This window comes from Oryctolagus cuniculus, chromosome 2 (assembly GCF_964237555.1).
Source record: "Oryctolagus cuniculus chromosome 2, mOryCun1.1, whole genome shotgun sequence".
Lineage (NCBI taxonomy): Eukaryota > Metazoa > Chordata > Mammalia > Lagomorpha > Leporidae > Oryctolagus > Oryctolagus cuniculus.
Genome location: NC_091433.1, coordinates 197,276,600 through 197,420,778, shown reverse-complemented (window position 1 = coordinate 197,420,778; position 144,179 = coordinate 197,276,600). Strand labels below are relative to the sequence as shown.

The 144,179-nt window shown below is 42.4% G+C and overlaps 1 long non-coding RNA gene across 1 annotated transcript; it reads left to right on the top strand.

The window, feature by feature from the left end:
- The first annotated feature begins 23,777 nt into the window (after positions 1-23,777).
- Positions 23,778-140,788, top strand: LOC127487511 (uncharacterized). The gene is made up of 4 exons (XR_007914375.2): positions 23,778-25,873; positions 72,686-72,787; positions 138,127-138,201; positions 139,995-140,788. It is a non-coding gene; the product is annotated as an uncharacterized lncRNA (long non-coding RNA).
- Positions 140,789-144,179: the final 3,391 nt, after the last annotated feature.

Genomic DNA, 144,179 nt, shown 5'->3' with positions numbered 1-144,179 from the left:
GCTTAGATGTCAATGCTGTCCTTTAGGTCGCGAGGAGGCAGCAGACATTTCCAAAATGGGATGTGCAGTGCGATTAGATTGGCACTTGTGTGGGGTTTGACTAGGGGGAGACTGAGGTAGGAGTGACGACCTCCAGGTGCAACACAGTGATGCACAGCAGAGCATCAGTGGGCCCAGAGAGAAGGGTGGACAAGTAACTCTGGAGCTCCTTTCGTGGGATCATGTCCGTGGAACATGGTGACCACGTGATTGGATGGGTGGAAGGGCTGTAAGTACCAAAGGGAGGTCAGGAAGGAATGTGGGTTTCTCTCCTGGGAATGTGCTGTGGGCAAGACAGTGTGTCTCTGCCCAGTGTGGACAGGTCACTGTGGGAATGCACATACCATGGTCTCCTCTAGGGCTGGCTAATCAGAAACTGTGAGGGTGGGTCCCAACAAACTTGGTGGGCGATTCTGAGACACAACACAGAGATAGGAAGTTGGGGTAGAAGAGAAGGTGTTGGTGAAGAAATGAATGCACCTGCTTTTGTGTACTTTAGGATTTGAGATGACCTTGAAGCTTGCATGCAACCGTGCCTTGCACTTGGTAACCGCAGGGCTGATGAGGAAGGGAAATGCTTCATTTTCAGGTGGGAACTTGCTGGGTCCATGGGTGGAAGTTTTAGGGATTGGCTCATTTTGCCAGGGTTTCTGATCATTTTATTTGCTCAACTCAAATAATATAGGAAAATCAGTTAAACAAACAATTTTGATATATGGCAGAGTTTCTTTCCCTGTACTTCAATAAGAAAAGATATTAAAAGAAAGCTTTTATTTCTCAAGTATAATTAAAGTCTTTGATTCAAATAATATTTGAATTTCCCTTCTGAAAAAAATGTGAAATTGAACTTTAAAACCACCTCTTGAGCAAACAGAGGATATTTCTTCTTGACATTTCAGAAGGATATTTGCACTCTGATGCCATTACACATTGTAATTATGTAATTGCACATTCTAATTACATGATCACATATGTTATGCTAATTATATAATTAGACTTAATTATAGTAATTGTACAAATACATAGAATCTGAATCAAAATGAATGAATTGCAAGCGTGGGTATGCATGCAGATTATGAACTTGTGAAATAACCTTCAAAGGTTTGGAAACTGCCTGTGGTCATTTCAGATGGCTTGATGGATACGAACACAAACCATCTCCTTTATGTACTGGTGATGTCACTCTCAGCATTTGCTGTGATTGGATCAACGTGAATGTAGATACACAAAGGAGGAGGAGGAGGGACAGGGAAGGGGCAGCCGGAGGGTGGGACGCCATTGCAGGGTCAGCAGGGTTTGAAGCCTTGCAGAAGCAGTCCAGGTCTGTCCCCTCTGCTCTGACAGTCTTCAGGATTTCAACAGGTAGAAATTCTGGGCTTTTGCCATTTGACTGCCAACTTTGAGAATGCGATGGATTCACTGTAATTACTGCTCTGTTGACCTCCCTCAGGACGGCAGATCTTTAGATAATATCTACAAACCCCGGAATGTTCATTTTCAACAGCTTCCACTGATCTTGGTCCTGGGAAAATCTGTTTGTGGAGAGTTGCTCCTTCGTGTGCTAATCTGATCCCATGTGCTTGTGTTAAGCCCACAGCCTCCCTCCTGAGAGCTGTCCTCAGTAAACGGACGCCCCAAGCAGGAGGCACATCCAGCTCCAGGGCTTCTCCAGCAGCTCACTGCACAGCATGGACAGGGAAGCAACACTTTTTTTTAAAATGTAATTTTAATTGCACGTTCTCCTAAAGACCTGCCAGAATGGCTGGTTAATTTCCCAAGGGAGCCTATTTCCGCCCCTTGTAGAATATGGAGCCTGTCTCCTGGCTGACAGTGAGTGGGATTCACTTTCTTTCCTGTTGGTGTGCAGTGGTAACCTTGCGCTGGCTGTCGCTGTCTGGAAAACGAGCAGACCAGGTGCCTCCTGTGTTTTCTCCTCTTCTCATTAGGTTACCCGGAATAACTCACACCTCTTATCTCAGCCCGTCGTGTGTCCTCAGTGGACGTGGAGAAGATGCACTCCCATAGCCCTCAGGATGGAAAGGGGTCACTCTGCTGCAGCAGGACTTTGCTTTCTGCCTTGCATTTGATTGTCTGCTAGCGTGTGACTGGCAGCCCTAGGCTTTATTGCTGCCGCAAGTGGCTGGAGCCCAGGCATGCTGCCTTCCCCTTTTGTGCACTGCACAGAAATAAGAGAAGGTACCCCCAGCTTCCCACCCCCCGTGCATGCCCGTGCATGCCCACAGCGATAAACACTGCATTCCTAGAAGAGATTGTTGAGCTGCAGTTCAGTTTCTCTTCCTCCTGGTGTGGACAGCACTGCTCTCTGGGCATTTGGTGACTCTGCCTACGTGCGATCACCAGTGTAATTTTGATGATCAGCATATCCTAATCCCAGACCTGTCACATGCCTCAGGGTGTTCCTGCCCTCAAAGACTTTGTGCACACAGGACAACACATTCCTTTCCTGCTGTGATTCCCAGTGAGTGAGCCCACCTTGTCAAAGCTGCTGAAATAGGGTGTCAAGAAACATCAAGGAACTGGAAGCCAATACTAGTTACTGGGGGACTTCTGCTGCAAGGGCAGGGAAGCAGAAGCCCTAGAGAGCAGCATTTTATAGATGAAGGATCTTCCTGGTAGCACCGTGCAGTGCAGGGCCAGAACCTGGTTTTCCAGATTTTCTTTCTGGGTTGTCTCCACTGTCCATCTGTTTGCCTTGGGTCCTGTTCATTCATGTTCCACATGGCTGTCCAATGTCTGTTACCAAACCAAACCCCGCAGGAAGCACAGAAATAAGTGACATGTTTTCATTGTTCTTTGGAGCCTGTGTTCTGACACTCACCCACTAAAGCAGGGTCAGATAAATGCCAAGGCAAGGTTAGGAAGATGAGGGGTGAAGCCTAGGATGGGTTTCTGGGAGACTTTATTAAGGGACACTTATTTTAACTTAGCCATGAAGGAGAGGCAGGACTTCAGGGTCAGCTACTCCTGTATCCCAGGAAGTGTGATACGGACCTGTGGAAGGTGAAGGGCGTGAGCTGGGATCAGCAGGTCCCCTGGGCCTGGAGCAGTCTTCAAGGACGAGTTTCTGCTGAGTCACAGAAGCCTTGCTGTGGGGATGACGGGGTTTAATCTCCTCTGGAGGGGAGGGAGGGCACTGGCCACGGTTGAGCTGGAGACAGAAATACCAAGGGTGATTTGGGAAGGTGTGTCCACTGTGGAGCATGGACTGGAATGCACAGAGCTGAGTCAGGGGTCAGTCTACGCCTCGCACGCTGGCTCAGGCTTCTTTCCCAGTGGTTACGTCCTGCCCTCATTGGCAGCCTCCTTCCTTCACAAGGACCAGTTCTTTTCTCTTCCTTCCTCTCCCCCACTCTCGCTCTCCCTCTCCCCTCCCCCTCTCCTCTTTCCCTTTCCACTCCCGTTCCCCCCTCATAACCTCCTTCCCGTTCACTCTCTCCCTCTCTCCATTTTTCCCAGTTCTCCCTTTCCTTCTCTCTCTTCCTGTGTCTCCCCTCCCCCACTTCCTCCCTCTTGTCCTTTCTCCTCTCCCTCCCTCCCTCCCTCCCTCGTGTCCAGCTCTTACCTGTGGAACCCAAGCTCAGCCACGGGGACAGTTCAGCACCAGGAGTAGATGACAGGATGGTGACGGTTTCATCCCTGCATGCTCTGCAGAGGGTGGGAGACACACACGCTGAGATCTAGAGCAGAGGAAGGGCCCCCATCCTGATCCACCAGAGAAGGGCAGCAGAGGCTGTGGGAGAAGCTCCTGTCCTTCCAGTTCTTGAAGAACGAGTGCTGGTTTGATGGTGCACGTGTGTGAAGGAGAAACACACTGCTGGCAGAGGGAGCTGACATCAGGGAGCAAACACAGGGAGAGAGCCCAGGCCACAGGCACAGAGTCAGCGTCCTTCCACCCTTGGGCATGCATAGAACTCTCCCAGGACACCATCATTCCCTGCAGGCCTGAGCGCAAGTGGCACCTCCTGAGAGAGCCCCATCTGGACCAGCTTTTGTAAGATTGTGTCAGTCTGTACCCAGGTTCTCCTTGCCCTGCTTGGTTATTTTGCAGATTATTTTCCCTTAGAATATATTATAAAAGTCAGCACTGCCTTCTGCTCCACCCCGCCTCCTCTGCACTCCTCACTTCTGCCCTTCATCAACAGAACTTGAGGTGTGTTTGTGCTGTCCACTGTTGATTTCCTGGTCTGCAGAAGGAGCTCTGATGCACAGAGCTGGTTGTTGAGTGACTTAACTACCTCCTGCACCACTTACTGATCACATATCCACTCTGTTTGCTCACTCTGGCTCTGCATTCCAAGACCTCTGCCGCCCCTCTGAGTCTCTTCTCCCATCCTAGGTTCATGCTCCCCATCAGTGCTTGGTACCAAGACTTCACCCGGTCAATCAGCGATTCTCTCCTTAGCCTTTGGCTTCTCATTGTGCAGCATGTCCTTTGCTTCCACATTCCTGTGTCTGCTCACAAAACAGATTAAGCCTCCCTCCAGCACCAATGCCTTCCTTATCTGTCATCATTTTTCTTTCCGTTTGAGCCAAGCTTCGTGTCAAGAAGGTCTTCCCATACCCTCTTGGCTTCCTTAGGAACCTGAATCTCCTTCACCCAGCCGCTCTCTAGCTTCCCAAAGGTCACCCAGGGCATCTGTGGGCTGAGCTGTGTCCCTTAGCAGAACTGTTTTGATGCCCTAGTGTCTAGTCCCAGTGGATACCACCTTGCTTGGAAACAGTCCTACGGATGCAGTGGTGTTAAGGTCGCGATGAGTTAGAGTGGGCCCTGGGTAGGAAAGTGCTGTTCTTATAGGAAGAGAGAGAGTTGGGGGCAGACACAGAAGAGGGCAGAGCACTGTGTGGTGATGGAGCTGGAAATTGGAGCGATGCATCAGCCATCCAAGGACACCAAGGGTTGCCAGCACTGAGCAGAAGAGGCAAGGCAGGTTCTGTCCAACGTCTTGTGGGTGGGCAGTCCTGCTGCCACCTTGACTTTACCTGCACGTCGGAGCCCTGAGAGAACCAGTGTCCACTGTTCCTGTTGCTCAGTTTGTGGGACCTTGTCAAAGCCAACACATGAGCAGAGATTTTCTCAGCACCAGGCTTGTTTTACAGACCCTGTGAACCACCTGACTCACTGAGTCTTGTTTTCTGTTTAAGATGCCTCCTCCTCCATGGGCTTTTTTCCTGCTTAGCTTCCTTTTGAGATTTCATAGCTTCCTTTCCCTTCTTAAAATGATGGTTTTCCCTACGATTAAGACAAATTGAAGGGACACCTTGTCAACCCCAGTCTGAACATTTCATGAGCCCAGTGCAGCCGCTCCTACCCACTGTGTGCTTTGGTGTGAATGAAAGGACGTGGTTGTTTAGTACTCCATGGGAGCAGTCAAGGCCGTGTCCTAAACCCTCCCCCTCCTCTACTGAGTCTGTGTCTCCCACGACTCAATGTGGCAGTGGGAGCAGTGAAGAGAGGAGAGTAGTGGCTGAGCTTGTGGCAACTGAAGGAAGGAAATATACAAACTCTGGAGAATGATGTCTGGAGAAAGCCTGGGGCCTGGAAGAGAGACCTGTTAGAGCTTTTGAAGTAAGGGCAAGCCGTGGCCAAAATGTCTGCTCCCTGGTGTCTGCCACACTGGCTGTGGGAGGTAGACGATGACTTACCTGGAAGACCAGAGGAAACTTTGAGAGGATGGAGCGAGCACAGTGCTTGCCACCCTGGAGGTCATGGATGGCGCAGGAGAGCTGCGTGTGGCCCACGTTCTGCAGGATGGATTGGCGTAGAATGCTGTTCTCCCGGGGCATCTGCTGCACTTGGAAAGCTGGCCTGGGTCTCCCAGAGGCCTCCTAACTTCTTGCTTCATTAATGACTCCTCACAACCTACTCTTGAACTACAAACCTGGGCTTTGCTCATGTTAGAGGGGAACCTGAGGTAAACCAGAGACTAGAGGAGTGTGTGTGAGGACTTGGCTTTGAGGTCTCAGCAGGCCATCGTGACTTGGTTTATTCCCCTGTACATTGACAGTGCTGGCCCTGAGAGATGGCTGTTAAGGTGACTTACCCAGCAGAACTGCTGCCGTGATGTGTGACCTCTTCCTGGCACTGGTGTGCAGGGCCACCAGGGTGTGTTCCAGACACCTGGCTCTGGTGGCCTGTACAGAGCTTCCAGCATGGGGCGGGGGAAGGGGCAGTCACTGACCCTGAGCCTGCAGCAGATGCACCATGTTTGGGGTCTGAGGAGTTCTCTGGAGTCTGCCTGCACTGCACTGTGCACATCCTTCCTTATTAGAAGGCATATATTGCTTCAGTGGGTCTGGAGTGGGCCCCGCTTCTGCATTTCTGTGAGGTGCTGTCTATAGCTCATGCTGGGACAATGAGGGCATAGACAAAAGCAAACCTGCAGAGTCACCCTGGGACCTACAGACTGCACCCTTGAGCTGGGCAATTTGGGTGGTGGGTGATGTCAGTGGCCCGTGTGCTCAGCTTAGGGACGAGAGCTTCAAGAGGTGGACTAGGATGGAGGTGACCTATTTCCCGCTCTACTTATTCCCCATGAAGTGGCACCCCTGCTCATTTTCCTCTGCAGTGGCTTCTTGCCCTGTGACTCTTCACTTGCTTGTACCGCTCTAGTAATTATCTCTGCAGCTGCATTTTCTGGAGCGAGGAGTGCAGGGTACCTCCAAGCTCTGATTGCTGCGATGAAACAGAGACAGGGGCAAGGTCATCCCACGTTCTGAAAATCAGCAGTCTCAAAGTGGGCAGAGTCCCCAGGTGAAAATACTTTTTGTTTTACACGTTTAATTCATGGTTTTCCTTAGGCTGACTGTCTTTGATCATGACTGATTCTTCCTTCATTGCAAGGCTCAAGTCTCCCTGTTGGAACATCCATTCTTCAGTGGCTTCTTGTAAATAGGTTTGAAAGGCAGGGGCCCCCAAGTCCATATTCTGCCAGCTACCCACATAAGAAAAAAGCTCATTCTCTAACTTTATCAAAAGCATGGGAAAAATATCTCCATCTTGAATTTGGTCCCTCTGGTGCCTTTTTTGGGGATAGTCTTCATCCATGTCCCTGGGTCCAGAAAGATGCTTCTGATGTTAGCTAATTGCTGACAATCTCGGGCCCCTTTGGGAGCAGCTTTGTTGAAACCGCCTGCTTTGGGATTAGTGCCAGGGTGAGCATGAGGTGTTAGATGAAAGTAAACCTCATGCAGAGCCTTGCGCCCTTCCACACCTAACCCTGAAGTTGGGGGGCTCCCGCAGTGGCTATGAAAGGAAGCAGTAAACTGAAAGTACTACCAAAACAGGAGCTTTCATTTTACTAATGAAGAGGAACTCATATTTAATAACACAGGGCTGAGGAAGTTCCCTGGCAGCAGGAATTCACATTTGCATTGTGCACTCCTCCAAATGGTTGACTCATAGTTTACAACATATACTATCTTTACACATAATGGATTTAGGTCATCTTATACAGGAAATGTGTATGCATATATACATAAACACACATATACTGCATAGATATAAAATGCATCATCTGTAATATGTTTCTAATGTAAGATTGGAGCATGAGATGTGGTACAAGAGCTGAACTTTTTGTATTACAAATATATAGATGTGGACATTTTGGTAACTAACAGCTGTGCCAGGCAGGTCTGCATGGACATTGTTAACACTGAGCCTCACCTTCTCTCTAGTGAGAGGCTCAGTGAGATAGTATAGTTCTGCTGCCTTGGAGGTAATTCTGAAAGTCATCACAGTTCAGCTGAATGGGACAAAGAACAGTTTACTTGTTCCCTGGCATCCTGTGGCTAAATCACAAATTCACTTTTAAAAACTCACTTTTTAAGACTCTCTAGAAGTGCATGCTGTTGGTCAGGCTCCTCACTTCATTTTCTAAGAAGTTGCAGTGAAACTAAAATGGGATAAAGATTGATGAGAAGAAGGAGAAGCTGGGGCTCATTTCAGTCAAGTTGGGGAAGCTGCCGTGTCCCCATGGGGGGCTCCCATTCCTGTGTTCTGAGTTCCAGCAGCCATGTCATCAAGGCGCATGGCAGGGAGCACTCAGTGCCCCGTGAGGTCACACCTGATGCCAGGCTTCTGTGCCTGTGGACATCCTTGCATTTTTATCGTCCTCCCAGACATGATCTCAGGTTAGTTCTCCATGGCTTTGTCTTTTAGGAGTACACAAAGCAGCCTCATTTGAGTAGAGCTCAGTGATCCTAAAACTTGTGCATTTTGTACAAGTTGGTGCATCCACAACTTCCTTAGGAAGACTTACTTAATGGTTGAGTATCTCTGAGCAATTTTTTTTTTGTCTCATTAGAAATGAGAATTCAATAATTGAGACTCCTAAACACAGAACTACCATTTTTTAGCCATCCAGTTGGGTAAAGTGAAAAGTTTTGTGTCACATTTTTGTACATTTTGTTCTTCTCACCTTCCGTGTCCTGGTTCAAGAGCAGTTAAAAAAGCAAAATGACCAGAAAACCCCTTCTGTTGTTTCACTTACTTATGTCTAATTTAACTTATCTTTTTGATGTATTCTTTAATTAGGAAATGAAATTTTGGAAGAAGTCAGTCAAGGCCGGCGCCGCGGCTCACTAGGCTAATCCTCCGCCTTGCGGCGCTGGCACACGGGGTTCTAGTCCCGTTGGGGCGCCGGATTCTGTCCCAGTTGCCCCTCTTCCAGGCCAGCTCTCTGCTGTGGCCAGGGAGTGCAGTGGAGGATGGCCCAAGTGCTTGGGCCCTGCACCCCATGGGAGGCCAGGAAAAGCACCTGGCTCCTGCCTTCGGATCAGCGCGGTGCACCGGCCTCAGTTTGCTGGCTGCGGCGGCCATTGGAGGGTGAACCAACGGCAAAGGAAGACCTTTCTCTCTGTCTCTCTCTCTCACTGTCCACTCTGCCTGTCAAAAAATTAAAAAAAAAAAATAGAAGTCAGTCAAGCACAGATGAGCAAGCAGTGGAGTCACAACATTATGGCCTTTTGATATTGTCTTGCAATGTTTGCAACATAAAATAAAATTATATCAGTAATGGATGCTTTTAAACCTGACTACGCAGCAGAATTATTTGGGTATTATTTGCAGTCATTCATTTATATATGTATATTTATATTCATTGAAAAGCTTAACAATTTACACATATACCTAAAACAAATCAAACTGTAACAAACAACTTAGGATGAAAAAAATACCTTCCAAACTCCTTTTATTCCTCAGTCCAGTTTTCCAAAGATAACCACATTTAAATGTATCTATTTTGGTTGTTTCCTTTTTGTTTCTCCAATATTTACTTTGATTGATATTTCTTGTTTAGTTGAATTTAAACATAGCCAAATTTAAACATAGCCAGTTGATTTCCTGCTATAGCAGATGAGAATTTAGCTCTTTCTCATACTTCATGTCGCTCTTCAAGCCTTTAAATACTCTTTTACCTAAATCAGGATTTACTAAATTTTAAATATTACGTACTGCAAAATTGAATTATGTGCTAAGATTATACTCCTTTTTCTACATGATAACTTTTCTTTTCTTAAGCTCTCCCATTTTTTTTCCATTTAGATAATTTGCTGGTCCAGAGCAGTTTTAAAAAAACTCCATTATGTTAGTTGGGCCAATGGTGTGTCAATTTTATTCATTTTTTCAAAAAACCAGCTCTTCCTTTGGCTGATTTTTTGTAATTTTTTTTTTATTCAATCCTGTTGATTTCTTCTCTGATTTTAATTGTTTCTCTTCTCCTACTAGATTTGGGTCTGGTTTGCTGCAGTTCTTCTAGATCCTTGAGATGCATTGAAAGCTCATTTATTCCATGCCTTTTCACTTTCTTAATGTAGGCAACTATTGCTATAAACTTTCCTCTCAATACTGCTTTTGCCATATCCCATAAGTTTTGATATGTTGTGTTGTTATCCTCATTTACTTCCAGAAAGCTTTTGATTTCTCTTTTGATTTCTTCTATGACCCAGTGTTCATTCAGGAGCATGTTGTTCAGTCTCCGTGTATTTGCATATGCTCTAGAGATTCCTGAGTTGCTAATTTCCAGCTTCATTTTGCTGTGGTCTGAGAAGCTGCATGTTATGATTCTAATTCTTTTGAATTTGTTTAGACTTGCTTTATGGCCTAGTGTGTGGTCGATCCTAGAGAAGGTTCCTGCTGAGAAGAATGTAAGTTCTTTAAATGTAAGATTGAAAGTTCTGTAGATATCTGTTAGATCCATTTGGCCAATAGTGTCGATTAAATCTGCTGTTTCCGTGTTGATCTTCTGTCCGGTTGATCTCTCTCTGAGAGTGGAGTATTGAAGTCCCCCAGTACTATTGTATTGGAGTTTGTTTGTTTGTTTGTTTGTTTTGACAGGCAGAGTGGACAGTGAGAGAGAGAGACAGAGAGAAAGGTCTTCCTTTGCCGTTGGCTCACCCTCCAGTGGCCACTGCGGCTGGCGCGCTGCGCTGATCCAATGGCAGGAGCCAGGTACTTATCCTGGTCTCCCATGGGGTGCAGGGCCCAAGCACTTGGGCCATCCTCCACTGCACTCCCTGGCCACAGCAGAGAGCTGGCCTGGAAGAGGGGCAACCGGGACAGAATCCGGCGCCCCAACCGGGACTAGAACCCGGTGTGCTGGCACCGCCAGGCGGAGGATTAGCCTATTGAGCCGCGGCGCTGGCTTGTATTGGAGTTTAAGTCTCCCTTTAAGTCCCTTAATATATCTTTTCAATAAACTGGTGCCCTGTAATTAGGTGTTTATACATTTATAATAGTTACATCTTCCTGTTGAATTGAAACCTTAATCATTATATAGTGCCCCTCTTTGTCTCTCTTAACATTTTTTGTGTTAAAGTTTATTTTGCCTGGTATCAAGATGGCTATGCCCGCTCTTTTTTGGTTTCTGTTGGCATGGAATATCTTTTTCCAACCTTTCACTTTCAGTCTGCATGCATCTTTGTTGGAAAGATGTGTTTCTTGTAGGCAGTAAATAGATGGGTTTTGTTCCTTAATCCATTCAGCCAGTCTGTGTCTTTTAACTGGAGAGTTGAGGCCACTAACGTTCAATGTGACTATTGATAAGTAGTAATTTTGCCCTGCCATTTTCCCAAAGATATTTTCTAGTATATGCTTTGAAGTTCCTGTGATCTTTTGCTATGAGGTTTCCTTCCTTTACCTTCTTTCATATTGATGGCCATGTTTCTGTGTTTCTGTGTGTAACACATCTTTAAGCATTTCTTGCAGGGCTGGACGAGTGGCGACAAATTCTTTCAATTTCTGTTTGCTGTGAAAGGTCTTTATTTCACCTTCATTCACAAATGAGAGCTTTGCAGGATATAACATTCTGGGCTGGCAGTTTTTCTCTCTTAGTACCTGGGCTATGTCTCGCTGTTTCCTTCTAGCTTGTAGTGTTTCTGATGAGAAGTCTGCTGTGAGTCTAATTGGAGATCCTCTGAGAGTAATCTGACATTTCTCTCTTGCACATTTTAGAATCTTTTCTTTCTGTTTCACTGTGGTGAGTTTAATTACAATGTGTTGTGGTGAGGATCTCTTTTGGTCATGTGTATTAGGGTTCTATGAGCTTCCTGTACTAGGATGTTTCTTTCCTTCTCCCAATCTGGGAAATTTTCTGCTAGTATCTCACTAAAAAGGCCTTGTAATCCTTTCTCTCTCTCCATACCTTCAGGAACTCCTAGAACCCAAATGTTGGGTTTTTTAAAATAGTATCCTGTAGATTCCTGACAATATTTATTAGATTTCTAATTTCCTCTTCTTTTCTTTGGTTTGACTGTATACTTTCCTGTGCTCTGTCTTCTAAGTCTGATATTCACTCTTCTGCTTCATTCATTCTGTTTTTAAAGCTCTCTAATGTGTTTGTCATTTGATCTATTGAATTCTTCATGTCAACTGGGAATGGCCAGTATTTTTCCTTTGGCCCTCAGCCCCATTCTGCAGTCTGAGATGATTACTACCTAGGTCTTCTGATTAATGTATATTTGGATTTCTCTTCGCAGATGGCTCAGCATGTGTATCTTACTTCCCAAATCTGTTTCTTCCTTTTATTTGATTTATTTAATCCATCCTCCCAAATCTAAGAAACACTACACGATACTTTTGAGTTGTTACATGTCTGATGGTGCCTTTTTCTGACATCAGACTTAACTGTTAACTTTAGCTGGGTATCAAATTTAAGGCTAAACTAACATACTGAGAATTGTATAAGTTTCTGTATTCTCACTTCACTGTTGCTGTGGTATATCTAATGTTGTCTGATTCTTGCTCCTTCGTATGTGATTTTCCCTTCTCTTTGGGAGATTATAGAATTTTCCATTTATCTTTAGTTTCCTCAAATTTTACATTAATTTTGTCTTCTATTATGTTGGGTATATATTAGATGTGATAGGCCTTTTAGATAGGTAATGTATTTGGCATGCAGGCTTGGTATCATTTAAATAATGATTTTATCTACTATACATGGCCCAGAGAAGGCATTGGTTAAATTGAGAGGATGTTAGATTGCGGAATAATGTGATTTCACTAGGTTTCATAATTAAGACTTAATTCATCAATGTTTCTTCTTTTATATTTCACATATTTTGATATTTGATGACACTTCATTTATTACTCATTGAAATGTTCTTTTTGTTCCTGTGAATATTGAGAATGTGAATATGACTATAGCTGTGAATTACTCTTACAGAGAGAGTAGAAACAGGACTCTTCAATGTCAAAAGTCACAACTAGATAGATCAAGGGTGTGGTGTCAGGAAATTGCTCTTTCCTTAAAGTGCAGTTGATAACTGGCTGGTCATCTGGATGATGTTGTAGCCAAGACTGAGTGTGAGTATGTGTGCCTTCCTTCCAAGAGACAGCACCTATGGATTCTGTTAAAATCCCTTCCGGTTTATATTTTAAGCAGGGTTATTCTCAGTTTTCATTTTTTATCCACCACCTTCCTTACACCCTAACATTGCCTTTGCTTCATTAAGACATTTTTCTAATCTCCACTTATTTATCTGAATATATATATATATTATATATCTGAATATATATGTATACATATGCATATAAACACACACATTGTCAAATTTCCCCCTGTCTAAAATATGCCACTCTTGCTGTTTTCTGGCTTTATCTTAGGCTGTATTGCTCTAACAAACCACTTGAGACTGGCAATTTATAAAGAAGAAAAATGTATTTTCTTGCAGTTTGGAGTTCCCTTCCTCCAGAACTGCTGGCAGGTTTGGTTGTCGGCTGATGGCTAAGTTCTCCATGAGGAGGGAAATTTGTCTTCAGATGGTGGCAGGTGGAGTGGCAGTAAGGACCAGCTCCATCCTTCGGGTCCTGTCATAGGCATTCTCAAGATGTGGCCATCTCTTAGAGATTCCACTCTGACAACTCTCACCCTGGCAACACCTACAGGATGTCATCATCAAGACCTAGGATGAATATTGTATTTTAAGTATAAGGAAATTAACTTTTCCCAAGTGGCTTAAGCTCATGTCAGAGTAAGAGGAACACAGCTTTATGTCCAGTAAGGGAGAGTATAGGGAAAGAGAAGCCTGTGGCTGCCACTTAGCAATGGACTGTCACCAGCGACGGGGCATGAGGCTCCATGTGATTTTTCTAAACTGCTTGATGGTATTTTCTCACCTGCCCATGGTTTAGGTAGGGACCAGGTAGCACATAACACAATGGTATCCAACCTTCTGAGGGCCCACTGTGGCCATGGAACATTCCAGAGCCTGATGGAACCCAAAGGTAGGCCTGGGGTCTTGGTGAAGATGGAGTCAAGGTGCTGTCATGGCTGGGCAGTGGTCAGAGGCAGGTGGACTGAAGGAAGCGCCTGTCTTCTCAGGCTACATGAAGGGCTCGTGGGCAGAGTGCTGTGCAGTGCATACATTGTGCAGACACCGTCTGTGCCCTGACTGCCAGTGAGGCCTGTGCAGAGGGCTCCTCTGGATCATGATCAGCAACGTAACCATTTCCGTATGATTAGTGTCCAGATTGTTCCTGATTAAGCTCAGAAAGAGCTTAAATATTACACAGTAAAATCCTATGCTCTGCATGTGATAGTTTGTACCGAGAGCTGGGATCCCTGTCATGGAGGAGTGAGACATTTCAGGCCGAAACCGTCTTAACGCTGGGTTTACAGGTCAGTGTGTCCAGATAAGGTGTGCAGAGAGCAGGCTCTCTACTTCCTGCGTGTGTGACTTTGGGCCCCTAAATTGGGGATACTCATAACAACCCCCTTAATGGGCTGCTCAGTGAATTATCTATGCAAAGTGACCAAAGTCCTCTCTGGATCATACCAAATACTGTGTGTCAATCATTGTTACTGGGAGCTTAACAGAGTCAATCAAATGCTTCCTTCCAGTCTCTAGAACTGGGGAACATGGCGTTTCTGCTGTTTGAGCCTCCTGCTCTGTGGTGCTCTGTTATAGCTCTGGCTACTAGCACAACATGTGAGCAGAAACCCAAGTGTTTCCTTCTGCTTGTCTCTGAGCATTGTAATAGGTGGCATGCTTTATCTTCTAGGACTTGCCTGTCTCACTGTCTGACTCTGCCGGAATCCATCCATTTTCCTGACCTGTGCTGTCTGAGTGGGCTTGGAGGGAGAACGCCTCTCAGTTTCTATTTCCTATGCAATGGTCCTCTCCCGCACTACCTTCCGCAGCAGATCCCACCCCGCTGGCCTTCCGAACAGCCTCTGTGGTTGCCATCAGGAGGACCTTCCTCCATCGTTTGGACAGAGATGCACGGCAAGGGGAGGTTTGCTGACAGGCGGAGCTCTACCCTGCAGAGCAGGCTGGGTGTGCTTCTCTCACTGTTGGGGCCCTGAGGGGGACTTGGTCTGGGGCCGAGGTGTCATGGTTCCTCACAAGTTTACCTCTTGGTGAGGTGATCTGAGAGCTACTGATATGGGTTACTTTCCTCCCATGTACAGTAGTTAGACAGCACGTCACCAACCAGGTCCACAGATACCACTGCAAACGGAAACCCATGATAGGGCTTCCATATCAAACATCAGTGTTTTCCTTACTTGATTGAATAACCTGTCACTTTACCCAGCAGATATCATTATTTTAATAAAATGAGATTTATGTTGTTCATTATATGTGTGTTAAATTCATATGATATCTTTGAGAAGCAATATAATATAACTCATCTTTTACTTTAAAATATAAATATTCAGTGTTTATATCATTCAGATGAAGGGGCAGGCCCTTGAAATTAGCCATGAATACCATTGCCTCCCATATCACATTATTCACTGGTGGAAGGTGGGAGACTTCCTTAATAAAGAAGTTAGCCTGTGGAGCTGAATTACGAGTTTTAATAACCACCAGTCCCAATATCTGCATATTCAACTTGTTCAGAAATTACTGATTTGTCTGCCTCTGCTCTTCTGGAAGACTTATTTGAACATAGATACCAAGGCTGTACTTTTCTATATGTGATTATTTTAGGTTCAAGGGAAGGAACTTGGTCTCAGAGGGGAGGTGCTCAAATGGAACCCTGCACCATGCTGTCTCCTGGTGGTCCCCCTCTTGCTCCCTCACCAACACGGCTGCCTGATGTAGGCGCCCTCCACCGTGGCTTCTTCATAACGCCTCCCCCTGCTCACATCTCAGTTAAATCCTGAAGGAGAGGCCTCTCTAGACCTTGTTGCTTTCTCGAGCCAGTGCTGAAGCATGGTCACCACCACCAGTGCCCTCCCTGCTGATGCAGGGGTCAGCAGTTCTAGAAGTTCAAGTTCGTGTCTCATGACCATGAAGAATGAGGATCATAGTTTGTCTATGAAGGGTGAGCAGAGAAGGAAAATTTCCTGAAGCAAAGGAAAGCACCCACAGTAGGTAGTCCCTGAGCAGGCTTGCAGCTAGGGCAAGGTACCCAAGGGTTTATATTTTCTGGGCTTTGTAAACTTGTCATTTAGCCATCAATGACCTTCTCTTTGCTGGGGAATTGAGACGTGGAACTGGACTGGTCCAGCTGTAACTGCATCCTGTTTTGTTTTCATTTTCTCTATATTGTTTCAGTAGTGGGGTGTTCTGTTCTGGGCATATCCTCCTGCACACCAGGTTTGAGTCTCTTGGGCCCTTTGTGTCCCAGACTACCTGCTTAGGTTTACATCTTAGCTGTCTTCCGTCTCCGTCACCACCACACAGGGTGATCTGTGAATGCTTCTTCACGCTTCCACTCCTCCGTTTGATCCAGGTGCCCATCTTCAGGCCACAACAGCAAAACCAATGGGAAAAAGCTGCCCTGCCTTCTCCCAAATTGAGAGTGTGCAATGACATTAACTTGCCCTTAATACTGAATCAAGACTCTGTAGCTCCTTCCTGGTTGTTTATCTCTGGTCCAGGCCTCACTTCCACTTTCAGCCTTGGCCATGAGCTGCAAGGCAGGCCTGGGTCACCCTCAGCCCTTGGCTCCCGGGACAGTGTCCTCTGCATACTTTGTCTCCATGAGTTCGAACTTCCTACACCTGTGTCATGGGAGCCCAGGCCAGTCACAGAATGAGTAAGAAAAGATTTAAGGTGCTCATGCTTAAAAAGAAATTTCTGGGGCTGGCATTGGGCATAGTGGGTAAAGTTGTTGTAACAGTGGCATCCCATATGAATGCCAGTTCATGTCCTGGCTATTACAATTCCAATCCAGCTCCTTGCTGGTGGCCTGGGAAAAGCAGCAGAGCAAGCCCAAGTGTTTGGGCCCCTGCAATCCACATCTGAGACCAGAATTAAGCTCCTGGCTCCTGACTTCTGCCTGTCTTACTCTGGCCTTTGGGGCCATTTGGGGGTGAACCAGTGGATGGATGATTCTCTGTCTTCATCTTTCTCTTTTTAACTCCTTCAAAATAAATAACTCTTTAAAAAATTCCTAAGTCATTTGAATCTCCCCTAAGTGTTATACTGTGAGAATGGTTTCCTTAGGCAAAGTGTACTGACACATGAAGTCTGTGTGTGCAGGGTACAAAAGTGAAAACCTAGGGGAGACTTCTGTTTTGAAACATCACCACTCAGTTATGCACCTGCTGAGAGTTGCGTTGTAATTTGTGAAAGTGATACAACACTTTAAAGCACTTTGTGTCCTGATAACTCAGTAGCAGGTGAACATCCTTTTCCTGCCAAGCTGCTGCAGACTTTTTGCCAATTCACTTTGGTTTAAATGCAGATTTCTCTCTTCTGGAGTTCTTTTTTGGGTCTTATGAGAAGTAGGCTATTATTTAGATCTCACAGGTTGGGCTTGGCATTACAGAGCTGTGTTTTCTTTTTTTTCTATTTTTTTTTTTTTTTTTTGACAGGCAGAGTGGACAGTGAGAGAGAGAAAACAGAGAGAAAGGTCTTCCTTTGCCGTTGGTTCACCCTTCAATGGCCGCTGCGGCTGGTGCGCTGTGGCCGGCGCACTGCGCTGATCCGAAGCCAGGAGCCAGGTGCTTATCCTGGTCTCCCATGGGGTGCAGGGCCCAAGCACTTGGGCCATCCTCCACTGCACTCCCTGGCCACAGCAGAGAGCTGGACTGGAAGAGGGGCAACCGGGACAGAATCCGGCGCCCTGACCAGGACTGGAACCCAGTGTGCTGGCGCCGCAAGGTGGAGGATTAGCCTAGTGAGCCGTGGTGTCGTGGCGTCAGCCGAGAGCTGTGTTTTCTTTATAAAAGCCAGTGCACATCTTTTGCCCCATGGAAATGAACACTCCCTTTTACCTATTATTTTCTCCTGTGGTCATCTGGGAGTAATAGTTGAAATAATTTGTGCAACTCAGTACAGAGTAGAAAGAACAGGCCCCAGCACTGTGGCCCCTGACCCAGTTGTTAATAAGATCTTCATAATTATGGGTGGGAAATCTAGCATCTATAATTCAGTTGTGATTGTTTTATTAAAAATAAGAATGATTTAGGGAGTGGGTGTTTGATAAATGGGACGTTCACATCCCACAGCTGGAGTGCCTGGGTTCAAGTACTGGCTGCACTCCTGATTCCAGCTTCCCATTATTGTATACCCTTGGGAGGCAGCAAGGTAAGGCTCATGTAGTTCTACTCATGTGGGAAGACCTGGATTGAATTCCTGGCTTCCAGGTTTGATCCAATCCAGTCACTGTTATTGTGGGTATCTGGGGAGTGACCAGTGAATGAGAGCTCTCTGTCTCTATCTCTCTTGGTTCTTGAATAAACAGATATTAAAAATAAGGATAATTTAAATTGAAGAATATAGCAGTGATTTCAGGTTTAGATCATGGAGCTGAACATTTTCACTTGTAGGGTGAGGAGGAATGGCTTGTCCAATGTCCAGCAGCCACACTGGGGAGTCCTGGCCATCCACTGCCACCAGCGCTTGTTTCCTGGTCTGGAGTCAAATTCTCCAACCCTGTCTAGAGCAGAGGAAGTGCTCCATGAAGCATAGTGATTTTATACCTAATTTCTCCTTCTGTTTCATGTGCCCCAGCTAATCAGTCTGCAAGGCTGACAGGGGAATTGGAAGGTCATTTTCTTTTCTTGACTACTGAAGTCATGTGTGAAGGGAACTTTGGCCTGAAAGTACTTAAGTCATCATCTTATTCACCATACAAATGTAAAGATGTTGCATTCACTTCAGAGTTTTAATGCTGTAATTGTTTCCAGATACATTCCGAGCAGTATTTATTATCACAATTCCTAAGGAAAGCAGAGGTTCCCTGTAGGGCTCAATGCATGCTTGGGATGTTTCTCATGGTGCTGAGGCCTGTGGCCTTCAGGTGGGTGTGGACTCAGGCTGCTGCTGAAGCATCCACATAAATATGATGATGGGGTTTTATAAAAGCCTACACAATTGCCTTATCAAAAATTTCATTTAGGGATAACAATAAGCATTATTTTTCTTGGAAAATAAGGAGTTACAATGGTTAAAACAAAAATGAAGGATACATTTTTACTGTGCTCTCAGAAATGCTTAACAGTGATCCAGTAGTGGTTGGTGTGGTGCACAGGTGTGCACATATGTCCTGAGCTTGCGCCAAATGCTGGAGCAGATGACCTGGTGCTTGAGAGAGCCTTGGGAGTGAGAAGGACCCAGAGGTTAAACTCCTGCAGTGGGAATGCGACAGAGGCAGGGGCAGGAATTGAAATTTGTGAGCACTGACTCCTTCATTCTCACCACTGTTTTTCCTGCCTCTTATTTCATGAAAAAGAGGTAGTCAATAAAAATGTGTGAACATCTTACCAAATACAATTGCATTTTCTTATTGATCTTTTTTCTCTCAAAGGTGATTTATCTCAGTACCTGGTTGATCTGCCATTGGAATGGCAGCCACTATTTTCAGATGGCTCACTCATGCTGCCTTCCTAGATGATTCTGAGAGCTCTGAGAGTCTGAGAATAGCCATAGATCACTTATTGAAAAAGTATACTTATAGTCAATATCACCGATACTGAGATTAGTAATGATCCAACAACACTTATAATTAATATAATCATACATTTGTTAATATAATTATTCATTAAAGTGTAAGCTGTATTACATATTCATGTTGATAGTATATTTAATATTAATATATAAAATTCATGATATATATGTTGATGTATAATAATCATTTAATGCACAGAATACATAAGTGTCATGTTATACTAGTATAGAAATAAACTATTTTTTAAATATTTATTTATTTGAAAGACAGAGTTACAGAGAGGCAGAAACAGAGAAAAAAAAAGAAATCTTCCATCTGCTAGTTCATTCCTAGATGGCTACAAGGCTGGAGCTGTGCCAATCTGAGGTGCTTCTTTTGGGTCTTCCATACGATTGTAGGGGCCCAAGAATGTGGGCCATCTTCTATTGCTTTCCCAGGCCATAGCAGAGAGCTGGATTGGAAGTGGAGCAGCTGGGACTTGAACCAGCATGCATATGGGATCCTGGCACTGCAGGCAGCCACTTTATGACACAGTGCTAGCCCCAAGAACATATAACTACTAACATACTGTTGGGGAAGAGTCAAGATGGTGCACTAGGGAAGGAGTTTACTGCTCCATTCTATGGGAAGACAGTTAAAAAAAAGTGGAGAGAGTGCAGTCTCAGGGAAAAGTTACGGATAAAATGGTAGAGGAAACTCCCTGCAAATTAGAGGGACACAGTGGACCCTTCTGAAGGGTGTGGATGTTGACAGCTCAGGACCCCAGCAGCTGAGAGCCTCAGCACCAGCTTTGGAGTGAGGTGAGACCAGATTGCAGCAACCCAAGCCACTGGCAATAAAACTGGGGGAAAAGCCTGTCAGGAGCTCGATTTGGAGCCATGTGGGGGGCAGTGTACCTGCCAACACAGAGGGGAAAACAGGGTGCATGTTTCTCTGTCTCAACCACCTGGCACTGGTGTCCTGTAACTAGCCCAGAGAGGTGCTGCCATGTGTGAAACAGCTGTGGCAGCTTGTGTCCACGCACCCAGCAAACAGCTGAGAGGAGACAGCTGAGTGTGGTTGGAAGCCCTGATGGGGCTGGGAGCTTGTGACTGGGAGCCTTGTGTGCTGGAACTGTGAAAACACTGATGCTGCATGGGAGGCTGCAGGGTGTGGCTGGGTCTTTGGGAAGTCACTGTGGGTGGCTTCACGTGCTCAGGCTCCCTGATTCCCTGGTGAGGGTCATTGCTCTGGGATCTGTGCTCAGAACAAGGATCATTTGGTGGTTCTTTTGGCAGCATGGATGAATACTGAACACACTGGGGCTAGTTCCCAGGCATTGTTCTCCTTTGAGGAGAGGAGGTAACATGAAAATATACCAACAGAGCTAAACAAACCTCCCATCTGAAAAAAAAAGGTAATTACCACGCTCAACTTGGGTGTCAGCTTTGACATTCCCTTCATCCTGGAGCACTGAACAGAGCTCCCTGACCACTTCCAGCACATGCCTCTGGGTATGCAGTGAAAGAACGGACATCCAATAAGCCATGGAGGCATAGTTCAAAGATAAAAGACATCTTTTGAAAAATGAAAAATGTCTATTGAGGTCCTTGGCCCATCTCTTAAGTGGGTTGTTTGTTTTGATGCTGTGGAGTTTCTTGATTTCCTTGTAGATTCTGGTTATCAACCCTTTATCTGTTGCATAGTTTGCAAATATTTTTTCCCATTCTGTCGGTTGCCTCTTCACTTTCCTGACTTTTTCTTTTGCAGTACAGAAACTTCAATGTGATGCAATCCCAAATGTTAATTTTGGCTTTGACTGCCTGTGCCTCCCGGGTCTTTTCCAAGAAGTCTTTGCCGGTACCTATATTTTGCAGGGTTTCTCCAATGTTCTCTAATAATTTGATGGTGTTGGGTCGTAGGTTTAAGTCTTTAATCCATGTTGAGTGGATTTTTGTGTAAGGTGAAAGGTAGGGTCTTGCTTCATGATTCTGCACGTGGAAATCCAGTTTTCCCAGCACCATTTATTGAATAGACTGTCCTTGCTCCAGGAATTGGTTTTAGATCCTTGATCAAATATAAGTTGTCTGTAGATGTTTGGGTTGATTTCTGGTGTTTCAATTCTGTTCCATTGGTCTATCCATCTGTTTCTGTACCAGTACCATGCTGTTTTGATTACAACTGCCCTGTAGTATGTCCTGAAATCTGGTATTGTGATGCCTCTGGATTTGTTTTTGTTGTACAAGATTGCTTTAGCTATTCGAGGTCTCCTGTGTCTCCATATGAATTTCAGCACCATTTTTTCCAGATCTGAGAAGAATGTATTTGATATTTTGATTGGTATTGCATTGAATCTATAAATTGCTTTTGGGAGAATGGACATTTTGATGATATTGATTCTTCCAATCCATGAGCATAGAAGATTTTTCCATTTTTTGGTATCCTCTTCTATTTCTTCCTTTAAGTTTTTGTAATTTTCATCGTAGAGATCTTTAATGTCCTTGGTTAAGTTGTGAATGGGATTGATTTTAGAAGTTCTTCCTCAGCCGTGGCATTGCCTGTGTCTACAAAGGCTGTTGAATTTTGAGCATTGATTTTATATCCTGCTACTTTGCCAAACTCTTCTGAGTTCCAATAGTCTCTTAGTAGAGGAAATCCAAAAGGCCAACAGACACATGAAAAAATGTTCAAGATCGTTAGCAATCAGGGAAATGCAAATCAAAACCATAATGAGGTTTCACCTCACCCCGCATAGAATGGCTCACATTCAGTAATCTACCAACACCAGATGCTGGAGAGGATGTGGGGAGAAAGGGACACTAACCCACTGTTGGTGTGAATGCAAACTGGTTAAGCTACTATGGAAGTCAATCTGGAGATTCCTCAGAAACCTGAATATAAACCTAACATACAACCCAGCCATCCCACTCCTTGGAATTTACCCAAAGGAAATTAAATTGGCAAAAAACAAGCTGTCTGCACCTTAATGTTTATTGCAGCTCAATTCACAATAGCTAAGACCTGGAACCAACCGAAATGCCCATCAACAGTAGACTGGATAAAGAAATTATGGCACATGTACTCTTTAGAGTACTATACAGCAGCCAAAAACAATGAAACCCAGGCATTTGCAACAAGATGGAGGAATCTGGAAAACATTATGCTGAGCGAATTAAGCTAGTCCCAAAGGGACAAATATCATATGTTCTCCCTGATTGGCGACAACTAACTGAGCACCAAAGGGGAAAATTGTTGAAGTGAAATGGACACTATGAGAAACAGTGACTTGATCAGCCATTGTCCTGACTGTTGATGTACAATGTAATACTTTATGCCTTTTAGTATTTCTTTTTTCCTACTTAATACTATTGGTTGAACTCTGTAATTAACACACAATTATTCTTAGGTGTTTAAATTTAACTGAAAAGTGATCTCTGTTAAGTATAAGGGTGGGAATAAGAGAGGGAGGAGATGTACAATTTGGGACATGCTCAATTGAACTTGCCCCAAATGGTGGAGTTAGAAATGTGCCAGGGGTTTCCTATACAATCCCATCAAGGTGGCATGTACCAATGCCATCTCACTAGTCCAAGTCATCAATTTCAGTTCACAATTGATCTAATGATAGGACTAAGAGTCAAAGGGATCACACAAACAAGACTAGTGCCTGCTAATACTAACTGATAGAATCAAAAAGGGAGAGAACGATCCAACATGGGAAGTGGGATACACAGCAGACTTATAGAATGGCAGATGTCCTAAATAGCACTCTGGCCTCAGAATCAGCCCTTAAGGCATTCGGATATGGCTGAAGAGCCCATGAGAGTATTTTAGGCATGGAAAGCCAAGACACTCTGAAAAAAAAAAAAAAGAAGACCTAAATTAATGATCTCTGCGAGTGAGATTCCAGTGGAAAGAATGGGCCATCAAAGAAGGAGATACCTTTCTCTGAAGGGGGGAGAGAACTTCCACTTTGACTATTATCCTGTTGGAATAAGATAGAAGTCTGCAAACTCAAAAGGCTTCCATAGCCTTGGCAACTCATGACTAGAGCCTAGGGAGATTACTGATGCCACAAACTAGTGTCAATTTGTTAAGTCAACAACAGGAGTCACTATGTACTTACTTCTCATGTGGGATCTGTCCTTAATGTGTTGTCCAATGTGAATTAATGCTATAACTAGTACTGAAACAGTATTTTACACTTTGTGTTTCTGTGTGGGTGCAAACTGATGAAATCTTTACTTAGTATACACTAAATCGATCTTCTGTGTATAAAGATAATTGAAAATGAAAAATGATGTGAATGGGATGGGAGAGGGAGCAGGAGATGGGAGGGGTGCATGTGGGATGGACGTTATGGGGGGGAAGCCATTGTAATCCATAAGCTGTGCTTTGGAAATTTATATTTACTAAATAGAAGTTAAAAAAAAGATGAAAGACATTGCAGGGGCAAAAAAAAAAAAAAAACCAACAAGTATCACCACAGATGCCTAATAATAAATGCAGCAGTTCAAGAAACAAGACAACATGACACCACGAAAAGAACACAACACTTCAATCCTAGAATGTGAAGGTGAAGAGATTGATGAAATGCTAGAAACAGAATTAAAAAAATTGATCATAGGCTTACTTATAAGTAATCAGAAGCAAATGCATGAACTAAAGAATTCCATACATGATGTGAATGAAAATTTTCCCATGAAAGTTAGATTTTTAAAGAGAAATCAAAACAAAATATGGGAAATGAAGAATTCAATAGAATAAATAAAATATATGATGGAAAGCCATAACCGATTTGGTTGAAGTGGTGAGGCTGAAGAAAGAATATCTGAGTTAGAAAACAAATCTCTGGAAATTTTACAGTCAGACCAAAAACAATGAGAAGAAATTAGAAAATGAAAAAACACTGTGGGAGATCTACAGGATACTATCAAATGACCCAACATAAGGGTTTTAGGAGTTCCCAAAGGCATGGAAAGATTGAATGGATTAGAAGGCCTTTTTAGTGAAATAATTATAGAAAACTTCTCTAATTTGGAGAAAGAAAGGGACATCAAGTACAGGGAGCACATAGAACTTCTAATAGAAATGACCAGAATAGATCTTCACCAGGACACATTATAGTCAAACTCTCCACTGTAAAACATAAAGAAAAGATTCTAAAATGTGAATGAGAGAAATGCCAGATTACTTATCAAGAGGATCTTCAATTAGAGTCACAGCTTGCTTCTCATCAGAAACCTTATAAGCTAGAAGAGAATGGTGAGATATATTCCAAGTCTTAAAAAAAAAAAAAAACCTTCACCTAGAATACAGTGAAAAGCTCCCATTTATGAATGAAGGTGAGAGATCTTCCAAAACAAAAGAACTTGTCACCGCTTGTCCAGCCTTACAAAAGATGCTTAAGGATGTGCTACATATAGAAACACAGAAATATATTCATCTCTGTGAAAGAAACTGAAGGCAGAAAATCTCCCAGTAAAAGTACAAAGGAAATTCAAAGTAAACTATAAGAATATTTATGGGAAAATGGCAGGGGCAAGTAGGTACTTACCAATAGTAACCTTGAATGTAAATTGCCTCAACTCTCCATTTAAAAGAGAATAAACAAAATTGCCCAACTAATCAAAAAATGTGGGAGAAGGCAAAAATCCATAAATTTAGAGATAAAAAAGGAAATGTCACAACAGACACCACAGAAATAAAAAGAATCACCAGAAATTACTACAAAGATATGTATGCCAACAAATTGGGAAACTTTGAAAATGGATAGATTCCTGGACAGTTAAACCTGCCTTACCAATGCCAGCGCACTTGGTAAAGTGATAAGTATAAAATCACAACCGATCAAAAAGATAGGGTATGTGTTTATAAGATTTCACAAATAAGACCAGTGTAAGCAAATAATGAAGGATAGAATTAAAAGGGAGAGAATGATCCTGCGGGGGAAACAGGACACACAGCAGACTCATAGAATGACAGCATTCCTGCCTCAGAATCAACCCTTGGGATATTCAGATCTGGCTAAAAGGTCCATGAGAGTCTCACAGGCATGGAAAGCCATGACACGGTGGCAAAAACAATCTAAATGAAAGATCCTGGTGAACAAGACCCCAGCAGAAGGAACAGGCCATAAAGGAGAGAGGCGCCTTTCTCTGAAGGGAGGAAGGGACCTCCACTGTGATACGGCCTTGACTAAACAAGTTCAGAGTCAGTGAACTCAAGGGGCTTCCATAGCCTAGACAGCTCATAGCAAGAGTTTCGGGTGATTGCTGACGTCATAAATAAGAATGCCAATTGTTAAATCAACAACAGAAGTCACTGGGTACATGCTCCCCACGTAGGATCTCTGTCCTTAATGTGTTCTACTATGAAACTTAAAAACAACACTACTAGTCCAACAATACCCTATACCTTGTGCGGTTGTGTCAGTGCAGCCTGTTGAAATCCTTGCTTAGTATGTACTAAGTTGATCTTCAGTATATGAAGGTAATTGAAAATGAAACTCGATGAAGGGCAGCATGGGAGAGGGAGTGGGAGAGGGGAGGGCCACGGGAGGGAGGGAGGTTGGGGGGGCCACAACAATACAAAAGCTGCACTTTGTAAATTCATATTTATTAAATAAAAAAATAACTATATAACAAACAAAAAAAAAGAAAAAGAAAAAAAAAGATCTTAATACTTTACCCTGTTAGTATTTTTTATGTTCAACTTAAAACTATTGGTTGAACTCTGTAATTAATACACAGTTACTCTTAGGTGTTTAATTAATGCTATAACTAGTACTCAAATAGTATTTTACACTTTGTGTTTCTGTGTGGGTGCAAACTGTTGAAATCTTTACTTAATATATGCTAAATTGATCTTCTGTATATAAAGATAATTGAAAATTAATCTTGATGTGAATAGAAGGGGAGAGGGAGTGGGAGAGGGGAGTGTTGTGGGTGGGAGGGAAGTTATGGGGGGGAAAGCTATTGTAATCCATAAGCTGTACTTTGGAAATTTATGTTCATTAAATAAAATAAAATATAAATATAAAAAAATAAACCTGCCTAAGTTGTGCCATGAAGACGTAGAAAACCTAAACAGATCAATAATCAAAATGGAAATTAAAGCAGTAATAAAGACCCTTCCAGCAAAGAAAAACCCAGTACCGATGGCTTCACTGCTGAACATAGACTTAAAAGTCCTCAACAAAATTCTAGCCAATTGAATCCAACAACACATCAGAAAGATTATTCACTTGGACCAAGTGAGGTTTATCCCTGGTATTCAGGGATGGTTCAGCATTCAGAAATCAATCAATGTGATACATCACATTCACAAACTGAAGAACAAAAACATGATTATCTAAATAGATGTAGAGAAAGCATTTGTTAAAATACAACATGCTTTCATAATGAAAACTCTTGGCAAATTGGGTGTAGAAAGAACATTCCTTAAAACAGTTAAGGCAGTTTAAGACAACCCCTGGCCAGCATCCTATTGAATGGTGAAAAGTTGGAAGCATACCCACTGAGATCTGGAACCAGATAGGAGTACCCATTCTCACCATTGCTATTCGGTATAGTTTTAGCCAGAGCCTTTAGGCAAGAAAAGATAATCAAAGGGAAGCAAATTGGGAAAGAGGAAGTCAAACTATCCCTATTTGCAGATGATATGATTCTATGTATAGGGGTTCCAAAAGACTCTACCAAGAGACTATTGGAACTCATAAAAAAAGTTTGGTAAAGTAGCAGGATTTTTTACCAACACACAAAAATTAATAGTCTTTGTATGAACGGATTGCTAAGAAAAAACTTCTTTTTTATTTTTATTTTTTATTTTTGACAGACAGAGTGGACAGTGAGAGAGAGAGACAGAGAGAAAGGTCTTCCTTTGCCGTTGGTTCACCCTCCAATGGCTGCCGCGGCCAGTGCGCTGTGGCCGGCGCACTGCGCTGATCTGAAGCCAGGAGCCAGGTACTTATCCTGGTCTCCCATGGGGTGCAGGGCCCAAGCACTTGGGTCATCCTCCACTGCACTCCCGGGCCACAGCGTAGAGATGGCCTGGAAGAGGGGCAACCAGAACAGAATCCAGTGCCCCAACTGGGACTAGAACCCAGTGTGCTGGCGCTGCAAGGCGGAGGATTAGCCTAGTGAGCCACGGCGCCGGCCAAGAAAAAGCTTCTAAGATCAATCCCATTTACAGTGGCTATGAAAAAAATCAAATACTTTGGAATAAATTTAACCCAGGATCTCAAAAATCTCTGATGAAAATTACAAAACATTAAAGAAAGAAATAGAAGACACAAAAAATGGGAAAATCTTCCATGTTCATGGATTAGAAGAATCAACATCATCAGAATGTTCATAATACCAAAAGCAATTTACAGATTCACTGTGATCCCAAACAAAATTCCAATGACATTCTTCTCAGATATATAAAAAAATGCTGTAATTTATATGGAAACACAGGAGTCCCCAAATAGCTAAAGCAATCTTGTTTAACAAAAATAAAGCCAGAGGCATCACAATACCAGATTTCAAGGCACACTACAGGGCAGTTGTAAGCAAGAACAGTCTGGTATTGGCACAAAAACAGATGGGTACAACAATGGAACAGAATAGAAATGCCAGAAATCAACCCACATATCTACAACCAACTTATCTTTGACAAAGGATCTAAAATCCATCCTTGGAGCAAGGACAGTTTCTTCAATAAATAGCGTTGGAAAAACAGGATCTCCATATACAGCATGAAGCAAAACCCATACCTTACACCTTACACAAAAATTCACTCAAACTAGATTAAAGACCTAAATCTATGACCCTATATCATGAAATTATTAGGGAACATGGGTAAACCCAACAAGACATTGGCATAGGCAAAACTTCTTGGAAAAGACCCTAGAGGTACAGGCAATCAAAGCTAAAATTGGCAAATGGTATTACAGCATGTTGAGAAGCTTCTGCAATGCACATGAACCACTCAGCAATGTGAATAGGCAACCAACAGAATAGGAGAAATTATTTGCAAAATGTAACTGATAAAGGATTAATAACCGGTATATATAAAGATCTCAAGAATCTCTACAACAAAGAAAAAAATACAGTTAAGAAATGGGCTAATGTCTACAGCCAACTTATACTTGATCAAGGATATAAAATCAATTCCTGGAGCAAGGACAGTCTATTCAAGAAATGGTGCTGGGAAAACTGGATTTCCACATGCAGAAGCATGAAGCAAGACCCGTACATTACACCTTACACAAAAATCCACTCAACATGGATAAAAGACCTAAATCTACGACCTGACACCATCAAATTATTAGAGAACATTGGAGAAACCCTGCAGGATATAGGCACTGGCGAAGACTTCTTAGTAAAAACCCCAGAGGCACAGGCAGTCAAACCCAAAATTAAAAACTGGGATTACATCAAATTGAGAAGTTTCTGTACTGCAAAAGAAACAGTAGGAAAGTGAAGAGGCAACCGACAGAATGGGAAAAAATATTTGCCAATTATACAACTGATAAAGGATTAATAAGCAGAATCTACAAAGAGATCAAGAAACTCCACAACAACAAAACAAACAACTCACTTAAGAGAGGGGTCAAGGACCTAAACAGACATTTTTCAAAAGAGGAAATCCAAATGGCCAACAGACACATGAAAAAATGTTCAGGATCACTAGCAATCAGGGAAACGCAAATCAAAACCACAATGAGGTTTCACCTCACCCCGGTTAGAATGGCTTACATACAGAAATATACCAACAACAGATGCTGGCGAGGATGTGGGGAAAAAGGGACATTAACCCACTGTTGGTGGGAATGCAAACTGGTAAAGCCACTATAGAAGTCAGTTTTGATATATATATATATATATATATATATATATAGCCATGTTATATAACCCAGCCATCCCACTCCTTGGAATTTACCCAAAGGAAATTGGCAAACAAAAAAGCTGTATGTACCTTAATGTTTATTGCAGCTCAATTCACAGTAGCTAAGACCTGGAACCAACCTAAATGCCCATCAACAGAAGACTGGATAAAGAAATTATGGGATATTTATCTATAGAATACAGCAGTAAAAAACAATGAAATCCAGTCATTTGCAACAAAATGGAGGAATCTGGAAAACATCATGCTGAGAGAAATTAGCCAGTCCCAAAGGAACAAATATCATATGTCCTCCCTGATTGGTGTTAACTAACTGAGCACCTAAAAGGAAACCTGTTGAAGTGAAATGGACACCATGAGAAACAGTGACTTGATCAGCCGTTATCCCGACTGTAGAGGAACAACTTACTATTTTATTCCGTTTAGTATTTTTTAGTCTACTTAATACTGTTGTTTGAACTCTTTAATTAACATACAATTATTTTTATTCATTTAAATTTAACTGAAAAGTGATCCCTGCTAAATATAAGAGTGGGAATAAGAAAGGGAGCAGATGTACAGTTCGTCACATGCTCATTAGACTTACCCCAATGGTAGAGTTAGAAACATGCCAGGGGATTCCAATTCAGTCCCATCAATGTGGGATGTACCAATGCCATCTTACTTGTTAAAGTGAACAGTTGGCCGGTGCTGTGGCTCACTAGGCTAATCATCCACCTGTGGTGCCGACACCCCATGTTCTAGTCCTGGTTGGAATGCTAGTACTGTCCCGGTTATTCCTCTTCCAATCCAGCTCTCTGCTGTGGCCTGGGAGTACAGTGGAGGATGGCCCAAGTGCTTGGGCCCTGTACCTGCATGGGAGACCAGGAGGAAGCACCTGGCTCCTGGCTTCCGGTCGGTGCAGCACACCGGCCATAGCGGCCATTTGGTGGGTAAACCAACAGAAGGAAGACTTTTCTCTCTGTCTCTCTCTCTGTGTCTATCTCTCCCTGTCAAAAAAAAAAAAAAGTGATCAGTTTAAGTTCGTAGTTGGTCAAAAAGATAGGATTAAGTGTCAAAGGGATTACATAAATAAGACCAGTGTCTGCAAATAATAATTGATATAATTAAAAAGGAGAGAATGATCCTACATGGTAAGCGGGATACACAGCAGACTCATAGAAAGGCAAATGTAATAAACAGCACCCTGGCCTCAGAATCAGCCCTTAAGGCATTTGGATCTGGCTAAAAAGCCCATGAGAGTATTTCAGGCATGGTAAGCCATGACACTCTTGCAAAAAAAAAAAAAATGACTTAAATGAGGCCGGCGCTGCGACACACTTGGCTAACCTCTGCCTGTGGTGCTGGCACCCTGGGTTCTAGTCCCGGTGGGTCGCCAGATTCTGTCCTGGTTGCTCTTCTTCCAGTCCAGCTCTCTGCTGTGGCCCAGGAAGTCAGTGGAGGATGGCTCAAATGCTTGGACCCTGCACCTGCATGGAAGACCAGGAGGAAGCACCTGGCTTCTGGCTTCGGATCGGCGCAGCATGCCGGCTGCAGCGCGCCGGCCATAGCGGCCATTTGGGGGTGAACCAACGGAAAAAGGAAGACCCTTCTCTCTCTCTCTCTCTCTCTCTCTCACTGTCTAACTCTGCCTGTCAAAAAAGATGACTTAAATGAAAGATCTCTGTGAGGGAGATACAAGTGGAATGAACAGGCCATCCAAGAAGGAGGGACCCTTCTCTGAAGGGAGGAGAGAACTTCCATTTTGGATATGGCCTTGTCTAAAAAAGTTAGAGTTGGTGAACTCAAGAGGCTTCCATAGCCTTGGCAGCTCATGAGAAGAGCCTCAGGTGATTACTGACATCATGAATAAGAGTGTCAATTGTTAAATCAACAATGGTTGTCACTGTGCACAGTGAAAAAAATAAAAAAAATCTTTTTAGGTATAGAAAGAAAAAAAGAAATGGCTAATGATTTAAACAGGCATTTCTCAAAAGAGAAAATATAAATGGCCAACAGAAACATGAAAATAATTTCCAGTTCCAGGATCACTAAGTGTTAGGGAATTGCAACTCAAAACCACAGTGAGATTTCACCCCCCCGCCCCCGTTAGAATGGCTTTCATACAGAAATCAAAAAGCAACAAATTCTGGTGAGAATGTGGGGAAAATGTACCCTAATCCACTCTTGGTGAGAAAGTAAATTGGTATAAACACTATGCAAGGCAGTATGGACATTCCTCAAAAATCTGAATGTAGACCTACCATATGACCCTGCCATCCCATTCCTGGGAATTTACCCAAGGGAAATGAAATCAACATATGAAAAAGTTTTCTGCACCTCCATTTTCATTGCAGCTCAATTTACAACAGCTAAGATATGGAATCTACCCAAATGCCCCTCAACTGAAGACTGGATAAAGAAATTATTGGATATGTACACCATAGAACACTATGCAGTGGTAAAAAATGAAATCCTATTGTTCAGAATGAAATGGATGAAACTGGAGCACATCATACTTTGTGAAATAAGCCAGTCTCAAATGTACAAATACCAAATGTTCTCTCTGATCTGTGAGAACTAATAGAGCTCCTAAAAGGTAATCCATAGAAGTGAAATTGACACTTCAAAATGCAGTGACTTTGAATAGCACTTATCTTGACTGTTGAGGAAAATTTTTTAAAGGATTTATTTATTTATTTGGAAGGCAGTGTTACAGAGAGGCAGAGGCAGAGAGAGAGGGATAAAGAGAGAGAGGGAGGGAGAGAGGGAGAGAGAGATTTTCCATCCTCTGGCTCATGCCCCAAATGGCCACAATGGCTAGAGCTGGATCAATCTGAAGCCAGAGGCCAGGTGCTTCTTACAGATCTCCCACATGGGTGCAGGGGCCCAAGGACTTGGGCCATCTTCCATTGCTTTCCAAGGCCACAGCAGAGAGTTGGATCAGAAGTAGAGTGGCCAGGACTCGAACTGGTGCCCATGATGTTAATCATGTGTATAAAGTTAATTGAAAATAGATCTTAGTAAGATGTAAGAATGAGAATTGAAGGAGGAGGAAGAGGGGTGGGAGAGTAGCTGGGAGGGCGGGTATGGTGGGAAGAATCACCATGTTCCTAATGTTTTAATTATGAAATGTATGAAGTTTATATTCCTTAAAATTTTCTGGGGAAAGATGTTCCTCTCTCAGAGAGCCTTCATGTACCAATGCCATCTCACTGTTCCAGGTGATCAGTTTCAGTTCACAGTTGGTCATGGTGAAGGGACTGGGAGTCAAAGGGAGCACATAGACAAGTCTAGTACCTGCTAACGCTAACTGATGGAGTAAATAAAGGGGAGAGTGATCCAACGTGGGAAGTGAGATACTCAGCAGACTCATAGAATGGCAGATGTCCTAAATAGCACTCTGGCCTCAGAATCAACCCTAAAGGCATTCGGAGCTGGCTGAAGAGCTCATGAGAGTATTTCAGGCATGGAAAGCCAAGACACTCTTGCAAAAGATCTCCACGAGTGAGATCCCAGTGGAAAGAACAGGTCATCAAAGAAGGAGGTACCTTTCTCTGAAGGGAGGAGAGAACCTCCACTTTGACTATGACCTTGTCTAAACAAGATAAGAGTCGGAGAACTCAGAGGGCTTCCATAGCCTTGGAAACTCATGACTGGAGCATAGGGAGATTACTGATGCCATAGACAGGAGTGTCAATTGGTAAAGTCAACAACAGGAGTCACTGTGCACTTACTCCTCATGTAGGATCTCTGTCCTTAATGTGCTGTGCATTGAGATTTAATGCTATAACAAGTACTCAAACAATATATTTCACTTTGTGTTTCTATGGGGGTGCAAACTGTTGAAATCCTTACTTAATGCATACTAAACTGATCCTCTGTAAAAAAAAAAAAAAAAGAAATTATCAATTCCCAACTTGACTCTCACTGGGATTAAACATGACAATAGGTCTGCTCTGATTTCATCATCATTTAAAAAAAATCATCTATTATTTTTCACTTTATGTTTCTGTGTGGGAGCAAACTGTTGAAATCCATACTTAATGTATACTAAGCTGATCTTCTGTACATTAAGATAATCGAAAATGAATCTTGATGTGAATGGAAGGGGAGAGGGAGTGGGAAAGGGGAGGGTTGTGGGTGGGAGGGACGGTATGAGGGGGAAGCCATTGTAATCCATAAGTCGTACTTTGGAAAATTATATGCATTAAATAAAAGTTTAAAAAAAAAGAAATATATATAATAAAGGTGGGTCTTGTCATGTCACGAGTTAAGCTGCCATGTGGTATGCCTATATCCTGTATTAGAGTGCCCAATTCAGGTTCTAACCACTGTGCTTCCTATCCAGGTTCCTGCTAATGTGCCTGGGATGGCAGCAGAGAATCAAGTTTTTGGTTCCCTGCCACCCATGTGGAGTTGTGGCTCCTGGATTTGCGTGGCCCAGACTTGGTTGTTGAGACCGTCTGTGAACCATTAGGTAGAAGATATCTCTGTTTCTCTCCCTCTCCCTGTCATTCTGCCTTTCAAATAAATAAATCTTTCAAAATAAAATTCCCACAATCTGTCTTAATAATGCAATAGTCATCACAAATAACTAGTAATAGTAATAATAATTAATCACAAAGGCAGTTTTTCTGGGGAAAGTCACATGAGATTTCCCCACCTCTTTGCACAGGCCTGGGAACTCCTGTGAAGTCACTGCCTGGGGAGGGGGATAATTACAGTGGGAACAAGTGAGGCTCAGAGACAGCCGTTAACTGTCCTTAGGGGTGACCCGAGAGCAATTAGGAGAAGAAGGCGACCTGCAGCTCAGGAATGTGAAGACAGCCCCCAGGTGTTCTTTTCAATCCTTGGCTGCTCCAGCTGCCCCTCACCCCCAAGTCTGTCTGGTTTTTCCTGGGTGGTCTCTCCCTCAAGCTCTGGCTAGTCTCATGCTTCCACAGGGTAAAAAAAAACAGCTTCACCATTGCCTTTGAACACTGGTTGTAGACCTTTCCAATAGCCAATGCCTCGCTTTTTATAATCCACTGGAGTCTTTCATTAATCCCCTCCCCACCCCACCACACACATCACAGACTAAATAGCTCCTGGTTTGCTTTCTTGACTCAAGTGCCCAGTGCTGGTGCTTGCCACATTTTCTTTGGACTGAGAAAGCTTACACATGAGTTATTTTCCTTCTGGCTGGTTAAAATCTGCTGAAATAGTGCAAATCAGATGTCAAGGATTTTTTAAACAGCAACATTCAATGAGAACCAAAGCAAATAAAGAAAACTGCAGGAAACAGGGACACTAACAGGCCTATGGAAGGTGACGTCTTCTGCTAGAATAGAACGCTCACTTCAAGTCATGAACAATATCAATACTTTGGAAAGGGAAGACATCTGTTTAGTATGACTCATGGCACTAATGAGATAGTATATGGAGGACTTAGAGGGTGAGAGTAGAACGCAGTGTGCATTTGATGCATGTAAAGATATGCATGTGTGTGTGTGTTTATTGGTGCATGTGCATGTTTGCGTGTGCTGCTGTGTGCTTTTGTGTGAGCGTGTGTGCGTGCATTCTGGTGCATAGGTGTGTGTATGCTAGTGCATGCATCTGTTGTGTTATGGCACATGTATGCACATGTGCATGTGTGTTGGGAGCAATTGGGCAAAGAAAGGAGAGACTGAAATGAAGCTATTTATCAAATACATTTGAGTCCAGAGTAATGTTTGAGTCAAATCCATTTATTTAGAATTATTTTCGTAGCTTCAAGTTGATTGGGATGATTATTTAGGAAAAAAAATGTAGAAATAAGAAAAGTAGAAAACTTAAGTAGATTAAGTCTAGACAATTTTTCAGATGAACTGACACTTCAGGTGATGGTATATGATACCATAGAGTGATTTTTATGATATATAGCCATATGTAGATTTTATGTTATGTAGATATTCTTAAAAATTACATCATGAAGTTGAGAAATTAAGACGTGTGTATTTGAGAAACAGTTGTATATTAGTTATCTGTTTGTGAGAGGCTTTTTGATTTCTGTAGAACTGGAAACATGAGAGACATTTCTTCCTTTAGTGGAGCCCCAAGTGGCACTGTGATTACCTCTCTCTTGAAGTGCATGCTCAGGTGAATGGCAAGGTTGCTTTTGGTGTGTGGCTGTGACTACCTGGGTCTGGGTTGACTGCCGAGCAAGCCAGGCAACCAGAGCATCCAGAGCTGTAGTTCCTTGGCTTGACAGCCAGGCCTTGTGGGCAGGAGAGACGGCAGGAGGGACTGGGAGCCAGTGTGTCAGGTAGAGTCCTACTAACCTGTGACGCATGCACACGTCCCCGTTAGCAACAGTTCCTCCATGCCTGCTCAGCTGTGAGGAGGATTCTGCAGGTCTACATACATAACAGTGCTCAGGTTCTTGGTGTACATAGGATTTACCCAAGAGCTGAGGGCCAGAGATGACACAGCCCAGAGCAGACAGCCAGAGGCTATCGGGTGATGCCACAGTTGGGGAGGCAGCATAGCCTGGACCTACACCCTGTCCTGCCAGTTACTAGCCTGTGTCTCCAGGCAGGCTGAACTGCTGTGCTTGTCTCCTGCCCAGGAAAAGAGGACTATGAGTGTGAGGCAGGCCTAGGTGTTAACACATGTAACGTGCTTCTAGCAGTGTGCTTGGCACCCCAGAAGTCTGTGCATTGCTTGCTGTCATCGCAGTGTGGTCCTGCCTGTCAGAGTTGGATTTTCCTAAATGTCAGCATGTGTCCTCTACAGCTCATCCTGAGACAGCTCCAGCGCCAGTGTTTCAAAGATAAGGAACTTGTTGGACCAATTGGGTTGAGAAAAAGTAATTCATAGCTCATACCTAAGTGATTTTGTACTAAATGCATCCAAAATTCTTTTTGGCCTTTCTTTACCGAGTGTTTGTTTCAGGTTCCAGAAATCCTTAAAAGGTATTTATTAATAAAACAGAAAATTCTAATATTTCTGTACTATTATTAGGCCAGGAATTGTGTTACCATGTTGGAGCCCTGGGGAGCACCAAGGGCCAAGACTTTTGACTTCACCTCAGGGACCTGGGCTGACCACAGCCAGACCCTGCCCCTTACTTCTTAAATGACCATAGACAAACTACTTACCTTTTCTGAGGCATGGCTTCCTTGCCTGGAAACATAGGAGCAAGCACTGATTTTGCGAGATTCTTTTAGAATTGCAAGGGACACACGTGAGATCCCTTATGAAAAGAGGGCTCCATTAGGAGCCACCATCATGAACTCATTTCAACTTGGTTTCCTCTGTAAAGATCTTGTCTCCAAGTAGGGTTATATTCCGAGGTTGCCAGCAGGTTGGGACTGGAGTGCATGAGTATTGAGGGGAAACAATTCAATCTACAGCCATTCTTTTAGCCCTTTCTGACCTCAGTGCTGGGGGGGACATCCTTTCAGTCCTTGCAACGTCTTATGCACTTAGCCACTTATGTAACTGACTTAGTTTACAAGAACTTTCTGCCTTCCCAGTCTTGTGCGTCACACACTTGCCATCTCAGTGGGTGGTAGCCAGCAGCAGTCTTCCTGCTGCAGGAGGTATCTGTTCTGTGCCCCCGTGTACTTCCACCTGATTAAAAAATGGGAGAAGGTGAATCTGCCAACTTACTAACAGAGGCAGACAGGGTAACAGTAATTCTCTCTGGTCAGGGAGCTGAGCGCCGTGGGTTGCTGCTGCTTTGGTGGAGGGTCATTTGGCCGTCGGAAGTATCATTAGTAATGTATCTGCAAAGGCTGTGTGTGGGCATTATCCCAACTATGGATTCAAGGAAAACTTGGAATTTTACTTTGTTGATAATATTTGAAATTGGGGATTTTCTAAGTGTCTAATGATCCGGAATAGATTAAATAAATGTGGCCCACCTATGCACTGAAATACTATCCAACCACTTAAAAATTTTACTGATGAGTATTTATTGACATGAGAAAGTTGCTGACAAAGTTGTAAGTTGAAAAGGTAACATGGGTTGTAAAATTTTATTTATATTACAATCCTATATTGGTAAAAAGTACATGTGTATGAACATAAGTCTGTCTGGGAAGATATGTTTTGACCAGCCAAAACAGGGCCTGGATCTGCTGGCCTGAGTATTTTTTACTTTCTTTCTGCTTGGTTCTTTTTTTTTTTCTGCAGTGAGAATTTGTTGTTTAGTAATGTGAGAAAGAGTTATAAATATATAACCTCCTCCCATGACTAACCACTTTCCTCTGGGTCTGAAGACCCAGAAATAGGGATTGTCAGTCCACTTACACCCTGACAACCAGAGTTTCTGTCCTATTTTCTGTTTGTAGGTTGATAGAAATCGTAAAATGTTTTCTTTTTAAAGTTCCTTGATTCTGAAAAGATCTAGACTATGTAGCTCGCTGCCTGGTACCTGCGTGGCCCAAAGATGTCAGTGTTGTTGTGGTAACTCCTAGGAGCTCAGCGTTCATGAGCATTTGACTGATCATCTTATATTACTTTAGGAAAATACTTCTTAGGTTGCTGTTTCCTCAGTAAGGAGAGGCTCTGAGACAAGCATGGGCTCGGAAGTGGCTTGGGAATACCATAACTTTATAAATCTGATTTCACTGAATAGACTTTGCAGGCATTAAACAGACACTTGCTACTGGAGCTTTGCCTGAATGAAAGAGGGTGAGAAGTGTTGACTCTACAGAACTCAGTGGAACCATTATTTATAATTGAATGCCTGATTAAATGACTGGCGGACAGTCCAGCCCCAGGCTGTGGTATTTGAAGATCAGGAGGGACAGCTAGCTCTCTTCTTTCTTGCAATTTCTGACTTTCTGAAATACAACCTACTGGTCTCCTCTGCCTCCTTGAGAGAGGCTCTGCCGAGTGCAGAATTCTTCATTTGAAAGATGAAGTAGTTGGTGAATCTGCAGTCTTATCTTTTGCTGCCTGTATATGTGATCCCTGATTTCATAGCTGGCTCCCAGGTGCACGTCTAGCTTTGTGAGTCTTCACCCACAGAAGCCAGAGTGCGAGAATCGTGGAAAAGTAGGTTGTAAAGAGAAACAAAGCAGGGCCCAGTGAGTGGCAGGGACTGATTTCCTGTTGTAACTTCAGGAGAAGCAAATGCCTAGTCTTGAATCCAGAGAAAACGTCGTAGAATACAGACAATGCTGTAGGCTACATGTTTTAGCTTTTCTCTGGCAACTCAGATATTCCTCTACTCCATGCTATCAGTCATATGCCTATCATTACATCATTAAGAAGTAACATTTATAGAGAACTTTATAGTTTGAAAATGTATTTAATGCATGCTAACTTAATGTAACAGCAGTCTTTGTTTTATCACCTATCGCTAAACTTCTCCCATTCTACCCTTGGAAACCGTGGGAGATACACAACTGGAGGATCATCAAATTAATTTTCAGTCTTCTGCCTCCTGGAACTTCATAACCCTAGTTAATAAAACCACTGGCTCTTACCCTGTAATCTATGGAACTACAGTAATAAAGGGTCAGGATTGGGCCGGCATTTGGTCTGGGAGACTGGGTGGTGAGCCTCTGTTCCACAAGTGAGAACTGGATTTTCCTTCCTGGCTTTGACTTCTGACTTTCAGCTTCCTGCTGTTGCAGACCTTTGGAGGCAGCAGTGATGATACAAATGATTGGGTTCCTTCTACTCACATAGGAGCCCTGAATTTAGATCCTGGTCCCCAGCTTTGGCCTAGCCAAGCCCCACCTGGCTGTTGCATGCATTTGGGAAATGAGCAGGAAGATGAGAGCACGCATGTGCTCTCTCTCTCTCTCTCTCTCTCTGCATCTCAAATACATAAATAATTTAAAAATTGTTAAGTCTAAAACTGTCTAATGCTTGCAAGGGTGTGGAACATTTTTTCCTGCCAAATGCCATTTGAATATTTATAACATCATGCTTGGCCATACAAAATACCAACTTAAAAATTGCCTGCTATAGATTTATTGACTTTTGAGTCCCTCCTGTGACTGCCTTGTCAGGGCCAGACCAAATGGTTTTTTGGGTCTTAGATGGCCCATGAGCCAGACTTTCCCCTCTCTTGGGCATTTAACCTAGTGATTAAGACACCCTTATCCCATGTTGAAGTGCTTGCTTTTGGTTCCCCAGCTCTGACTCCTGGTTCCCACTTCCTTCCAATGCAGACCATGGGAAGCAGCAGTGGTGGCTTGAGAAGTTGATCTGGTCCAGCCCTGACCATTGTGGGCCTTTGGGAAGCGAAACAGTGGATAGAAGATTGATCCCCTTGTGTGTGTGTGTGTGTGTGTGTGTGTGTGTGTGTATGTATATGTATATGTGTCTGACTCTCAGGTTAAAAAAAGTTTTCAGGGTTTCAGCTTGATCTCAAATCTTCCAAATCCATATTCTGAATATTCTCTACTGTTGCAGGAACTTTGCACAAGGATTGTGGAAACCAGAAGCAAGAATACTGTAGTGTAGTTATGCATGGAATATTGATAAATTGAATCAGGGACATATATTTCTACAGCAAATTTGTTATTGATACTCACCCTTATGTTATTATTTCAGATCTTAAGTTTCTCCAGTGTCTGTGTTGGTTTACTGTCAGCTCAGCCCAACTGACAGTGGCACTGGAGGACCTCTGGGGAGGAGAGACAATGTCTCTGGTCTCCTGGGAGAGTGGTAGGAGGTTAGACAGGCGCGTTATACTTATGTCACTTCATGGTGTTGAAGCATCTCACCAGGAGGCACCACATAAATGGTAAGCAGCCGGGAGATAAGGGAGGCCTTTGGGGTATTCTGCATATTAAACTCCTTGTCAGTGACAACAGTTTACTGACGCGTGTGAAATGCTCTGGAGGTGGAGAGGCTGGGGTGGTAAATGTCAAGTCTTATTATTATAAAATTCCATGAGGACTTTTGCCAGAACATGTGCCTGTGACATTCCAGCTTTCTGCTGTGACTAATATATTTTAATAAAAGTTTTTAACTCACCTAAATAATAAAAATATTATTATGACTTAGAAACAACCTTGGGGAACAACTTCAGTGAGCCAAAGACATAAATTCAGGAACTTGAGAGAGCTGTATCTGAATAGCGAGTGCCCTGATAGCTTGATGTTCTTTTGTTTACCATGGAAGATAAAAACTTTGTGAACTAAGTAGTATCCTGGATTTGTCCAGAATTTCCCTGGAAAGGCTTTGTCTTACCAAAATGTAAATTTTCAATTTCCTTAACCTGCAAATATAATTTTCTGCCTGGAATTAAATATGCCTTTGTGAATTACTCTTCTACTGACCAAATAATGTACCCATTTTCATGCTGTGCTTGGTATCTCAGTATTTTGCATTTTTCTGTAAGATTTTTAAGTATCAATTATGATTTTCTTGCAAAAGGCACCCACTATAAAAGTTATAATGATGTACATGTGTTTATCATCTTGAAATGATGTTAACAGAAGCCTGTCACATAATTCTTCTGAATATTTTTATAGATATCACGGAACTTGGTGGGGAGAAGAGTTAGAGGACTATGTGTTTTGTGTCCACTGACAAGTGACTGGTCGCAGAGCTGTGGACTTGTGCCATTTTAGGATCCTGCCATGGTGATGCTGCATTCTCAGCGTGAGCTGCATTGAGTTGCTGAAGAGATGGCTGGGTGTATGTGTGTGGAAGAGTGGGAAAGGGAGCAGGTTAGACAACCTAAGGTTTCTCATGTTGTCACTGGGGAAAATAACAGAAACAGGTCTCCAACTCCTGGCATTTGATAACCTTAATTGTTAAACCTGCCGACAATCACAGGTGCCTGACCCACACACCTGTGTGATTTTTGATGTTCGAAGTGGCATCTACATGTTTCATAAATCCTTGATGACCAACACACAACCTGGAAGGTCATTCTCGGGCACAGTAGCTAGAAGCATTTCAGTACTTTGTAGTCTCTGTGCATGACACTGGACATACCATCTTAAGGTTGGGGAAAGATCAACCCCTCTCAGCATATCATACAAATACTTATTTATTTTTTATTTATTTATTTTTTTACTCACAAGGGGCCAAGAGGCCTTTTAGAAAAGCACGCAGCTGTGTTACAGAACATGAGCACAGGCAGGGAGTCAGTGTCCAGAATAAGGATTACAAGTCAGCTGACCTGAGAGTGGTTTTCCTCCCTGGGATTGTTCCTTGTCATTTCTGGTGTTGAAACTGGTCTGTGGTCCCAGAAGAAGAAAATCATGGTTTCATATTAATGGCAGGTGGCAGTGCGGGATAGACTGAGAATGGGGGGGGCATGATAAGCTGTGTATTCATGGTCTCATCTGTGTTCTCTGAGCCCCGATTGTTGAGCCCAACAATCACTCCAGGCCTGGTTATCTCTGGAAGCACCTGTTGCTGTAGGTGTGTATAATCCTTCTGTGAACTTCTTGTCTTTTCCATCTTCCTCTTGGTTTTGCTTTTAAACAACCCTGTCTTCCCAGCTGCATTCTCTTCAATGGCATCCACCTTGAGCCCACTCAACTCCAAGCAACCTTGCTGCCTACGGCGCCCCTGTAGCCCTGCTGAAGCAGTGCAGGGTTCCAAGTCCCAGCAGGAGGCAAGTCCTCAGTTTCCTGGCCTCTTCAGTGTACCTGCTGCTCTGAGTCAGTCACATCACCAACCTGGCAGGTCAGGAGGGAGCCTACCTGTGTACCCTACCAGTGTACCTGTGTACCCAGGGACAACATAGCTTTAGTGACAGGCTGACCCTCTCAACCACACTGCTTGCAGGTTTGTTGCACAGTAAAAGAGCCAATAGATGCACCACTTCAGTGTTGGTAAGCAAGAAGCACTCCCTAAGCAGTAGCCAATGCTACTTAAGTCCAAGCGGCCTGGGGTATAGGGATTATAATTCTCTTCTAGCAGCAGAGGTTCTGCCTAAGGTCTGAGATGAATTTGGGATTGAACCCAAGGTTGCTGAAGTCTTTGATTTTTTTTTTCACTCAGCATCACTGTGTTGGGGTTGATATTTCAACAATGTTTGCTGTGAAATCCTTTTAGGGCCTGAAAGACCATGAAGACAAAAAAGCTTACTTAAACTGTGAACTGATGTTGTGAAGAATAAATTTCCTGAAAGAACAGGGAGATATTTACCTGTGAAAACTAAAGCAAGTTTAAAAATCCATATCTCATAAAGTTTGAAATCCTGGCCCTATTAATATGCTTATCCCATTCCTGAGCACACAGTGAGGACACAATTTCCATTTGGTTTTCTTTCCTGTCATTTTGTACTTTATGAAGTCCTGACATAAAGGTCTAAAAATACATGTCAGGCAATGTTGCCCAGAGGTGGGAACATTCTCCCTGGTCTTTAACATGCATTGCTTCTTTCCATGCACTGCCAGTCAGCTTGGGGTGTGCTCAGGTTCCCTGTTGCTGTCTCTTTTCTACCTGCTGTCTTTGTGAGCTGGTTGCCACCTCCAGGTGAATGCAGACCCGCCATGTGGTGATGTATCAACGCGTTGCCCTCTGGCTGTCTACTGGTTTCTCAGTGCATTCTGGTTTGGTCTGAGCCTTCCACAGGAATGACTCTCTGTATTGTACTTTACGTATGGGTTATCATGTCACCTTCATGGGATATATTTTTGTTGACAAGGAAAGAAGCGTTACCACGATTGAAGTTGACAACTATGTAAAACATGTTTTCTTGGTCTTCAGGCATGTCATATTTCATACGCTCTTTGTTTCTGTCCTCTCATGGCAAGCAGACCAAGTGTTTGTATTGATTTTCAGGGCTCTGCAGTGTTGCCAAGAAGGTCTGTTGGTTCCAAGGTTCTTGGCTGCCCACTCAGCTGAAGGAAATCTGCTGTTCACTTTGGGGATAACTGGGTAACACCCAGCACCAGTCAGAGGCTCTGGTTCAAGGCTTCGTTTGTGGAATTTCACCTGGAATTAGAAGAGAGCTATGTTCCAGATGTGACACAGATGCTGAGATTAGTGGGGGCCACAGGTTCACAGCATCACTCATGACCCTTTGGAAGATTAGAGGCTGGGTTTATTGAGGAGAGTTATGTTGATAATACAATTGTTGCTCATAGATGTGGTTACTAATCCCAGCCCTTCCCAGGAAGCATTGTTTTGTTTCCCAGAGTTCAGGCTCAGGGAATGACTACTGCTAAAAGTGTGAGTAGCTATATAGGTTGTCCATTTTGGTCTTTGACATAGGAAGAAAAACAGCTGTGGGTGAGACCCACAAGAGTTATGAGTTTCCATCACTCATTCATTTCGCTAAGCCTTCAAGAACAGGAAGGGTTCTTACAGAGAAGGTGGTGAGCCACCATCCAGTTAGGACAGGAGCAAGCACACAAAACATTTTCAGTAAAGAGCACTTTGTATGGATGAAAATCATATTCCATGCATGAGTCAGATGCATGCACATTTTCATTTGGCATTCACACAAAACCTGAGATGGCCAAGGCATGTCTCTACTGGAAAATCTGAGGCCAGAGGCAAAGTGAGACACACATGGGTCCATGTCCCTTCACGCTGCTGTAACAAACAGAGACTGGGCAGCATCTACATACCTGGAATTTAACTGTTGTGATTGTAGAGAATGGAAGTGCAAGATCAAGGTGGCAGAGAGTGGATTTCTGGTGAAGACCCTCTTCTGGGTGACAGACGTCTGACTTCTAATATCTGCCACGACAGAAACAGGGTGAGGGAGCTCCCTGGGGCCCCTTTTATGGGGCACTAGGCCTACTCCTGAGGGTTCTTCCCTAACTACATGTTTACCTCTGCAAGGTTCTACTTCCTAGCACATAGCTTTAGGAGTTAGGATTTAATCAAGCATTCAAACATACATGGAGGCTACTGCTGGGAAGTGTGGCTCTTAAGTCTAATCAGCTCTAAACCAGATGACCCTATTTCCTAGTAAGTTTCATGATGTTAAGGCAAAGAAGTCCATGTTTTCTGCCACAGGAAACCATGAAGGAAGACTTAGGAATGCTTGAAAGTAGTGGAGAAGAAGAGAGAAACCCTATGAACCTTCCTGGCATTTTCTAGTCTTCTGTTGGCTCAGTTGAATCAAGCATATCTTTTATTTTCAGTGCATTACACATTTTCATTATTAAGTTACCAGTAGAATTTTAAGTACTGTATTAGTTTAATAAAAAATAAATTGGTCTTGTAGTTTAGGATACTTCTTAAGAGATAGAAGACCCAGGAACACACGCACATACGCGCGCACACACACACACACAATTTCTACTATAAGCTAGCAACTAAGTTTCATGCTAGGAGAAATTATACCTATGTTTTAGATGAGGAAATTGAGACTCGTAGAGTTAGAAGCTTGAAAATCAGTTGTTGGAGCTGAAATCGAAAGCCATGTGTGTTTGAACCTGATGTGTGTTCTCTTGCTGCGCTGTGCATTCCTTCCCTGCTCCTGGGTAGCCAGTGATTTCGTGTTTGTGTGCTTTGTGTTTCAACCAGACCGTTGGCTGTGGGGGTTTTGCTGTTTGTGGCAGGCTGTTTTCTTCAGTAATGTAATGGTCTTGAGCAGAAAGTAAACCAAAGCCAGAGTAAACCTGCTTATGACTGCTCAAAGATATATATTTTTGACCAAAATATTTCTTTTTTAAACTTTTTTATTTATATAAGGTGAATAAATTTCATCTATTTCATTTATACAGATTTAGGAGCATAGTAGTGCTTCCCACTCACCCACACTGCCACCATCTCTCCTCCTTCCTTTCTTATTTTTCTTGTAATTTTTACAATGGTATACTTTCAGTTTATTTTATAATCATAAGCTTAACCATCCACTAAGTAAATAATAGAAAAAACACTATTTCTCAACAGTTGAGGCAAGGACTCTAAACAATAATAAATTCTCAAATTTCCATTTTACTTGTATACTTTACATTATTTTGTACTCTATTAGTTAGATCAGGGGAAACATATGGTACCTGTCTTTTTGGGACTGGCTTATTTCACTACGTTTAATGGTTTCAAGTTGTATCCATTTTGACGAGAAGACATGATTTCATTCTTTTTTACTGCTCAGTATTATTCCATAGTGTATATATACCACACTTTCTTTATCCAGTCGTGAATGGTGGACATCTGGGTTGATTTCATATCTTAGCTATTGAGAATTGAGCTGCAATAAACATGTGGGTATAGATTAGTCTTTCATCTGCTGATTTCATTACATATAGGTAAATTCCAATGAGAGCAATGGCTGGGTCATATGGTAGATCTATTTTCAGATTTCTGAGGAATCTCCATATAGTCTTCAACAATGACTGTACTAGGTTCTTACCATCACCAGCAGATTATGGTACCTTTTCTCCTAATCCTCACCAGTGTTTATTATTTGTTGATTTCTGTATGAGAGCCATTCTGACTGGGATGAGGTGAAATCACATTGTGATTTTTTTTTTTAATTTTTTTTTTATTTTATTTTATTTATTTTATTTTTTTTTTTTTTGACAGGCAGAGTGGACAGTGAGAGAGAGAGACAGAGAGAAAGGTCTTCCTTTGCCGTTGGTTCACCCTCCAATGGCCGCCGTGGCCGGCGCGCTGCGGCCGGCGCACCGCGCTGATCCGATGGCAGGAGCCAGGAGCCAGGTGCTTTTCCTGGTCTCCCGTGGGGTGCAGGGCCCAAGCACCTGGGCCATCCTCCACTGCACTCCCTGGCCACAGCAGAGAGCTGGCCTGGAAGAGGGGCAACCGGGACAGAATCCAGCGCCCCGACCGGGACTAGAACCCGGTGTGCCGGCGCCGCTAGGCGGAGGATTAGCCTAGTGAGCCGCGGCGCCGGCCCACATTGTGATTTTGATTTGCATTTCCCTGATGACTAGTGATCCTGAGCATTTTTTCATGTGTCTGTTGACTACTTGAATTTCCTGTTTTGAAAAATGCCTGTTTCAGTCCTTTGCCCATTTCTTGACTGGATTGTATGTTCTGTTATTGTTGAGTTTCTTGAGCCCTTTATAGTTTCTGGACATTAACTCCTTATCAGTTGCACAACTTGCAGATATTTTCTTCCATTCTGTTAGTTGTCTCTTAACTTCCTGAGTATTTCCTTTGCAGTGCATAAGCTTCTCAATCTAAAGTAAACCTATTTGTCAATTTTGGCTTTAGTGACCTGTGCTTCTGGGGTCTTTTCCAAGACCTCTGCTTGTGCTGATGTGCTAGAGTTTCTCCAGTGTTTTTTCTATAGTAATTTGATGGTTACAGATTTAGATTAGATTTAGATTCTTGAGCTATTTTGAGTTGATTTTTATGTAAGGTGTGAGGTAGGGGTCTTGTTTCATGTTTCTGCTTGCAGAGATTCAATTTTCGCAGAACCATTTGTTGAAGAGACTGTCCTTTGTCCAGAGATTGATTTTAGCACCTTTGTCAAAGATTAGTCAGTTTTAGAAGTGTAGATTGAATTCTGAGTTTTCTGCTGTATTCCATTGGTTTACATTTCTATTTCTGTGCCAGTACTGGGCTGTTTTGATTATAATTACCCTGTGTTATATCTAGAAATCTGATACTGTGGTGGCTCATGTTGTTTTTGTTGTTTAAGATTGCTGTACCTATTCAGGGTCTCTTGTGTGGGCACATCATTTTTTCTAGATCCAAGGAGAATGTCATTGGTAATTTCATTGCAATTTGGTTGAATCTGTAAATTGCTTTCGTTAGTGTGAATGTCTGATGATCTTAATTCTCCCAGTCCAGGAACATGGGAGATTTTTTCATTTCTTAATATCTTCTTCTATTTCTTTAATGTTTTGTAGTTTTCATCACAGAGAACTTTGACCTCCTTGATGAAATTTATTCCAAGGTATTTAAATTTTGTACATAGCTATTGTGAATAAGACTGATCTTACAAGTTCTTTCTCTGCCTTGACATTGTTTGTGTATACAAAGGCTGTTGATTTTTGTATACTGATTTTTTTTTTTATTTGACAGGTAGAGTTATAGGCAGTCAGAGAGAGAGACAGAGAGAAATGTCTTCCTTCCGATGGTTCACTCCCCAAATGGCCACAACAGCTGGTGCTGTACCAATACGAAGCCAGGAGCCAGGTGCTTCTTCCTGGTCTCCCCTGTGGGTGCAGGGGCCTAAGCACTTGGGCCATCCTCCACTGCCCTTCTGGGCCACAGCAGAGAGCTGGACTGGAAAAGGAGCAACGGGGACTAGAACCCGGCACCCATATGGAACACTGGTGCTGCAGGAAGAGGATTAACCAAGTGAGCCATGGCGCCAGCCCTATATATTGATTTTAAAGCCTGCAACTTTGCCTAACTCTCTAATGAGTTTGGTAGTCTTTTAGTGGAGTATTTTGGTTCCCCTGTATTGAAAGCAGGGACAATTTGTCTTTCTCCTTTCCAATTTCTATCCTTTTATTTCTTTCTCTTGTCTAATGGCTCTGGCTAAAACTTCCAGAACTATATTGAATAACAACAGTGAAAGTAGATTTCCTTGTCAGGTTCCAGATCTTGGTGGAAATGATCGCAGTTTTTCTGCATTTAATGTGATATAGCTGTGGGTTTGCTATATATTGTCTTGATTGTGTTGAGGAATGTTCTTTCTGCACTAAATTTGCTTAAAGCTTATATCATGGAAGGATATAATATTTTTAAAAAAATATTTTATTTATTTTATTTGAGAGGTAGAGTTACAGACAGTGAGAGGGAGAGACAGAGGGAAAGGTCTTCCTTCCGTTTGTTCACTCCGCAGATGGCCACAACAGCCAGAGCTGTGCTGATCCAAAGCCAGGAGCCAGGTACTTCTTCCTGGTCTCCCATGTGGGTGCAGGGGATCAAGGGATTGGGCCATCTTCTACTGATTTCCCAGGCCATAGCAGAGAGCTGGATTGGACGAGGGGCAGCCAGGACTAGAACCAGCACCCATATGGGATGCCAGAGCCACAGGCGAAGGATTAACTTACTGTGCCATGGAGGCAGCCCCAGGATACAGTATTTTATCAAATGCTTTCTCTGCATCTATTGAGGTAATCCTATTATCTTTATTCTTCAATTTGTTAACCTGATGTGTCACATTTATTGATTTGGATATGTTAAACCATTACTGAATACCAGGTATAAGTCCCGATTGTTCCAGTCGAATGAACTTTATGGTTTGTTGGAAGATTGGAAGAGCTAGTATTTTGTTGAGGATATTGGCAACTATGTTCATCAGTGATATTGGTCTATAGTTCTCTTTCTCTGTTATATATTTTTCTAGTTTTGGACTTAAGGTGATGCTGGCCTCCTAGGAGGAGTTTGGGGGGATTTCCTTTAAAGTCTGGTAGAGTCTAGCAGTGAAACCATCTGGTTCTGGGTTTTTCTTTGTTGAGAGGGTCTTTATTTCTGATTCAGCCTCCGTCTTGGTTATTCATCATGTTTAATTTTTCCATGTCTTCATGACTCAATTTTGGTAGATTATGTGTGTCCAGGACCCTATCCATTTCTTCTCGATTTTGCATTATTGATATATAGCTGTTTGTAATAATTCCTGATGATTCTTTTGGTTTCTGTAGTATTCATTATTACATCACTTTTTCATCTTTTTTTGTTTTATGTCTTGTCCCTCTTTTTATTGACGTAGTTGGACCAATGGTGTATCAATTTCGTTTATTTTTTTTTTCAGAAAACCAGCTCTTAGTTTAACTGATTTTTTGTATTTTTTAGTTTAATATTGTTTATTCTGTAATTTTAATTATTTCTTCCCTTCTAATAAATTTTCATTTGATTTGTTGTTTTAATGGGCTCTTAAGATGCATTGATAGCTCATTTATTTGATGCCTTTCTAATTTCTTGATGTAGGCACTAATTTCTATAAACTTCCTCCTGCTTTTGCTATATTCCATAAGTTTTGATATATTGTATTGTCTATCTTCATTTGTTTTCAGGATTTTTTTTGTTTCCTTTTAGGTTTCTTCCGTGACCCACAATTCATTCAGTAGCATGTTCAGTCTCCATGTGTTTGTGTATTTTCTAGAGATTGTCAAGTTGTTAATTTTGCAGCTTCATTCCATTGTGGTCAGAAAAGATGCATGTATAATTTTCAGTTTTTCTGTTTTAAATTTGCTGAGACTTGTTTTATGGCCTAACATATTGTCTGTCATAGAGAATGTTCTGTGCACTGATCAAATAATTTGTACTCTTGAACTGTGTGATGAAATATTCTGTAGATATCAGGTTCATTTGGTCCATAGTGTAGATTAGCTCTGTTGTTTCTTCATTGATTTTCTGTCTAGTCAATCTATCTATTGGTAGAAGTACAAAGAAAATACAAACAATGGGAATTTTTACAGAAAAATGTCATGTTCAAGTTGTTACATATCAATATTAACCTTGAATGTAAATGGCTTAAATTCTTCAATTAAAAGATACAGTTGGCAGAATGGATTAAAAAACAACACCATTTTATTTGCTGCCTATAAGAAACACACCTCACCAGGAAAGACACACACAGACTGAAAGTGAACATATGGATAAAGCTACTCTATGCTAATAGTCCATTTGGTGCATACTGTAAATAGTTATATTGTTTCTTCATTGATTTTTTTTGTCTGGTTGATTTTTGCTCATTGATGAAAATGGGGTGTTATTGTAGTGGAGTATATATCTTATTTTAGATCCATAAGCATTTGTTCTGTAAAACTTTGTTCCTTAGATTTGGATGCATATACATTTACTATCATCACATCTTCTTGTTGAATTGATCCCTTAATTGTGACATAATAGTATTAATTTGTGTCTTAACAGTTTTTGTCTTAAAGTCTGTTTTGTCTGATATTGGGATGGCTACACTTGCTTGTTTTGCATTAGCATGGAATATCTCTTTCCGTCCTTTCATTTTCAGTCTGTGAGTATCTTCATTGATGAAGTCTATTAGGCAGAATTTACATGGTTCTTGTGTTTTTAGTCATTCAATGAATCCTATCTTTTAATTGAAGAATTTAGTCCATATACATTCAAGGTTATTATTGATAAGTAATGACTTGGTCCTTCCATTTTTCTATCAATATTTTTCTATAAATATTCCTATTGTTCATTCCCATTATTCATTCACTGGGAGATTTTTTTGCCTCCATATTCCTGCATGAGGCTGATTGTAGCACATCCTTAATAGTCATTTGTAAGGCTTGCCAGTTTGTGACAAATTCTTTTAATTTTTGGCTGTCTTTAAAGATCTTTATTTCACCTTTATTTATGAATGAGAGCTTTGCTTGATTAGGTTTTCTGGATTGACAGTTTTTCTGTTTTAGGACTTAAACTATATCTCTGTCCATTCTATCTTGGCCTATAGACATCATATTTCTCAAATCTGATGCCAGTCTGATGAGAGTTCCTTTAAAGGTGGTTTGCCATTTTTCTCACATAATTTAGGATATTTTCTTTGTTTTGTTTTTGAAAGTTTGATTATAGTGTGTCAAGTTGATGATTTTTATTTCTGATCCTGTGGCTCTATGCTCTTCCTGTATTTGGATGTTCATATATTTCTCTAAATTATAGAAATTTTCTGCTGAAATCTCACTGAATAGATTTTCTAAGCCATGCTTTTTTTTTCTTTTCTATACCTTCAGGAAATCCTAAGACTTGTATATTTGGTCGTTTTCTGGTATCTCATAGATCTCAAGAGCTATTTTTGGTCTTTTTAATTATTTTATTTTTGTGTGTGTATGTGTGCCTGAGACATCTCTTTTTTACCTAGAAACTTTTTTTAAAAGATTTATTTATTTATTTGAGTCAGAGTTAACACAGAGAGAGGAGAGGCAGAGAGAGAGAGAAAGAGAGGTCTTCCATCCAGGCCATCCTCCACTACTATCCCAAGCCATAGCAGAGAGCTGGATGGAAAGTGGAGCAGCCAGGACTTGAACCTGCGCCCATATGGGGTGCCGGTGCTTCAGGCCAGGGCGTTAACCCCCTGAGCCACAGCGCCGGCCCTACCTAGAAACTTTTTAAGGTATACAAACTTCATGCGTTTCATATATACAAATTTAGGAACATAGTGACTCTTCCCTCCCTCCCACCCATACTCCCACCCTTTCTCCTCATCCCTCTCCTATTCCCATTCTTACTGTTTATTTACTAAGATCCATTTTCAGTCAACTTTATACATATAAGATCAACCCTACACTAGGTAAAGATTTCATCAAATATATGAAAAAAATAAACTGTTCTTCAACAGAAAATTCCTTTTCAATTGTTTCCAATCGCTTGAGAAGTATTTGAGTTAGTTATTTAAATGTTTGATATAATTCAGCAGTGAAGCCATCCATTCCTGGGCTTTTTTTGTTGGGAGGGTCTTTATTACTCATTCAATCTCTGTATTGGTTAATGGTCTGTTTAGGTATTCTATGTCTTCATGACTCAATATTGGTACATTGTGTGTGTCCAGGAATCTACCCATTTCTTATAGGTTTCCCACTTTGTCAGCATGTAGCTCATTGAAACAATTCCTGATGATTCTTTGTTTTCTGGGTATCTGTTGTTACATTTCCTTTTTCATCTGATTTCATTGATTTATGTCTTTTGCCTCTTTTTTTTTTTTTCTTGATTAGTTGGGCCATCAGTGTATCAGTTTTTTTTTTTTCCAATCAACCTTTTTTTTTTTTTTTTTTTTGCTGATCATTTGTATTGGTTTTTTGGTTTAAGTTTTAAGTATTTCTTCTCTAATTTTAATTATTTCTTTTCTCCTACTAATTTTTGTTTGGTTTGTTGCTGTTTTTCTAAGTCCTTGAGATGTTTTGATAGCTCTTTTATTTGGTGCCTTTCCAATTTCTTAATGTAGGCATCAATTGCTATAAAATTTCCTCTTAACACTGCTTTTGTTGTATCCCCTAAGTTTTGATATGTTGTATTGTCATCTTCCTTTGTTTTGAGAATTTTTATTATTTCTCTTTTGATTTCTTCTATAACCCATTGTTCATTCAGAAGTATGTTGTTCAGTCTCTTTGTGTTTACATATATTCTAGCGATTCTTGAGTGGCTGATTTCCAGCTTTGTTACATTGTATTTGGAGAAGATGCCTGGTATGATTTTGATTTTTTTGAATTTGATGAGACTTGCTTTATGGCTTAGCATGTGTTCTATCCTAGAGAAAGTTCCATGCATTGACGAGAAGATTGTACATTCTTCAAGTGTTTGGTGAAGGTTCTGTAGATATTTATTAGGTATTTTTGGTGTATATATTTTGTGTATATATATTTTGATTAACTCTGTTGTTTCCTTACTGATTTTCTGTCTGTTTTATCTGTCCATTGTTGAGAGTGGGGTATTGAAGCCACCCATTACTGTTGGATTGGAGTCTATTGGATTCCCTTTAGATCAATTAACGTTTCTTTTAAATAGCCAGACACCATGTATTTGGTTGCATATATGTATATTGTAGTCAAATCTTCCTGTTGAATTGATCCCTTAGTCATTACATCTGTGTTTTTTTAAATTTTTTTGCATGTTAAAGTCTATTTTGTCTGATATTAGGATGACTATACAAGCTCCTTTTTGGTTTCTGTTAGCATGGAATATCTTTTCCTTTCCTTTCACTCTAATACTGCTGCTTTCTTTGTTGCTGAGATTTGTTTCTTGTAGGCAGCAAATAGACGGGTCTCATTTTTGTAATGTATTCAGCAAGTCTTTATCTTTTAACTGGAGAGTTCAGGCCATTTATATTCAAGGTTACTATTGATAAGTATTGACTTGGGCTTGCCATTTTCCCATAAATATTCCTTTTGCTAGCTTTGGGTTTCCTTTGTATTTTTACTCACTTTTCTGCCTTCACATTCTTTCATAGTGATGATCTTGTTACTGTGTTTCTGTGTGTAGCACATCATTAAGTATCTTTTGTAAGGCTGGACAGGTGATGACAAATTGTTTCATTTTTTTTATATGGAAGTTCTTTATTTCACCTATATTCCTAAATAAGAGCTTTTCAGGGTACAGTATTTTCAGTTGACAGTTTTTTTCTCCTTTTTCATTTGTTTATTTTTTAAGGAATACAAAATTCATAAGTACAACTTTAGGAATATAGTGATTCCTCCCACCATATCAGCCCTTGCACCCAAACTCCCACCCCTCCTCTTCCTCCATTTCCCCTTACCTGTCCTGTGGGGAGCAACTCGGACTAGACTAAGTTACTGGAATTAAGACTTATTCTATGCATCTGCTCTCCCACAATATGGCGCTGGGAGAGGAGGAAACAGCTTCTACACAGCTGCCTCCAGTTCAACCAATAAACAGCAGGACCTGCTCCTGATTGGAGGAGAGCAGCGTACTTGGCATGTGGGTAGCAGAGTTGGGATTGGTGGAAGAGGACTATAAAGGAGGAGAGAGACAACATGCACCAGGAACATCTATCTGAAGGAACACCTGTGCAGCCCCCGAGAGAGCCGGCCGGCGGTGTGCCGCTCCCCTGCGGAAGTGGGGAATGTGGCAGGGGGAACCGCCCTTCCACGGAGGTGGAAGGGTCGGTAGCCAACCGGGAAGAACCAGCAGCAAACCCGGGAAGGGCCGAGCAGACGAAAGAACAGCGCAGGGTCCTGTGTCGTTCCTCCACGAAGAGGGGGAGCGACACTGTCCTATTCTCCATTAAGATTCGTTTTCTTTTTTTTTTTTTAACTTTTATTTAATGAATATAAATTTCCAAAGTACGACTTATGGATTACAATGGCTTCCCCCCCATACCGTCCCTCCCACCCACAACCCTCCCCTTTCCCACTCCCTCTCCCTTCCAATTACCTTTTTACACAGAACACCAACTCTATCCTTAGTAAAGTTTTCAAAAATTTGTGCATGCACACACACACACACACAAAACTGTTTGAAAACTAGTTTTGTAGGTAATTCTCAATACAACTCATTGAGAGCAGAGGTCCTGTATGGGGAGTTTTTGCACAATGACTATTGTTATTAACTTAACAATTAACATTATTATGTATTACATCAGTGGCCACCTGAGACTCTTGCCATGAGCTGCCAAGGCTATGGAAGCCTTTTTAATCCACAAACTCCATCAGTATTTAGACAAGGCCATAAGCAAAATTGAAATTCTTTCCTACCTTTAGAGAAAAGTACATCCTTCTTCCTAAAGTTGTACTTTAGGAATGGCCACTTCTTTCTGCTGGCATCTCACTCACAGAGATCTTTAATGTAGAACATTTTTTGCCACAGTGTCTTGGCTTTCCATGCCTGAAATGCTCTCACAGGCTTTTCAACCAGACCAGCAAGCCTTAAGGGCTGATTCTGAGGTCAGAGTGTTACTTAAAGCGATCGTCATTCTCAGTCTGCTGTGTGGACTGCTTCCCATGTTGGAACATTTTCTCCTTTTTAATTTTATCAATTTGTATTACCAGACACTTGATCCTATTTATATGATCCCTTTAACACTTAATCCTATCTATATGTTCACTTAAACACTTAATATGATCACTTTAACAGTTACGATGGCATTTTTATCTCCAATTTTAGTGGAATTTAGAGTCCCATGACAAGTTTTTAAACTGTACCCTTAGAAGTAAGTCCGTAGGAATGTATGCAAAAGCATACCACTATACAGTTACAAACTTCCTCCTCTCTCTCTTATTCTCATTCAATTTTTACTGAGATCTGTGTTCAGTCGACATTATTCATACAAAATTAACTATTAGGTAAAGAGTTCAACAAATAATATGAAAAAAAGACAAAAAAGCAAAGAAAATGAAACTGTTCCTTGGCAGTGAAGACAAGGTCAGCTCAAGTCATCCCTTTTCGAAGTGTCCATTTCACTTCTACATATTTCACTTTAGGTGCTCTATTCTCGCAGATCAGGGAGAACATTTGGTATTTGTACATTTGGGACTGGCTTATTTCATGAAGTATGATGTGCTCCAGTTTCATCCATTTTTCACCACTGTGTAGTATTTTATGGTGTACACATCCAATAATTTCTTTATCCAGTCTTCAGTTGAGGGACCTTTGTGTTGATTCCATATCTTAGCTATTGTGATTTGAGCTGTAATAAACATGGGAGTACAGAAAACTTTTTCATATGTTGATTTCATTTCCCTTGGGTAAATTCCCAGGATTGGGATGGCTGGGTCTTATGGTAGGTCTACATTCAGATTTCTGAGGAAACTCCATACTGCCTTCCACAGTGGTTTTGAAAGTTCATGTTCCAACGAATAGTGGATCAGGATACTTTTTCCCCACTTCCTTGTCAGCATTTGTTGATTTCTGTATGAAAGCCATTCTAATGGGGGGGGGGGGGTTAAATCTCACTGTGGTTTTGATTTGCAATTACCTTCAGCTAGTGATCCTGGGCTTTTTTCATGTGTCTGTTGGCCATTTGGATTTTTCTCTTTTAAAAAATGCCTATTTAATTATTTTCCCATTTTGTAAGTGGGTTGTTTGTTTTGTTGTTGTGGAGTTTGTTGATCTCTTTGTAGATTCTGGTTGTTAATCCTTTATCAGTTACATAGTTTGCAAATAATATCTCCCATTTTGTCAGTTGCCTCTTCAATTTCCTGACCTTTTTTTTTTTCTGATGTGCAGGAACTTCTCAGTTTGAGATAATCCCATTTTTTCATTTTGGCTCTGACTGCCTTTGCAGTCAGAGTCCAAGGACTCTTTGCCTGTGCCAATGTCTTGCAGGGTTTTTCCAATGTTTTCTAATAATTTGATGGTGTCAGGTCATAGATATATTTTTTTTTGTCAGGCAGAGTTAGACAGTGAGAGAGAGAGAGAGAGAGAGAGGTCTTCCTTCTGTTGGTTCACTCCCCAAATGGTTGCTATGGCTGGCATGCTCTGCCGATCCGAAGCCAGGAGCCAGGTGCTTCCTCCTGGTCTCCCATGTGGGTGCAGGGTCCAAGCACTAGGGCCATCCTCTACTGCCTTCCCGGGCCACAGCAAAGAGCTGGGCCAGAAAAGGAGCAGCTGGGGCAGAATCTGATGCCCCAACAGGGACTAGAACCTGGGGTTCTGGTGCTGCAGGCGGAGGATTAGCCTAGTGAGCAGCGGCGCTGGCCTAGGTCACAGATCTTTAATCCATGTTTAGTGTTTGTTTGTTTTAGGTTTAAGGTAGGGGTCTTGCTTCATATGTCCGCATGTGGAAATCCAGCTTTCCCAGCACCATTTGTTGAGACTATCCTTGCTCCAGGGATTTTTTTAGCTCCTTGGTCAAATATATATTGGTTGTAGATGCTTGGATTGACTTCTGGCATTTCTGTTCTGCTCCATTGGAATATCCATCTTTTTTTTTTTTTTTTTTTACATGTACTAGGCTGTTTTGATTATAATTGCCTGAAGTACATCTTGAAATATGGTATTGGTGCCTCTGGCTTTACTTTTATTGTAAATGATTGCTTTAGCTAGCTGGGGTCTCCTGTGCCTCCATATGAATCAGCACCATTTTTTTCTAGATCTGAGAAGAATGTCTTTGGTATTTTAATTGGTATCACATTGAACCTATAAATTGCTTTTGGAAATGGACATTTTGAGGATATTGATTCTTCCAATCCATGAACATGGAAGATTTTTCCATTTTTTATATCTTCTTCTAGTTCTTTCTTTAATGTTTTATAATTCACATCGTATAGATCTTTGACATCCTTGGTTAAATTTATTCCAAGTTATTTGATTTTTTTTTGATAGCTATTGTGAATGGGATTGATCTTAGAAGTTCTTTCTCAGCCGTGACATTGTGTATCCAAAGCTGTTGATTTTTGTGTATTGCCCTTATGTCTTGTTACTTTACCAAACTCTCCTATGAGTTCCAGTAGTCTCTTAGTGGAGTTTTTTGGATTCCCTATATATAGAATCATGTCATCTGCAAATATGGATTTTTTGACTTCCTCTTTCCAAAATTGTATCTCTTCGACTTCCTTTTCTTGCCTAATGACTCTGGGTATAACTTCCAGGCCTATATTGAATAGCAATGGTGAGAGTAGACATCTCCACGTAGCACCCTGAGTGTGGCATTTTGGTGGGAGGTGGGGAGGAAGGCAATGTGGACTCTTCTAACAAAATGGTTGTTCAGGTTCACGTCATTTCCCTTGACTGGACTGGACAAAGGAAGCCAGTGGAGATTGTGCAATTCTCCGTTAGTCAAAACTGCTGGTGACAGGCGCTGCAGTAGCCTCCTCTCAGCTTACTCTGGGGAGATTGAACTTCCCAGTGAGCAGCTGGCCATGTAGGTTTGGGAGGGGCTGGCACTGTGTAGGTGGTCACATGTCTGTCTTCCCCCCTGCCCCACAGAATCTCTGTTCTGTTCTGTCCATTCTCCACTAGAAATTTATGTCAATCGGTTTCCTTTGTTTATTTTTCTCGTGTTTTTCTCTGACTGAGGGCAGTGTGGCTTCTCAGTGTTCACCATCTTGGATCCCCTGTGTACCATTTCTAAACGTTCAGTACATGCACAGTAAGAACATCAGGGCAGTGTCGGCAGGTGAAACGGATCAACCTGTTGTCACTGCTAATCGCTCCTTGGCTGGAAGTGTGGTCTTCCAAGCTCTGTCATCACATGGCCTGAGATAAACATTGGTTGGACCATAGCACTAAAGGGCTTTTGATTCACTATTAACATTGAAATGCTTGGTTTTCCCCTCCACATCCACACAAACAGCAATTAAGGGAATGGAAAATGTTATTGAATTTTTCAGTTGCTAATTTAAGGAGCTGCCCAAGTAACTCCGAACCTCTGATGATTATGGAAGATGCCCAAATGGATCGCAATTCATAAGGACGTCAACCTAACATCTTTTTCTAAAGATTTGTTTATTTATTTTAAAGGCAGATATACAGAGGGCAGAGGCAGAGAGAGAGGGAGGGAGGGAGGATGGGAGGGAGGGAGAGAAGTCTTCCATCCACTGGTTCACTCCCTAGATGGCTGCAATGGCCAGAGCTGTATGGGTCCAGAGCCAGGAGCCTCCTCCAGGTCTCCCACATGAGTGCAGGGGCCCAAGGACTTGAGCCATCTTCTACTGCTTTCCCAAGCCATTGCAGAGACCTTAATTGGAAGTGGAGCAGCCAGGACTCACACCGGCACCCATATGGGATGCTGGATCTGCAGGTGGCAGCTTTACCAGCCATGCCACAATGCCAGACCTGATTCATTGAATTTTGAGTCCCACCTGAAGTTGCCTTGGCAGGGCCAGACCCGGTGATGTCATAGGTCTTATATATAGCCCATGGGCTGGGTGTTCCTCACCTCTGTATCACAGAACACAGGACAACTGGCAGCACGGCAGGAGTCAATCCTCACCAAGAAGACAAATTTTGGACTGTGTTCCCAGGATGGAAATGTGTATGCCAGGTGTCAGAAGGGGAGATGAAACTAACAAGGAGTCTATCCATGGACTTGTGGACATCTTCCTACCAGGGTCAGGCTGTTCCTAGCCAGCAGTGTGATGTTGGATGGGAAGAAGTACGGGGAGATGAGACCAGTAAGGCCATTTTATCTTCTTTAGGGCTTTGTTTGTTGGGCTTTGTTCTGTATAATGGGGGATCTAGAAGTTCTTAAGAAGTGACATGATAGCAGGTATCTTGAAAGACATTTTTGACATTGACTGGAGGATGAATTAAGAGACTGAACCTTGCAGGAAGTTGAAATGTGGAAAGGGGGCTGAGGCCATGAAGTGTGGTGTGTGTAGAACCCTGAATTACCCCAGGGCTCGTGGTGCTTGGGTGGATGAGGTGACACAGGCGTGACTGAGAGTGATGGGATTCCCTAGGTTGGGTGGTAGTGAATGTGACATTATTCAGAGAGAAAGGGGTGGTGAAAGGCAGCCTGAGTGTGAAGAAGGCATCTGGTTTTATGCTCGTTGACTTGAGGTGCCTGTGGGACATGCACAAAAGGGCCGCCTTAGCAGTTAGATGTATGTCGGGCAGAATCAGTGGTGTGCAGATAGGCTCAGGATCAGCAAGGTAGGATTGGTGGGAACATCGGCTTTCTCTTCCATGTCCAGCTTCACATGAATATGTGTCTTCCTGTCCAAGATCAAGCTTGCCTTCCCTGACCCCTGTCCTGGCCTCACATAGGCCAGCCCCTGCTCTGGTGGTCCCCACCTTGCCCTCCAGGATACCTCTCCTCCTCCTGTAGCTGTTCCAGGTCTGCAGGGTTCACTCACCCAGAACAACTTCCTGGGATGAAATCCACCCTACTGCGTCTCCAGTGTTTCTTATTGGTGATGCTAATTTGCCAGCCTTAGTTAGCACTAGTTGCTTCGACTCTTCAAAAGCAGAGTTATTTAGAAGCACACTTGAAGTCAAAGCCAGAGCTTGTTCCTTTGTGCATCCTGTTTCAGTTTGGATGCTGTGGGCTGGCCAGTCTTTCATGCCTATAGTCTGCTCGTCAGCAGAGTGGGAACAATAGTGTAATAGGAGCTAAGTGGGATGAGGTGCCCAACACTGGAGAGCCCTCATTTAATGGAAGCTAGAATTTGTGTTTCCCCAGCTTAGACATCAGCAGGTTAAAAAAGGACATACTAAAGCTGCCGAGGTATCTTCTGCATCGTTTGGTTTTGTTATATTGTGCATTTCCTGGTACCTCCTGGGGGCTGCAGTCTTCACTGGGGAGATCCAAGGTGACATCCACATCTTGTCAGGAGCTTTCTTCTCCAGAAGTGCTCGTCACTGTCAGGGATTTAGGACAGGTAGGCTGAAAATCGCAAGGATTCCCTTGTCCTCACCAAAGCTGAGGGGAGCAACTTCGCCGTCCTGGCTGTGTGTCTGAATTGCTTGTGTTCCTGGAGGAAGGAGCTGGGGCTGCTTGTGGTCTGTATGAGGGGCACAGCATGGTTCACCCTAGGTGACCTGTCCACCCCCACTCTTATTTCCAGTGGGGAGGAGGTACATGCAGACCTGAAAGCAAATGAACTTCCGTGGTTTCACTTAGGAGGGTCCTAGGAGGAGGTCGAGGAGACGCTGCCTCCTTAAACCCATTCAAGTCTCAGTTGCATGCAAATAATGTTTTGTGTTTTAGATTCACTCTGAGAGCTGCCAGTGGTCTGGAGGGATTCTGTCCTTCTTCAAGGCTGAGAGACCAGTGAGGCCAGACTCTGCAGGACAGTTACTCCAAGGAGGTGGTGGTGGTGCAGGGAGCCAGGGGGCTGGCATCTGCCCTGAGAGTTCTTTGCTGTACTCATGAGTATCACAGCTGTGAGACTGGCCAGGATCAGCTCATTATATTTAGGGGACTTTGTACTTTCTCCACGTACGTTTAAGTGATTCTACCTTCACAAAAGAGGAGCTCACTTAAGAGAGGTAGCAGCCCATGCTGGAAGAGAGCGGAAGAGAGGCTTCTTCTGACACCAGAATACTGTGTTATCCAGAACCAAACAGAAAAAATAATCAATGCAGTTTGTGCTTAGGTGTGCTGAGCTCTCCTGTTGTCATGGCTACATGTTAAGGCATCGATCTATCAGGGGAGGTAGCGAGCTTGGAAAGGCCTCGGTGGAGGTGAGGATGCTTTGTTCAATAGAAACGGACCTGGCCGACCGTAAGGTTGGAGTAATCCTCTGCATGCATCTAGGACAAGGCCTTTCCCAGATGGTCCAGGGGCAGCCTGGAGCTTGAGCCTGGGTTGTGTTGAATTGCAGGATTGGGGAAAGGCTTGGGAATGGCTCAGGAAGAGCCAGTGAGAAGAATATGTGCGCGTGTCACCTCCAGGCGTCGTAGAGGTCGGTGTCCTGGCCTCACAGAGGGGAAGCCATCGGCTCAACCCAGATCAGACAAGAGGAGAAGGTTTCCATGATTTTTTTTTCTGGGTGAGTTTGTAGATAAAATAATACGTTTTGGGACATATGCATACTAATTTATTTATTTATTTTTGACAGGCAGAGTTAGACAGTGAGAGAGAGACGGAGAGAAAGGTCTTCCTTCTGTTGGTTTACCCAAATGGCTGCTACAGCCAGCATGCTGTGTCCAGCATGCTGCGCCGATCCGAAGCCAGGAGCCAGGTGCTTTCTCCTGGTCTCCCATACGAGGTCAGGGCCCAAGCACTTGGGCCATCCTCCACTGACTTCCTGGGCCACAGCAGAGAGCTGGACTGGAAGAGGAGTAACGGGACAGAACCTGGTGCCCCGACTGGGACTAGAACCCGGGGTTATGGTGCTGCAGGCAGAGGATTAGCCTAGTGAGCTGTGGTGCCGGCCCCATACTAATTCATTTTTAATGTGTGTGTCCTCAATAGTGGTGCCTCCTGCAGAAAGATTTTCAGCTGAATTAACTTTGTTACACTGAAATTACCAAATGAACAGTGAGTCTGGATTTCTGGGTTTCATACACAGAAGCACTGGCTGTTTCTCACATATTATTTTGAGGTCTGGTTTTGGAATGGATTAGGACTGAAGTCATATGTGCAAACAGAAGGCAGGAAGGCAGATGAGTGTCCATGTGTTTGCGAGAAGCTGAGCTTGACTGATGGGAAACAGAAGGACTGGAGGGCGCTGTGGAGAGGCGGCCTGTGTTCTAGCCTCAGCTCAGGGTCCTGGTGGAATACCGTACGGATCACTGGACGTCGAGAACAGTCCATGCCTTGCAGAGGTGCAGCTGCCGGCTGGGATTTCAGTGAAGCCACTGATGTCTTTAAAGAAAAGAAAATAGAATTTTGAGAGCCTGGCAGAAAGGACGTATATTTTTCTTTCATTTCATTTAAATGGGAGGAAGACTTGATTTGAGTTTTCTAAAACGTCTTGCCTAACTTTTCTAAATACAGGTAAGTTGGCTAGTGTAAACTTCTATCTGTGCTTTGCTGGTTTCAGTTGGGTATAAGGAAAAGTCTTTGTTTTTAACAGGAAATGTTCACACAGATGCAGTTTTGAGATTTTGGGCTCTTCTGCATGCCTGCTCTGTGCATAGCACTCTGTGTCCAGCATTTCCCACATCACGAGGAAACTGATTTTTGTACCTCTTTTGCAGATGTGCTATCATGGACTGAGTGTTGAAGTCTCAGCCCCTCATGTGATGGTATTGGGAGGTCAGGGTCTTCGGATAGTGATCAGGTTTGGACCAGGGTGAGGACCTCATAATGAAGAGCTGGAGCTCTGGTGTGCTCTCTCTTCCCCTCTCTCTTTCTGTCTCTATTCTTTCTCCTGCTCCTTCTATTTCTTTCTCCCTCTGCCATGAGAGACACAGCAAGGAAGAGACTGCAGGCTGGCAAGTGGATCCTCCCCAGGAACTTGAGCCAAGCTGGCCAGCACCTTGACCTCACTCTTCTAGTCTGTGGGATTACTCAGGCTGTGAGTTGCCCAGGCAATGGGATTCTGTTAACACAGGCAGAGCTGATGAAGACACATGGGGGCTGAGGTTTAATGGGCTGGAACCTCTTTCCCAGCGTCAGTCAGTAGGACACACAGCAGGGATCTGAATCATGGTGTAAGCTCTAACTGTCAATGGGGGTTTGTCAGGTAGTCCTTGAGTGGAATGTAAATTAGGATGGTAAGGTATATGATTTGCTTCTTGAGGGATTGGCTAAGATACTGGGCTGTGAGAAAGGAGCTAAGAAGAGGAAAGGTGAATTTCCTTCCATGATATGAATATACCTACACAATTAGTCTCAACAATCAAGTAACTTAAATGAGGGAATTGTAATTTAAATCAACAATCAAGTCTCAAAAATCAAGAAACTTAAATGAAAGAATTGAAGGAGATTTGATAGAAGCTAACATTGTGGTCTTAGCTCAGAGCTTCCTGAAGTCAGAGGTGGCAAAAAGGGAAATTTAGTCATACAACTTTTATTTAAAAAAAAAAAACATTTATTTATTTATCTGAAAGGCAGAGTTAGAGACAGACACAGGGACAGAGACAGAGACCTTCCACCTGCTAGTTCACTTCCCAGATGGCCACAATGGCTGATGTTGGCCAGCCAGAAGCCAGGAGCTTTTCCAAGTGGTTCATTTGGGTGCAGGGGCTCAAGTCCTTAAACCATATTCCCACTACCTTCCCAGGCACATTAGTAAGGGGTTATACCAGAAGCAGAGCAGCCAGGACGCGAACCTGTTGCCCATAAGGGTTGCTGCATTGCAGGAAGCAGCTTATTCCACAGTGCTGCAACACCAGCCCCAAGTTGTTTAACTTTTATGAAAGGAAATGCTATTCTTTATGAAAATGAATATTTTCATTGTAGTTATTTTTTCCAGTTTTACAGCGTATAACAAGTAGTAATTGTATATATCTAAGGTATACACTGCGTCATTTTGATAGACCTATACATTGTGAAATGCTTACCACATTCAAGCTATTTAACACATCTGTCACCCCACATAGTAACCTTTTGTTTGGTACTTAATTGTGAACTAAGTATGTTAAAACAAGCTCCTGTTTAGGACGTTGAATAGAGTAACGGTTCCATTGCCAATCTAGAAGTGGCTGTTTCTAATGTAACATGGATGAAAGCTGAGAGTGATGCTGAGGTTTAGGCAGAAAAAATAGCAGGAGGGGCAGGGTGGTGTGGTAGACACATAGCGAGTGGTCTGGCTATAGCCTGAAGCAGGCGTAACTTCTGTTCTGCATGGGAGCGGAAGTCTGACTTCAGCACGGGCTGTGGTATGGGGGAAGTGGAGGATGATTTGGGCAAGGCAGACGTGGGCCAGACGGTGGAATGGACCATTGCAGGCCTTGACTGCTGTGGCTGGTGTTTGTGTGCCGGGGTCTCTGCCAGGTCTCCTCCCTCCCAGCTGTTCTTTCTCACCCATTTGGCCATTCTGGCCTTCTTGCCACCCCTTCAACAATGAGGCCACATCTTGAGATGGTCATTGAACGTGCTATCTGTCTGCCTAGAGCATTTTTCCTCCTACATTTCTTTTCCTTCAAACGTTCACTCCAATGTCTGTTTCTCAGAGGCGCCTCCTGAACCCTCCTATATAAGCTTACCCCCCCACCACTCTATCCTCCAAAAATCTTCATCAGGCTTCAGTTTCCTCCATAGCAAGGTTCAACATCTCATTGACCCATCAGCCTGTGTGTTTTCCTTTCCCCTAGGTAGGACATAAACTGTGTGAAATCAGGGATCTCGTCTCATTTGCCCACTGTTGTATCTTCAGGGCTTGAACTGTGTCTGACATATGATTGATGTTCAATAAATATTTTTTGAATGAATAAATGAGTGTCAGACCCTTCTGTGTTTCTTGTTTTAGGAGTACCTCTTTATGTAGCATGCAGTTGGGTTATGACTTATTATTCAATCTTAGATGTCTTTTCACTTAAAATTAAGTTTAACAATTATATATTACGATGAAAGCTACATCTAACCTTAGTTCCACCATGATATTTTATTCCATAGCATAATGTCCAAGAGCAACAGACCGTGGGTCAGCATCCTGGCTCTTTCACCTTAGGCAAATGATTTCAGCCTGCTATGCCTGTAGTTTTGTTTGTCAGATAGGAATATCCAAAACCCCAGCCTTAGAGGAATTAGCTAATACCTGAATCCCAGGACCACTGCCTGGTGCACAGCCAATGTGAGATGCTGTGAGCAGCCCTTCCTGGCTTCAGTGCCTTCTCTCAGTATTTGTTCAGGTTTATTTTCAGGTCATCCACAATGGAGTGTAATCTCTTTTTTTCTTTCCTTTGGCTGCAATTACAAATGATTTGATATCCCTGTTTCCAGTTTTACACTTGAAGAATGGTGCAGACAGACAAAAGTGGACCCAACCATCTATACCTAGAAAACAGCAGATCAGAAAGCAGGTCTAGTCTTTTGGTTTGCAGTCCAATGGTAGTTGCCATCTTCCTGCTGGTTAGAAGTTATCAATGCACTTAGAAGAATGGTTTTTAACAATAGAAGTGCAAACTACCACAGCTTTTGTGGATTCACTTCAAATTATCACTTTATATTTCTTTGTTTTGGGCCCTGTAAAGAGTCAGACTTTCTGAATAGTCCTCAGTTCATATTAAAATTTTTTAAACACATTTGCATTCTTAAAAATTTGAACACATCTTTTTCAATTGAATGTGAAACATTGTTTATGTTTCATATGGATTAAGAATATTTTGGGGGGCAGCATTGTGGTGTAATGGGTAAAGCTGCCATCTGCAATGCCAGCAACCCGTGTGGGTATGGGTTTGAGTCCTGGCTGTTCCACTTCTGATCCAGCTCCCTGCTAATGGCATGGGATCCAGGGATGGTTCAGGTCCTTGGGCCCCTGTACCAACATGGGAGATCCAGAAGAGCTCCTGGCTTTTGGCTTTGGTCCATTCTATCTCCAACCATTGCAGCCATTTGGTGAGTAAACCAGTGATGGGAGCGCATGCTCTCTCTCTCTCTCTCCCCCTGTCAACTCTGCCTTCAAATAAATGAATAAATCTTTAACAGAAAGAATATTTTTGAAAAAATTAGAGAGGAGAATGGTCAAAGGATTTGTTTTATTTTTATTTTTCTTAGAAGAGGGATACCTGATGCTGAACTCACTAGAGCCAAGTGGTTGTCAAAATGCTGTGGTTTCAAAGTCTTGGGAATGGCACTTTCTGAAAAGTCTCAGAAGTGTCTTTCCTCACTGTTACTAACACAAATAATTCTTAGCTAAAGCATCTGAAACACTATTATGAGTAATTCTTTTGAGTCCGTTACAATATTTGAAGTCACAGAAGAGGCAGTTTTAATTTGCCTTAATGCATCCAGGGCTGATACCCATCATTTTCTTATTTAAGGTTAAACAAATGTCTAGTAATTAATGTATGCAGATTTTTCTCACTCCCACTCTTCCATGCTCCCACTCTTCCTCCCACCTTTTCCCCTCCTTCTCTCTTATTTTCTTTCATTTTTACAATGATCTACTTTCAGTTCATACTCATAATCCTATGCTAAGTAAAGAGTTTAACAAATAGTAAGAAGATAAAAACCACTCTTTCTTAACAGTAAAGACAAGGGCTATAACAATCATCGATCTCAAAATGTTGATTTCAGTCCCATATATTACATTTTTGGCACTCTAATAGTTACCACAGATTAGGAAAAATAAGATACCCATCATTTTACAAGAAGGTTCTGTTACAGCAAACACGACCCCCAGCTGCTGAGCTTCTGGCTGTTGACTCCTGGGAGCTTGGGGGCCATAGAGGAAGTGTTGGTCTAATAAATTAGAATAAAACTGCCAAACAGACCCATTTGGTCCTTGCAGTCCTATACCTCCACTTAGCTCTGTTTTGCTCTAGTTCTGTGGGTGCTTAAGACATGAGATTCATTAAGATGTTTGCTGTTACCAAGGAATTCTGGTTTTGGCAGCATCTCAGGCTACTCACTTTAGACCCTTCTTCCTGGGTAACTTTCTGGGGTGGCGTTGGAGGTGAACACTTCAAAATCCAAAAAGTCAAAGTCAGTAGCAGGCTTCATGATCACTTAGAAATGGGTGTCAGGAGAAATTCTGTTTTTGTGTGATTTTGCCTGCTCATTGGCCTCCAATGCTTTCACTTGATTCTTATCACATCAACAAAGTCTAGATTATTTTACATTGACGGCAAAGATCCACATCCTTGCAGTTCTAAGAAGTCACCCCCCCTATCAGTTGTGCAATGAATACTGTTAGTTTCCTATCAACCCAGTGAATGGATACGTAGGAGTGAATGAAAGGCTGCAGGACAGCAAGGTGCAGTCATCAACCCAGGGAAGCTGCCCCTGTGGCTGCATCACCTGTGTCATCTGAGAGCTGATGGCAGCTGGGATCCTGACAGCTACAGATCTGCTTAGAAGAGGGCATCTTGGGGATTACTGCGGCGAGCCCTGCACAAAAAAGAGGCAATACTTTAGGACATATTCCCTTTTAGAGAAATCTAAACAGAGTCTGGAATATTAACGCAGCTGTTACTACCAAAGAACTGGACAAAACACAGACAGCTATTCTTTGTTTTTATTCATGAGTACCAATAAAAATCACTCTTTGAAACCAGGTGACTAACACAGACTGGCTCCTAAAGGCAGAATATTTTCTCCAGTGGCTCCAACAGTCTCCTTCCTGGCAGTAAATATTTTATATTTGGATCCCGTTTTTTAAAAATGCTGCCCCAACATTTATGGAAGCTGTAAGCTTCTTTAGAATTCAGATGGTGAGCAAACAAATAAATGCTCACATCAGAATATCTCACTGTTCATGGTGTGAGCAGAGTGGGTGCCTGTTTCCACTGCTGACAGTCGCAGAATACACAAGGAGAGAGCTGCAACCTGTGGGCAAACCCTGGGAGAGGACCACATACAATATATTGCTGTTACCTGAAGAGACCCATTTCCTTTGTTTTGTTTTCTGCTCTCTATGCATTTTACTGTTTCTATCTTTCAAGATTCCTGGGGCTGGCGGGATGTATCTGTATGGAGGTGGGGGTTTACGCTACTTGTCATCACAGTGAAATACTGGAGGGCTGTTCATTCTCCCTGGGAAGGCTGTGGTTTTTCTTACCTTTTATTCTTACCTTTTACGGCTTTGCAGTTCTTAAGGATTTTGCTATGATCTCACTTGAATTTCATTATGTCATGAGAGAGCAGGAGGAGAGAAATTATCACTGGTTTTGTGCCCATGGGACTGAGGCACCAAAAGTGTATGGAGACCTACCCAAGATAATGCATGATCTTCAACAGTGGATCAGGATCCAAGACCCAAGAGTCCTGCTCTCCAGGCCATTGTTTTTACTGCTGTATCACAGTGTTTCCCAAAGGAATGGAGTTGTCAACTTTGCTTTGCTTTCTATTGATTGTCAGGTTTTTGTTTTGCTGTCCTGCAGGCAGCTTTAGTGCTAAGCAGTCTGCGAGGCTGGTGTGAGTTGATGTTGGATAGAGCAGGTTGAAACCCAGCTCTGCAGGACTCCTTTTCGGGGGTAATTCCATCATTTCCTTAATACTCATGTCATTGTCTTGAGTTCTTGTACCTACTTTGCAGGTTGTGGTGGTGCCTTGGGCCTGTTCTTGGGGTATCATGAGTGTTAAGGCATCGAAAATGGGATTGGGCCTTCCTGGAAGTATCGGCATGTTTCTGGCCCAGGCACCACCAGGCAGCTGTGTGAATGATCAGCCCCTGTGGAGGGGAGTCCTGCAGGCACCTGTGGGAAGACACAAGCAAGGAGAGGACAGCAGCAGCTGTGGAGGGTATAGCCTGCAGACTTGGGTTTGCATGGTGGAAGGAGAGTGAGATGATGACTCTGTTAGGAAGTGTAGACAAGCAAGGCCTGTGTCACTTGGTCTTGGTTGCTGGTGGCAGAGGACAGAACGGGCCAAGTTGGAGGGGCCTTGGCCAATTTTGGGCAGAGCCTTTTGCTGTTTCAGTGTGATGAGGGTGAAACCGCACTTCACCCCCAGACCCTGCAGCTTTGGGGGCATTGGGAAGGATCCATGGTAGGGAAACATGGATCTCACAGAAGTCCCAGAGCAGAGCTGTGGTAGGGAGGTTACAATTGGCTTGTGAGAACCCCAAGAAGCCAAGAAGGCTGTTTGCCTTCAGACACTGAGGAACTCAAATATGTGGCAAGAATTTTGGGAAGGTTAAGGATTGTTCAGAAGACTTGGGTTTTGCAGGCTGGGGCATGAGCCATGGAAAAGTGAGTGACTCGTACTAGTGTGACCCTGCCAGTGCCTGCTGCCATGTGAGGATGGAGGGGATTTCAGTTTCCTGGACCCTTATCATGGAATTTTGGAGTGTGTACTCGTGGGAGGGGTGGCGACTGGGTAGCTAATTAGTGAACCCTGTGCAATGAGTGCTGCTGTCGCAAAGTGTGATGAGAACCTGGGAGAAAGGGTGTCTGGTTTTGGGGAGCTCAGGCAGCTACAGAGTTATGGAGGACATCCCTGGTCCCCATGAACAGATACGCTGGCAGGGCATTCAGTCGAGTGAGCATAGAGCTAGGCGGTGGTGGTGTAGAGAAGCCCCAGCTTTCAGCCAACAGGGCACCCTGCTCGGGCTCCCACAGAGTCAACGTGGCCAAGTAGAGGAGACTGCCACGTGGAGCATCTGGGCTGGGGACCCACGTGGAAAGTGGCAAGAGTTCGTTTTGCCGGGGCTGGCAATGTGGCATAGTGGGTAAAGCCGCAGCCTGCAGCATCCCATATGGGTGCCGGTTCAAGTCCTGGCTGCTCCACTTCTGATCCAGTTCTCTGCTGTGGCCTGGGAAAGCAGTGGAAAATGGCCCAAGTCCTTGGGCTCCTGCACCCACATGGGAGACCTGGGGGGAGCTCCTGGTTCCTGGCTTTGGATTAGCTCAGCTCTGGCCATTGTGGCCATTAGGGGAGTGAACCAGCAGATGGAAGCCCTCTCTCTCTCTCCGCCTCTCTGTAAGTCTGCCTTTCAAATAAATCTTTTTTTTTTTTTTAAAGGCGTGCAACTTTACCCCAAAACCTCTGAAACCCTGCCACCTCTATAGCCCTGGGCTGTCCTGTCATCTTAGAGTCAGGGGCTGTTTTGGCCCAACGTGTCTGCTATGAGGTTGATTCAGGTTTCTCCAATCTTTGTGCACCCACCCGAGTGCTAATTTCTCTGAAGAGCATATTTTTGGGAAACTCTGTTGTCTGCTTCTCAGGTGGAAGGTAGAGAGCTGGGCTCCTCTGGGTTAGGAGTTACAGTTGAACAAGCCCAGAGAAAACAATTAGTGTGTTGTTATTTACCTCCAGCGGAAATCTGTGACTCCCAGAGGCCAGCTTCTCGTCTCTCCATTCTGCACGTTGCCCTAATTAAACCTTTCCCCAGAACTTTTGTAGTCTTCAGCGAAATCAGGATGAATGACTAGAAATGAAGATTCTAATTAGCACTTCCTGCATATTAAAGAAATCACTCTTCCCCTTACTTAAAGAAATGTTACTAAGAAGTAAATGATCTTTGGAATGTATCTTGGTGATAATTCTTTGCAAGAGTGTTGCTGCACAGAACAGCTGTGTCCAGAGGCGAGCCTGTTCCTTAACAGTCTGGGTGATGGAGTGGGTGCTCAGAGTGGCAGCCGTAATTACTGAAAAAGGTGGAAAAGCCAGCAATAAACATTTTTTATAGGAAGCTATGCATGGATGCAGTTGTTGAATTGTTTTAAATAACTCTAGCACCTAATAAAAATAGGATCTGAAGGGGAGCTGGGGTTTCATTTCCAGATCTGGTAACATCTGCATCTGCTGAATGATTTATATCTGTGACAGTAACGGAGCATTACAGGAGAAACACACTGTTTGACCTCAGGCGAGCTGGCGTGAGACACGAGCTCTTTCCAGGTTGAAATTTCCCTCTTAAATTTTTCATGAAATTCTCCCAGCAGGGTCATGGTTGGGTTCTGAAAAGATTTTCAACATCACAATTGCTGCAGCTCAGCCATCAGAAACCCATTTATTTCATTAGCACTCCCTCCCCTCATTTTCATGCTGCACGAGATAGAAGGGGTCCAAGGCCCATCAATTGTAGGGTTATCATTTTTCACCAAAGCAACATTGTATTAAACACTTAATTATTCATCACTGATGCTTGTCATGGTGAAATATTGGCCTCACTAATTCTGAAAGCAGCAGGCCCGGCTTCTCTTCCTTGAAGGTTAACGACCTCGCTGGTCTCATTAGATTCCCTAGACGTAGCATGCCTCATGTGCCGTGCCGTTGTGTGGATTCCCCAGCCCTCCATGCTTTAGCAAGTTAAGTCCTCCCAGTACGTGCCATTAGTGAGGATGGGAGGCCAGGGTCAAGGCCACAGTGGGGAGAGCAGAAATGTGGGAAGGCCCAGTTCTGTGAAATGCCCTCATCTGCAGAGTGTCGTCAGGATGCACTTCTGAGGGACACACCTCTCTTGACTTCATAAATTGTGTGCTTTTATACAAAACTTGCTGGATCTTTGGGTTTATTTATTTTTAGTATTACATGACAACGCCTTTATTGATTTTAAGTGATGACTTCTTGTGTTGTATTTTCAAGGTTGCTCTAAAAATTTTAATATTCATCCTTAATTTCTTATAGTCTACTTAGCATCTATACTGTAACACTTACTGCAAAGTTTAAGGATCTTAAACAATATAATTTTATTCATGTCCTAGCTTCTCTGTCCTACAATGTGTGCATATTTTACACAGTCTAGGTGATAAAACCCACATTGTAAAGTTTTATTTCTGCTTTAAGCTGCCAAAAGTAAGTAAGAAGAGAGTCTTTAAAAGTAATTTTAAAAGTTCATGGAAAAGGTGTATCAGGAAAAAATTTACATGGATTTCAAAAATTTTTTGCACCAAAATAAGCTTATCTGTTGATTCCATTTTTCCACAAATGCTCTGAAGCATCCTCATCTCTACCCGTTAATGTTTGTCACATGTTTCCCACATTTGGGATTCTTCATTCCTTCTTGCCATTTTCCTATCATTTTTCTTTATCCTGAAGAAATTACTTTTTCATTTGTTTAATTGCAGATATGCTGGTGACAAATTCTGTCAGCTTTCCTTTACTGAAAGAGAGCTCTGTTTCACTCTAAGTTTTGAGGAGTGCCCTCATTTCCTCCTGTCCTCCTTTAATAGTTGCATTCTAGTCTCGCTTGGCCGTTGCTGTTTCCATGAGAAGTCAGCTCTGGTTCAGATCACTGCTTCCCAGGGGATGCCACGTCTTTCTCCTCTTGCTGCTTTCATCTGTTTCCTCTTTCTCCTTGGATTTCTGCAGTGTTTGATGAGCCAGGTGTGGTTTTCTGTCGTGTTTGCCTTGGCTGGACTTTGCTGAGCTTCCTGGATATGTTAGTTGAGGTTTTGCAGGAAATTTGGGGAAATGTAAGCTGCTATTTTCCTTGTATTTCTTCTGTCCTGTTTTCTCTTTCCTGTCCCTTGGGATCCAGTTCACGGATGTTAGCATGGTGTCATGCTGGTCTCTGAGGCCGTGGCTCTGGCCTTAAGCTCAGTGGGGTGGACTCTGCTCTGGTGTCACTTCTGTTCTGAGATGGTCCAAGGGCCTGGTGAACCTGTGGCTCATCTCCTGCCTCTCCAGGATTGGGATGCCACCCTTCCTGTTATCCAAAGACTCAATGCTACTGCCTACGTTTTATGCTGTTCTAGATTTCTGCATTACATCATGCCTACAAACAAATCCCATTGTGAATTTCTTAGAAATGATTAGTCTAGATTTGTTTGAAATTGTGCTAGGTTTTAAGCAGTACAAATATCTCTAGGCAGGAAATTGCTATAATTCAAGTCGTTATATTTGAAGGTGTCGGGTTCCAGTTGCTCCTAAATTGGCCACAGTCATTGTTTTTAGTTATCCTGTTACAGTGGGCACTTAGAAAATGATGCCTTTTTCTAGTCCCTAGAAGCTGCAACAGTGCTGAGAATCTTGTAAATGCTTAGTAAGTCTTTTGTCTTAGTGATGGAATATTTTGTAATAGTGGGATACAACCATAAACATAAATACCACACAATCTCCCCATGTGTGGAAACTGTGTGTGTGGGAATGTCCTGTGGATCTCACACCACACGCCTTCCAGCTGGGTTTTTGGTAATTATTTTTTATTAACATGTAATTCTTGAACATTTTTATATTGACAGATATATTCTTGTCTCAGGATACTTTAAATTCATTTTCTTTCTGTGACCTCTTTGCTGTAGAAACTGTTGTGTGTCTGCTTTGGTGTGATGAACACCCTACTGCTTCATGAAGTTTGAGCGGCACTAATAGCTCAAGCCCAGAGCCCCCAGAACATCCAACAGGTAAAGCTCTGCCGACGACTCGGGACCAGAGGCAGGGCTAAGGAGACGGTCAGTGTAATTGATGATGGAGTTTTTCTGTGGTGTTTGTGTACACTTCTGTGCCATGACTTGGACCAGCATCCTCTCATGGTACCATATTTGAACCATTTTCAGAACCTTCCTGCTCTAGTCTCAACCCATGTGGCTAGACTCAGTCTGTAGTTGACATCCCTTCTCCCCAACTACCTGAGATCTGCCCTCTGATTTCTGGACATGGAAAGGGAATTAAGGCTTCCCCTAAATGACAGACGTTGTACCTGTGTTTGATGAGGGAGCATATGTCCTTTCACTGAGGTCTGTTAACAGTTTTGACTCTCTAAATACATTTAAAATCCTGGAATCTTCATTAGTGATCTTTGGGGATGTGAACATGTTATATAATGGAAGGTATTATTATCATGGGATGTCGTGAAATCATAACTGGGAACAGGACTGCCTTAAGAGGAGGTCTGAGAGTGTAGATGTCTGAGTTCTGGTTAGTTTCATATTAGTATTTTGTAAATTATGCAAAATCTCCTTTATTATTTGGAGGCTTGATAATTATGTGGTTTTCACAATTTAAGGCAACCTTTGGAGCATTTAAAGTAAAATAAAATAAGCAAATATTTCTGTTACAGTGTTATGTTACTAGGATTACATTAAGTTTTTATAAATATTTGTAAGTAAAAGAGTCCCAAAATGGAGACAAATAGTTTCTTATTTAAAACCCAGTTCTTTTTCATGATGCCTATTATGAATGTATTATGATCTTGGCTCTCTTAGCATCCTCATGATCACAGGATGACTTCATGATGTTGTCACACACACAGTGTAGTGACAGCCCTGGGCCTCATGTCATCCCATGTGCCCTGGGTGGAACTTTCTGTGGAGGTCAGTCCTTCGCCAGGGTAGACTTCCACGATTAACCATGACTAAGACTGGACTTGGGGTTGCTGCTGTAAGGATTTTTTCTCCTTCTGTTGTGAAGTACTACATCATATTGCAGTGGGATATGAATTAGCCTTGTAATTCTTGAAATCACACATGCCAATTTCCTCTTTTTCTTGGGACAGGAATATTAAGTGAGAAGCGTTGCTACCCATTAATGAATGGCAAAACAACTATTCCTTGAATTCAACAATTCCACAAATAAATAGAATAATAAATTAACAGCAAGAGGAAAGGAAAGGTATAATCATTGCTCCAAGCTGTGTAATTAATTAGCCACACTTAGTGATGACACATTCCTGTATTATCCTCAGTGTTTGCAACTTCTTGAGTCTATTTAGTGCCTTGTCTCAGGGAAGAAAAGAAAGGCAAGAGCAGAGATTTCTGACTTAAAAATCACCTTTATAAGTTTATTCCATTTCTTGATTAGAATAGCAAGCTGGGGGCATGTGATTGGCACAGCAGTTCAGATACAACACGAGACACCCACATCTCCTATCAGTGCCTGGGTTTGAGTCCAATTCCAGCTTCCTGCTGATGATATCACTAGGAAGCAGCAGATGATGGCTCAAGTACTGGGGTTCCTGCCACCCTTGTGGAGTATCTGGGTTGAGTCCAGGCTCCCAGCCCAGGCCTGACCCAGACCTGACTATTACGGGCATTTGGGGAGTGGGCTAGTGTATGTCAGACCTCCTCAGCCCATGCTGCCCCATTCTTCAAAGAAATAGTAAAAAGATGTTTAAAACTCACCATCTTAGAAAAAAGAAACAGAAAGTTGAACAAATGTTCATTATCTGCTACAAACATAAATTCCAAACAGTATGTAGGAGAAAGGCAACTGAAACTTCTAGCCCCTTGCCTTGAGGAGTTGCAGCCAGGCTAGCGAAAGGAGAGCTGTGTGTGAGACAAGTATCAGAACAGCAAGGTGGCAGTGGTGGGTGCTTGTGAATGGGGCTGACAAGCAGCTTGGGCATGGGGGCTGCTTCTGGGGACGCTGAGGTGGGTGGGGAGCTTTGTAGATGGAGGGAGTGGAACTTGAGTGTGATGTCAGTAGGAATTGGGGGAAATCAAAGTCCTTGTAGACGTTCTAGGGCGAGTTTCCAGGGACTGCTGTACCAGAACCACAAACCAGGTGGTCCAGCACTCAGAAACGTGTGGACTCACAGTTCTGGATGCTGCAAGTCAGAAGTGACAATGGCGGCAGGGCCACGCTCGCTCTCAGCTCCTGGTGTGATCAATCTGTGACCTCCCTTACTTGTAGATAGCTCGTTCCTGTCTCTACCTCCATTGTCATTTGGGCTTCTCCTGTGCACCGGTGTCTTCACCTGGCTGCTTCCTTCTTAGAAGGGCATCAGTCACACAGGTTAGGACCCACCCTACTCAGATATGACCTCATATTAGAGTTACTAGGAGTGTCTGCAACTCCCGATTTCCAAGCAAGCCTGTATTCCAAAGTACTGGAGGTGAAGGCTTTGGTGTACCTTTGTTGTAGACACAACTCACCCAGCACACAGGAGAAACCTGAGAGGGCTGGGTGCAAACGGGGTGGAGTGTTTGCATGATGTCTGCTGGTGTGGAAGGACTGATCTAACCCAGGGCTGATGTGAGCTTAGGGAAGGCCTCAGATACTGGGCTGTGGGTTTCAGCCTTGCTGTTGACCCTTGTACCAAACCGACAGAATCATATGGGAAGCTTTAAAATATATCTGCTCCTTGTTCCATTCACACGTTCTGGAGTAGTGGCTTGTAGGGATGTGTGTTTTGGAAGTGACCAGCATGATTGTGTCTGTCCCACGTGTGGGACAATAGGCAACAGACCCATGGAAACCATGGCAGCCCACTCTGGACAAGCTGACCATTCTTTACCTTTCTTCCAATTTTACAAGAGCCTGCTTCAATCCAAAACACTTCTTTCCATAGTAGAAGGACATCTGAGGATTCAGCAGTCAATTCAGAAAGGGATCTGGCTTGGCCACTGTGTGGGTTCTTGGCCAGGTGTCTACAGGAACTGGCTCACCTACAAGAAAAAGAGGAAGGGCAGAGGAAACCAACCACAAGGTCCAATTCCCTGTCCCCTTGGGCCTGCCTTTAGTCAGAATCGTGGGGGACATTTTTCTGGCAGGAGTAGGGCTCACTCTCATAGGGACCTCTCAGTTATACCCCTGCTGCCCCCAACCTGCTCCCCCCACCCCCCAACACACAGAGTGTGGGCCCTGCTGCCTGGCCCTGCAAGATGTAAAGATGTAGCCCTGGATGCAGGAGATGGGAATGCACCTTGGGGAAACATTGGTGCCGGGCACATTTTATGGATCAGTGGCTACTTTATTTCAATCTCCACTGCCCCAGCTTTCTAATGAGCTGTGAGTGTTGGCTCCTGTGAAAATGGTTCCAGGGTTAGAGTGGCAGGCCTGACGACAGGCAGCCGTGTGCTCCAGCCTGCTGCACCTCTCTGCCATCTGCTCATCAAAGGGTGGATTCACACAGGACCAACCCAGGGGTGCTTATTAGCATTTCAGATATGTTCCCTACTGGGTATGTGTGACAGCCCTGCAATGCAGTATGGTGGTAGGGTGCAGGTTTAGGCAGGTCTCGTAGGGATGAATGTCTCGACGTGGATTCTCATGCCTGTCTGTTGTTGTCTGACTGACCCTAGTTTCCACGATGGTGTCTGTTTTGTGTATGCCAGCCAAGGGGTGATTGAATCAGGAGCAGGACCCAGCTCACTGTGACAGTGTTCCCCTGGCCATGGGATTTCATTTAGGAATGAGCACACACTTTCTAGTCCTGGCTATATCATCCATGAGGAAGGAAGTTGGCCTAGAGTTTCTGGGGAGCGTCTTGCTCTCTTCCAAAGGGAAAGCTGTGACGTATTCCTGCAGTAGTGCTGTTGATGTGGCACCACCAAGACCTTCTGCAGCCTCAGAAAGGAACTGACGTACAGAGGGCCACAGAGCGAGATGTCTGCAGGGAAAAGGAGCCACAGCCACCCACCAGTCATGACCGTTGCTGGGCTTCCTCTCCCCAGGTGCCTGAGATAGTTTTCTGAAATCCTCCTCATGGATGCAGAGTTCCAGGCATCCTTAACCCCTCTGAATTCCAGGGTCCTGAGTTGGTGAGCTGCCCACTTCTATGCCTGGGACACAGCTGATGTTATAGGTGGCCGGAGTGTCTGCGCCTGAATCAGTTCTCTAAAATTTAACTTCTGTATAGCTTCTTTTAAACATACTTATTTATTCAAAAGTCGGAACTACATTGAGAGAGGGAGAGACAGAGAGAGATCTTCCATCCACTGGTTCACTCCACACATGGCTGCAATGGCCAGGGTTGAGCCAGACCAAAGCCAGGAGCCAGGAGCTTCATCTGAGTCTCCCATGTGGGTACAGGGACTCAAGCAATTGGGCCATCTTTTATTGCTTTCCCAGGTGCATTAACAAGGAGCTGGATTGGAAATAGAGCAGCCAGAACTGGAACTGGTGCCTATATGGGATGTCAACACTACAGAATGCAGTTTAACCTCTTTGCCACAGTACCAGCCCCTCCATTTAGCTTTGAAATATTCATTAGTTGTGCAAAAGTATACACTATGAATACCCTGTTCATTGCAAAGGGCACAGGCAAGATGGGGGCACTGTTGCCAATGGCACTAGATCTCACTTGTGAAATAGCAGAGTCTGGCGAAACATCTGCTTGGTACTGTAGCTTGTGGCAGACATTTGAAGAAGTGCAGAGTCACAAAGCTATTTGCACCATTTATCCCAACTAGGATGGTGATGTGCTTGATCACATCCATAGAGATGGAGCCACTACAGAGAAGGAGAGTTGTCCAGTCACTGGTGCCTACCTGAGTCTGTAGTGCAATCAGCCATTCCAACTAGCTGGTTCCTGGGAGTGTTATTGGTTAGAACAGGTGGCCAAGGAATGAGGAGAGCTCTAAGACCTCAGCCAGCTGAGCCTGCCCGTGCTGCCTGGAGGTGTGGGTGGGGGTTGATCTCCATCAAGGTTATCTCCTGTTGCCCAGAGAGTCCTGTCACCAAAGGTCCTGCTGGTGCTCACACTGGGTCAGTATGTTCCAGGAAAGACCCGGAAGGGCCCTCTAAGTTGCCTTTTCTTCCAAAATGTTTTCATCACTCCTTTTGGCCAGCCAGCAGGTGCTTTGGGAAGCGAATTTGCTTAGTCTCAGTAAGGCATCTGAGACTGACCCTTAGTGGACATTCCTAGAGGAGGCCCTTCTTTTTGAACAGGACACAGAACTCGGATTCTCTAGGACTCAGTTTGCAATACTGAGCCTGCATCGCCCCTGGGGAAGATTCCTCCACACATGACCTACTCATTGCACAAACTTCCATCCCCTGAGCTGTGCCGATCTGAAGCCAGGAGCCAGGAGTGTCCTCCAGGTCTCCCATGCGGCTGCAGGGGACCAAGGACCTGGGTCATCTTCTACTGCTTTCCCAGGCCATAGCAGAGAGCTGAATAAGAACTAGAGCAGCTGGGACTTGAACCGGTGACCATATGGGATGCTGGCATGCAGGGGGCGGCTTTACCTGCTATGCCACAGTGCTGGCCCGGATGCTGTGGGCTCTTGATCCTGCAGCCCCTCAGATGGTGGAGGGTGCTCGAGGTGCCATTGTCTTTAGGTGACACCTGGGTATGCATGAAGGGAGCAGAGCATCTGTGTATCTGCTGACCTCCCTTCCACTACAGGGCCTCAGACATGTCCCTTTCTTGTGCCTTCAGTTCCTTTTCTGGAGGACTTGATCTGTCTTCGATATGTGGCCTCGACTTTGTGTGTCGGGGGACAGGTGGGCATGTAGGGAATCAAGTGGTGTTTGCAGGGCATTCCCATTCAGCCTGTTCCTCTGTGCACAGGCGCTCGGAAATTCACAGCCACTGCACCACAGTCCTCACCCTAACGAGCAGAACAGATGCAGGAGCAAACAGGGACGGGAAATTCAGGTTCTGCCCCAGGTACAAAACAGGGAAGGGGAGTGGGCAAAGGACCCAGTCCTGTGTTGTGCCAGGCCCTGCTCTTCCTAGGACCCAGAGTGGCTGCTCTCTGGGAAGGTGTGGGGCTGGCCCACGGCATCGGAAACAGCTCTGTACTCCCAACAGCACCCAACCAAATCAGCTTGATTTACAGTCTGTCCCTGGTTTCCACATTTTGTGGTAAATTGGATATCAAATGTACACATTATTGAATTTCATGTTCTGAATGTTTAATTCTTCTCCAAGTGTCATATAATTAGCCATTTGTTACATAAATTGTTTTCATTACCTACATAAATTGTTTTCATTAGTGGCTCTAAATGGGTGAGTGGCATTAATATGTAATAAATACAAATCATGTTGTAGCGGGAGGAGTTGGTGAGACGAGAGGAGGCCGGCAGCCTGGAGCTGGTTCTTTTTATTATTATTTTTTTTTTTTTGATAGGCAGAGTGGACAGTGAGAGAGAGAGAGACAGAGAGAAAGGTCTTCCTTTGCAGTTGGTTCACCCTCCAATGGCCACCGTGGCTGGCGCGCTGCGGCCGGCGCACCGCGCTGATCCAATGGCAGGAGCCAGGTACGTGTCCTGGTCTCCCATGGGGTGCAGGGCCCAAGGACTTGGGTCATCCTCCACTGCACTCCCTGGCCACAGCAGAGAGCTGGCCTGGAAGAGGGGCAACTGGGACAGAATCTGGCGCCCCGACCGGGACTAGAACCCGGTGTGCCGGTGCCGCAAGGCAGAGGATTAGCCTAGTGAGCTGCGGCGCCGGCATGGAGCTGGTTCTTGATGTGGCCCCTGACGGGCTCCCCAGGGAGCAACTGAGAATGTGCAGGTTGCAGGGCAGAGGGCTCCGTGCTGCCCTGGGCTGGTCCACTGAGGTTCTGGACAGACATGGGAGGAGGGACTGTCTCTTGCAGCATCCTTATCACGTCTACCCCCCAGTGATCTGTTTACCTGGCAGTTACCATTCTGAGAATCTTCAAGAACTAAAACACTTCACGCAGCTGCCCTCATTTTCCTGCATTCCACATGATCCTACCAGGAGGTACACCAAGTCACAGAGTTGGCTAGTACCTTTAGTTAGGGGTCAGTAGGTGGTGGAGCCCACATTCACATCCAGACCCTTCTCAGTGCAGTGTAACTGAGTGATGAACAGAGAGAGGTGCATTCCTCACTGAGCTTTTCCTCCTGGCAACTCTGAGGTGATACATGCAACCAAAGAGCTAGACCCCAATGCTTAGAGAACCTCAGGTGGTTTGAGACTTAACAGTGAAGGTGTGGGAGTTTTGGAGACATGTATAATGATTAAAGTATTTATTGTTAACACCACGTCAGGGGTCCACAGTTGTCCAGTGAAGGCTGTGGACCAGGGCAGACAATGCACCCCGTGTCAGCCTTTGTAACAACCTCCACGAGGCACAATCAGTAGAGATCTGGGGGGCCTTGGTGCTTCCTTTGCAAGGAAGGACCCTTTGGATTCACAGTAAAGCTTCCTTCCCTGGCGTGCAGCCTCCGGCAGCATGAGTCCCAGGCTGCTGTCTACTCCTTCACTGTCTCTGCCTCACCCTTTCTCTGTCCTCACAGATGTGCCACCAGGATGTATTTGGTGATCAACAGGGTTGCTGGTCATGCCGTTTGCCACTTGTCAGAGGCTACCATGGAAGCTCTGGACTCCAATCATTTCTCATCCCATGCTCCTTAATCCTCTTTGCTGGTTCATGACATAGGGAGGGTTCCATGGGCATCTCCTATGGTGCAGTCCTTCATTAGGGCCCTACACGTACAACAGTGCTTGGTTGAATGCACTGAGGGTGTCATCGTGAACTTGATGGTGCTTTTAAGCAGAGGGATGTGTTTTCATTTGCAAGAGAAGTCATGTGGCCAGCCCTCCCCTGCACTTCTGTCCGCGTGCATGCACTGTGCATGGCATCACTGGCAGAGTCTACTGCTCTTCAGCTCTTCTCTGGATGTCATCCTCCAGGAAGCCTTGCCCTTGGAGACCTGCTTTCCTCTGGTCTTCCTGGTGCGACTGTCTTCTTTCTGAGGTTGTACCCTGGTCTGGGGACAAATGGGGTCTGTGTGACCATAACACCCACTGCTATGTGCAGACCGCCCTCTGCCCATCTCCTGTACACGCCCTGCTGTGAGCTCAGTCATCAGGCCTGTGCTGCAGTCACCTGCATGTGCCCCACCTCTTGCATTAGACTCCTTCACCATTGCTCTCTTGAGCAGCTCAGTGATTTTCAAGATCCTTTCCAAAGATCCTCTGTGAAACACTGACTGACACTTCGCTAGCAACACCAAGTTTTACATTGAGGAATAAAATTTCTGCTCTCTGCTGTTACATGTAGCCTGTATGGTAGTATCTTCCTTATTGCAATGCACATTTTATTTACTGTGCAAATAGGAGGGAAATTTAATCCAAGGTTAAAAGATCAGGCCAAATCCTCCTTGCACATTGTGTTCCAAACCACCCCCTGCTTGGGCAGATCCTGCTTGGGAATGCTGCTTCTTAGCCCGCAAACTGTTAGCAGGCCCTGTCACCAGAAGATAAAAGTTCTGTTCTAGTTTGGAGAAAACCTAAACCAGATCAAACCTTAATGTGTCCTTAGAACACTGGGACCTGGATCCCTGTATGCAAGCCAAGAATTAACTTTAAAATATTTCTCTTTATTTTATTATGATAGGAACTTAAATATTCTATTATTTTGACAGATTTTATTAAAAATTTTATTTATTTATTTGAGAGGCAGAGAGACAGCTCCCTTCTAGTCCAGATGCCCACATGGCCCTGGCTGGGTCAGGCTGAAGCCAGTATTCAGGAACTGAATCTGAGTCTCCCCAACTTGGGTGGCAGAGACCCAGATACTTGAGCCATTACTTGTTGCCTCTCATAGTGCACATTAGCAATGATCTGGAACCAGGAGCTCGCACTCAAAACTTATACAATAAATATGAGATGTAGGTGTTTCTTCCAACAGCTTAACTTCTAGGTCAAATACATGCCCCTTAGCATCTTTTTCAGATTTATTTATTTGAAAGAGTTACATACAGAGAAGGAGAGAGAAATCTTCCACTCCTTGGTTCACTCCCCAGAGGGCTGCAACAGCCAAGGCTAGGCCATGTTGAATTTAAGATCAGGAACTCCATCTGGGTCTCCTGCATGGGTGCAGTAGCCCACATACTTGAGACTATATTCCATTGCTTTCCCAGGTGCATTAGCAGGGAGCTGGAGCAGAAGTGGAGCAGCTGGGACTTGAACCTGCATCCATATGGGATGATGGTGTCACCAGCTATGGCTGAACTCACTGTGCCACAATGACAGTCTCTCTTAGCATTTTTAAAAGTGTGAAATGGAATAATTTCTGTGCAGGTGCATTGTGCTACAGCAGATCTCTAGAACTTAACTTACCTTGCACAAGTGACAGTTTACAAAGGTTAATTGCCAGCTCTTCATTCCCTTCTTGCTCAAGTTGTGGGTGTCCTCTCTGCCTCCATGCGTTTGACTATTTCAGACAGCTCATTTGTTTATTTTTGACATAAAGACTTTTAGGAAGATCCTTGAATAGAGGACTTTATTTTTAAATTTTTATTATTTATTTATTTTTACCTACTAACCTTTTATTTAGGGATGCAAACTTCATGCATTTCATATATACACACTTAGGAACATTCTTCCCACCCCATACTCCCTCCCACACACACTTAACACCTTTTTTCCTCCTCCCTCCTATTTCTATTCTTATTTTTTACAAAGATCTATTTTCGGTTAATGCTATCCTCATAAGATTAACCCTATAATATGTAGAAAGTTCAACAAATAGTATGAAAAAAGAAACTGTTCCTCAACAATCAATACAAGAGCTCTTCAAAATCATCACATCCCAAAGTATCAATTTCACTTCTATGGATTACCTTTTAGATACTCTTTTATTTACCACAGATAAAGGAGAACATATGGTATCTGTCTTTTTGGGACTGGTTTGTTTCACTACATATAATGGTTTCCAGTTGCATCCATTATGTTGCAAATGACAGGATTTCATTTTTTAAAACCATGGTTTAGTATTCCATGGTGTACATATACCACACTTTCTTCATGTGGTCTTCAGTTGATTGACATCTGGGTTGATTCCGTATCTTGGCTATTGTGAACTTAGCTGCAATAAATGTGGTGGTACAGATAACTCTTTCATATGCTGATTTCATTTCCTTTAGGTAAATTCCGAGGGGTGAAATGACTGGGTCACATGATATGTCTATATTTAGATTTCTGAGGTATCTATACTATCTTCCACAGGCTGTACCAGTTTATGATCCCACCAACAGTAGATTAGATACTTTTCGCTCCTCATCCTTGTCAGCACTTACTGTTTGTTGATTTGTATATGAGAGCCATTCTAGCTGGGGTGAGGTGGAACATTGTGGTTTTGATTTGCATTTTCCTGATGACTAATGATCCTGACTATATTTTCATGTGTCTGTTAGCCATTTGAGTTTCTTCTTTTGAAAAATTCCTGTTGAAGTTTTCTGTCCATTTTTTAACTGGCCTATTTGTTTTATTGTTGTTGAGTCTCTTGATATTTCTAGATTTTGGATATTAATCCTTTATCAGCTGCGTAGTTTACAAATATTTTATCTGAGTCTGTTAGTTGCCTCTTCACTGCAGTGCAGACGCTTCTCAGCTTGCTGTAATCCTGTTTGTCAATTTTGGTTTTGATTCATTGAGCTTCTGGGGTCTTCTTCCAAGAAATCTTTGCCTACACCAATGCCTTACAGGGTTTCCCCAGTGTTCTCTAATAATTTGATGGTTTGAGGTCGTAGATTTAGGTCTTTGATCCATATTGAGTGGATTATTATGTGTAAGGTGTAAGGTAGCAGTTTCATTTCATACTTCTGCTTGTGGAGATCCAGTTTTCTCAGCCCCATTTGTTGAAGAGACTGTCCTTGCTCCAGGGATTGGTTTTTGTTCTTTGTCAAAGAGAAGTTTGTTGCAGCTCCGTGGGTTGATTTTTGGCATTTCTATTCTGTTCTATTGGTCTATCCATCTGTTTTTGTGCCAGTACCAAGATGTTTTGATTATAACCATGCTGCAGTAATGTCTTGAAATCAGGTATTATGATACACTGGGTTTGCTTTTGTTTAAGTTTTGTTTAGCTATTCAGGATCTCGTGTGTTTTCATATGAATTTCTGAATCATTTTTTTCTAGATCTGAGAAGAATGTCCTTGGTGTTTTGGAATCACACAATATCTCTAATTTGCTACTGGTAGTGTGGATATCTTGTTGTTTTTGATTCTTTCAATCTATGAAAATGGATGATTTTTTCCATTTTTGTGTGTCTTCTATTTATTTCTTTAATGTTTTATAATTTTCATCATAGAGACCTTTGACATCCTTGGTTAAATTGATTCAAAGATGATAATTTTATATCCCGTCACTCTACCATACTCTTTTATGAGTTCATAGTACCTTAGTGGGCTCCTTTGGTTCGCTTATATGTAGAGACATGCCATCTGCAAATACGGATAGTTTGTGTTCCTCCTTTCCAATCTGTATCCTTTTGATTTATTTTTCTTGCCTAATGGCTCTGTGTAAAACTTCCAGGACTATATTGAATAGCAGTGGTGAGAGTGGGCATCCTTCCCTGGTTCCCGACCCTATGCAGAATGCTTCCACCTTTTCTCCTTTCAATAGGATACTCATGGTAGGTTTTTCATATATTGTCTTGATTGTGTTGAAGAATATACTTCTGTACGCAAATTGCTTAAGGTTTTTATCATGAAAGGATGTTGCATTTTGTCACATGTTTTCTCTGTATCAACTGAGATAACCATATGGCTTTTGTTCTTCAGTTTGTGAATGTGGTGTATTGCATTTATTGATTTGCAAACATTGAACCATCCCTGCAAACCAGGATATATCCCACTTGTTGTAGGTGAATGATCTTTGATTTGTTTGGCTAGTATTTTGTTGAGGAGTTTTACATCTATGTTCATCAGAGAAATTGGTCTATAGTTCTCTTTCTCTGTTGTATCTTTTAGTGGTTTAGGAATTAAGGTGATGCTGGCTTCATAGAAAGAGTTTGGGAGGATTCCCTTCCTCAGTTGTTTTGAATAGCTTAAGCAGAATTGAAATCAGTTCTTCTTTAAATGTTTGGTAGAATTCAGTACTGAATTCATCCAGTCCTGGGCTTCTCTTTGTTGGGAGGGTCTTTATTACTTATTTAATCTCTGACAGACAGCTCATTTAAATGGAATCACACACTACTGATCTTTTTTATGAAGCCTTTTTCACTGAGCACAATGTCATTGAAGAGCATCTGTGTTGTTATACACTGTAGGAGTTCATACATTTTGGAAGTTGAACAACACCCTATTGTATGAGTGCTGTTTTTCTTGATGCATTGTTTGCCAGTGGATATTTCTTTTTTTGTTTTTGTTTATTTTTTTACTTTTTTATTTAGTAAATATAAATTTCCAAAATACAGTTTATGGATTACAATGGCTTCCCCCACCCCATAATTTCCCTCCCACTTGCACCCCTCCCATCTCCCGCTCCCTCTCCCATTCCATTTACATCAAGATTCATTTTCAATTATCTTTATATACAGAAGATCGATTTAGTATATATTAAGTAAAGATTTCATGTTGCTTCTGTGTCTTGTTCTTTGTGAGCAATGCTGAAGTGACCATGGGAGTACTAATACCTCTTTAAGAAGGTCCAGACTTGAATTCTTTTGGTAAGTACCTGGAAAAAGGATTGCAGAATGATTTGGTATTTTAACATTTTTGAGGAACCTGTATATAATATTTTCCATAGCTTACATGCCATTTTAAATGCTTCCTAGCAATCTGCAAGGGTTCCTATATCTACATTAGCTTGTCTGCATTTTTTTTTACATCATAGCCACTGTAGAAAGTGTGAAGAGATAGATACATAATTTTGGTTTTGATTTACAGTTCCCCAGTGATTGCTATCAACATTGGTATCAGTGATTTCACACACATAATCTTTGGAGAAATATATACTCAAGTGCTTAGATCATTTTTAAATTGCTACTTTTTTTTTGCTGTATTTTTACTGGAATTATTTGTGTACTTTGGATATTTAAGACTTATCAGATATATGGCTTTTGAATATTTTTCCCATTCTGTAGGTTGACTTTTCACTCCTTTAATTGTTTTGCTGTGAAGAATAATTTTAGTTTGATGTGAGCTCTAATTCTTGCTTTTGTTGATTATTTCTTTTGGAGTCATATGCAGGAAATCCTGGTTGATTCCAATGTCCTGTAGATTTCCTTCTATTTTTTTTTTTCTAGGTGTTTTAGAGTTTTGTGTCTTTAATTTGAGTTTTAACCTGCTTTGAGTTTATTTTTGTATTTGGTGTAAGATAAGCATCCAATTTCCTCCCTCCCTCCCCTCCCTTCCTCTCCCCTCCCCTCCCTTTCTTTCCCCTCCCCTCTCTTCCTCTCCCCTCCCCTCCCTCCCTCTCCCTCTCCCTCCCCACCCTTTCTTTTCCTTTCCTGTGAACCTTCTCTTCATTACCTTTTGTTGATGAGACAGTCCATTTGTCAATTTATTTCTCAGCTCTCTACTCTCTTCCTTTGGTATATATATTTGCCATTATGCCAATACAATACTATTCTGATACTATAGCTTTGTAATATGTTCTTAAAATACTCTATTTTTTCATACTTAGTCCTTTGTTTCATACAAAGCTTAGGGTAGTCTTTTCTATGACATTACTTTTATTCATTTGAGAAAGAGTGAGCGAGAGAGCGAGACACACACACACACACAAACTCATCTACTGATTCACTTCCCAAATGTCCAAATAAGCTGAAGCTTGGAGATATGATCTCAATCCAGGTCTCTCACATGGTTGGCAGAAAGCCAAATCCTTGTCATCATTTGCTGCCTCCCAGCAGGTTTCTTCATTAGCGGGATGCCTGAACCAGGAGCTGAACACAAAACTCAGATGTCTCCATTACTATACCAAATACCACCCCATTATGGACATTTAAAAATGGTTATTCTTGTACTCCATGAACATAGGGTGTCTTTCAATGTGCTTGTGTCTCCTTTAATTTCATTAATCATTGGGTTGTATTTTGGTTTTATGAGTCTTTTTCCTCCCTAGTTTATTTCTAGATAGTTATTCTTATTGATGTTTTTTTTAGTACGATAATTTTCCAAATATACTTCTCACATATGTTGTTTTGTATATCTGTCTATACTCTGGAGGAACAGTGTCGTTTCTACTTGGTACCTGTTTAATTCTTTATGTAGTAGAGGTTTAAGCTTGTGATAATAAAATAAACTGAAAGTATGTCACTGTGAAAATTAAAAGAAAAAATAAGAAAAGAAAGAGGAGGGAGGGTGGGAGTGTGGGCAGGGGGGAGAGCAGCATGGAAAGTGTCATTATTCTGTTAAACCTTTATTTCTTAAAAACATGAAATTTGTTCACCTTACATAAATATAAATAAATAAAAAATCATAAAACAAAAAACTATTTATTTTTATATGGACTATCATGAAGATTCTTTGAATTTGTAGGTTGTGTGTGTGTATCTGTGAGTGTGTAAAATCTCAAGGGATTTCTATATATTTGGAAATGTAATCTTTAAATAGATGACCTACTTCTTCCTCTCTTATTTGAATGCTATTTATCTATTTTCTTCTCTAATTTCTGTGGCTGAGTTTTCTGGCACCATGTTGCATAGAAATGGAACGTGTGGGTATCTCTGCCTTGTCCCTGAATCTAGAGGAGAGCATCTAGTTTCCTACCATTGGATATGGCAGTGTGTGGGGGCTCTTCATTGTGTGAGCTGGGCCTTATTCTGCTGACATCATGTTTTATGAGAGTTGTTTTTTTTTATCATGACAGTGAATTTTTCTTCATCGAAATGAGGTGATCATGTGATATTTATCCTTCATTCCAATCTTCATGTGTTGAATCATTCTTGCATCCCAGATACAAATGTCACCTGGTCATGGTGAACTATGCCTTTCATGTGCTGTTGAATTCAGTTTTCTGGCATCTTGTTGAGAATTTTTGCATTGATGTTCATCAGTGAGGATGCCTGTGGTTTCTTTTCCTGAGATATCTTTGTCTGACTTTGGCTTTGAAGTAATGCTGACTTCTTAAAATGTGTTGGAAGTACCTATCTTCAGTTTTTGGAGGATTATGGAAAGGTTTTGAACTGATTATTCTTTAAATGTTCAGTAAAGTGAAGCTGTCTTGTACTGGACTTTTATTTGGAGGTCTGTGATTACTGATACAATGTCTTTCCTAGTTACAGGTTTGTTCCAACTTTCCATTCCTACATGGATCAGTCTGGTGGGTTATGTGCTTCTAGGGATTTAACCCCTTCTTTGGGTTATACAGGTTAGAATTTTAAGTCCAAGCTCTTATGACCCATTTTATTTCTGTGCATCAACCATAATGCTTATATTTTCATTTCTGGTTTTATTTATTTTAGTTTTCTCTCCTTTTTTCTTAGTATAGCTAAAGTTTTGTTGACTTTGATCTTTTCCAAAAACCAATTCTTTTTTTTTGACTTCTCCATTTTTAAAAAACTTTTATTTAATAAATATAAATTTCCAAAGTACAGCTTTTGGATTACAGTGGCTCCCCCCCCCCCCCATAACTTCCCTCCCACCTTCATCCCCTCCCCTCTCCCACTCCCTCTCCCATCCCATTCACATCAAGATTCATTTTCAATTATCTTTATATACAGAAGATCAATTTAGTATACATTAAGTAAAGAGTTCATCAGTTTGCACCCACACAGAAACACAAAGTGTAAAATACTGTTTCAGTACTAGTTATAGCATTACTTCACATTGGACAACACATTAAGGACAGAGATCCTACATGGGGAGTAAGTGCACAGTGACTCCTGTTGTTGACTTAATAATTGGCACTCTTGCTTATGGCGTCAGTAATCACCCTAGGCTCTAGTCATGAGTTGCCAAGGCTATGGAAACCTTTGAGTTCGCCGACTTCGATCTTATTTAGACAAGGTCATAGTGAAAGTGGAAGTTCTCTCCTCCCTTCAGAGAAAGGTACCTCCTTCTTGGATGGCCCGTTCTTTCCTCTGGGATCTCACTCACAGAGATCTTTCATTTGGGTCTTGAATTTTTTTTGCAGATTGTCTTGTCTTTCCATGCCTGAAATACTCTTATGGGCTTTTTAGCCAGATCCGAATGCCTTAAGGGCTGATTCTGAGGCCAGAGTGCTGTTTAGGACATCTGCCATTCTATGAGTCTGCTGTGTATCCCGCTTCCCATGTTGGATCGTTCTCTCTCTTTTAATTCTATCAGTTAGTATTAGCAGACACTAGTCCTGTTTATGTGATCCCTTTGACTGTTAATCCTATCATTATGATCAATTATGAACTGAAACTGATCACTTTGACTAGTGAGATGGCATTGGTACATGCCACCTTGATGGGATTGAATTGGAATCCCCTGGCACGTCCAAAAACCAATTCTTATTCATAACTTGTTCATTTTCTATTTTTATTCTCTATTTTTCTTGTTTCTACTTAATTTGTTGTTTTATTACAATTGATGGTTTTGGGCTTGATTTCTTCTTCTTTGTCCTTGAAGTGATCATTGTGAATTCGTTCTTAGTTATACATTTAAAAAACCTTCCTTTTAAATGCAGATATTGGTCACCATAATCTTTTTTTAATTTTTTTTTTTGAACAGGCAGAGTGGATAGTGAGAGAGAGAGAGACAGAGAGAAAGGTCTTCCTTTTGCCGTTGGTTCACCCTCCAATGGCTGCCATGGCTGGCGCGCTGCAGCCAGCGCACCGCGCTGATCCGAAGGCAGGAGACAGGTGCTTTTCCTGGTCTCCCATGGGGTGCAGTGCCCAAGCACTTGGGCCATCCTCCACAGCCTTCCCGGACCACAGCAGAGAGCTGGCCTGGAGGAGGGACAACCGGGAAAGAATCTGGCGCCCCGACTGGGACTAGAACCTAGTGTGCTGGCGCTGCTAGGTGGAGGATTAGCCTATTGAGCCGTGGCGCCGGCCTTCTTTCTTGATACTGTTTTAGCTACCCTCTATGAGTTTTGACATTTTAAATTTTTCATTTTTGCTTGAAGGTGTTTTCTCATTTCCCTTTTAATTTCTTTTTTGATGCTCCGATTGTTCAAAATTTTGTTGCTTACATTCACATAATTTGATTTTTTTTTCCAATTTCCATTTCTTCTGTATTACTAGCTTCATTCCATTATAGTAGACAAGGTACATTTTGAACATTTTAAAGACATATCTTGTGACCTAACATGATCTATCAGAGAATGTCCCACTTGAGAAGAATGTGCATTTTGCTGCTGTTGGTTCTGGCTTGTTTGTAACCAATTCTCTCAGGTTTATTTGGGCTGTAGTCCTGTTCATGGCAGCTGTTTCCTACATGGATGTTCTTTCTGTTACTGAAAGTGTGGTGTTGAAACCTCCTGTTGTTATTGTATTTCTGTTTCTTCCTTCAGGTCTGTAATTTTGTTTATATATTGAGGAGCTCTGATGTTGGAGTACATTTACTCATATATGTCTACTTTATATATCTTCCTAGTGAATTGATCTTTTTATCATATATAAAATCCCTCTTGTTCTGTTTTGACTGGTTCTGATCTAAAGTCTCTTTCTCTGATATAAAACAACCCCCAGACACTTTTTCATTTCTGTTTGCAAGGAATATCTTTTTATGTTTCTCCTCTTTCATCCTATGCATATCATCAGAGGTAAAGTGGGTATTTGATAGGTGGAATATTATTGGATCTTTTTTTTTCATTTGTTTTCTGTGTATTTTGATTGAAAAATTAATCCATTTATGTTTAAAGTAATTATTAATAGGTGAGTACTCCTCATTGCCATTTTGTATGTCATTTTCTGACTTTTAGTTCTTTTTCCTTTTCCTTCCAATGTTTTTTTGGGGATGATTTTTTTTGGTAGTGATATGCTTCAATTCTTTTTGTGTATCTTCTATGTTTTTTTTTGATAAACTTTCATTTAATAAATATAAATTTCCAAAGTACAACTTTTGGATTATAGCGGATTTTTTCCAGTTTTTTTAATCAGCGTAAGCCTTTCATAAAACATCTTATTTAACTTTAGCTGTCTATTTTAGGATTATAACAACTTCATTTCAATTACATACAAATTGTTAGGTTTCCTCCTCACGTTTTACAGTTTTGGTGTCACAATTACAGTACTTCAGTAGCTATAGCCAATTTTATACATGTTGACTCGATTTTTTTTGTACTAAATTAGCAGTAATTTATATACCATAATTACAGTATTATAATGTTCTGTATTTACCTGTATGTTTACCTTTTAAGTGAAGTGTTCTTGGTTAGTAGTTTTTTCTTTAGCACTTTGAATTTGCCACCCCTCCCCTTATGGCCCGCATAATTTCTGCTAGAAAATCCACTAATAACCTTGTAGAGATTTGCTTGTATTTGATGAGTTCCTTTTCCCTCATTGTCTTCAGAATTCTTTTTCTTTGACCTTTAACTTTTTGATTACAGTGCATCTCTGTGTGGGTTTCTTTGCGTTCCTGTCAAGGAGTCCTTTTGGTTTCCTGGATCTGAATGTCCACCCTTCCCCAGATTTCAGAAGCTTTCAGTCATTGTTGCATGCATTAAGCTACCTGCTTTCTCTTTCTCTTCCCTTGGGATTCCCCTAATGAGCGTTTTGATCCTCTTGTTGAACTTTAATAAGTCCCTTAAGCTTTATTCAGTCTTTTTCACTTTCTTTTCACTCCTCTGACTGAATAATTTCAAATATGCTGTCTTTGAGGTTGTTGATACCTTCTCCTGCTGGCTCTATCAGGAATTTTAGTCTTCAGCTTCAAGTTTTCTGTTTGATTTTTAAAAAACATTTCTCTTTGTTGAAAATCTAACTTTGTTCATACAGTATGTTCATGTTCATATGAGCTTATTAGGCATCTTTTATGGTTGTTACTTTGAATTATAGTCAGGTAATTTTTATGTCTGTGCTTCATTGGGGTCAGTTTGTGGAGTTTTATCTTGTTTCCTTTGCATTATGTTTTCCTGTGTCTTCATTTTTTCTGGACTTTGTTGCTGTCCGTGCTTTAAAAATCACACTGTCTGTCCAGGCTTCATAGACTGACCTCACGGGGGAGAAGACCTGCATCAGTCAACACAGCCAGAGCATTTGTGGCCTCTCCAACCTCGTGCAGGTCTGACGGTTTTCCTTGTTCTTAGAGGCTACCAGGCACCTGGACCTTCCAGAGTCCCATCAGGACACTGAGTCGAGTGAGGCAGAGCCAGTCCCTCAGTTAGAACCTGGAGAAGCTGGGCTGTCAGGGTCATCGTCCAGCTCTTTTCCCTGGCAGTGAGAAGCTGGCAGCTGGAGATCACTCGCTCTGCTGCTTGACAGGAAGGAAGGGCTGGTCAGTGTTTGCATGCCACTGTAAGCCAACTTTGTTTTCCTCTGTGGCCGGAGGCATCTATACCATGTCTCTTCAGTGCTCTGAGATAAACAAGACAGCAAACGGTCCCCCATGTCACCCCCAGAAAACTTTGAACATTTGATCCATAATCCAAATCCAACATTTTCTTCCCAGAGAACAACTGGGAGGTAGTTTTTTGCCCATTCACTCTGTGTTTAGCGGGGTCAGGTGTTGTGGTGACTTCCCAAACACTAGTTCCTGTGTGAGCTGGGTCCTGTTACTGGTCTAAAACTGTGAACTAGAAGTCAGTTCCCAGACTGCTGTGACACTGAATGTGTGGTCCAGTGCTTTCCCTTGTGGAAAGAAGCTGGGAGTAGGTATTTCCTTTTGCCTCTGGGATGGTATGATAGGTGTGGGGCTTATGATAAGAAGGTGTCTAGTTTTCCAGTGTGGCTAATGGTGGATTTTCTGCATTTCTCACAGAGGGAGTCATTCTGTGTCCTGCTGTTGATCACTGCATCTGTCTGGGGGAGGTGGAGAACAGGGATTCTTATTCTGCCATCTTGCTGATGTCACTCTTGGATCAACTTTGACTCCTACTTTTTCTCAGAGGAGAAATAGAATATCAATATATTCTTAGAATTGTATCTGTGAACAACATTGAATCAGTTCTTTTTGTATTAATAGCATATTCACATGAAAAATTAAAGCATCAGCTGGTACAAAGAAAAATAGATTTTTTTAAAGAATCAACTCTCGCCCCTGCAATTTATGTTTGGACTTTGTTTCTCCTTCTCTGGGGTCCACAATTAGTTTACATAGATGGATAAGGAAGACAAAAAGACGTCAGTTAACTTTCCCTTTGGTCGGATGTGAATTGGATTTGAGTATGTTAATGCCATGATCAGGCAGTGTTTCCCTCCTGAAGCACTCATGAACCCAAGACTGGAGGCTGTTCCCTCTGCTGAGGTTCAGATCTTTCTCTGGCTGGTGCTGTGAGCACTTGAATCTATGTGCAGAGTTCTGGAATGTTCTTGTATCTGATCTGAACTCCTCTGAAGCCTGGCCACTGAGAGTTACAGCTGCTTCAGTTCCACTTCCCCTGCTCCTGCCTGCACTGTCTCCACTGTCAGCCCCTGTGCCATGGGGCTGGGCCCTGCAGTGCTTCCAGATTCAGTCTCCTGGTCAGAAGGAGTGAGCTCTCCCCATCTCCACACGGATGCCGCTTTAGGAGCACCGACTCTACGGAGGGGAAATGCTACCAGGCAATCCTGGGGCTTTTCTTTTTCCATGGAGAAAATCATGTGGAGGACAAACATTAGAAAATGTTGATCTACTTATTTGGATGTATTTTTGCCTTAATTGTGAGTTCTTTTTAAGGTGTATAGCATCTCTCAGTTTCTAAGCTCTCTGAGGAAAGAAGTGAGGAGCTTTGTATCAGTGTCACACTGAAGCTTGGTCTTGAAGAATGAGTGCAGTGAGTTAGATAAAGAACGAGGCGTCAGCAGCCTATGCAAAAGAGGATGCACAGGCTGTGTGTGAGGAAGGGTGTGACGTGTTCAGAAAAGGGTAGGTCTGGATGATGGCTTGTGAGGTGTTACACCTGTCTATGAAATCTTTGGCCATTAAGAGGGAGAATCTGTCTTTTCTTCCATTTCATGTTGTTGGACTTTTATTTTATTTAAGAACAGTTATTATTATTTGCAATTTTTAAAAGATTTATTTATTTGAGAGGCAGACAGAGTTACAGAGAGAGGGAAAGACAGAAACGTCTTATCCAAGGATTATCCAAGTGAGCCATGGCGCCAGTCCCCTGCCTTGTTTTCTAGAACATTCACATTTGGAGTTCTGTGCTGCCATGTGAAAAGTTCAGCTTACACCAAGGTCACCATGCTGTGAGGAGGCACGCGCGAACTGCAGAGTTCCCTTCTAGGGCCTAGTGAGCAGCCTGGGGTCAGCACCTGCATGTTGCCAGATGTGTACATGAAGACACTCCTGGATGATTCTAGCCCCTTGTGCGGTCCCCCCGCTGAAGCCCCAGAACATCCCAGAGCAGACGGCACCCCTTCCTTCTCTCGTGTCCTAGAATCCAACAGGCAGCACCCACGGATAAACTGAAGTGCTTGATTCAAGCAACTGAACTTGTGGTAACCTGTTACATGACAGGTAACTGAACACCTCGTAGATAGAAGGAGGAAGTTCAGGCAGAGAAATATGCTGAGCTGTCTTAGGATGGTTTCTGGATGCCAATATCAGGAATTTGATTAATTTGATTTCATTCTGTAGACCAGAGGTTGGGAAACTCTTTTGGTAAAAGGCCCTGTAATAAATATTTGAAGCTTTGTGGGTCATATCTGGTCTCTGTTGCATTTTCTTCTGCTTTTTATTTATTTTTTATAATCCTATAAAAACATAAATGCCATTTTTAGCTCAAGAACTTTATAAACAAAGGCAGCTGGCCAGATTTGGCCTTCGGGCTATAGTCTGCCAACTCAGCTATAGGCAGCCTGCAGTCAAAGTGGTTTTTAAATGGAAGAGTAAACTAATCCGATTTTAAATATAACATCAACCACTAGTGAAGTACCAATTCCAGATGTTATAAGAGAAATATACCAGTAGATTCTCTGTTTTTAAATTCAAGAGCTGGATACAAATTGAATATTGCTGTGCTCAAAGTTGATGCTCTAATGCATACTAAAAAGCACATGAAAGATCTGGACAGGAGCAGCAATTTCTTATGTCAATAGGACCCTGAGCCATTTATTGTAAAGACTTTGAAATCTTATTGCCTGGATAACTGATATGTTTATAATTATTTCTGAAATGTCCTTTATCAAAAACCTTATTTGAAATTAAAAATCGTACATGCTGTTATTCTTTTTCTGCCCTAGGACATTCTTAAATTGGAGATATGTTTTCTCTATTTCCTTCAATTGAGAGATTCTTAAATCAATAACGAACCTAACAGTTTTACATCCTGCCATCTGTGCAAGGTAAAACTCAGGAAGGAACTGCTTGCTACAAAATGCAAAAGAGTTTAGAGCCTTTGTTAGGCGGTGCAATTGGAGCTAAATGCTGCTTTGTAGAATTAGACAATATCACATTTTTAATTTTCTTTAAATAACCAAACAGAATACATTATTAAATAACTTCTTGTTGACTGGAGGTGCATTTCAAAGATTTAGAAATTCATTTAGTAAAACTATCATTTATATAGTCATTTTATTTTAGAGAAGTGTTCTTGTTTTATAAAAATTTAAGCCACATACTTTTCCTGCAAATCACCTCAGAGTATATACAATCCATTTAACCCAGAGGAGAGATAGGGATTTCAGGTCAGATGGTCGCTATATGGAGACAAAGTGAAAGATTTAAAAATACACATGCAAGGGAGGGCATTTTCCCTGGCTGGCCCACATCCTGCATCTGAGTTCCTGGATTTCACTTTCTGCTCTACTACTGATTCCAGCTTCCTGCTAATGCGTACCCTGGGAAGGCAGGAACGATGGTTCAATTCAGATTTCCTGCTACCCAGTTAGGACACTCTGAGTTCCCACTCCTGGCTTTGGCCCAGCCCAGCCCAGTGCTGCCTGTTTTGACCATCTTGGGGAGTGACCTAGCAGATAGATCACTGCCTGTCTGTCTCTCTGCCTTTCAAATAACTAAAATAAATTAATTGCCATATGATACAGCCATCTCATTCCTTGGAATTTACCCAAACCAAAAGAAATCAGCATATGAAAGAGTTATCTGTACCCCATGTTCATTGCAGCATAATTTACAATAGCTCAGATATGGATTCAACCCAGCTGTCCATCAACTGTTGACTGGCTAAAGAAATTATGGTGTGTGTGTATATATATATATATATATATATATATATATATACATATGTATATGTATATGTGTATACGTATACATATACATATATGTATATGTATATATATATGCATATATACATATATATACACATATACATATATATATACACTATGGAGGACTACTTAGCTGTAAAAAGAAAAATGAGATCATGTCTTTTGCAACAGAATGGATGCAACTTGAAATTATTATAATTAGTGAAATAAGCCAGTCTTGAAAAAGGCATGTATCATATGTTTTCCCTGACCCAAGGTAACTAATAGAGTACCTGAAATGTAATATATTGGAGTGAAATAGACATTTTGAGATTTGATGATTGTTTATAGCCCTGCCTCTTCCGGTGAAAACCAGTGTCTTTTTTCCTTCATACTATTTGTTGAACTCTTTTAATTAGTGTAGGGTTCACTATAAAATCATTAAGTAAACTGAAAACAGACCTTTGTAACAATTAAGAGTGGGAATGTGAGAGGAAGGAGGAAGAAGGATTGGAGCATGGGAGGAAGGGAGGGTGGAGGCGAAGTGTCACTGCATTCCCAATTATGTATATATGAAATATATGAAACATATGAAACTTGTATACCTTAAATAAAATTTTAGGAAAATTAAAAAACTACTTATGGAGACTTCAGCAAGTTACTCAGTCTCTTAAACTTCAGTTGCTTTATCTGTAACATGGGAATGGAGGAATGAACAAACGAGTAAATACCAGATAAGTACATTTTTACATCTTGCATTGACATTATTCCTTTTCTTTTTTACAACAATTTTGTGTGTTGAGGTTGATTTCTTTTGAGAGGAGGAGCGTGGTGGGGGCAAGAGGCACAGTCACCACACAGACCCTGGGAGTCAGGTGAAAGCAGTCAGAGGGAGCAGCCCGCAGAGTCGTTTATTTCAGTTTCTACGGCAGCTTATATAGCCAAGTTAGCCAATCTGGTCAAGGGGCGGTCTATGCCCTAACCAATCACAGCCTGTTGCCAGGCAGTTTCTGAAGCCATCCAATCACAGCCTGTTGCCAGGCAGACTCCACTGTCACGTGTTTTCCAAAACTATCCAATCACAGCCTGTTGCCAGGCAGACTCCGCTGTCACGTGTTTTCCAAAACTATCCAATCACAGCCTGTTGCCAGGCAGACTCCGCTGTCATGTGTTTTCTGAAACCATCCAATCACAGCCTGTTGCCAGGCACTTTCTGTTGCCAGTGGCAATCTTGGCATGGTCTTCTCATTCCACCACATTTCCCCCTTTTTGTTTATTTTTGAGCAACGGGAGGCATGATTCTTGGCCATACCATTGTTGACCCTGTTTCCATGTGGTCCCCGTATGTGGCTGTGCCTGTCTTAGGTTGTCCCCCAGGGGACCTTACCTGTCATTGACTAACCAGCGCTCAAAACGGGAGACCACAGGAGTGCTTGGTCAGATAGGGGTAGGAATGAGGAACAATGGTAATCAGGAATGGCATGACCACATGCAGGCTGTGGGGCATTTGAGTGGCTGACCAGAGCTAGTGGGGTATAAAGCAGTAATGGATGTGGCTATGGGCAGTTTCTTGGGGTAGGATGATAGGGCAGGTGTGTCTGCTAACAAGGCAGGCTCTCAGTCTTGTTCAGCTGGTTCTGGTTGGCTGTCAGTTGCAGGCTTGATGTTTCTGGCTGGTACCCAAATGGGCTGTCCCGCATTCTCTGGAAAGACACAAGCATATCCTCGACCCTTGGTTAGCAGAAGCCTTTCTAAGGGCGTTGGAGTCCAGGGCCTGAATTCTGCATCTGCTCCTACATTAATGGCAAACATGCAGGTGGGATGAGGTCTAGTAGCTGCCCTGAGAGCCTGGGGTGCCCAAGGACTGCCACAAATGTGGGGATCCTCACTGGGTGCAGGTGGGATGATCTTGCATGGGTTATTTCCTCGAGGTCGTCTAAGTTCATCCCACGAGTATTTGGGGGGTGGCTGACCAGGCATTGCTGTGTTGTCTGCTGTCATGTCATTTTCACTGTCAGAGCTCTCTCTCCCTAAGTCATCAACTGTTGTCTGTGAGACAGGCTCTTATCACTCACAGATTCATTATGTTTGGTAATCTGCGTGGGATTCTGAGAGGGGGGTATCTTTCCCATGTTTGAGCACTTAAGAGCGGCACACCATGCCAACTCTAGCCAAAGGTAAGATACACACAGCACTGCTGCCATAACAAAGCAAATTCCTAGTACCTCAGGTGTTGATGGCATTCTGCAGGGGTTCCTTACATTAGACAAACAGACAGTGGTGTATCAGATCGTACGTATGTCCTGTGCTTAGTGGGAGACTTCCTTGATTCGTTAGGTCAAGGCCGTATGCCCACACGGTGTCTCCGGAGCGTCACCTCTCTCGAGTGAGGGAAGATGACTTGGTTCCAAATTCTGGATGATCAGTCCCTTATGTGAATTTGCCGGGCGAACTGAAAGTAAAAGGAGGAGCCAGGAAGCTGCGTACGCTTCTGGGCAGTGTGTGCCTAACCTGGGGTCACTTAGACTGAGGACAAGGACAAGGAAAGGGGCGTAGGAGGGGGTTCTGTGCTCACCCTCACAGAACCGAACAGCACACAGAACACCGAGGGGCCTACTTGCCGAAATCCAGGGGGGACCTTGCCGAGTCCGACGCGCTGTCTCTCTCTGTCACATTGGCGTGCCAGATGTTGCTGTGGATTCGTTTCTGGGAGGAGGAGTGTGGTGAGGGCAAGAGGCACGGAGTCACCACACAGACCCCGGGAGTCAGGTGAAAGCAGGCCAGAGGGAGTAGCCCGCAGAGTCGTTTATTTCAGTTTCTACGGCAGCTTATATAGCCAAGGCAGCCAGTCTGGTCAAGGGGCAGTCTATGCCCTAACCAATCACAGCCTGTTGCCAGGCAGTTTCTGAAGCCATCCAATCACAGCCTCTTGCCAGGCAGGCTCTGTTGTCAGCGGCCAACTTGGCGTGGTCTTCTTATTCCACCACATTTGTGAATATTTCTTCTTTGTGAAGTGGTAAACTATTTTTTTAAAAGGCAAAATAGGTGGAAGCATGCTGATAGATACCAAGAAAAATACCCTTCACCAATGTATGAAGAGTATTTATTTTACAGGTCATCAGAAATACTTGTTAATTTCTTGTACATGTTAGTATTCTTTTGACCAAGTCAATGAAAATAATGCCTTTCTTGGTGAAATCTTCTGGCTATAATTACAAATTTCTTTAGGATCCTTCTTCTGAATTGAGCCAAAGCCAAGTAGCTCGACTTTGTGTAAGGCATTTGACTGTTGTACATAAAACCATATTATTTACTGGGTGGTTTGGGTTTACTTTGCATTTCCTCTACTTATACAACTTCTGTTGCTTTTCTGTCAGAACTGTGGACTGTTTTTCTTCCCTACATTTGTTTTGTTTTTCCTGGGTTAGATTTGTAAAGTTCTCACTGAATGGCTGTTGTACTAAGCCTTAGCTCTAAGGGCAGCGGCACCTGTTTGATTTGCTGAGGTGTGAACACTTACTATTGATCAATTCCAGAACATGGTGTGAGGACACCACTTCAGTGACCATGGAATATTGCATAAGTCACTATACAAATGCATTTTCTTGCCCAAAATAAAGCATCCTTATACTATATCTTTTGGGTGTAAGGTTGGACTGTGGAAATTTGGTTGAAGGTATGTGAGTAATACTGAGATTCAGAACTTACCCAAATGAGGCTAAGGAATTGGAGAACTTGTTTTGAGCCAGGAGTATAGCTAGCACCTTTTGTAAATCTCTGTCCCCCTTTCATCCTCCCTTTTATTTCCCCAGTCCTTGTAAGTCATGTAGTATCCTACTGCTTCCTGATGCACAGGGACTTTATCTCCTTTCCTGGGTTTCTCCATTGCTTTCAGTCCTTCCATAGGATGTCTTCCTAGGATTCAGCAAGTGAGAAAACAGGTGGAATCAGCATCTCTTAAATTATTTACAATTCACATTCTCATTTCTCCCTCTGCTCTACCATCAGCAGCTAAAATGAAAACTGCAGTGGAAAAACTCGGGGAGATATTGACAGAAATCGTAGTACAGTGATTAATCACATCAGTTTTCAAAGAAGTTTGTCTGGGTCCAAATCGTTGTGTAGCTTTTCACACTACACATTTCCCATGAACTTTTTTAAGGACCCTCAAATGCATGGATTTTTGAAATTTTTGGCATTAAGATTAACTTACCTTTTAATTCTTTTTTCCATGAATTTTTGAGGTGCCCTCATGTTTTAGCCTATGCTGACTGGAAATCTGATAAGCATTTGGACTCCCAGTGTGGACATGTCTCGCAACACACTGCAGTCAAGAAGAGTGATCAATATGCATATTAGTTGAGGACACAGTGACTGTCAAAGCTATTGTACATTCTGGCCATCATGGCCCAGGGACTGACTTTTTAAGATCATGATCAAGCTGTTGATAGCTTGTATTGCCCGTTTTAAACTGTATCATGTTTTATTTCGTAACAATTTTGCTTTTTACTTGTGGAGTGTTTGTAAAGAGAGTTAAAATATCAAGGGTAATAATATTTGATTCTTCCCCCTAAAGTGAACTTTTTTTATTATTTATAGGCTGCATCATCATCATCCAGTTTTGCCGTTAGAGATGCATTTGTATGTAATTTCCTAACATCTGAAGTAAACCATCTTATCTCGGCAGCCTGTTTGCCAGGTTCCAGCGCAGTAGGAACAGCCCACATTGCACTGGCAGAGGCAAGGCTGTCTGGGGCCCTGGGAACAGTTAGTGGTAGCTCACAGAAGGTTCACGTGTGTCTCCAGACAGGTGTGCATTGTCAGGGCCAGGTGCAGGAGTGCTGGGAAATAGGGTGCAGAGTAGAGAATCCTTTTACATTTCACACCCTAGTGCCCCTAGTGAGGACTGAACAGGAAAAAAGTCTACTTCATGCATCAGCCTCTGCCAAGGGTGCCAGGCAGCTCAGAACAAAACGAGGCAGAAACGGGTGGTGTGAACCACTGAGCGTTGGTATCAGCAGGTAGAGCTGCAGCAGCAAACTCTCGCAGGGAGACCCAGTCCCCAGATGATGGATGTGGAGTGGGTGGCAAGCTGCAAGCTTTGCTGGAAAGAAGCACCCCCTCAGGAGCATGGACTCCATACTCTAAATGAGATTTCCCCCCCAGAATTAGTAATAGGGCCAGACACAGGACACAGATTCCAGAAAACCCTGGGCAGTGGTGACAGCCAGGTAGCATCTGAGTGGCGGAGAAAGAAAGGGAGTGAGAGAGGACCCCAACAAGAACTATGACAGTTGCACTTGACTTCATATGTTAAAAAAAATTCCTTATTGTAGATGGATCTGGAAGTTAGGACTGAAACCCTACAGAATGCCGGTTGTCACTGTCGTGTGTAATTACATTTGGATTATCTGAGTATACTGTTTATACCAGGCTGATACATTCAGTCATTTATTATCCTTTTATTATCTTCATGAAATCCCAGTTATAGAACATTTCACGGATCCTGAACTAGGCAGGCCGTTTGTATTATTTGTCTACTGCTGTGTAATAAATTACCCTGGAAGTTAACAGCTTGGACCATGCATCTTTATAACCTATCACTTTTGAAGTTCTGAAGACTGGACATGACTCAGCTGGGTCTCTGCTTTATGTGCCTCACAAGGCCGTCATGAGGTGTTGGCCAAGGCTGTGGTTTCACCTGAAGGCCAATGATGGAAGACACTGTGAGCTCAGTCCCGAGACCTTGGCTCCTGGCACTTGCTGGCCTGAGGGTTCCTCGTGGGCTTTGGCCAGAGGACAACCTCAGTTCCTGTTCCTATTGCTGTTGCTGCTTCTGTTACTGTCAGCATCTCCCATCTGAGAAGCTGCTTCATCAAAACCCACCAAGAGAGAGTCTGCAGGTAGGGCAGAAGTCACCGTGCTTGGTAACAGAATCATGGAGCTGACACCTCCACGGTACTCACAGACTCTACAGGTCAGAGCATGACCCAGGGAGAGGACTCACAGGCTGTCAGAGTAACGGGGTGGCAGTTGTGAGTCCATCTTGGATGGACTTGAAGGATAGAATGACCGAGAAGCAAACTAGGCAGACCGATTCAACAGTTGTGCAAAGGGCTATGCATAGCCCAGTACCCACCTGGGTCCTCCACACGGAGTAGGAGCATGCCTGCTTTCCTTCAGTCATTTTCATGACAGCAGCTGCCATTGAGAAGCGGTCACCTCTTAATGTACCCTAGAGCCCTCCTCATCTCGCCTCCTCCAGTTTCTCCCCAGGAGCTAGCAGCTCTGGAATTTGGGTTTCCACAGTGTGCTGGGTGTGTGCCCAGCCCTCTCGTCAGTACTCATCATTGCTTGGCAAATTCCACTCACCTTTCAGCCACCAATTTCAAGTTGATTTCATCTGGGATATCTTCCCTAACCTCCTAAAGTTTTGTGTTTTCTTTGAGTTTCCATTGCCTTTTATGCTTACCTTATGGGGCAGCTATGACTACTGATATTGTTTCCTCTATTATTACGATTACTACTGCTCCTATACTGCCACCAGTGTTACTTCTAGGACCACTGCTTCTCCTACTGCTGCTAATACTTCTGTTCCTATCATTACTACTTAGATATTACTACTACTGCCTCTACTATTGCTTCCTCTATTATAACTATTACTACTACTCCTGTACTGTCACCAGTGTTACTTCTAGGACCACTGTTTCTCCTACTGCTGCTAATACTTCTGTTCCTATCATTACTACTTAGATATTACTACTACTGCCTCTACTATTGCTTCCTATATTATAACTATTACTACTGCTCCTGTACTGTCACCAGTGTTAGTTCTAGGACCACTATTTCTCCTATTGCTGCTAATACTTCTGTTCCTATCATTACTACTTAGATATTACTACTACTGCCTCTACTACTGTTACTATTTCTAGTTAATGCTACTAATCCTATTCTTACTACTGTTACTACTGCTACTTCTACTTCTATTATGACTATTTTTGCATCTAGGACTACTACTTCTAATACTATGGCATCTGCTACTACTGCTCTTATTAATGCTGCTACTACTAGTACTTCTACTACTACTATTACTATTAATACTACTTCTATTACTACTAGTCATACTATTCATATAAATGCTGCAATTATAATTGCTACTTCTGTACTACCATTACTACTGTTATTAATATAACCATTATTACTTCTGATATTCTAATAGTACTTTTAATTACTGTTTCTGTTTCTACTATCACTGCTATTACTGTGGTTGCTGTTACTACTATGGCTTCTATTGCCACTACTATTACTACCTCTACTACTATAATTATTACTGCTGCTGCTTCTACTGTTTCTGTTGCAATTACTAATGCTAGTCTTTTAGTCACAACCACTGCTTGCTACCACCAGTGCTATTGCTATTAACACCAACTAGAGATTGAACACTATAGCATAGGTACTATTTCAGTTATTGACATAGTAGCTTATCTACTTTTCTGTTCAAATTTAAATTGAGAGGCCTGAGTTGTGGCATAGTGTTGGCATTCCATATGTTCTCAGTTAAGAGTCCTGGTGGCTCTGCTTCCAGTGCATCTCCCTGCTAATGCACCTGAGAGGGCAATAGAGAATGGTTGGAAACATGGATGGAACTCCTGGCTTGGCCTAGCCCTGCCCATTGTGGCTATTTGGGGGAGTGAGCTAGTGGATGGAGGAGCTCTCTCTGTCTCTCCTCTCTCTCTCTCTCTTTCTCTAACTCAGCCTTTCAAGTAAACAAATACATCAATTAAAAATTTAAAAATAATCACTAATATTTTCCTTTTATAGTTGCAAGAAGGTACAGAGAAGTTAAAAATTTATTTAGGTCTTGTGATAGTTTTATTTTATTTTTATACTTTCCATATAATATGTTTCAGAAGTTCAAGAATTTTATTGGTTTTTGTATAACCAGAATTAAACAGTGTTTAATTAATACTTCAAATGGTGATTATTTAATAAAAGGGTAAATTAGAATATCTTGTGCAAAACTCTTAAGCCCTTAGTGACTCAGTCTTCTCATTTTATGAGAGAGTGATAGCATCATATCCATTCACTTGCATAAACTAGTAAATGAATAGTTACATAAAATCATGGTAGGTATTAAATGCTCAATTAATAATGCAATCACTGTTACACACAGTGGAAAAATGAACCATGACAATTAATTCTGCATCATAGAGAGAATGAGTTCCAGAAGTTCTTTAAGAGCAGTAACATTGTTTAGCACTTGAATATTATTTTTTGATCACATGTGATTAAATGAGAACCATGCAACAAAGCTCAAAAATAATGCCTAATGACATTAAGAATTGTGCTGTTGCATGGGGGAAGGGAGATTTTAGAAACTTGGGGTGTGGGCCAGCATTGTGGTGAAGCGGGTCAAGACACCATCTTGCAGTGCCAGCCTCCAACATGGGCACCAATTTGAGTCCCAGCCACTCTGCTACTGAACCAGCTTAATGTGTCTTGGAAAGCAGTGGAGGGTGGCCAAAGTCCTTGGGCACCTGCACCCACATGAGAGACCCAGAAGAAGCTCTTGGATCCTGGGTCTAGATGGGCCCAGTTCCATCCATTGCAGCCATTTGACCCAGCAGATGGAAGATTTCTCTCTCTCTCTCTCTCTCTTTCTCTCTCTCTTTAACTTTGACTTTCAAATTAATAAATAAATCTAAAAAAAGAAGCTTGGTGTGTGGTGAAAAGTATAGGGGTCTTGCTTGACAAATGATGTGGTGAACAAGGGTATGCTGGTGGTATTTGGGGGGCATGGGTTGATCTTCCCAGGATTTTCTTCAGCCAGATTCCCTATAGCGCTTCATGGGTGAACTGTAGATTCTCTACAGCCTCTCATGAATGAACTGGGGTTTTTCTTTGGATTGACAAGTGCTTGGTTGTGCTTGTTACCTTCTCTCCCTGGTAAGTGATGCTTATCTTGAACACTTAGCATTAGGTCACTTTCTGGTTCTGTTTGTGTTTCTGACTTCACAGATGGCCTCACAAGTAATCAAGGTTTTACCAAATTCAAATTACAAGGAGTTGAGCTGTCATTACCCTTCAGACTCTTAGAATCAGTGGTCCGACCTTGCACTTGTGTGATGTTTCTGCTCACCTTGGAATTGATGAAGTCGAATATCATCAAAAGCTCCTTGGGAAGTGCAGGGTTATTCTTGTCTGCAGTGATAATGACTTCAGAGGTCTCCAGGCTGTCTCAGCATGGCCTCTCGTTTCCAGTCACCTTAAACTTCGCTTTGCCAGTGATTCTGCTGCTGTGCCCTTTCCCACACTTCCTCAAGTTCATGTGGCAGCTGCCATGAAACTCGACTGAGAGACATGTATTGGTGGTTCTACTGTTTTACAGATAATGGAGTAGTTGTGTTTTCCTCTGTTCAATCCCTCATGAATCTACTGAACGTTTCAGAACTTCTCACAGTGGAGTCCCAGGCTAACTGCTATTCTTAAATTTCTAACACAAATTATCAGGACTTAAATGTGTGTCTTCTCTACATATACTTGTTCTCTAATGGTACTTCTATTTTGTTTTTTTCTTCTCCAAAGTTGGGAATAGACGTATTGATTTTAATGAGAGGCCAGTGGCTGTAAGGTGGCCTGGAAGGCCACATACTCAGAAGGTGATGTCGTGGAAGAGCCTGGATTCCTCATCACTCCCTGGAGCAAAGTCTGTAAGCAGTCTACACTGGGTTTCATATAGCAAGAGAAAGTTTGAGCAGCTGATGTATCTTAGTCACAAATGCAGTTACCATTGGAGACATGGAATCATTAGACTGGGTCAGAAAGGCTTGTTTTAGAGAATAAAAGTATTTTAGGAATGTCTCCTGAATGCTAGACATTCCAGAAATTCCCATTTCATCCTTACGAGATAGGTATGTGAGAGAGAGAGAGAGAGAGAGAGAGAGAGAGAGAGAAGAGGAGAGGAGAGGAGAGGAGAGAGAGAGAGAGAGAGAGAGAAAGGAGAGAGAGGAGAGAGAGAGAGGAGAGAGAGAGGAGAGAGAGAGAGAGGAGAGAGAGAGGAGAGAGAGGAGAGAGAGAGGAGAGAGAGAGAGAGAGGAGAGAGAGGAGAGAGACACACACACAGAGAGAAACAGAGAGAGAGAGAGAGGAGAGAGAGAGGAGAGAGAGAGAGAGGAGAGAGAGAGGAGAGAGACAGAGAGAGGAGAGAGAGGAGAGAGACACACACACAGAGAGAAACAGAGAGAGACAGACAGAACTCCCATCCACTGGTTCACTCTCCCAAATGCCTGGTGCTGCTAGTACTGGGCCAGGCCAGACCCAAGACCCGGGAACACAATCCAGGTCTCCCACTCGGCGACAGGAACCCAACTACTTGAGCCATCACTGCTGCCTCCCATGCTCTGCATTATAAGGAAGTTGGAGTCTGGATCCAGAGCCAGGTGTCCAAGCCAGATACTGCCTTATGGAATGCAGGCATCTTAACTGCTAAGCCAAACGCCTGCACCATCTGGTGCTTTAGCTTTTCCTCTGAGGACCTCGAAGCATTGGTATCTCACCTGCTCTGTCCCATCTGCAGTTTTATGCTGAACTTCTCCCATCGTGGGGTTCTGATTTGCTGAAGAGTGGACCCCTGCTGCTACAGCCCCTGCTTCAGGGTGCTGGGTGCAGCAAAACACTAAGGTCAGCCCCTTTGGAGGGCAGTCATTTCAGGGGTAATGCAGAAGCTTGAAGTGTAAATGGACCTTTCCATTCTGGCCCTACAATCATGTTCCTGTCCTGAAGTCTGAGGGAAGGATAGAGCACAGGGTCAAGGAATCTGAAGGAAGGCGTGAGCTGTCTCCTGCTCAGCAGAGAGGCAGTTAGCACAGCAGCCCTGATTAGTAGACTGTTCACCGGGGAAGGGTCCAGTGCTGAATGCTTTTGAGTGGAGGTTCTGTGCATGGGCCCAGTGTGGGGTGGGGCGAGTTACTACAGGGTAGCACGATAGTCCTGGATAGACATAAAGACCCTGAACCAAGGGAATGGAAACTGAAGGGAAGAGGCTGATGATGGAGACTTCAGGGGTGGGAGAGGTTTGGGGAGGCTGGTGATGTCTTGGTCACCCTGCTAACTTGGAGTGGCTGGCAGGTTACATTGTGCAGAAGAGGCACTCAGTAGGGTTTGCTGCGTGAAGAATGGGGAATGTGTCTGAGGGCACTTAAAAGAGTTCATGGAAAATGGAATTGAGAGATAATATTTTTGGTTGCCAAATTAGGAAGTCCTTGTTTATAAGCACTGATGCTTTTGTTTCTTGATGCTTGATGATTTTCAGTTTATTTTAAACTATTTAACATATTTCTTATATTCCATCTAATTTCTGTCCATCTCCCCACTCACTGTCAAGAGTATATGAGGTTCCATCTTCCCTGGGGGGACCTCACCAAACAAGCCAAATGAGGGACTACAGAGGCAAACACACAGCCCTCTCCAGCATTACTGCACACGTTCATGCAATGGTTTTCACCAAGTTCCGCTTCTGTGAGGGCAGTCATCAGATTTTAATAAATCTTTTAGGATTGCATAACCAGACTTACCTCCCAGGAGCATGAGAGAAGAGTGTAAAAAGAGTGCTAATTAAAATATGAGCTGTTCCTGTGTTGGAAAACAGAACAGCAGAGGAGGATGCAAAACAGCAGACACTGAAATTAGCCGCACAGCCCATGTTAGTAACTCCTTACTGAAGTTGAAGGCATCCCAGAAATTCTAGAAGCAACAAGAAGATTGTTATGGATGAAAGGATTTTGAAGAGACAGCAAAAAGAAAGGGTACATTTGCTAAAATTTTGGACATTTGGAAGAGGAAGTTAGTGCAAGCATGGAATTTTTAAAAATATGAGGGTGTGTGTGGGCATTTAGCCTAGCATTTAAGATGCTCATTAAGATACTCCCATCTCACATCAGAGTACCTAGGTTCAATATCTGCCTCTGCTGCTGCCTCCTACTCCTTCTCCTGGGCCCCCTGGGAGGCAAGGATCAAGACTCAAGTAGTTGGGTTTCTGCAGCTTAAATGGGAGTTCTGGATAGAATTCCTGGTTGCTAGCATTGGCCCATCCCAGCCATGGTTGAAGACATTTTGAGAGTGAAGTAGCATATGAGAACTCTATCTGATCCTCCCTTGATCTCTCAAGTAAAATAAATTAAAAATATTTAAAAATGACATTTATTATGTAACACAATTAAGATAGAGAATGAACAAAATATAAAATATATAAGAAAGTATTGAAAGTGATGTGAGGAAGGGTTTCCAGCTGGGAATGTCCTAGTCAGAGAAACAGTTTATGGGCCCAACTTGAGTGACTTTAATGCATTCATAAAAATAGAGGTCTCTCATTTGGAAACATTTCTCTAGGAAGGACAAATCATTCATGTGTTCACTCATTCATCCACTGAAGCTCCTCTGGCCTGCTCTACTTTTCTCCCACAACACTTGTCACCTCCAGCCTGATTTGTGACTGATGGCTACTCTGCGTCTTTCCCCAGAAGCAACAGGAGGACATTATTGGTGAATGTTCCTCTCCCTCCTAAGGCAGTGTTTGCCTAGAGCATTTAGAGACATTTCAGAAACCTCTCAAGTGTTGCAACCGTAGATCCCAATCAGCTTCTAGAAGACACCGTTTGAGTTGCTCACCCATGTTCTGGACCTTTTGCCTCCCATCCATTGCTAAGTCCTTGTCGTACAGTTCCCATGTCTGTGATTTTCAGAAAACTAGTATACAGCGCCTAGAACAATACCATGTACCCAGTTGAGAGAATTATTATTAGGGAATTGGCTTAATCTCTATATGTATTTCACGTTTGTTTTATTTTCTTTGACTGATACATTGAATTTCCAAATCTTGGCATCATGATCTCACTGGTTTAAATTATCCAAGAAAGTTTGCAATTACATTTGCCATCAGTATTGCATGTTAGGTTGTCAAAACATTCTATAAATATCAGCTCCACTTTCACCACATGCCCATGAGGTTAGTTCTGTTTCTAAACAATGAGCTGAGGTTCAGGGCTGTTCCATCTTTATGAGAAGTTGATATTTCAACAAACTAAATGGCAAGAATGAGGGCTATGGGGTTTGGGTAAAAAGGGATTCTGCTCCTGATTTGGTCATTAATTGTATTTATTTTTTGTATCCCTACCCAAGATTGCTATGGCAGACACATTTGTTTTTAAATTTAGAATAAAAACAAAATGTGTTATGCCTAAAGCACTTTTAATTTTTGCCTTAAAATGCAAATATATTTTAGAAAAGTTATCCATGTGTTTTCTATCCATGCTATTCAGTGCTGTTCTGTAAGTTCTATTTGATATCCAGAAATCACATAGTGGGCTTATTTATAACCCCTGTTCCCCACACACACTTCTTTCCCTTAATTTACAATGACATCATTTTCTAAAGGCAAACAAACTCCATCACTTCTGAGACCCTAATGTAGCCCTTCTATCCTCTGGGTAGGCCGTATAGAGCTGAGAAAGTGTCGCCATTGTCTGCCCCCAGTAACTCTACAGCAGGCTGCAAGAGCTACTTCAGGATCTTCAAGCCATAAATTCATATCATAGGTTTCCAAGACTCAGCTCCTGGTTCACTTACTTTTTTCCCTTTTGAAGGGAATTTCTTGCGTTCTCTTCTGCCTCCTTTCTCCTTTGTTTTTGCTCCATTTGCTTTTTGGTTCTCACGCCCCCAGCCTGAGGGAGCCATTCAGATGCCCCTGCCTTCAGGCTTGGGCTTGAAACTGTAAAGTCATGAGGAGACCCCCAATGTGGGGAGGGGGCTTGATCAGGGATGGAGACTATAGACACATGGGATTTGCACCAACCATGCAGCAGTTAATTCAAAATGCATCATTTAAGAGGTTCATGTTGCCCTGAGGTTTACTCTGCTCAACCTTGAGCTTTTAAGAGCGAATCTCGGCCCAGCGCCATGGCTCACTTGGTTAATCCTCTGCCTGCAGTGTTGGCATCCCATATGGGCACCGGGTTCTAGTCCTGGTTGCTCCTCTTCCAGTCCAGCTTGCTTCTGTGGCCTGGGAAGGCAGTGGCAGATGGCCCAAGTGCTTGGACCCCTGCACCTGCATGGGAGACCAGGAGGAAGCACTTGGCTCCTGGCTTCGGATCGGCGTAGCCCCGGTCATAGCGGCCATTTGGGAGGTGAACCAACGGAAGGAAGACCTTTTTCTCTGTCTCTCTCTCTCTCTTATTATCTAACTCTAGCTGTCCAAAAAAAAAAAAAAAAAAGAGTGGATCTTATTTGAGACTGCATGGTTAAACCAAACAAGCCCAAAAGCCCTGAACAACAGACCTGGGCATAAATTTTTATTACAGATTATAGATTTGAAAAGGATAGTGAAGAGAGAGAGAGAGAAGGAGAGAGTGAGTGAGTGAAAGAGAGCTTAGAGCTTCCATCCACTGATTTACTCTCCAAATGGCTGCAATAGCCAGATCTGGGTCAAGATGAAGCCAGGAGCCAGGAACTCCATCCTGGTGGCATGGACCCAAATACTTGAGACATCATCTGCTTCTATTCCATGTGCATTAACAGGAAGCTGGACAGGAAGAGGATCAGCTTGCACTTGAACTGTCACTCTGATATTATGGGATGCTATTGTTACAAGCAGTGGCTTAACCTGTTGTACCATGATGCTGGTCCCTACTTGGAAAAAAACTTAACCAAAGAGATGAAAGGTTTTTATGACGAAAATTACAAACCACTGATGAAAGAAATGGAAGAGGACACAAAGAAATGGAAAGGCATCTCATGTTCACGGATTGGAGGAATAGTATTGGTAAAATATGCCTACTACCCAAAGCACTTTACAGATTCCATCCAATTCCTATCAAAATTCCAATGATATTTTTCATAGAATGAAAAAAAAAACATACTATTAAAGTTTATATGGAACTACAAAAGATCCAGTGAGAAAACCACAATGAGATATCACCTCACTCTATTAAAGCTGGCTGTTATCAAAGAGACTAAAAATAATAAGTGCTGGTGAGGAATGTAAATTAGTAGCTGTTGTATACAACAGTATGGAGGTTCATTAGAAAAATAAAAATAGAACTATCAGCAGTGAGCCAGCAGTCCCATTCCTGGGTGTGTGTCTAAGGGAAATCAAATCCATCTGTCAAAGAGACATCTGTATTTCCATGTCTATTGCTGAGCTACTCACAATAGCCAAGAAATGGAAACAACCTAAGTCCATCCACGGATGAGTAGATTAAGAAAATGTGGTCCATATATGCAGCAGAATATTGCCCAGCCACCAAAAGGATGCAGTCTTGTCGCTTGCAGCAACACAGATAGAATTGCAGGTCATTTTATGTTAAGTGAAATGAACCAGGCACAGAAAAGCAAATGTCACATAATCTCACTCACTCATGGAGTCTAGAACATAGGTGAGCTCATAAAAGTTAAAAATATAATTGACAATTACCAGAAACTGAGGTGAGAAGTGAAAAGGGAGGGTTACAGAAAGAGGAGGGTAAGAAGTTGTGGGATTCTATTGCATAGTAGGGTAATGATGTACTGTGTGTTTTTGTAATAAAGAAAGCTGGAAGGTATGTTTTTCGATGTTTTCACTAAAAAGCATTAAATTCTTGAAAGGATAAATATATTTACCCTGATTGTACATTTCAACCATATGTATGTAAGAAAACATCACATAATACCCCATCAATATGTATAATTTTTATATGTTTGTTAAAATCAAACAAAGCAAAAACAGCCCTGCAGAAATGGGCACTTTCCCACTTTCTGCATTGGAGTGTGGCCTGGAAAACAGCTGGGCAGCACTTTCAGGGACTGTGTCTAGAGCGGTAGTTTGATCTCTGAGAACATACCCTGAAGGAGCACAAATGCCTCCGACTTGCTCGCCGTTCAAGCCTAGAACTGCATAAGCGCAGGCCCAGAAGCCAGCCTGTGGTTCCACACAGCTGGAAAACGTGGGCTGTGGAGCCTGGCGACGCCCTCCTGAGCTGCACCTCCCTTGCTGCCTCTGAGCAGGGTGGCAGTGAGGGTGAGCACCTCACGTGAACCTGAGAACATGGGCAGAGCTGCTCGTGTCATAGGTGCCAAGTCAAAGTCAGAGCCCCTCCTGTGCCTCTGTGTCAGCCTGTTTTGCTTTTGGCTGTAGACTGTGCATGACAGTTTACTTGGTAACATTACCATGGGCATCCCCTAAGAGCATGCATGGACAGCATGATAGAAACACATGATACTTGTCACTCACTGCTATATTTGGGAAAAAGCTTTATGAACAAAACACCTATTGCTGTATTGTTTGTGATGGCAAAATGCTTTTAAAAATCCAGAGACATTTGGCCATTTTTGGTTGATATTTGGAATAAAAGGTGATGTTTATAGTGATTTTTCAATAGCATAGGGGAAATTCTAATTAAAAAGTAAATTTAAAAAGCTATATAAGCCTTTAGTTACCATCTAGAGAAATTCCTGCTTAGAAGACAAAAATCTAGAAAAATACATCAATGCATAATTAGTGATTGCTTTTGTGTGGTGAGAGTAAGGGTTTCCAAATATTCCTTGAAATTTTTATATTTAATAAGTTTTTTCAGTGAATAAATGTTGCCACAAAATTACGGGAAATCTTTTACTAAAGATCTTTAGATATTTTTTAGGCCTAAGTTCATATAAAATATTTTTTTCCATAAAGATCTTTCAGTGCACTGTAATAATTGGCAGTATTTGGCCACAATAAGTAGTTCTATCATAATGATATAATGTCGCCTCCGACAGTAAACGAGAGTTTAAATGAGGGGGTTAATGCAGCCTAACACCCATAGTGCTCGTCAGTGCACACCATGATTAAAATTTAATAATTTATTAAGTACAGAGACCAGCACATACGTGCCCAATAAATATTTATTAGATAAATGAATAATTGTATTGACAGTAAGGTTTGTCGCAGAGATCAGGTTTAGTCCCTATCTGAAATTTTGGAATGTGAGGTACCTGCAAGTCAGCGAGCCCCAAGAGCCATGGAGCAGAGCCCAGGCATGTGGGTGCCGGGAGGGATGAGATCACACTCTGTGGGCATGGCTCACTGCTCTCTGCCTCCTTTGTATGGGGACCTGTTTCCACTGCATGTTTGATTAAGCCCTCCCTAGCTCTGTGGCTCTAAGCAATATGAATAAGCAATGACGACAGTTTGCCTTCATTGAATGTGAGTGTTAAGGTCATTGCTCTCTTTGACCTGGAGTCTCCTCGCTTCCGCTTCTCCTTGCTGTGGATGAGGTCAGCTCCCTCCAAGGCCTAATGCAGGGCCTAGCGCTCCTCTTCACCCGTCTTCCATTCACAGCACTGTTTTCCCTCTCTCCAGTGCAGCTGTGTGCACCCAACCCTTCTTCCTGGGAGTGTCCTGCTGTCTTCTGCTCAAATCTGTGTGCTCACTGCTCCCTGCATCCCCAGTGTCAGCAAACTCTGATGACCTCAGATCACATCATCTGCTCAGGGACCATCTGTCTCCTCCCAGACCAGGAAACTTTACTTTTGTTCATATCATCTTCTGGTCTTCTTAACAATGTTTTTTTAGTTTTTAGTGTAAAGGTTTTGAATTTTATTTGTTAAACTTATTCCTAACTATTTTATTTTTTAATGGAATCATTTTCTTAATTTTATTTCTTAATGTTCATTGCTGATATGTAGAGATGTATTGTTTTTAAAATGAGCTTCTATTCTGTAGTGTTGGTAAAATGTTTATTAATTCTTATATAGTTTTGGAGAATTTTTTATCACTTTCTACATATAGGATCTTGTAATCAGGAGTAAGGCCAAATTTTACTTCTTCAATTCTTAGCTGCATAACTTTGACTTTTAAAAATTGTCCATTTTTATTTATTTATTTATTTATTTATTTTTGATTTTGGGTTTTTTTTAAACTTTTATTTAATGAATATAAATTTCCAAAGTATGGCTTATGGATTACAATGGCTTCCCCCCCATAATGTCCCTCCCACCCTCAACCCTCCCCTTTCCCACTCCCTCTCCCCTCCCTTTCACATGAGGATTCATTTTCGATTCTCTTTATATACAGAAGATCAGTTTAGCATACATTAAGTAAAGATTTCAACAGTTTGCTCCCACACAGAAACATAAAGTGAAAAATAATAGATGATTTTTTAAATGATGATGAAATCAGATCAGACCTATTGTCATGTTTAATCCCAGTGAGAGTCAAGTTGGGAATTGATAATTTCTTCTTCTTCTTCTTCTTTTTTGTTTTTTTTTTACAGAAGATCAGTTTAGTATACATTAAGTAAAGATTTTATTTATACGAAAGAGAGAGAGAGACAGACAGAGATCTGGCGTCTGGTAGTTTATTTCTCAAATGTTTGCAACAGCCAGGGCTGAGCCAGGCTGAAGCCAGAAGCAAGGAACTCATTTCCAGGTCTCCCACGAGAGTGGCAGGGACCCAGGTACTCAGCTGTCACTGTTGCTTTCCAGGCTGGCTATTAGCAGGCAGCTAGAAGCAGAGGCTGGGCTGGGACTCCTCCCCGGCACTGCAGTGCAGGATGCAGACATCCCAAGTGGCATCGTAACTGCTGTGCCAAGTGCCTGCCCTTAAATTTGTCTCCTGTAGGAAGAATGCAGTTGAATCTTGCTTTTAAAACCAGTTTGTCATCTGTGCCTGTTGTTCAGGTTTAAGCCATTCAGATTTCGTGTGACTGTTGCTGTCTTTATACCTGCCATTTGCTGCTTGTTTTCTGCATATCTCCTATTTTGCCTCTGATTCTCATTTACTACCTTCTTTTTTTTTATCTTTTATTTAATGAATATAAATTTCCAAAGTACGACTCATGGGTTACAATGGCTTCCCCCCCATACCGTCCCTCCCACCCACAACCCTCCCCTTTCCCACTCCCTCTCCCCTTCCATTCACATCAAGATTCATTTTCGATTATCTTAATATACAGAAGATCAGCTTAGTATACCTTAAGTAAGGATTTCAACAGTTTGCTCCCACACAGAAACATAAAGTGAAAAATAATAGATGATTTTTTTTTAAATGATGATGAAATCAGATCAGACCTATTGTCATGTTTAATCCCAGTGAGAGTCAAGTTGGGAATTGATAATTTCTTTTTTTTTTTTTTTTTTTTTTACAGAAGATCAGTTTAGTATACATTAAGTAAAGATTTCAATTGTTTGCACCCCCATAGAAACACAAAGTGAAATATACTGTTTGAGTACTCGTTATAGCATTAAGCCTCAATGTACAGCACATTAAGGACAGAGATCCTACATGAGGAGTAAGCGCACAGTGACTCCTGTTGTTGACTTTACATCATTTACTACCTTCTTTTAAACACTACTTTTTTGGTGTATGATTTTAGTGTTTTTCTATACTTTTCAAATGATTGCTTTGTGGATTATAATATGCATCATAGAGTAGGGCACTTTGCTTCAGATCGATGTCATTGTAGCTCCATTCCCTGCCATCTTCTTTTTCCTATTATTATCCCATAATATTACATATCTTTATATTATATAACAATATAGCTCTATAAATTATCATGTAATATCACATCTCTATATTATATATCATGCAATATCACACCTCTATATAATCATAGCATCTATATATTATCACATAATATATCTATATGTTATATAGTATTACATCTCTATATATTATATAATATTACATCTCTATTATATACATCTCTATATTATCATATCCATATATATTATGTAATATTACATCTATATTATAATACTACATTTTTCTATATATCATCATGATATTATGAACCTAATAATCTGTTGTTTTAATGATTTCTCTGGTCAATCTTACATCTTTAATGATGTTGAGAAGATAACTATAATTATAAAGTGTTTTTATTAAATTCCTATTCATCATTTTCAGCTGATTCATTTATTCCTCTGTATTCAATTACCATTTGATGACAGCTCCTTTCCATTTGAACATTTTTCTTAGTGTTTCTTGTGGAGCAGGTCTGCTATTATCAGATTGTCAGTATTTGAGAATGTGTTTATTTCACTTTGATTTTTCAGGAAGAGCTTCACTGGATATGGAGTTCTTGGTTGAGACATCTTTTTTTTCTCTTTTCCAGTACTGTGAACATGTCATCCCCTTGCCTCTGGCCTCTTGTATTGGGTGGGTGATCAGCTGTGAATTATATCCACACTGTCTGGTAGATGATGAGTCATTTTGCTCTTCATACACTCTGAATTTACTCTTTCTTTTACATGGTTTTTTATTTAAGCAGAGTGACGCAGAATGAGAGAGAGAAAGCAAGCTTCCATCTGCTGGTTCTCTTCCCATATGACCAGAGCAAGCAGGGCATCTAGAATTTTGTACTCTGTTGGCATTGTAAGCAACGCCTGATGACTGCAAAGCTGACCCCTGGATTTATTCTTTATTTTGACTCTCAGCAGTTTGACTGTGACCTGTCTGGGTGTCTAAGTCTTTCTGTTTCCTACTGGGAATTCAGTGAACCTCTGGGTTCTATCTGTATCTTTCATCCAATTAGGGATGATTTCAGCCATTATTCCATTATTTTCCCCCTTTCTCATTCTGTTACATGTTTGCTGAGGAGCTTGATGTCTTACAGGTTATCTTCAATTAATTTTCATTTTTAAATATTTTAAATTTACAGAAAAGACGGAGCAACAGAGAGAGGAAGAGAGAATGAGAGTGTGCAGGCGAGAGAGAGGAAATTATCTTCCATAAATAAGCTGGTTCACTTCTCAAACTGCCAACAAAAGCCAGGTCTGGGCCAGGCCAAATCCAGGAACCCAGAGCTTGATCCTTGTCTTCTACAGGGATTACAGGGATCCAGGTATTTGGGCCATCTGGTGTTTTCAAAGGCACATTAACAGGAAGCCAGATTTGAAGTAGGGTTATCTAGGACTCAAACCAGCACTCCAGGAGGGGATGCTGATATCCAAGAGGTGTCTTAACCCACTATACCACAATGCTAGCCCCTCTTTACTCTGTTACTCTGACTAAATGGAATATTTATTCTTTTTTCACATTCATTGGTTCTTTTCTTTTCTCTTACATCCTATTATTGAACCAATACAATAAAGTTTTAATTTCCATTATTTTAGTTTATAATTCCACAATCTTCATCGGCTATTCCTTATAGTTTCTGTATCTTCTTTATGGAGTCATTCTCATCATTTTTTATATAAATCATTAAACAGGAATAGAAGGTTTATAGCATTTGTCTGCTAAAATTCAGCATCTGGGCCCACACACAGACAATTTAGTGACTTTAATTTTCCCTGAATATAGGTCATACTTTCCTGCTTTTGCACTTTACATAACACTTTACTTGATAACTTGACAATTTAGATAAAAAATTACTGAAGTTCTGAGTTTTTGCTTGAGGATTATTGCTGGTAACTTACTGGGCTTGATTTCCAGTGTCTGTTTCCTCAAGGATGTGTAGCTGGTCACTGCTCTTTTGTTTTTGATTAGTACTTTTGTGCATGGCTTCCTGGAGACTTCTCCCTCATCTGTGTCACTCATTTTTCAGACACGGGTAGTTCAGATTCCTTGTGCTCAATCCTTTTGTGCCCGTAGATGTCTGCCCTCTGTTGGTGCATCTCTAAGGGAGTAGACCGGGGACTGCATCCAATGCTCAGCCACTGTTAAAGTGTGCTGGGTGTCTTCTTGCACTGTTCTCCCTGTCCTCTCCTGGAAGCGCCACTACATTAACTAAGTTGGCAGGGGGCACGGAAGAGGTTTGAGAGAGAGTATTCCAGCTTGTGTGACTGCCATCCAAAGTCCAACAGATGTTTTTGAGAAAACAAATCTCCGTTTTTTGTTTGCTTTTGGTCCATTTTCCGAGATCCTCAAATTGTGATATTTTTGTCCAGTTTAATATTTTTTTGATGCGCTGGCGCCATGGCTCACTAGGCTAATCCTCAGCCTTGCGGTGCCGGCACACCGGCTTCTAGTCCCGGTCGGGGCGCCGGATTCTGTCCCGGTTGCCCCTCTTCCAGGCCAGTTCTCTTCTGTGGCCAGGGAGTGAGGTGGAGGATGGACCAAGTATTTGGGCCCTGCACTCCATGGGAGACCAGGACACGTACCTGGCTCCTGCCATTGGATCAAGCGCGGTGCGCCGTCCGCAGCGGCCATTGTAGGGTGAACCAATGGCAAAGGAAGACCTTTCTCTCTGTTTCTCTCTCTCACTGTCCACTCTGCCTGTCAAAAAATATTTTTTTGATAAAAGAATTTTTTGCCTCTTTGGCAAAGCTGGAAGTTCATTCCTATATTTTTTCCATTTTTTAAACTAAGATGGACATTATAAAGTAGTGTGTGGGAGGAAGATCAAGATAAAAATTTACTCTGTAGGAAGGTAAAGAATGTAAGAAGGATGCAAAAGCCTGTGCTTTTCCCTCTAACTTCAGTCTGTGTCTTTTTTGTTGGAGAGCGGGGACACTTCCATGTTTATGTGTTTCTTCCTTGTAACTGGCAGGAATCCTGGGACACACACAAGTGCAGAAGGGTTGAGCTGATGTGGATTGTAGGACTTTCTTGGACCCATCTGCATATAGTAACCCTACCTCCACCAGGATGTCAGGATAAAAGTAACCGTAGGGTACTTACTGCCCCCATCCTGATTTGAGCTTTGATCTCAACGTTAAGCTGGGTCTTTTCCTGTATGTATAATTTTAATGTTCATAGCTATCTGGAGTGGCTTCTGAGCAAATCCTTGAAGTGCTTTGAAAACGTATGAGGCTGAGAATCCCAAGGTGCAGCTTTACTGCCTCTCTTTTCCTCCCTTCCTTTCTGTTCTCCACCCATGACAGTCATTCCTGTTGATGAACCACAGGGAGATGTCTGTCGGTTCAAGACCATAGACACACACATAAAGTGAATGACATTTTACAGATTAGGTGAGCCCATCAAAAATTGTTTTCCTGGCACTTGTTTTCTATGGTAATCTAATTTTCTGATGAAAGGGGGTCGTTTAAATAGGCCTGATCAGCCTTCTTTCAACTGCTTTCAGAATCATCCTGGGGACCTAATTTCCTGGTTCAGCAGGGAGTGTTTGTGCATGGCCAGTTCCACAGTAGCCCTGGACAAAGGACACCACTAATGGATCCACAGGTGGTTATAATCACTTCAATTACAGCAGTTCTCAAGCACGTTGGTGAGGCCAAGTCCTGGCCAGTGGATTTCAGGGTTTTTTTTGTGATTGACAACGACAGTGTTAAACTCTTCTGTAAGTACCCCACAGGTGAAGAGAAGGTTTTTGAGGCCTGAACTGTGCTGACATCTGCTCCTGGGAGCAGCCATGGCCCAAGCGCCTGCATGAATCAAATAAACAGTGGTTCTCTCCCTTGCTGGCTTTCATTGGAATTTGCTTCTTATGAACAATTTAGCTTTGGAAGATTTCTGTTGCAGATTGTCTTTTGTTAAGTGGTTTATTCTTGCCATGAGGTGATATTTTTATTCCCTTGTTGAGAAAAAGTGGCTCCTTTCTGCTAGTCAGATCTTTGAAGCAGAGGGAATTAAAAAGGAACAGAAAAGAACTGTGGCAACCAGGAAGTGAATGATTATGTCTAATTCACAAGAATTGAAGCAAGTGTTCACCAGTTAAGCCAAATGTGAGCTTTACATACACAAAATATTGAGCAAGGGAAAATATTTCAAACAGCTTTTAATTTTATTTTTGTGATTTTCCCATCACATTTAAAGTCTTTTTAAACAATTTTTGAAAAACTATTTTAGAATGGTTAATAAAGAGAGAAGCTGAAAGTCTCCCCCCTGGAGGTGTAGCTAGTGGATGACAGAAAAGTCACAGTTTTGGTAGTGTAAGAAAAGACTAATGGGTAAAGCACTCACACATGTGCACGAACATCTCATGTAATCAGATGCAGCTAACATGTATACCACATGCTAGGAAACACACCAGAGATACAGGTCACACTGCATATAGTATGTGATAGGAAATGCATTAGAGATACAGGTGACGTTATATATACCATGTGATGACGTGTAGACCACATGGTAGGAAATATGTCAGAGGTGCAGGCAATGTGTGTACCACATGGTAGGAAAGGTATCAGGGATGCAGGTAATGTATAAACATCATAGGAAATGCATTAGAGATACAGATAACATATATACCACATGATAGAAAAGTACCTTAAGGATACAAGTAACTACACACACACACACACACTCACTCTACATGATAGGAAACACATTAGAGATACAGGTAACATATATACCACATGATAGAAAGTACCTTAAGGATACAGGTAACTACACACACACACACACACACACACACACACTACATGATATGAAACACAGTAGAGATACAGGTAACATTATATATATCACATGATAGGAAGTACCTTAAGGATACAGGTAACTACACACACACACACACACACACACTCACTCTACATGATAGGAAACACAGTAGAGATACAGGTAACATTGTATATATCACATGATAGGAAGTACCTTAAGGATACAGGTAACTAGACACACACACACACACACACACACACACTCTACATGATAGGAAACACAGTAGAGATACAGGTAACATATATACCACATGATAGGAAGTACCTTAGAGATACAGGTAACTACACACACACACACACACACACACTACATGATAGGAAACACAGTAGAGATACAGGTAACATTATATATATCACATGATAGGAAGTACCTTAGAGATACAGGTAACTACACACACACACACACACACTCTACATGATAAGAAACACAGTAGAGATACAGGTAACATATATACCACATGATAGGAAGTACCTTAAGGATACAGGTAACTACACACACACACACACACACACTCTACATGATAGGAAACACAGTAGAGATACAGGTAACATATATACCACATGATAGGAAGTACCTTAAAGATACAGGTAACTACACACACACACACACACACACACACTACATGATAGGAAACACAGTAGAGATACAGGTAACATATATACCACATGATAGGAAGTACCTTAGAGATACAGGTAACTACACACACACACACACACACACACACACACTCTCTACATGATAAAAAGCACATTCTATATATACTACATGATAGGAAATGCATTTTGAATGTACACATTTAGTAGAGGAGCAGATTGATTTCCATGGCACTTATGGGATAGGCTCTGAGTGCTTTCTCAGTTGTATCTTGTTAGTCTTTTGCAGGATACCAGGGAAGGAGGGAGAAGTTAAATACCGTTGTCCCTCCTTTTACAGTGGGAAGAGTACAAGTGGAGAGAGATTAAGAAGTTTTCCCAAGGTCACCCAACAAGTTAATTAGAGAGCCTGAAATAAAGTGTATGTAGATCCTTGTTCTTTTTCTTCTCCAACGTCCCCAACATTTGCTGCTAATTAGTAACCTTGGGGGGCTTTTTTATAGGGGGCTTAAAGATTGAGGAGACATGGGAACCACCTTGGGTTTTTAATACCTCTGAAGCCACCTATTCTCTAAACTGTATATAGTAGGTGATTCAGTAGGCTGATGGACATATATTGTTTTGCATTGCTTTTCACAATGCTTAGAACTCCCAGCAGGAAGAAGTTATTGATAAAGGGTGGGTGCTGAAGGACTATCAATCTCTGTGCTTTTAAAGAGAAGGCTCTAGACTCAAGGATTATTTCTGCACAGCATGGGGATTGGCAAATATTTTTTTCATGACCCTGCCTTGGAGTATTTCCAGGTACACTGCTGGCTACCAGAGGGCGTCTGGAAAAGGTAAGGTGCAGATGCAAGCACAACTAATAATGCAGGTGCAAAACCTAGTTCCTCTTCCTTGGCAAGGCACCTGCTCACTTTTGATTATAACGATATATTTATTTGAAAAGGCGGGGCAAGGGGCAGAGTAGGAAGAGAAGGGAGAGAGAAAGATCTCTGTGCTGATTCACTCCCCAGACAGCTGCAACAGTCAGGGCTGAGCCAGGCCAAAGCTAGGAGCCAGAAGGTCCATCTGTATCTTCCACATGGGTGGCAGGGGCCCAAACACTTGGGGCATCTTCCACTGCTATTACCAGGCCATTAGTAGGGAGCTGGATGGGAAGTGGAGCAGCAGGGACATGAGCTGGCACCCATATGGGATGCCAGCATCTCAGGTGACAGCTGTACCTGCTACACAGCAATGCTAGACCCCACTTGCACACTTTTTATTCTTCTATCAATCAGACTGAGCCTTTGGAGCTTCCCTAGCCACGAGACCTTTGCCACCTCTACCTCAGCCTCTGGAAGAAATCGGAGCAAGACCAGGTGCTGTAGAACAGGGCAGGAGAGGAAACTTAGGCCTTAGGCCTTTGCCTTGGAGCCAAGAGCCAGGCCCAGGTCTGTGAAACCCATCTGATGAAGACAGGTCAGTGGTCACAGTGAAAGCCTTGAGACTTGTCCTAACCTCAGGCAGAGACCTGCATTTCATTGGGATGCCCTTATTATGGTGTGTGTCATTGTCAGCCTCATGTGGGCCTGGAATACACCCTTGGCAGTTCATAGGACCCAAGGACTGTGAGACCCACATGTGACTCAGCTGAGTGCCAGCCTGGGTGGCCAAGGAACTGTCCATGTCATCCTCATGCAACCTTGGGAAGACATCAAGCAACCACAGGATTGTGTCTTTGGATTCAGTGCTGATCCTGTAAAGCATAATGCTGGGCAGATCCTGGTGGTTCCAGTTTCTGAGTCAGTGCCTCTGGTGGACTCTCTAGACTTGCCTGAGTGCCAGGTAGAGACCCTGGGCCCTGATGAGATGGCCTTGTTTCAGCAGGTATCCCTGCCAGTTTCATGGGGGCCTATTGTGTACACCAAAGATTTCAAGGACCTACTGACTTTGAGACCCAGTTTTTGTGAAGCACTAGAGCCCCTCTGGGTGCCTTATGTGATGCCTCCATTACTCTCCTACAACCTTGGACAGACAGCAAGGAACCACAGGACTGTTTTGGCTATCAGTGCCAGGCTGGCAGAAGCTAACTTTTAATAGATCCTAATGGTTCACGTCCCTAGGCCAGTGCCAGAAGACAGAAACTCGAGACCTGCTTCAGTGCCAAGTAGAGCTCTCTGGCCCCAGCTGGTCAGTTTATACCTCAGCAGCACCACTGAGGACTGACAGGAGCATCACTGGGAAGTGAGTCCAACTCAGCAGCAGACAGATCATAGCCGGGTAAGTTTGTGTCCTGCCCAAGGTTGTGCTGGTCTCAGTGGGCTATGGGCTCCAAGTTTGATGGATTATTCTTCATTTTTAAGTTTAATTTTATGATCTTTTTCTTGAATTTCATCTTTTGTGATATTAATATATCTACCTGTTTTCTTTGTGTTTGCATTTCACTGATGTGTATTTAATTCTCACTCTTTCCAAGTCTTTCTGTTTGGATGTGTCTCTTATATACTGCAGTGGATTTCCTGTTGACTCATTCTGAGAAATATTAAGCTGGTCTTTAACAAACCTTTAAAGTGGTTACTCTTTGTGCCTAACTCATGCTGGGTTCTAGTGTCATGAAATCACCCAAACAAGGCACCTCACAGAGCTGACTGTCTAATGGAGGATTCTTCTATATTTATCACTGCAACAGCACAGGTGAGTAAACTGTTGAGACCTGAGAGCCACTCTTCAGAGAAACCATTAAGACTAAATCAACCAGACTTCGTGACCTTGATTGTGTCAGGCAAAAGCCAACATGTCAAAAGCATGGATGTAACAGAGGCTTTGAGTTCTCTCTACTTCATGCCTCAGCCCCATTTTCCGTGACTCCTTACTCCAATAACATCCACTGTGCCATCTGGAAATGCTTCTCCATCAGCAAACTGCATGTCATTTTCAATCTTTTTTCAAATAGTTCTTTATCTTTTTTCTAAAACTAACCCAGCTCTCAGGATTGCCTGTGGGCCTCCTGTTATGGAATGCCTTGGCAAACCTGCCTTTCACTTTATGTAACAACTGTGTTGAAAGTTCTCATCTTGTCAAAAATCCCCTCCACGTCCCCCTTATTTTGACATATTTCTTGGTTTTCAACTTTATAGACAATGTTCAAGCCATTAACTGCCAGCTACCACTACTTACTACCATGTGCAACCGTTTTTACTTATTTTCTCGTTAATGTAGGAGAGGCAGGAAATTTATTCTTAAGGGGAGTTAATTCCTCCACTTGAGTGATATATCTTGTCCACTTTGTGACCCAAGAACATTATCCTCTTATCTCTTCTTTGTTATATGTAATCAGCTTTCCATATCAACAGTGTCATACAATCTTTTCATTGCCCAGCACCTCATCTGGTATATGTTTTGCAAATATTTTCTCCTAATCCATGAATCTTGTATTTTCTCTTATTTCATTTGCTTTGAAGAATATTTTTGGTTTGAAATAATTCTATTTGTTTATTTTTGCTTTTATTTCCTGTGTTTTTGCAGTCATATCCAAAAATCTTTACCCAAATAGTCATGGATATTTCCTCATGTTTTATTCTAGCAATTTTATATTTTTAGATGTCGCTCCCCCTCTTCGTGGAGGAACGACACAGGACCCTGCGCTGTTCTTTCTGTCTGCTCGGCCCTCCCCGGGTTTGCTGCTGGTTCTTCCCGGGTTGGCTACTATCCCTTCCACCTCCGTGGAAGGGCAGTTCCCCCTGGCCGCATTCCCCACTTCCGCAGGGGAGCGGCACACCGCCGGCCGGCTCTCTCGGGGGCTGCACAGGTGTTCCCCTTAGATGTTCCTCATAGATGTTCCTGGTGCATGCCGTCTCTCTCCTCCTTTATAGTCCTCCTCCGCCAATCCCAACTCGGCTGCCCACACGCCGAGTACGCTGCTCTCCAATCAGGAGCAAGTCCTACAGTTTATTGGTTGAACTGGAGGCAGCTGTGCGGAAGCTGTTTACTTCTCTCCCAGCGCCATATTGTGGGAGAGCAGATGCATAGAATAAGTCTTAATTCCAGTAACTCAGTCCAGTCCGGATTGCTCCCCACAGATCCCCCTTTCTTTTTATTTTTTGGCGTTGATACGCGCCTGTCTTCGGTGTCCCGCGGCACACACTCTGCTCTACTTGCTAGAGTTGCCACAGGCTCTTACAAGTCCTATCAATCAGGCAAACCGAATCCGGGTCCTCTCTTCGCCATGTTGTGAGGAGGTTTTTAGGCGCTGATGCGTGCCTGTGTTCGGTGCCCTGCAGCGCATGCTTTGCTCTGCCTGCAGGGGCTTACAAGCCCTATCAGGCAAACCGAATCCAAGCCTTCTCATTGCCTTTTTGTGGGGAGGCCTTACTGATGTTAATTCGTTCCTGTCTTCGGTGACCTGCGGCGCATAAGCTGCTAGCCGCCGCAGGTGCTCATCGTGCTCATCGCCTCACTTAATCAGGCAGACCGAATCCAAGCTCTCACATTGCAGTGTTGTAGGGAGGCCTTTCTATTTCTCTATTTCTCTATCTCCGGGCATTCCTATTTCTCCCATTTTACTTCTATCTTCCAGCATTACTATTTCTCTCATCTTACTTCTAAACTTCTGTTTCTCTTATCCCTGCGGCTTCCCGGCGGCGCTCGCCCCGAGGCTGCTTCTCGGCACCTCGCCCCGCGGCAGCTTCACGGCTCTGCGCGGCTTCCCGGCGCCTCGCCCCACCGGCGGGTTCCCGGCTCTGCGCGCACGCTCCGCGGTCTCCACGCACTTCGCGCCCGCACCACGGCCTTGCGCCGGCCCCGCATTCCCTATTTATTCACGCCCCGTGCTCTCTCTGCACGCGGCGGCTTCCGTGAATGTTTCCGCCACCACCGGCATTCAGTCCAAGTTCCCCGGACTAACCTGGCGAATCCTGGCGGCCCACGTCTCTGCCTCTGGTTCCAGATCTTCGCCTCTTGCTCCCCGGGGTGACTTGAAGAATTCCAAGGTGGCTTATATCTCCGCCTTGGCCTGCACTCGCGGCTTCATCCTCCCTAACATTTTTCTCTACCCGGTATGTTTCCTTAAGTTTTCTTCCAACAATATTCCTCTCATTTCTCCTGGCTACTCCCCACAGTCCGTATCCGAGTCCAAGCCTCCTCCAGGTTTCACTTTCGCTTTCAATCTCCTAGCTTCCCCGCCATAGTCCGCATCCGAGTCTATGAAAGCTTTCACTTTCGCTTTCAATCCTAACTTCTTTCCCACAGTCCATATCCGAGTCTATGCCTAGGCTTTCAATAGCTTCTTCCGGCACCTAGGCTCTTTGCTAGTCTCTCTCTCCGGTATTTTCCCATTTCTTCCCGTTTCTTCCCTCCTAGGTTTCCTATCCGTCCTAGGTTTCCTATCCGAGTCAGGTTTCCTATCCGAGTCACGGCACCATTATGTCGCTCCCCCTCTTCGTGGAGGAACGACACTAAACCCTGCCTAGGCTTCATATCCGAGTCACGGCACCATTATGTCGCTCCCCCTCTTCGTGGAGGAACGACACTAAACCCTGCCTAGGCTTCATATCCGAGTCACGGCACCATTATGTCGCTCCCCCTCTTCGTGGAGGAACGACACAGGACCCTGCGCTGTTCTTTCTGTCTGCTCGGCCCTCCCCGGGTTTGCTGCTGGTTCTTCCCGGGTTGGCTACTATCCCTTCCACCTCCGTGGAAGGGCAGTTCCCCCTGGCCACATTCCCCACTTCCGCAGGGGAGCGGCACACCGCCGGCCGGCTCTCTCGGGGGCTGCACAGGTGTTCCCCTTAGATGTTCCTCATAGATGTTCCTGGTGCATGCCGTCTCTCTCCTCCTTTATAGTCCTCCTCCGCCAATCCCAACTCGGCTGCCCACACGCCGAGTACGCTGCTCTCCAATCAGGAGCAAGTCCTACAGTTTATTGGTTGAACTGGAGGCAGCTGTGCGGAAGCTGTTTACTTCTCTCCCAGCGCCATATTGTGGGAGAGCAGATGCATAGAATAAGTCTTAATTCCAGTAACTCAGTCCAGTCCGGATTGCTCCCCACATTTAGATATTAACATTTATTTTTCAGTCAACTTTTTTGACTGGTTGCTTAAAGATTAGATTTTTAAATGTTCTTACCACAAAGATGGATATATATGTAATATGGAAAACATGTTAATCAGCTTAATTTAATCATGACACAATGTATACATACATCATACTATCACATTGTACATAAAATTATTTGTCAGTTAAAATAAATCATATTTTTAAAATGAACAAATTTTAAGTAAGAAATGTGTATTCAGAGACCTATAATGAGAGTACCTTTCTACTCTCACTAGTCTAGAGGTGAGTGGGAATTAGTATTGTATCATATTCACTGTCCTTGTACTCCCTGGATTGACTCCCCATCCTCCTTCACTCCTCTTTGTGTCCAGAAAGTGTAACCATGCATCCTTTATGGTCCTACTCTCTTACTATGCATTTTCCTATGTTTAGCAACAGGAAGCAGTAGTAGGAGGTCAGAGGACAGGAGGTGAGTTAAATAGGATATTTAAATAGGACAGTCTTTTACCTGCTTTCATTTCTGCTGGGACATTCTTATTCTTGCACCTTCACTGGAATCCTTAGACTAGAGATTGCTATCATTTCTTGCCATTGCCTGCCTTGCTGCATATGTTACTTCTTATTAGTTTGACTAATCTTAGCATTTCCCTGTGATCTAATCCCTTCATTAAGCTTTTCTTAAATTTCTCTGACTGAATGTGCCATCTATTTTCTACTGGGTACTTTTCTCATATAACTCTAAATATTTGTTGAATTAAATGAATATCTCTGCTTTATTGCACAAATTTCACATTATATTATGAGAAACATGACCAGTTCTCAATGGCACTTTAAAATGGTGAGCCCTATAAAATACAGTAAGTTGTATTTTGAAGTCTCATAGTCGTGTGGAGAATGTTCATAAAAAGGTGGAAATATTGATCCTGCAACAGAGAAGACTAAAGATAAGCATCTTATCTGTCTTTAAACGTTTGAAGGAATATCACTGGGAGTGGGATTCTGATGTGCAACTTTGGAATGTAGAAGGAAGATGAATGACTTAAAGTTACAGGGAGGAAAAATTGGTTGAAAGATGTTAGGAATATTTGCAATGACCTAGGGCAATCCAAAAACAGGCTGCTTTTCTCTCAGTAAGCCCCTTGTTTTTGAAGATAATCAAGCAGAAGTTGGAAAAAATCATCTTAAGAGTTTCTGCTAATACTAACTGATAGAATAAAAAAGGGAGAGAACGATCGAACATGGGAAGCAGGATATACAGCAGACTCATAGAATGGCAGATGTCCTAAACAGCACTCTGGCCTCAGAATCAGCCCTTAAGGCATTCGGATCTGGCTGAAGAGCCCATGAGAGTATTTTAGGCATGGAAAGCCAAGACACTCTGGGGGGGAAAAAAAAAACACCTAAATGAAAGATCTCTGCGAGTGAGATCCCAGTAGAAAGAATGGGCCATCAAAGAAGGAGGTACCTTTCTCTGAAGGGAGGAGTGAACTTCCACTTTGACTACGACCTTGTCTACATAAGATTGGAGGATTGGAGTCGGCAAACTCAAAAGGCTTCCATAGCCTTGGCAACTCATGACTAGAGCCTAGGGAGATTACTGATGCCATAAACAAGAGTGTCAATTTGTTAAGTCAACAAAAGGAGTCACTGTATACTTACTCCTCTTGTAGGATCTCTGTCCTTAATGTGTTGTTCAATGTGAATTAATGCTATAACTAGTACTCAAACAGTGTTTTACACTTTATGTTCTGTGTGGATGCAAACTGTTGAAATCATTACTTTATATATACTAAATTGATCTTCTGTATATAAAGAGAATTGAAAATGAATCTTGATGTGAATGGAATGGGAGAGGGAGTGGGAGTTGGGAGGGTTGCAGGCGGGAGGAAAGTTATGTGGGGGGAAGCCATTGTAATCCATAAGCTGTACTTTGGAAATTTATATTTGCTAAATAAAAGTTAAAAAAGAAAAAACTAAAAAAAAGAGATGTGTATAAAGGAGATTGGATTGGAATTTAGTTAATGTGATGGAATACAGGAAAGTACTCATTCCAAATAAAAATAAAAGGTTTTAAGATATTGAAACTTGAGTATTAAAACACAGAGACGAGAAACAAGTTTGCCTATCTATCTATCTATCTATCTATTCATCCATCCATCCATTATCCATCTACCTCCCTATGTACCATCTCTCTGTCTAGTTCCTGGAGAATACGACTTTTGGGATTAGTGGGCCCATGGTAAATTAGAATATATTTCCTACCTCAAGGCTTTCAGATTTCAACATTCATGAATCTTTATTTCAGCAATAAATTATAACTCAGAAACACATTCACCTCATTCTCCTCATATCATCAGTTTTTGGCCCTGTTTCCAGTTCAAGACCATCCATTCAATTGATTTCTGGGTCTGGATTTCCTTTTATGTAAATGCTAAAGGAAGGTTGAGAGTATGTTTTTTAGGATTCCTTCTACATGAACATATGTTTTGTCTTAAAGTATGTGTGTGTGGGAGTAACTCATGTTAATGTTTGAAATTTTACAGGAATTAATACAATTTGATGTAAATTACTACACTTGTCTAAAATTTTACCTCCTGGCATTTCATGGTCTGTCAACTACAGTGGACACAGAATGATCCCTTAAGACATCAGAGCATGCCAACTCTCTTCTTGGAACCCTCAAATGCCTTCACATGAATGAAACTCCAAAAATTGAGGAGATCCAAGGTGCCTCAATAGGGTAAAGATGAGGTGATTTGGAATGTGGGAAGATACCGGAAGAAGAGGGGAGGAACTGGGTTCCCAGGGAACAGCTGGGAAAGAAGTTTTCAGTGGAAAGTCAACAGAAAGGAGAGAGATTCCATGGAGCAGTGGGGATTATGCAGTCATGCAGCAGCTAGCAACATGCTGCCTTCAACTCCTTGGGGAAGCAAGGCGCCTACTTAGTTCCGTGAAGTGACTGCATGTTGCTCCCCTCCCTCCACACAACCAGCCTCTGGTGGGCAGGCAACTGGTTTTGGAAATGGACAGCTCTCTTCTGTGCTTGGAGAGGCTCATGGGCCAGGGGGTGTATCCTTGGTACCCCTGTGACTGTGGGAACCATGCACTCCATGACTGGGAATCCTGTGACTGAGAAATAGACCAGGAACCTGAGAAGGGTGTGCAATGTGATGCGTCTTTGGGCAATCACTGGGTCTGACTTCGGAAGCTCGGAGCTACCTGAGTGCTGGAAGGATCATTGTGGAGGGCTCCATGCTCACCCTTTGGAGCCCAATGAACTTTTGTGTGGTTGGTGCCCCTGCGTGGGTGGGGTACCCAACATGAGTGTCATGCTAGATAGACTGTTGCTTGAGTTCTGGCCAGAGCTCCCTGGAAATATGCAGCATACACTGCTGGAAATCTGCTGAAGAAGTGGACATTCCGCTAAGCCATTGAGGCACGTTTCAAAAAGCAAAAAGCCTTCTGGGGCCAGTGCTATGGCGTAGCTGGTAAAGCCCCAGCATGCAGTGCTGACATGCCATGTGGGTCCTGGTTTGTGTCCTGGCTGCTTAACTTCTGATACACCTCTCTGCTGTGGCCTGGGAAAGCAGTGGAAGATGGCCTGAGTCCTTGGGCCCCTGTGCCTGCCTGGGAGACCTGGAGGCAGCTTCTGGCTCCTGGCTTTGGATTGTTGCAGCTCCGGCCATTGCAGCCAATTGGGGAGTGGGCCAATGGATGGCAGATCTCTCTTTCTGCCTCTCTTTCTCTCTCTGTGTAACTGACTTTCAAATAAGTAAATAAAATCTTAAAAAAAAAGAACAAAGCTTTCAGTGGAGACAAACAATTATTTGCCCAGTTGCATAAAAACAAATGTATAAATATGAGAAACATTACAAGGAAGACAATATGGTGCCACCAAAGGAATACAATACTTCAGTATTGGACTGTAAAGATGAGGTGATTGATGAAATACCTGAAAAGGAAATCAACAGAATGATCATAAGATTAATCAAAACATCCAGAGAAGTAAGAACATGAGTTAAAAAAAAGATTCGTACATGACATGGACAAGAAATTCTGCCAGGAGGTAAAGATTTTAAAGAAAAATCAAAATAAACCCTTAGAAATGAATGTAATACTTGAAATAAAAAAAATTAGTGGAAAACCTTAACAACAGAACTGGTGAGGTAGAAGAAAGAATATCTGAGTTAGAAGAAAAGTCTTTGCAAATAACTATCAGACAAAAAAAAGAAGAAAAATTAGCAAAACCAAAAAAATGCTAGAAATATGAGATTCCATCAGACGACCACAAATATGTGTCTTATGAGTTCCTGAATGTATGAACAAAAGAATGTTTAGAATACTTATTCAGTGAAATAAGAACAGAAGATTTCCATAACTTGGAGAAGGATCTGGACATCATGTACAAAAAGTACATAGAACCCCTCATGTCCATGATCAGTAAAGGTCTTCACTACGACACATTACAGTCAAACTTTCAAACATCAAAAATAAAGTATCCTAAGATATGAAAAATAGAAAAAGAAATTCCAGATTATCTTTAAAGTATTCCAAATAAAATTGGCATCTGATTTCTCATCAGATACCCTAAAAGTTAGGAGAGAATGGAGAGACCTAGAGCAAGTCAGAAAAGAAAACTAAAGGAGGCCAGCACTGTGGCACACTAGGTTAATCCTCCGCCTGCAGTGCCGGCATCCCATATGGGTGGTGGGTTCTAGTCCCAGTTGCTCCTCTTCCAGTCCAGCTCTCTGCTGTGGTCTGGGAGGGCAGTGGAGGATAGCCCAAGTGTTTGGGTCCCTACACCCATGTGGGAGACCAGGGAGAGGCATCTGGCTCCTGGCTTCAGATTGGTGCAGCTCCTTCCATCGTGGCCATTTGGGGAATGAACCAACGGAAGGAAGACCTTTCTCTCTGTCTCTTTCTCACTGTCTATAATTTTGTCTGTCAGATAAATAATTAAATCTTTAAAAAATAAAATAAAACTAAAAACTACTGTCAACCCAGAATACTGTACTCACTGAAGTTCTCCTTTATAAATGAAGGTGAAATAAAGACCTTCCCAAACAAATAGAAAATGAAGTAATTTATCACCTCCTGGCTAGCTTTACAAATGATACTTGGAGATTTGCTACAACAGAAACACAGGAAGATAATCACAATCATGAAAGTATGTAAAGACAGAAAGCCTCATAGTAAAGTATACATGATTCAAATAAAAATATAGAAATATTTACTGAAAATGGCAGGAACAAGTCATTATGTATCAATAATAACCTTGAATGTAGAGCCGATGCCGTGGCTCACTTGGCTAATCTTCCGCTTGCAGCGCCGGCATCCCATGTGGGCGCTGGGTTCTAGTCTCATCTGCTCCTCTTCCAGTCCAGCTCTCTGCTGTGGCCCGGGAGGGCAGTGGAGGATGGCCCAAGTGCTTGGGCGCCTGCAACTGCATGGGAGACCCAGAGGAAGCACCTGGCTCCTGGCTTCGGATCGCTGCAGCGCTGGCCGTAGTGGCCGTTTTGGGGGGTGAACCAATGGAAGGAAGACCTCTCTCTCTGTCTCTCTCTCTCACTGTCTAACTCTATCTGTCAAATAAAAAAAAATAACCTTGAATGTAAAAGTCAGAAATTCTACAGTTAAGGGATACAGACTGGCGGAATGGATTAAAAAGCAAGACCCATCTATTTGTTGCCTACAAGAAACAGTCTGGGTCAGTGCTGTGGCGTAGTGAGTAAGGCATCCCATATGGGCACTGGTTTGAGTCCGGGCTGCTCCACTTCCCATCAGGCTCTCTGGTATGGCCTGGGAAAGTAGTGGAAGCTGGCTCAAGTGCTTGGGCCCCTGCACCCGTGTGGGAGACCTGGAGGAAGCTCCTGGCTCTGGCTTCGGATCGGCACAGCTCAGGCAGATGCAGCCAATTGGGGAGTGAACCGGCGGGTGGAAGACCTCTCTCTTTCTTCTCTCTTTGTGTAACTCTGACTTTCAAATAAATACAGAGTCTTTAGCTTTCACGGGAACCTCCCATTTCCACATCATGGCTTCTGCTTGTATTTTACTGCCCTGCTTTAGTTGTGAAAGAGAAATGGTCTAGTCATTGTTTATCTGGGCAGGTTACGCTCTGAGCACAAGTAGGGCTGTTTTTGTAATGCTGAAGAGTAGAGTAGATGTGGGCAGATGTGCCACAGGTGTGTTCAAGTCATCAATTTCCGCATACTGCTTATAAATTATTTTCAATATGTGCATGAATGTTCAATTTTCCTGGGTATCATGATTATAACTAATGTGGGTCCAAATGTGATCCTAGTCAGGAACCTAAAATTATGAATACTGATTTCTGAGGGATTTGTACATCTCATTTTCTATATATGTCATGTTTTCAGAAGTAGATATTGTCATGTAGCTGTCAGTCCACTAACTCCTGCTTGTATTTATGGTATTAAGAGGACTGTTCTGATTTCCTTGGACTCAGTCAAGCACCTTTAGGGACTTGAACACTCAGCAGTGTTCAGTGTCTCAGGGAGTCAGTGATTCACATGGTGATATGAGATGGATACTCTAGTTTGGATCTGTGCTCTCCCAATCTTTCCCTTCATTGCCTTATTGCTCTCAGAGCACCCTGAGACTTGTATCACTTTCATTCCATTGAATTTCCTTGTCAAGTATCATGCAGGATCCTGACATCAGGCGGAATAGCATCTGAACCAAGGTTCTAGCACCTAAAGAGGATGTGAAAAAAAAGGAAAACTCAGAGCACTGGACAGTTGTTGAGACTGAACATTAAGTGTCCAGGAGTGTCGTATCTAGTAGACACTTAATGTTCATTTCTTTCCTGTTTTGCTTTTACATATTTATGCCTTTATGACACCTTCTATCCCCCTGGGTTCTATATTTTTTCCAGGGATTGATTTGTTCATCTTTCATCAGCAAATGTTGAGGTATATGCAGATAGAAAACTTTTCAGTTAACTCCATATATTATAAGAAATAAAAGCCACTACATTTACCTGATTCATCTAAAACATTGAATTCAGTAGTCACTTTCTTAATAATTGCCTTCTCTAATTTTATAATGCTGACAACTTAAAAAGATGTGTAGCATGAAGATACAGAGTACTAGATAATTTAGCAGCCCACAGAATGACAACAATGATAACTCTAGTCAATTTTTTTGCATAGTGCTTTGTGTCTCAAAATTCTCTTTTTTCCCTCTTCTTAATCAGTTTTCACATACTCTTGAAAATTAAAAAATGGTTGATTTTATAATTCCTTTTCACTGATGAGAAATCAAAGAAAGAGAGTTTTTAAGCAAGGTCCCCAGGTCACCTGGCTAATTTGCCCAGAATGTTACAGAAGTACACTTACTGCCATCAAATTCTTTTCCTAATGAAAGAAGAAAGGACAGTGTTCTCAGCATGGGATTTACTATGTGAGATGTGCTCAGTAATTATGTTTTTCCTGATCACTGGATGGTACTTTTTTCATGACTGAGATGGGCTTTATTCTTTAAGGGATATAGATAATACTTTATGTTGAATATGAAAAAATATATTATGTAATCTTAACAATAGCATGGTGTTCTCAACACTAGCTGAAATTAGAAACACCTGTGGATTTATGAAAACTATGGTCTTTCCATAGTTCTGGTCATTCTTAAGTTTTAAATGTTTGAAAATTCTCAAGAGCAGCTGGATGGGACTGACACTGCAGCGTAGTAGGCTAAACCTCTGTCTGTAGTGCCAGCATCCCAAATGACACTGGTTCATGTCCCTGCTGCTCCTCTCTGCTGCTCCTCTTTCTATCTAGCTCTCTGCTGATGGCCTGGGAAGATAGTGGAAGGATGGCCCAAGTGCTCGGGCACCTGTGCTCATTGGGGAGACTGGAAAGAATCTTCTGGCTCCTGACTTCAGATCATCCAGTTGTGGCCATTGCAGCCATTTGGGGAGTGAAGCAGCGGATGGAAGACCTTTCTCTCTGTCTCTCCCTCTCTCTGCTGTAATTCTACCTCAAATAAATAAATAAAATCTTAAAAAAAAAGTGCAGCTGGAAATAAGAACCAATAGATCAAAGAAACAACTGAAATGTGATGTTGAAGCAAATTCTTCCCACACAATTACTCAATTTTCCAATTCAGTACATCCTTTTTGCAAGATGGCTTCACGTGTGTGTGTGTGTGTGTGTGTGTGTGTGTATTCCTAAGTAGAAGAAGATCTTCCAGGTGCACTGTGCCATTTGTTGTCATGATGAACAATGTGGTCTTTACTGATATTTTGGGTTTGCTTCTATAGCTTCAGTGTGTAAAACACTATGATCAGCTCGTCCATTTCTTCATCTGTTGGATAATAGTACTGATTTCAATATTGATCAAGGATTAAAGATGTGGTGGATTAAATTGTGTTCTCCTCAAAGAGATTGAAGCCTGAATACATTGTTCCTTAAAATGTGATTTTATTCAGAGATAGGGACGTCAAGAAGGTAGTCAAGTTAAAGTGAAGTTATTAGGCTATGACCTGATCTATGATGATGGACTTTCTTGTCAAAAGGGGGAGTTTGTACACACAGACAGGCAAGCATAGAGGGGATGGTGCTGCGAAGTGACCCAAGGAGAAGATGTTCACCTATCAGCATAGGAGAAAGTCCTCAGAAGATTATCCTTTCAGTCCCCAGAAGAAGCCAGTCTGCCAATATGTGGTCAAGGACTTCATCCTCTAGAATTGAAAGAGAATAAATTTTGGCTGTTGAAGTCACCTAGGCTGTTTACTATGTGGTGATAGCCCCCCAAATTTTTCTCATTTGAGGGTACTTCAAAAAGTTTATGGAAAAATAGAATTGAACTAGGAGTTTATTTTGGTGCACAAGTTTTTGAAATCTATGAACCATTTCTTCAAAATATACATCTTCCCTGAAATTTTTGAAGATCCTTTATATGGTGTTTGTACACACTTTGCTAGATTTATACCTAAGTGGTTCATTTTATGGTGTGCTAAAGTAAATGCTACTGCATTTGTAATTTAAATTTCCATCTTTTAATTGCTAGTGCATAGGGAAGTTATTGATTTTATATTATTTTGTATTATAGTATATTTAGTATAGTATATTAAGTGTACTATATATGTATTCCCAAGTAGAGGAGGATCTTCCAGGGCACTGTGCCATCTGTTGTCATGATGAACAATGTGGTCTTTACTGATATAGTAGTATAGTGTGTTCTATTAGGAGTGTAATGTCAACTTTGCCATAATTGTTAATTCCAGGAGATTTTTTTATTTTCACCAATCTTCTACATAGAAAACCATGCCAGCTGTAAGCAAAGATGATTATGTTTGTTCCCTTTCTGTCAGTGTACCTTTTATTTTATTCTCTTACTGTGTAAACTGTGACTTCAGGATGAAAAGCCCTGGTGATGTTTCCTGATCTTCATGGGAAATCTTCTAGTTTCTCCGTGTTAAATGTGACACAAACTTTAGGTTTTTGTAGATATTCTGTTCCTAAGTTAACAAGAATTGTTATGAGATGGGTATAGGATTTTGTCAAATGATTTTTCTGTATTTATTGATAGGATCATATGATTTTTCTTTATTTATTTTCTAAATATATTGTCAATATTGTCTATTGTTGTGACAGAATGCATTCGTTGATTTTTGAATATTTAATTGTTCTTGCATATCTTGGTAAATCCTATGTGGTCATGGACCACGATTCTCTTTATACATTGCTGTATTTGGATTACTAATATTAAAGATTAAACTATGCTCATGAGAGATGTTAATCTGTAGATTTATTTTCTTGTAATGTCCTTGTCTTAGTTTTGATGTTAGGGCAATGCTGACCTTCACACAACCAGTTGAGAAGTACTCTTTTTGCTTCTATTTTCTGAAAGAGATTGCAGAGAGTTATTATATAACCTGTGACTCCATCTGGGCCTGCTATTTATTCAACTTCTTTGGTGTATAGAGGTCCATCGAGATTGTATCTTCATTTGAGTTTTGTAGATTGTGTCTTTCAGGGAATTGGTCCATTTCATCCAGATTAGCAAATTGGAGAGCACAGAGGTGTTTATCAAAGCCAAACTTCTTTTTCTTTTAAGTTTTATTTATTTATTTATTTGAAAGGCAGAGCTACAGAGAGGCAGAGGCAGAGAGAGAAAGAGATTCTATCCCTTGGACCACTCCCCCAAATAGCCACACCAGCTGGAGCTGCGCTGATTTGAAGCCAGGACATAGGAGCTTCTTCCAGATCACCCACATGAATGCAGGGGCCCAAGGACTTGGTCCATCTCCTACTGCTTTCCTAGGCCATAGCAGAGAGCTGGATTGGAAGTGGAGCCGCCAGGAATTCAACCAGCGCCCGTATGGGATGCTGGCACTGCAGGTGGTGGCTTTACACACTACACCATAGGCTGGCCCCAAAGCCAAACTTCTTTTTTTTTTTTTAACAGGCAGAGTGGACAGTGAGAGAGAGAGAGACAGAGAGAAAGGTCTTCCTTTTGCCATTGGTTCACCCTCCAATGGCCGCCGTGGCTGGCATGCTGCAGCCGGCACACCGTGCTGACCCAAAGGCAGGAGCCAGGTGCTTATCCTGGTCTCCCATGGGGTGCAGGGCCCAAGCACTTGGTCCATCCTCCACTGCACTCCTGGGCCATAGCAGAGAGCTGGCCTGGAAGAGGGGCAACCGGGACTAGAACCCGGTGTGCCGGCGCCGCTAGGTGGAGGATTAGCCTATTGAGCCGTGGCACCGGCCAGCCAAACTTCTTGAGTAGGAATTAGATAATTGACCATCTCAGCTTTTTAAATGCTCACACATACAAATGCAAGTTACACACACTTGAGTGTTATTTGTTTTTTCCAATGGTATTTCCTTAAAAGTGAAATGAGACATTTATTTTGGGAATAAATCTGATTTCAGAACCCTTCTGCAATGGAATTTTTTCCTTTGGTTGCCCTAGTGTTATGGTTTGGAAAATGATTGTAGTTAAAGTTTTGATCCATGAGAGTCTCATTTTAATGGACTAAGAATGGAGCGTAATTGGATTATGGAATCTGAACACGGGCTTTGAAGGTGACTTTATGAATGATCTCCTTAGGGTGTAGGAAGGAAGGTTACTTCTTGGCTCACTATGTAATCTCCCCTCTGCCTAGGTTTTTCCATTCACCACCCTTATCAGTTGCCGGACTCTCGAGGCTACTCAGTTTTGGACCATGAACCTTCAAACTGTAAGCTGAAATAAACCTTTCCTCTTCTGTTTAGCTCCTCTTGGATATTTTAGTGAAAGTAATGAAAAGCTGTCCAATACACTGATTTACAGTGATCTCTTTTATCACTCACTTTTTCAAATTGAGACTTTCTAAAGCATTATTATTTTTCATATAGATGACTTTCTTTTTGTGGGTCTAGGCCTTTGGTTTGCATACTATTTACTCAATGGTTAATTAGAATGAAAAATACAACTGACAGAACAAGTTAATAAAATAAAGAACTGAATTCTATTAGAATAAAGTTGGATATAAGTTGATGAAGGCAGAAAAAGGATTTAGGATGGACTACAACAGATCCATTGAAAAGATTAGTGTCTATGGAGTTGTCTCATAGTTCCTTTTAAAGAAAATAAGTATTTTGAAATAAAATATACATCTGTGTACACATGTGTGTGAGTGTACTTGAAAAAGTTCATGGAAAAGTGAAATTAAAAGATAGCCTTATTTTGATATAAAATCTTTTTGAAATCTGAGTATAGCTTTAATACAATTTTCTAGGAACTGTGTGAAGTGTGCTCTGTGTGTATAATACATGAATGTGCGTGTACAATTGCTTTGTTGAACTCAAGTATTCAAGAAATGTAGCTATTCATTCAGGCAATGTTTTAATCATTATCAATTATAATGAGATGATTGTTTTGGGGAGATGGTTGGCAGTGAAGACACCAGTTAAGATGCCTGTATCCCACATCAGGGTACCCACACTAGGGTACCCAGATCCCACTCCTGTCTCGGACTTCCTGCTAATGCAATCTTTGGACGTGATGGTGGTTGTTTATGTGGTTGATTTCTTGCCACCCATGTGGAGGACTTGTATTGAGTTCCCAGCTCCTGGCTTCTGAATGGCTCATCCCAAATGTTGTAGGTACTTGAAAAGTAAACCAGTGGGGACGGCGCCACAGCTCAATAGGCTAATCTTCCACCTGCAGCGCTGACACACCGGGTTCTGGTCCCGGTCGGGACGCCACATTCTGTCCTGGTTGCCCCTCTTCCAGGCCAGCTCTCTGCTATGGCCCGGGAGTGCAGTGGAGGATGGCCCAGGTCCTTGGGCCTTGTGCCTACATGGGAGACCAGGAGAATCGCCTGGCTCCTGGCTTCAGATCAGCGCAATGTGCTGGCCGAAGCGCACCCACCGCAGCAGCCATTGGAGGGTGAACCAACGGCAAAAGGAAGACCTTTCTCTCTATCTCTCTCCCCCACTGTCCACTCTGCCTGTCAAAAAAAAAAAAAAAAAAAAGAGAGAGAGAGAGAGAGAGAGAGAGAAAAGAAAAGTAAACCAGTGGATGGGAGCTCTGTATCTTTCCTGTTTTCTCTCTCTCCCTCCCTACCCCCTGTCAAAAAATTAAAAAGTAAACAGTTGCTTTGTTTACTTAGGCATGAAATTTTTTTATACTTATTTGACAGATGGAGTTATAGACAGTGAGAGAGAGAGAAACAGAGATAAAAGTCTTCCTTCTGTTGGTTCACTCCCCAAATGGCCACCACAGCCGGCACTGCACTGATCCGAAGGCAGGAGCCAGGTGCTTCTTCCTGGTCTCCCATGCCGGTGCAGGGCCCAAGCATTTGGGCCATCCTCCACCACCCTCCCAGGCCACAGCAGAGAGCTGTACTGGAAGAGGAGCATCTGGGACTAGAACCTGGCGCCCATATGGGATGCCGGTGCCACAGGTGGAGGATTAACCAAGTGAGCCACGGCGCCGGCCCCAGCTTGAAATATTTTTTAAAGATTTCTTTGTTTGTTTGAAACGCAGAGTGACAGAGAGGAAGAGCAAAGAGGTCTTCCATCTGCTGAATTACTCCCCAGTAGGATACAATAGCCAAGTCTGGGCTAGGCTGAAGTCAGGAGCCAGTCTTCCACATGGGTGGCAGGTGCCCATGGACATGGATCATCATCTGCTGCCCTCCCAAGAACTTTGAGCAAGGAGCTGGATCAGAAGACAAGCAGCCAGGATTTGACTTGGCACTCAGTTTTGGGGTTCTGGCTTAAATCACTGTGCCTATAGTGTAAGTGTAAACTCTTTTTATAGCACCTGAAATTTAAGATCATTCTGACATAAGACAACTCCCCACTCAGTAAACATACCTGACACACTGCAAGAATCTACTGCTTCTCCTTGGACACAGTGTCCTATACCTATCACACGTATCAGGTCAAAATTGGTTGACAGTGGGTTTTTTTGTTTGTTTGTTTTCTTTTTTTTAACCAATGGAAATAATTTTTATCTCTCCTGCCTTGCTACCTCCATGAATGTAACTACTCATAGTGTGAACGAACCCACAAAGCCCAGGTTTACTGCTTCTATTCATTTTGCCAGTTTTTGGCTAGTTCTATCAATTTCTACCATAATTGTAGAATTTCTTTTTTAATATTGTTGTTTTTGATTCACGTGTATTATTTAAGCATTGTTATTAGATGCATACACATCTATGATTGCTTTCTATTTCTGACTCAGCCTTATTAACAACACCCCCTTTCTGTGGTAATACATATTAACTTAAACTCTGTTAATTAGATTACTCCTGCTTTGTTATGTTTGCTCTTTCCTTTTTTGCAAGGCATCTCTTTCTTAATCCCTTTACTTTCATTTTTAAAATAAGATTTATTTATTTTATTTGAAAGGCAGAATTGCAGAGAGAGAAGGGTAGAGGGGAGGGGGAGGAGAGGGAGAGGAAGACGGATAGGGATAGGGAGAGGGAGAGAGAAAGAGAGAGAGAGAGGAGAATCTTTCATCTGCAGGTTCATTCCCCAAATGGCCAAATGGTTGCAATGGCTGGGGCTGGTCCAGGCCGAAGCCAGGAGCCAGGGAGCTTCATCCAGGTCTCACACATAGGTGCATGTGTTTGAATATTTAGGCCATCTTCCTCTGCTTTCCCAGATGCATTAGCATGAAGTGGGATTGGTAGTAGAGCAACTGGGACTTTAACTGGCATTGATATTGTATACTTTTTAAACCAACCATAAAATCAGCTTTTTTATGTTAGGCCTTTTTAAGTTGTCTTAGAAGTCCGTGAGATTCTGTTAATTTTGAAAAAGAAATTTTTGTGTAAACATTTTTAGATTGACTGACTTTTGTTGATTTAGGTTTACTGAATTTTCCTTACATCATTTAACTCTGCTATTAAACTCACCCAGTGAATTCTTTTTTTATGATATATTTTCAAGACAAAAATTTCCATATGGAGGGCAGGCATGTAGAACAGCAGTTAAGTCATGGCTTCGAATGTTCTCATCCTGTATTGGAATACTTGGTTTGAGTCCCAGCTCCTCTACTTCCAACCCAACATTCTACTTATATGCATCCTGGGAAGCAGTAAGCGATAGCCCAAATTCCTGGGTCCCTGTCACCCATGTGGTAGGCCTAGATTGAGTTCTGGTTTCCTGATTTCAGCTTGGCCCAGCCCTAGCTCTTGTGGGCATTTGGGGAGTAAACAGATGGAAGATCTTTTTTCTCTGCCTTCAAATAGAATAATAATAAATTCAAAACCTACAATTCAGTCATTTTGCATATTTTATACTTTTCCTGGCATTGTCTGCCTTTTCATTTACTAATATTATATTTTCCTTTACTTATTTAGACATAGTTATAAAAGCTGCTAAAGGTCTTTTTCCTTATGGAATAAGAGTTGACACAATTTGGATCAAGGTGATCCCTAAATGTGTTGTATCTTCCTCCTTCCTTCTCCTCCCTCTCTCCCTCCCTTTCCATCCTCCCCCCCAGCTCATCCCTTTCTTCCTTCCTACTTAACACATACATGCAAGAACTATCTGGACATGAAAGTGTCTTGGTTTTAAATAAATTTATTCATATATGCATACAAATATATACATATGTGTGTATATGTTAATAAATAAAGCTAATGGAGTTCATTTTCTGGGTCATCTTAGGGTTGGAATGTACCAATTATCTTTTACACTTCAATAATTCCAATTTCTGGGTCATTTCAGTGTTACAGTGTTTTGACTATATTTTCCCTTTAGATGAATTACCATTTTTCTGACTTTGTGTATATGGGATAATTTTGTACTTTATCTGGGACATTTTTAATAAAGATTCCAGATTTTGTTATATTACTCTGAAGAGTTTTGATACTTGGTTTTAGAATGTGCTTAACGCAATTACAATCCAACTGGAAATCACTGTGCCTACAGTAGGTAGTGAGACAGGTCTTTGTCCAGTGTGTCAATGAGCCTTAGCTTAAGTGCTCACCGCGCATGCGTGGTTCAGGATCAGACTTATGCTTACTTCCAGCACGTGCTGTGCTGTTCTCATCTCTTTCATTGTTGCTGTGATTGTCCTGCCATCCTTAACCCAATTCCTCTAGAGAAAGACAGTGGATAATTTATTGGGATTTCTAATCACCCCCTACCCCACCTCTTCCCCTGATATTGTCCCTCACAGGTCAACAATGGAAAATACAGGGAATTCACTGCTGTTGGTCTGCTCACTCCAGGTTTTGACTCTCAAACCCCAGCTGCCTTTGCGCAGTCTACAGAACCTTCAGGTGCTGACTTCCCCTGTGCAGAATTCATAGCTGCTGTTAGTGGAGGACAGCATAGGATTAAACACTCCAGCATACTTGGAACTGGAGCTGCCAACAAGAGTTGAGCATATCTTGGATTTGAGCTAAGGTGTGGATTTGTATTAAGATTGCAAGAATGAAGACAACCTGTTTTAATCTTCATCTAAATTGTCACCCCAGGAATTATATCAAGACTTCTATATTTTTATTAGTTGTAATATTATTACTTTAACCATTGGAGTTTTACTCCATTTTCCTTGTTTATATTGATATTTTATAGTCGTTGCTATTTTGTACTGTTTAAATGGCCTACTATAGACTCTAAAATAATTCTACGTAATTAGTGTTCTCTATTAAGCCAACTAACTGATCCATAAATTTGATCTATGATTGTCTTTTTAAAACAGTTTTTCTATTAATTTATACCATAGTACTGTTGGAAATGCTCAATATCTTTTCCCATGTTATTTGAAAAAATGTCTTTTATAGTTGTAGAATGTAAGCTTACCCTTAGAGAATTGATTTCTTTTTCTTTTTGTATTTTACTTTGAAATTAAATCAATCCTCAGTGGCACTTGAGTTCCTAATCTAATTATATAATTAAACGTCTATGTTACTAAATGATTCATGATGACACAAGTGCATCCATTGAATGTAATTGACTACCCTGAGTTTTGAAGTTTGTGCAATGGCATAGGTAAGGAGAAGGTATCTGTGAATTATACCCTATTAACTTTAATTGTACTTGTAGTCAGTAGAGAAGTGATTTCAGAACTATCTTAACTTATCATAATATTATACATTCTAACTATAATGAAAGGAATAAAAATATTCCTGAAAGGAATAAAAATGCATGTATTCTCAGAAACCACAAATATGCATGCAAACAATATTCACACACAATTTGCATTTGTACATTCATACTTGCGTGTATGCACATGCATATTCACACACATACACATGTATGCACGCATATTTTCTTGGCAAGATGGGATTTTATAGAACAGGGTTTGTAGAACAATTGGAGTTTTTAAACTGTAATCCATGAACATTTTTATGTCAATAATTAATTCATAACCTCATTATTTGGTCCAAGATTTGTTTTTTAGTTCATCATTTACTCTTGGATGTGTATAAATTCATATTTTCTTAGCTCAAAGAGGTCTCTCAGATCATTGATGACATCAAGCCATCACCGAAATGACATTCTTCTGTGATGTAATATGGCAGTTCCCTTAAATCTTTCAGTAAATGAATGAAACCCATTTATACTTATTATACTACTGTATTTATTCCTGTTATGTCATATGGTTTTATATTGAATATGGAATCATGATATTTTATCCATATAATTGGCTACTATAAATCCTGTCTCTTGACACTCTCTCTCTCTCTCTCTCTCTCTCTATTTAGTA